The sequence below is a fragment of the Ictidomys tridecemlineatus genome, chromosome 11, assembly GCF_052094955.1.
Source record: "Ictidomys tridecemlineatus isolate mIctTri1 chromosome 11, mIctTri1.hap1, whole genome shotgun sequence".
In the NCBI taxonomy this organism is placed as follows: Eukaryota; Metazoa; Chordata; class Mammalia; order Rodentia; family Sciuridae; genus Ictidomys; species Ictidomys tridecemlineatus.
Window position 1 is genome coordinate 112142129 of NC_135487.1, and position 113024 is coordinate 112255152.

Below are 113024 nucleotides of genomic sequence, written 5' to 3' on the forward strand. Positions count from 1 at the left end.
GGACCCGCGCTCCGGAGGGAGGGGCTGGAGAGCTGCAGCGGCAGCCGCTTGGGGAGCCAGGCACCTAGCCGAGGAGCGACGGAGGTCCCGGCATCGCTGCTAAGGCCGCCCGAGCGCGGCCCAGAGCCTGCTTGCTCAGGATCACGAGGCAAAGCTGAGCTGACGTGGAGCTAAGGTGTGCAGCCTGGGCCCCTCAGAAAACACACACTGAGCACGAATCAGCTGCATGCAAGCTCTGGTTCGCCTGCTTCTCGTGTCTCAGCACTAACGATCCCACTGAAGTAACTAGTCCCACCTGAACTCACAGAGGTAAAAACCAACTGAGCACCATAGCCAGACCCAGGGAATCAGGAGGGATGTGGGACCTGCAGTGCAGAACTCCCGGCTATTGATTCCACCAATGCTGACAACAGAGGTCCCTTGCACCAGATACCAGGGGAGTTACTACCTGAGGGCAAACAAGTTCACTGGGGCCCTCAGCCCCAAGCCATACAAACTTGGGGTCTGAGGGAGGCAAACAGAAAGGGTGTGGCCAGGCATCCAGGAAAACAGAGCTCCCAGGAGCAGCAGACCCAGCGTGTAGCCAGTATTGTGGTAAGCGTCACAGGTGAGCGGGGCCTGGATTGAGGAACCACAAGAGAAGGCCCTAAGCACTCAGGATTGGAGACCCGCACAGTCTGGGAAGAAGAGCTGAGACACAGTGATTGGTTCCCACCTATCAAGAAGAGAAGCCTGGCCCAGTGGGCATAGCTCCACCTACTGGAAGAGAAGTTAATCGAGCTTTATGACTGTATTTATTATTTTTATTATTTTTCAATGATTATTATTAGTACTTCTTTTTTATTTTTTTATCTATTTTTTTTAATTTTTTAATTTTTATTTTTATTTTATTTTATTTTATTTTTTTACTTTTTGATGTTGATTTAGTTGTTGTTCTTTAACTTTCTTATTAATGGTTTCAATTTTTTAAATTCTTTTTATTCTATTATGGTTACTATTATTTTTTAAACTTTAATTTTCATTTTTTATTATCACTATAATTTTTTTTTGTTTTAAATTTTTAATTTTTCGTTCTTTTCTTTCTTTCTTTTCACTTTTTTCTTCTGTCTTTTCATTTCTTTTCAATTTTCTTACTTCCCCTTTCCTGAATTCTACCTGCCTACACTCATTCTCTTTAATGACTTCTTCCCTTCCCTTCTAGTATCTCTCCTCCCAGGCACCAAATAAATTTATAAGAGTAAACAGTAACTCAGCAGTCAAACAGATCAAGAAGTAACATGAGCATAAAAAAGCAAGGAAGAAAAGGAGTACAAACAATGAAGGACAGCCTAAATATTCAGGAGGACTTAGAGTCATCAGAAAAATGGCCATATAAAGAACTCAAGGAACACCTTAGACAGATGGAAAAGAACCTCAAAGATCACATTGAAAGTGAATTACAGAAACAGATAAAAGAAGGAGTTAAGCATCTTTATCAGGAAATAGAGATTATTAAAAAAAATCAAACTGTAATCCTAGAAATGAAGGAAACGATAAACCAAATTAAAAACTCAATCGAGAGTATCACCAACAGAGTGGAGCAAGTAGAAGCCAGAACGTCAGATAATGAAGACAAAATATATCATCTTGAAAGGAGTCTAGCCAACTCAGATAGGCTGGTAAAAAATCACGAGAAAAACATCCAAGAGATTTGGGATAATATAAAAAAACCAAATTTACGAGTCATCGGGATAGAAGAAGGCACAGAGATTAATACCAAGGGAATGAGTAACCTGCTGAATGAAATAATTACAGAAAACTTTCCAGAAATAAAAAAGGAAACAGATATACAAATTGTAGATGCATACAGGACACCGAGCACACAAAATCACAGTAGACCAATGCCAAGACACATTGTTATGAAGATATCCAACATACAGAACAAAGAGAAAATATTAAAAGCTACAAGAGAAAAGAGGCAGATTACATTTAGGGGTAAACCAATAAGGTTAACAACGGATTTTTCATCACAGATGCTGAAAGTGAGAAGATCCTGGAACAACGTATTTCAAACGTTGAAAGACAATGGTTGCCAACCAAGAATTTTGTATCCAGCAAAATTAAGCTTCAGGTACGACAACGAAATAAAAATCTTTCAGGATAAACAAAAGCTAAAAGAATTCGTAGCCAGAAAACCAGCACTGCAAAGCGTCTTGAGCAAAACATTACATGAGGAAGAAATGAAAAACAATAACCAAAACCATCAGTGGGAAGAGCCTCTATAAAGCCAGAGGGCAGGGGGAAAGCTAATATAGGAGAAACATACTAAAAGAAGATAAATAATAAAACATGGCTGGAAGAACAAACCATACATCAATAGTAACTCTAAACGTTAATGGCTTAAACTCTCCAATAAAGTGACATAGGCTGGTAACATGGATTAAAAAAACAAACCCAACAATATGCTGCCTCCAGGAGACGCATCTGATTGGAAAAGACATACACAGGCTGAAGGTGAAAGGTTGGGGAAAAATATACCATGCACACGGTCCTCGCAAGCAGGCAGGAGTGGCCATCCTCATATCGAATAAAATCGACTTCAAGACTAAATTAATCAAAAGGGATAAGGAAGGTCATTATATACTGTTAAAAGGAACCATTCACCAACAAGACATAACAATTATCAATATTTATGCACCAAATAATGGGGCTGTGACGTTCATGAAAGAAATTCTCCTCAAGTTCAAGAATCAAATAGACCGCAATATAATAATTATGGGTGACTTCAACACACCTCTCTCACCATTGGACAGATCTTCCAAACAAAAGTTGAATAAAGAAACTATAGAACTCAATATCACAATCAACAACCTAAACTTAACTGACATATATAGAATATATCATCCAACATCAAGTGGCTATACTTTTTTTTCAACAGCACATGGATCCTTCTCAAAAATAGACCATATATTATGTCATAGGGCATCCCTCAGTAAATATACAGGTGTGGAGATAATACCATGCATTTTATCTGATCATAATGCAATGAAAATGGAAATCAATGATAAAAGAAGGAAGGAAAAATCCTACATCACATGGAAAATGAACAATATGTTACTGAATGATCAATGGGTTACAGAAGACATAAAGGAGGAAATCAAAAATTCTTAGAGATAAATGAAAACACAGACACAACATATCGGAATCTATGGGACACAATGAAAGCAGTTTTAAGAGGGAAATTCATCGCCTGGAGGTCATACCTCAAAAAAAGGAAAAACCAACAAATAAGTGAGCTCACACTCCATCTCAAAGACCTAGAAAAGGAAGAGCAAAACAACAGCAAATATAGCAGAAGGCAAGAAATAATTAAAATCAGAGCAGAAATCAACGAAATTGAAACAAAAGAAACTATTGAAAAAATTAACAAAACTAAAAGTTGGTTCTTTGAAAAAATAAATAAGATCGACAGACCCCTAGCCATGTAACGAAGAGAAGAAGAGAGAGAACTCAAATTACTAACATACGGGATGAAAAAGGCAATATTACAACAGACACAACAGAAATACAGAAGACAATTAGAAATTATTTTGAAAACCTATATTCCAATAAAATAGAGGATAGTGAAGACATCGATAAATTCCTTAAGTCATATGATTTGCCCAGACTGAGTCAGGAGGATATCCACAATTTAAACAGACCAATATCAATAGATGAAATAGAAGAAGCAATCAAAAGACTTCCAACCAAGAAAAGCCCAGGACCAGATGGGTATACAGCGGAGTTTTACAAAACCTTTAAAGAAGAATTAATACCAATACTTTTCAAGTTATTTCAGGAGATAGAAAAAGAGGGAGCTCTGCCAAATTCATTCTATGAGGCCAACATCACCCTGATTCCGAAACCAGACAAAGACACCTCAAAGAAAGAAAACTACAGACCAATATCTCTGATGAACCTAGATGCAAAAATCCTCAATAAAATTCTGGCGAATCGGATACAAAGGCACATCAAAAAAATTATACACCATGATCAAGTAGGATTCATCCCTGGGATGCAAGGATGGTTCAATATATGGAAATCAATAAATGTTATTCACCACATCAATTGACTTAAATATAAGAACCATATGATCATCTCAATAGACGCAGAAAAAGCTTTCGACAAAGTACAGCATCCCTTTATGTTCAAAACACTAGAAAAACTAGGGATAACAGGATCTTACCTCGATATTATAAAAGCTATTTATGCCAAGCCTCAGGCTAGCATCATTCTCAATGGAGAAAAATTAGAGGCATTCCCCCTAAAATCTGGAACAAGACAGGGATGCCCTCTATCACCACTTCTATTCAATATAGTTCTCGAAACACTGGCCAGAGCAATTAGACAGACGAAAGAAATTAAAGGCATAAAAATAGGAAAAGAAGAACTTAAATTATCACTATTTGCAGACGACATGATTCTATACCTAGAAGAACCAAAAGGGTCCACAAAAAAACTACTAGAACTAATAAATGAATTCAGCAAAGTGGCAGGATATAAAATTAACACGCATAAATCAAAGGCATTTCTGTATATCAGCGACAAAACTTCTGAAATGGAAATGAGGAAAAACACTCCATTCACAATATCCTCAAAAAAAATAAAATACTTGGGAATCAACCTAACAAAAGAGGTGAAAGATCTATACAATGAAAACTACAAAACCCTAAAGAGAGAAGTAGAAGAAGATCTTAGAAGATGGAAAAATATACCCTGTTCATGGATAGGCAGAACTAACATCATCAAAATGGCGATATTACCAAAAGTTCTCTATAGGTTTAATGCAATCCCAATCAAAATCCCAACGGCATTTCTTGAAGAAATAGATAAAGCAACCATGAAATTCATATGGAAAAATACTTTTATTTTTCCCAGAATAGCAAAAACAATTCTAAGCAGGAAGCGTGAATCAGGCGGTATAGCGATACCAGATTTCAAACTATATTACAGAGCAATAGTAACAAAGACAGCATGGTACTGGTACCAAAACAGGCGGGTGGACCAATGGTACAGAATAGAGGACACAGAGACTAATCCACAAAGCTACAACTATCTTATATTTGATAAAGGAGCTAAAAGCATGCAATGGAGGAAGGATAGCATCTTCAACAAATGGTGCTGGGAAAACTGGAAATCCATTTGCAACAAAATGAATCTGAATCCCCTCCTCTCACCATGCACAAAAGTTAACTCAAAGTGGATCAAGGAGCTAGATGTCAAATCAGAGACTCTGCGCCTGATAGAAGAAAAAGTTGGCTCTGATCTACATATTGTGGGGTCGGGCTCCAAATTCCTTAACAGGACACCCATAGCATAAGAGTTAATAACAAGAATCAATAAATGGGACTTACTTAAACTGAAAAGTTTTTTCTCAGCAAGAGAAACAATAAGAGAGGTAAATAGGGAGCCTACATCATGGGAACAAATTTTTACTCCTCACACTTCAGATAGAGCCCTAATATCCAGAGTATACAAAGAACTCAAAAAATTAAACAATAAGAAAACAAATAACCCAATCAACAAATGGGCCAAAGACCTAAACAGACACTTCTCAGAGGAGGACATACAATCAATCAACAAATATATGAAAAAATGCTCACCTTCTCTAGCAGTCAGAGAAATGCAAATCAAAACCACCCTAAGATACCATCTCACTCCAGTAAGATTGGCAGCCATTATGAACTCAAACAACAACAAGTGCTGGTGAGGATGTGGGGAAAAGGGTACTCTTGTACATTGCTGGTGGGACTGCAAACTAGTGCAGTCAATTTGGAAAGCAGTATGCAGATTCCTGGGAAAGCTGGGAATGGAACCACCATTTGACCCAGCTATTGCCCTTCTCGGACTATTCCCTGAAGACCTTAAAAGAGCTTACTACAGGGATACTGCCACATTTATGTTCATAGCGGCACAATTCACAATTGCTAGACTGTGGAACCAACCCAGATGCCCTTCAATAGATGAATGGATTAAAAAAATGTGGCATTTATACATCATGGAATATTACGCAGCACTAAAAAATGACAAAATCATGGATTTTGCAGGGAAATGGATGGCACTAGAACAGATTATGCTTAGTGAAGCTAGCCAATCCCTAAAAAACAAATACCAAATGTCTTCTTTGATATAATGAGAATAACCAGGATCAGAGCAGGGAGGAAGAGCAGGAAGGAAAGATCAACATTAAACAGATACAATAGGTGGGAGGGAAAGAGAGAAAAGGGAAATTGCATGGGAATGGAGGGAGACGTTCATTGTTATACTAAATCACACATAAGAGGTTGCGAGGGGAATGGGTAAATAAACAAGGAGAGAAGTGAAATACAGTAGATGGGGTAGAGAGACAAGATGGGAGGGGAGGGGAGGGGGGATAGTAGAGGATAGGAAAGGGAGCAGAATACAACAGTTACTAATAGGGCATTATGTAAAAATGTGGATATGTAACAGATGTGATTCTGCAATCTGTATTTGGGGTAAAAATGGGAGTTCATAACCAACTTGAATCTAATGTATGAAACATGATATGTCAAAAGCTTTGTAATGTTTTGAACAACCAATAAAAAAAATAAAAAATAAATAAAAAATAAAGAGAAAAATTTAAATATATAAAAGTTTTTTTTTAATTTTTTTTATTGGTTGTTCACAACATTACAAAGCTCTTGACATATCATATTTCATACATTAGATTGAAGTGGGTTATGAACTCCCAATTTTACCCCAAATGCAGATTGCAGAATCACGTCGGTTACACATCCACAATTTTACATAATGCCCAATTAGTAATTGTTGTATTCTGGTACCTTTCCTATCCCCTACTATCCCCACTCCCCTTCCCTCACATCTTCTCTCTCTACCCCATCTACTGTAATTCATTTCTCTCCTTGTTTATTTTCCCATTCCCCTCACAACCTCTTATATGTAATTTTGTATAGCAATGAGGGTCTCCCTTCATTTCCATGCAATTTCCCTTTTCTCTCCCTTTCCCTCCCATCTCATGTCTCTGTTTAATGTTAATCTTTTCTTCCTGCTCTTCCTCCCTGCTCTGTTCATAGTTGACTTCATAGTGGCTGCCAATCTTACTGGAGTGAGATGGTATCTTAGGGTGGTTTTGATTTGCATTTCTCTGACTGCTAGAGATGGTGAGCATTTTTTCATGTACTTGTTGATTGATTGTATATCCTCCTCTGAGAAGTGTCTGTTCAGGTCCTTGGCCCATTTGTTGATTGGGTTATTTGTTATCTTATTGTCTAATTTTTTGAGTTCTTTGTATACTCTGGATATTAGGGCTCTATCTGAAGTGTGAAGAGTAAAAATTTGTTCCCATGATGTAGGCTCCCTATTTACCTCTCTTATTGTTTCTCTTGCTGAGAAAAAACTTTTCAGTTTAAGTAAGTCCCATTTGTTGATTCTTGTTGTTAACTCTTGTGCTATGGGTGTCCTATTAAGGAATTTGGATAGACAACACAGGTGATAAAGCTTTGCAGAACAGGGAAGAAAATCTGAAGCTGTACCAATAGAGAATAACCAAAATGTAAATGAAAAGCAAACAGCCTCATGGATCAGTGAAGAATATCAAGTTACTTAAAATGCCTCTAGAGTCCCAGAGAAGCTAACAGAAAAATATTCAGAAACAAAATGGCAAAGAACTTCTGACTATGACAAAAATGATACTCCTAGAATCTCAATGAATCAATACAAGCAGAAAAAATACACAGAAAACCATATGAGATACATCAGAATCAAATTACTGAAAAGCAGTGATAAAGAGGATAATTGGGGCTGTTAGACATTAAGAAAATGATTACATTCTGACAGAAAAATGGGGAGTAAGAGTCAAATGCTGCAAGTATAAAACAAATGACAAGGGAAATATAATTTTTTTCAGTAAAAGCTGTTTATTTTTAATTGAGAAGGTTGGATGAGCTAAATTGTCCATATGAAAGCTACCATAACAGAGAAGCTGTAAACTACTGTCACCCCAAATAATTTTCTGTGATGATGTGAATATGCTATATCTGTACTATCAAGAAAGTATTTAATAATCATGCATGGTTTTTGAAATGCAGCTACTATGGCTAAAGAACTGATTTTTAAACTTTTTTTTTATTAAAATAAGATCATTTTCTAAGGGCTTGCTGTACCCAAAAAGGGTAACAGGGTTTCAGCCCCCTAAAATACGGCCAATCAGAAAAAATCTATTTATGTCTACTAGAGAATGGATATATTTTTTGTCCTGAAGACTTGGCAAAGATTTGATTGTATTAGTTATATTTAAGAACAACAACAAATAAGTTTAATTAGCTGCCATGAGAACTAATTTAAAAGATTAAGGTTTTTAGTCTGAAAATATCAGCTGAGATAGTGAATCCTCTGTAAAATCATAGAGAATGTATTTAGAATGAATAAACATTTTCACTTGTATTCAAGGGAGATTTTTATCCTTGAATCCCAATAGGATATATTAAAGGCAGCTCTAAAGTGTACTTTAGAGGAAATATTTTGTGGAGCATATAACATTAACAGTAAATTCCACCCTTATCCCAGATTTGATGGTCCTGAATTTCCAATATAAATATTAGAGGCACTCAGACTCAAATAAAGAGTAAACAACAGGCTGGGGATGTGGCTCAAGCGGTAGTGAGCTCGCCTGGCATGGGTGCGGCCCGGGTTCGATCCTCAGCACCACATAAAAAGATGTTGTGTCCCCGGAGAACTAAAAAATAAATATTAAAATTCTTTCTCTCTCTCTCTCTCTCTCTCAAAAAAAAGAGTAAACAACAGAAAAAAGAGTAAACAGAAACAATAAAAATGCCCAGATGTTCCAGAGAATCAACCAAAAATATTATTACATACCATATTCAAGAACTCAGAATAATAATTAAAGGGATACATAAAAATATATATTATATCCTTAAAGCACTATTCAAATAAAGACCATAATATTAATTAAAACATAGAAAATATGGTAAGATATAAAAGATGCAAGATATAAAGTCTAAAGTTGTCATCTCTGAGAGAGTGTGCACATAAAGGAGTGAGATGACATCCAGCTGAGAAGACCACAGAAACCTTCTTTAAAAAGGTAATATTTGAATTAAATACTGAAAGATGTAGGAGTTCAACCGACATATAGTAGTTTGCCAAATATTTTTTAATTCTCTTCTCTGTAAGAGAATAATTTTCTTAAACATGTTATGGGCATATATATGCATAATTACAAACAGGGGAAAACAGAAGATAAACTAATATATTTAAGCCTCTTTTCTTGGAAAAAGTTAAGTCAAAAGAATGCCATAAAAAGTTTGAACTTATTCTTCAAAAAGCATCCATAAATTAGAAAAATATAACTTATATCCATCACACCACTGACAACTTTTCAATGCATCTTAAGAAAAACTGCCTGTCAAAAATTTTAAAAATCTATTTGTAGAAGTATGCTATGAAAAAATGTGATCTTCATTTTGTAATGAAGAAATCACCACAGTATGTTTGTTATTATCCCTCTTATTTACAACATGATGAATATTGAAGTCTTGAGCATTGAACTGCTTTCTGAAATAAAACAAAAGTAAGCATTTGAGAGTAAAATTTGGAGAAATATATAAATTTGAGAAATTTGAAGGGATATGTATACACATGTAAGAAAAAACATAATCACAACCTAAAAACATTTTGCAATTAAAATTGTACTTCTTCATTCTTTTTAATAGTTACAAACTAAGTTAAAATTTAGAATCAAAAATATTATCACAATATATACCAAGTATCATTACTTATTATTTGAACATCCATTTTATTATGTTGTTAAATAACTTACTACACACAACTTAAATTTGTTCATAGTAATAAAGTTACACCATCATATTCTTTGTGTGCTTGATGCACATTTGTCTTATTTCCAGTTTTCTTAGGTCATAAAAATACCTCAAGATGAACTCTGAAAATTTATTAATGACAAGTCCCAGCATTGAAATTCTTTGATCAAACAGGATGGGGAATATTAGTCATCAATGCTCAACTATATTCCTGAAAGACTGAACATTTTCCAACTATCAGCAGCAGGGTAGAAACTACCTCTTTGAAAAGCATGTTCAATGCAGATTTGTCACCTGTCAGCTCTTCCCTAAAAGAAATTTCAGATTCATTAGGTTGAGTAGGAGGAATGGACGGATCATAACAGATGCTTTGATTTGTAATGGTGAATGAAGTTCAAGAGTTAAGTTAGGCTGGTTCCAGAAATGGAAAAAGCACAACTCCTTTGCACTCCAGGAAAAATAAAGAAGAGATTGGAGCTTCCCAGGCATCTATTCAGTCATTATTATTTAGAAATGCAAAAAAGTCATTTGGATTTTGTTTGTTCAATGTGTGCTTTGTTAAAACTGCAGATTACTTTTTCAATAAGTTGGTGTTACAACAGTATGTGTGAATGATTGCTGAACAGTTCAATATCCGATTACAAAGAAAGAAAAACACAGCTGTAAAAAAATAAAAATATTTGAAAAAAGAAACTACACAACTAAATAATGCAATCAACAATTTATACTGAATAGAAATATATGAAATATTCCTACCATCAACAAGTAAATATACTTTCTTAACAACAATAAAATTCAAAGAGATAAAACCACATTATAGTGTCAATCAGAAGTATTCACTTCAAACAGATTAAAGAACATTCATATTCTCTGTAATATAATCAAGTTGATATACTTCTAGGAAGTTTAGTGCATGTCTTTAACTCTTTAGTCTTGAACACTTTCTCCTCTGCAAATGGAACTTGCAGTAGCAAATCAGATGTCAAAGATGCTGATTATAATTATGTCTTTATGATAACTTCCCATTGCTTAACATGACCTAGTCATAAAATTGTTTTGCGTTATATAAAGAAGTCAAACCAACAATCATGAGGCTCCCTTACTTGACTTGGGGAAATGGGTCAATCAGGTTTAGTATCCACTTGTGATAAAAGAGTCTTAGAAAATGGAACTTGTAAAAAACAAGCTTCCTCTGAATTGTTGAAGAGTTTGTGATCGGCACTATACCTACATTATCAGAGATTGTGCATTAAAAGCAGACACAACTCTATGCCACTGAGTACTGTTTGAACCATTATTTGTCCGAGAGCCATGAATCATGAGACATCATTATCTCGGTTTATGACTGTCAACAACATCTAGTAGAAATGACAACCTGATGAACAGCCCCTTTCCTGGGATGGGAATAGGCAGTCAGCAGAAGTGTGGAAGAAGTAATCAATGGTACATTCATTCTTTGTTCATATCACATTTTTTAAATGCCTGTTGTAGAAATGCTTGAAATGGTTCCAAGTAGGAGATTAAGAATTTTAAAAGACTATCTATAAGTCATTAAAACTATCTTTAAAAAGGTGTACAACAATTTCTATTTAATAATCAGAGAGCACTTATTGTTACCCGCCATTGAGCTAGGTACTTATTAAATATTCATTTGCTGACACTAGTTTTTCCTTTTTTCCCCACTTATTTCCTCTAGGATCTGGAGTATTTCTAGGAAAGTGTTCCAAGTTACTTAACGAAGGTGTCAATCACTATAATGCACAAGAACTACACATTGAGTGGCCTTGTCACCACCATGACTAATGTCACCTTGAGGGTAATAGCCACAACTGCCAGGACACACTTTATAATTTATATTGAGAACAAATGCCTGATAAAGTATTTGCAGAATTCCCAGAGATGATTATTCTAATTTTTACCAATAAATTATAAGACTCCAGAAATCATACAAAATAAAGTAGAAATCACGTAAGCTTGTATTCAACTTTTTCTGAGTCACTTGATAATAAATACTATGACATAGTTCACCTTAACAAAGTTCAATCAGACAAATATGGAGAATCAAGGCAGACACACAATATTCACTTCTAAGTGCATATTATAAGAGAATTACCGTTGTGTACACACTGAAATGAAATCTGCTTTATTCACTACATTCATTCACTGAATAAAACATCTTTCTCTTTTTAAAACTCTTAGGTCACTTAAAACTAGAATTCTGAAGGTAAACTTTACTATGTCCACAGGAGAAATTCACTCTGAGTTAACAGGTGCATCCCATTATTGTTCTCCTTTTCAAGCTGGAATTAAATTTAGACCACTAAGTGATTTCATTTAGGCTACTAAATGGCCCACAGAGACAAATAACTGTCAATTATGATTGATGTGGCTTTGGCAGACTGGTTCTATAGTGAAAGGTCTTAAATCCCACAACCAGTGCCCTGAAATTTCCTGTACTCCCCTAAAATATAAATAAATGTCCACAAGAGGTGCTGTGGTGAATTTCCTTCAGCAAACTGAAATGTTTGAGGTTGCAATAAATAGCAAATAAAAATGGTACAGTGAAAATTCCTTTGTATGTGTACATCAGATAATGTCCCTATTTACAAATTTCTTCAATTCAACTGCTATGAATGTAGATGTGGTGTCATATATGATACCATCTAGCAATGCAGGTGATGCAAATAACTGACACAGAACATAGTTTCTCAGTGGAAAAGCTCCTATCCTCGTGGATATAATAGTCCATTATGATTTAAAGACTTTCCACATCTTCCCTCACCTTAGCTATCACATAAGGCAGAATCTGTAAAACATTGGAAAAAAAGAAATGAAGAAATTAAAAATTGCATATGTCTTCCTCTGGATAAGAACTACAGTGTTGCTATTAATTTTTATCCCTTCCTTTGCTTAGTCAAGTTTAAGAACTGATAAGATCTTACTCTAGAAATAATAGAAAGGAGAGTGACTATGGGTAGGAGATAATTAAGCCATTTAAGTGTCTTCACTGGACATTTGTAGTCCCCACACAGACTTTGTAATCATTTTAACATCAGCATAACTAGTATAACATAGAAGATTTTCCAACTTGGAGAGAAAAAATCTACCTTTATTTTTAAAAAGAGATGTCAATCAAGGTTTTGCAAACAAGGATTCCAATTCCAGCTCTGCCTTTTTCTTGCTGAGTAACTTTGGGCACTTTGTAGCCTTTCAGATTCTGTTTTCTATATATAATTTATAAATGGCAATAGGAACTGCTGATATGACTTTGGGAGGTTTAAATGAGATGTAGTATAACATTATGTACAGTATTTAGCATATAGGAAGTGATTAAACCCTTAGTTATTTAGAATATATGCACAAGTTAGAAATTCATGTCCTAGATTATTTTTCTTCAACAAAAATGATATTTACTTTCAGGAATACTGACTGAATTCAAGTATGACTTACATTCCTCCATTGACAATTTCCACATTCTCAGGCAGTTATCTGATAATCTGATTACTTTTATGAAACTAGATTTAGATAATGATTCTTAGTATTTTACATCTGTTTCTTTCTTTCTTTCTTTTTTTTAAAGAGAGAGAGAATTTTCAACATTTATCCTTTAGCTTTCGGCAGACACAACATCTTTGTTGGTATGTGGTGCTGAAGATCGAACCCTGGCCACACGCATGCCAGGCGAGCGCGCCACCGCTTGAGCCACATCCCCAGCCCTACATCTGTTTCTTTCTAAAAGGGTTAGCTGGGTTCTTTGGAGATATGGCACACAACCTCCAATAATATTTGGTCTGAGGTGATTGCAATACATTAATCTCAACAAAAATTTTTTAAATCAACGTTACCGGAGAATGTTTTAATTTATCGGCATGTATCACAGCATTGGTGATATTGATTGACCTTGTGCTCATGAGCAGTTAGGACCCTACAGGTACCTCACTTTGGTTTTATGGCCTCCTTCTTGGACAATACTGACATATACATAGGAAGGACATGATGTTACAGAAGCTCTGATGTTTGGCCTTATACATATATTCTTAGGGATGACTTTCACATTCTGTGTGCATCTTTGATGCCACAGTCTGGCTGGGCACAAATCACGAGCCACTCAAGCAGGAAAAAACTTTATTTCCGAACTCCACCAGCATACTCCACACACACTCCCCCGGAACTCTCCAGAACACCACCAACGGGGCTCTTCTATGAACACACCAACTGAAAATCCCTCCTCCGGCACTTCCCCAACCAATTCGAACTCTTCAGGAACTCCCGCGAGAACTCAATGGGAACTCTGTGAGAACTCAAAAGTCATCATCTTAAAGGCTTGCTGGCGTCACCTCTCAACCACTACTTCTGGCAAAAATGCCACGAGTCATCCTGACTCGGCTATGGCTCTCAGCACTTTTATTTTACATACAAGGCCTTTTATAACCTCTCCAGGGGCCAGGGTGATTATATAGCTAGCTCTAAGCTTCATCTGGAGTATACATTTTATGTGCTCAGGCAACAATGTTGGTTATGGCTCTTTTTAAACAATTTATGTATTTTTCTACAAATTTGATATACTAATAATGAAATCAGTGTGTGTAGAGGGGTGACATTTGAGAAGGGCAGATTCCAGAGTTGGGCCAACACACTGCAGACTGCATTTATCAGCTGTTTTACCAGGTGTAATCTACTAGCTCCTATTAGCATCCAAGTGGATGGCACAGATAGACATTAAATAGTCACCTGGTCAATTGCACTCACACACTCATAATGATGGTTTATGATTTAAAAATATCTGCACTAAACCAAAATAGAATATCCAGAACACATTTGTGTCTCTGAGAATGAACAGAAACCTAGATCGCCACTCAGGAGAGTTTCCCCATCTGCACAGGAATATCTTATATGTACTTGAAAACCAGGGACATTTACCCCAGTGAAGTAGAGAAAGGTGTTGAGTCTCCTACTTGCTCTTGGAGTCTTCTTTCTTCATATTTAAAGAGACTTATAACTTTTCCTTGACTTATTGACATCAATTTTCCTTTAATTCAGTTGTTCTGGAGAGTTTCAAAATGAAATTTACATATAAATTATTCTCAGAGCATATTATTTAAAGTGCTGAAAATTGAAATGCTGAGATAGATCATGCAGCTTCAAAACAGAAGCAACAAAATAGCTTCTCAAGACTAAGGCACTTAGGAAGTTTAAATATCTGGTCAATGAGCTCTATAAATTTTGCAAATAGGGATAAACTGATTATGCAGTTGATTTACTCAAAATATAAATAAGAACATGGGTAGATGTCTAGCATTCTTTTTGGTTCTCACTGATATTACGAACTGAATTCAACAGAAACATCTGTATCAACATTGCCACCCACCACTACCAATCAAGCAGATAACAATAAAATTTTCTTTTCAGATTTTTGAAATAATTTTATAACAACAGTATTCATTAGCAAATCCATTGCTTTCAATGATAATATGATGAATTTTGTTGAGAGTCAAACTCTTGACAAGAAGCAGTCAGATTCTGCTAGAGGAGAAAATCTTTCTGATAGATTAACCTTTGTAAGAGGCTTTTTCATACTGTATGGATAGGAAATAGATTTTTTTCCCTTGTTGCATCAATTCAAAATTTATTCCATCTTATAGACCATATATGGATAATTTTTCTTGTCCTTTTTGTGTAGAGTGATTGTTATCCTTTCTAGCATGACTAACAATCTAAATCAAATAGAAGGATCTATGTACATTAAGTAGGCCTGATTATACAGTGTGGCAGAGATTATCATATTTACAGAAGGAAGAGAAGCACAATTTTGAGAAGCACAGGTACACAGTCAATAAGTAGAACTACATAGTTGATAATGGTACGCTTTTAAATCTCTCATAACCTTTTAAGAACAGTGTTAAAAGGAATATAAACTCAATAACAAATTAAGGGATATTCAATTCTTATTTCAAATGGAATTCAGTACTTTATGACCACCTATGAAAACATTCCTTTAGGGCTGGAGTTGTGGCTCAGTGGTACAGCACTTGCCTTGCAAGTGTGAGGCACTGGGTTTGATCACAGCACCACATAAAAACAAATAAAGGCATTGAGTCCATATACAACTAAAATTAAAAAAAAACATGGTAGCACTACTGTACATGATAGATTCAAACAGAAAAGTAAAGCTATGAAAGGGAGTGGTTTCCATTGTATGAGGAAAAAGCCAGTTTTTTACTAAAGTATATTTAGAAATAATAGCTATCACTATGTAGCTATTGTTTAGTTGATATCTGTGGCTTATTCAGTAAGACAAAACTGAATATCATTTAGGATCATAAACACAAACACTAATGACCTCAATTTTCCCCAAGATTTATACAGAAAAACATAGGTATTGGAAATATATAAGTAGTTTTTGTGGGAATGAAAGTCCAAAAACCAAAATTATTTTTAAAGAATGCTAATAGTCTCTTACCTACTGCATATTCAGCAAGCATTACTTATAGTACTGTCAGATTGTCCCCAAGGTTCTGTAAAATATAACAGGTACTTCTAGGGAACCATCACTAGAACTACAAGAACTCCCTAGAGGACTTTCTCATCTATAATAACACCTCCACCTGCAAAACCATGTCTTCAATGTAGTCCACACCTGCAGGCCACAATCTACACAAACACAAAACCTATTCAGAATCTGGACTAAAGTCATGCAATGCCTATTATCAGACTGAGGCAAAACTGGTGCTACTCTGGTTTTAAAGTATGTGTCCCTCCAAAATGCCTATGTTGGAACTTATGCCCCAATGTGACAGCATTAAGAAGTGGGAGCTTTCAGAGGTGATTAAGTCACAAAGGCAGAGCACTCATGAATGGGATTAGTGACCTTAGAAAAGACCTAGAAGGAAGTAGCTCAGCCTTTCAGGTTTTCCAGCCTGCCCTCCCTGTCAAAGCTGCTATCTTGGAAGCAGAACCAGGTCCTTACCAGAAATCAAACCTGCCAGTACCTTGACTTGGACTTCCCAGACTCAAGAAATAAATTTCTGTTCTTTATAAATTACCTGATCTCTAGGATTGCTGTATGTATACACATGGATGTATAACCAATGTGACCCTGCAATCTGTACAGGTGGAAAAATGAGAATTCATACCCTATTTGAATCAAATGTATGATATGTCAAGATCATTGTACTGTCTTGAGCAATAAATAAATAAATTAATTAATTAATTACCTGATCTCAGATATTTTGTTATAGCAGAGGAAATGGTCCAAGGCAGACACCTATTGTTACATTTTAAACACATTGCAGGTCAAATGAAATGTAGCATTTAAAGACCTTAACACATGGAAAATTCTTGTGATATTTTCATGAAAGCAGAATCCTAAGTCAGAATGGTATAATGAAAGCAGTAGCCTGAGAATCATGATCTAAGGCAAAATGTGTAGCATTCTTGATTTCCTCCAAGTAGAATGGATTATCCTTTTAATTGTATCAAATAATAAAGCAAACTTTGAAAATTTCTTTTTGTGTCAAAAAACAAATTATAGATAGCTTTCACAGTACTTGACATGGTAACATGCAATAAATGTTAATGATAAGCATATATCTCATACTGTGGTTCCTTTTAAGTTTTTTTAATATAAATAACATTTTATATTTACATAGGAATTTGAACCTCACAAAATGCTTCATTATTATTATCTATTTGATTCTTATATAAACCTTGTGAAGTAAATGGGACTTATTATACTGGTTTTGGTTTACACAGAAAGCAACTAAGCTGAAAGTCTGGTGATACTGAGCATACATCTACAGTGCAAAATCCAAGATCAGTGACATTTAACTCAGCACTAAATGTAACTCGTATCTGTGGTTCTTCTTATTACAAAACAACTGAGTTAACTTGATCATTGTATTAATGTTACCTTATTCATGAATTAGAGGGTCCTATTTTCTTCTCAAGATGTGTTAACTTGAACATCACATGGTATTCAAATTCCTGTGGGAATAATAATCTCTGAAAAATAGTGTTTTGGAAGTACTGAAGGACCTTTTCATCTATCTAACACAACATTTCTCCATTTTTTCCTCTGAATCATTTCCCTTTACAATGATAGCAACAAGAGTACATTGACTGTAATGCATCAGGTTAACATGTTTTTATTTAAATTCATCAAAGCAGACTCTTAGAAATGTCAGTCATTAATCTATTGCCAGGTATCAACTGGTGAAATATATCCCAAATTTTCCTCCTTTAGAAAAGATTAGAAATGCATATAAGGCCTACCAACGAGGAAAATCAACAGCACAGTTCAGTTAACTGTGAAATATACTGTCCTCGGGCTCTAATAATTATTGAGCAAAACATAAACTCAAATAAGCTGCTTGCAATTGCCTACAACAATGTCCAGAACCACAGCTGTGAGCTATCCTCTACGGATGCAGGGTGAGACCTTCTCTGTGCTAAACATCTGCCTGCTGTTGGAGACAAAATAAACCTCTGGCAGCTATAAAGTCACTCAGGCTTATCTCCCATGTCATAGAGCAACAAGGGACAAACAAAAACCTTATGCAATTAATGAGACTTGATAACCCATCCTTGATGGCAAATTAATATACTCATAGTTTCGTTTCCTTCTGCTTGCAAGATGCTAACCATATGCCACAGTCTGAATTCTAGACTGAAAGCCTAATAGTATATCTTACCCAGCCACAGTTTCTATGCATTGTTTCCTTGTAGAACTGCACACTTAGAGAATGCATAATTAGACTTTGGTAGTTGATACTTCAACAATTAAACAGATTAAATGGGGTCCTGCATGGGACAATAATATCTGTATTTCACGAGCTGATAATGATTATTAATACAATTATGCGCACCTGCAGTCAATAAGGAAAAAATCTAAGCAAAACTGAACATTCAAATAATCATCATATATAAATGATGGATGAATGAGCTCCTGGGACAGTCTCCTGGTCTCCTGGTCACTGTAGAATTTGTTGCAGGGAAAGGCAGAATAGAAACACAAGGAGCAATGGAAACTCCCCCATCATTAACACCTTTGAGGGGGAATTAACCAGTGACAAACCATCAACTGCGCATACACAGTCAATGAAGAAGAAATCCAAAGGGGGAGATGAGTTTTCAGTGTTTGACTGAAGCAACTGATAAAACCACGCAGGCAAGGCCTCCAGAGGATGGGAACTTAAAAGTGCCATCACACACCCTCGGGCACCACATCCAGTGGGTTCTGAATCCTTGTGCTTCCCGCCCAAATTTGCAAGTTTCCCCGCCCACCCGCCTGCCTACCCCGGATGTGGCCCACGCCTAGCTCCGCCCCCCACGCACACGCACGTGCTCCGCACTCTCCAGGACCCCGGAAGGCCCAGGCGCCTGTGGGGAACACAGCCCTCAAGACCGGCCCCAAAGGGCAGTTCCCAGGAGTTGGCTTCTGGGCCGTCCTTCTCCAGGTGACTTCTCTTCCAAGCCCTACTGCTGTGAGTCCCGCTCCTGTGCCCGCGTCCATACCTCTGAGGGTCTGCTGCTCACCTGGAGAGCTGGTAAGAAGCCCAACAGGTCGCCTTCCCTGTGGCTGCCGGAGCCTCCGCCCCGCGCACCCTGGGTACACAGCCTCTCCTGTGTGCTGCAGAGGACGGTGGCAGCGCCATGCAGGACCCTGGGAGTGCCACAGAAGACCTGGGAGTGCCACGCAGCTGGGGGGCTCCTGCTGAGAGGACTTCGCTGGGAGCTGCAGCTGGATGTCATCTTTCAGGTGAGTCCGGGAATTCTTGGGTGGAGTCCTGGAATGGCTACTCTGTTCTCAGGAGTCAGCTCAATTCTGTTGACTCTAGTGATGAATTGGGTTAGACCCTGAAATCCCCTGACCTTTCCCTGTTAGCTGTAGGCCAAGTGAAAGCCTCTGAATGTTAGTGAGTTGAAATGACCAAAGACTGAATGCCCCCAAGGATGTTTCAAGGAAACTATGGGGAGTAGATGGAACCCATGTGTTAAGGGGGACTCAACATCAGTTTTGAGTGATTTCATGATGTAGTATACCACTAACACAAATATTATAATAACAACAAAACAGAGGCATTAATATTATAGTAATAACAAAATAGAAATACAAAAAAGAAAGACTTTGTATTTCTATGTGCTACCCTAAGGAGTTTATACATATTTTCTTATATAACACAACAACTTTATTAGTAGGTCATGTATGCTGGAACTTAGAATGGTAATCAGCAATACAGAGAACAGAAGTTGTATTATTTTCTAAGTAACATCATCAGAATATTATTTCCATGTAAATTAATCCTGGTGCTTCCATTTTACAAGTGTGTAAATTCATTCTGAACTACAAAAAAGTTGAGTTTGGGTTGTTTTTTCATAGAAACTCCAACAAAGCATGTTTTTATGAAGGTAATATTGTGTCTTGAGTCTTCATGAATACTGATTGAGCCACCTACTTTATGTGCCAACCACTCCTTATGCTACTGCAGATAGAGGCTTCTAATATCATGGAGCTTATATTTTAAAAGGAAAAGATAGGCAATAGATAAAAATCAGGTGGTGATCACTGCTAAGGCAGAATGCCAAGATCAATGCTAAGACAGTAGAACAGTGTCACATCATAGGGCTTCATTGATTTTGCCCAGCACCTTTCCTGTTACCTAAGTCCTAGGCTAGAGGCCTAACTCTGTGGGTCCACAAAAATCAGAATTGACTACTTGCCCCCAAAACCAAATGGAGATTACAATGGGGAAAGAAGGAAATAAACTTTAATAATCATTGTACCTATATTTGGAAGACAAGTGATGTCAAGTGTCTCAATTCTGTCTTTCAGGAAACTGATGTGAGTTTTACCTTCAGGGGAAGAACTGGGGTAGGAAACAAGAAGTATGTGTAATAAGTAGTGTTGGTCAAACTGTGGTGTGTTTTATGATTTTCTTGAATTCTGATCATACCACATGTTATTGGTGTTGAGGAAATTGCCAGCTATTCAAGGGGCAATTTCCACTTGCTTCATAGAATACTTATCTATTAGATCTGTGATTCTGGGATGTCCCATTCATTTCCCATGGGCCTATATTGCTTCTGCTGAGAGAAGGCAATCTCTTCAGGGTTGATCTGCCTCCAGGACTAACTGTACTAAAAGTAGGGTAAAGACTGAAGACGTCTGGGCACCACTCCAGGTTCCTGGAACAGGACATAGTAAAAGAAATTGGTCTGTAGAAAATATCTTAGTTTTTCTGACCTTGATATCTTCAGCCTTGAAGGAAGTAAATTATCAGATGTAGATAAATATTCCTTAAATGATTAATAGGCTTATGCTTATGTAAATTAGTAGAGCAGTTATGGAAATACTATGAGGCTCCTCAAACAAACAAACAAACAAACAAACAAAAAACACTGGGGATGTGAGTCAATGATTGAGCTCCCCTGGATTCAATCCTCAGTACCAAAGAAACAAACAACAAAAAAGTATTGTTAAATGTTTGAGGGTTTTTTGGAGCATTTTGAAAATCTAGGACCTGTGATTGTTAAAACCTTGGGGAAAAGAGAGGACATTTAACAATGAGCAAACTAAGACACAGAACATTTAGGAAACTAGTTCAATATTTTCTAGTGAGTCAGCATTAACTTCCAGAATGAAGTCTAGCTCAACTCTTTTTTTATTCCTTGCTAAGGTTATACAATCATGATGCTTTCATTAATTCTGTTTTATTCCTCTACAAAAGGGTAAGTCCTATAACAGCAGCAACCCAGTAACATTAACAGTAATCAAATCATGCCTTTATAGTTCTTAGCATCTTCAACCCCAACCCAAAAAACATGATTGAAGGACAGGATAGTGAACAGATTATGTGTGGTATCCACTATATCTTTGGTTTACTGGGTTACAATAGAATACTAGCTGGCAGCATCTACTGAGTCAGATATGAAGCTTGAGTAAAAGATGTGACCATAAGCGAAAATGCGAGAACTCTATTTGCATACATAAACTTAAACCTTTGGGCTAAGGTTAGGATTAAGTCAGTGCCCTTCACTGAGTTGAAAGCAATTTGGGTTTTTATTTTCCAAGAACGAAAAACTACATTTGACTATGATGTAATTATATTTCTGAGGCATTAAATTTATAAAATAAATGTAAAACCCAGAGAACCCAAGAGCCTGAGAAGATATACCAAGGAGAGTGTACATTCAAGTATAGCAAGAAGTGTTTTCAGCACTCTTGCCCAGTCACCTCTGAGAATTGTCATTCCCTTTCAATACTAAAGGTAAGGTCACAAAATAAAATATTTTCAAATAAATCTTTGAGGACATAGGTCAGAGATCGTAGATGGCTCTGCACTGAAATTTGCCTGCGTGTCTTGTTTGACAGAGCAGTTCTTGTTTTCCTTTTTTGTTCATTTGTGATACTTACTGGGAGTGAATTCAAGATCTTGCACATATTAGGCAAGCACTCTCTTACTGAGCTACATCCCCATCCCTTTATATATTATTTTATTCTACTTTATTGAGTAGGGGTTAATGTGTTTAATTTGCCAAAGCTGGGCTTAAATTCATGATCTTCCTACATTAGCTTCTTTAGTAGCTGTGATAACAAGCATGTGTCATTGTGCCCAGGTTTTTATTTTATTTTACTTTGTAATTGAATACTTTTGCAAACTAGTCACATCAGTTTTACCTTTTGTTCTCTGTCCTGCCTGAAAACTTGTATATAATCCACCTTGCTAGTTCCTGGAGCTTTTGAGTTTACAAGTGCTGGAATTTAACTTTTCTGACAGATTTTCACATAGGGAGTAGGTTATCTCAATAATAAAATTACACGAACCCAAAATGTTCCTCATGATTCAGCCGACATTGAAATCCTAGGAACTCTCTGTGACCGTCCACTTCCACTGTGTTGATGAGAACCCCCAGCCGTCTCATACTCTAAGCTTACAAAGCCTGGGTCTTTGTTTATATTTGTAGTAGTTTATCTTTTATTATAGCAGAAAGTCAGAGTAACTTCCATATTGCAGCTGAAGGATCAGATGGATGCTTCTGGAAAGAGAGGAAGATGACACCAGGGTGCTCCTCAGCTCTGGGTCTTGCAGACACAGGGCTTCCCCATCCTGTGCAGAGGATTTCTTCTAAAGAGGGCAACTGAATCTGGCTTCCCCAGTCAGCTCTTGTTACAGCATTTATTTGAGTGTCATGGCAGCTGTCATTCTTAAGAACTGTTGACAGATTTGTGCTTTCTGCCTCTTGTTCTTTCTTTAGGAAAAGTGACATTGCCCTATTTAGGTGAAGATCCTTGAAGACCATGAACAAGAAAAGAATCTCTATGATTGGGTGGAGCCTGTTGGCTCTGTTTTGTCAATGGCTGCCTGGATGAAGTCTTGGAAAACCTGTTTGCTTTGAAAGGACTGATGACATTGGAGAGCTCTGGAGGTATCAGGTCAGTGTTTTTGTCCCTTAGTACTTGAATCCCTCCCTGCACCTGGGCGCATGCAATATTTTATCTCATGTCAGGTAATATGAGAGCTTGGTAGTGACTAAATCTGATAGAATTCTGCCTGTTGACTTCTTAGCAGCCCCTCACCCCACCTTTTATGGGAGTTTGACTTTCCCTCTGTTGGCTGCAAAATGCCACATAGATATGACCCTTTTTCGTTTTCTGCTGTCTATGTAAACCACAGAGAAGATTTTCATTTCATTCGTTTTGCTGTTTTTCAGAAGATAGAAATGATCCGGAGAGGAAGGAAAGATGAGAAACAAAATCACATACATTAGAAAGCACATAGGGATTAGAAAATGTAGAGTGGTTCCTTCTGATATGTCTTAAAGGTAAGTGAGGTAGAATTACCTGCTAAAAACTTGTTCCAAGAACACCCACTGCCCTGCCCAATCTTTAACCTTATTTTTTCTATTAAAAATTCAGGTATTTCTCTGACAATTCTAGTCCTTGAAGAAAATATAAACTCCGATACTGTTATTTGTTTCAAATTTCTTGCATTGAGAAGTTCAAAGTTCTTTGTATTACAAAAAAGGGAAGAGGGCACCTGCAACTGGGTTTTCTTATTCTTTTAGGTACTCAATTTTAAAGTTAAATTGTTTTTAATATGCCTCCAACACTGTAATTTTTTAGTAAGCATTTTAAATATCATCTACTTAAATGATAGTTATGCTTAATCAGTGCCCAAAAATATCAGATAGCTTCACTGCTCTCTTAATTGGTTTTCCTTAAACTCACTTTCTGAACTGGTGAATGGAATTGATGTGCCAAAGAAGGTATATACCCATTATAGAAATGCAAATCAAAATAACACTGAGATTCCATCTCACTCCAGTCAGAATGGCAATTATCAAGGATATAAGCAACAGTAAATGGTGGTGAGGATGTGGGGGAAAAGGTACTCACATACGTTGCTGGTGAGACTGCACATTTGTGCAATCACTATAGAAAGCTTTTTGGAGAGTCCTAAGAAAACACAAGTGAGTGAAGGGAGTGGGGAGGCAAGGGGTAAGAAAGAGCATAGTGAATGAATCAGAAACAGTACTGGCACCAAACCAGATATATGGAGGAATGTTAGGTTTCTTGAGTTCTTAATGTGTTCTGGAGAATAATGCTTGATCTGAGGTACATGTGGTAAAGATTTTTTCCCATTGTGTAGGCTCTCTCTTCATGTTCTTGATTGTATCCTTTGTTGTGAAGAAGCTTTGTAGTTTGAATCCATTGCGTTTATTCATTCTTGGTTTCACTTCTTGTACTTTAGGAGTCCCAGTAACAAAGTGCATTCCTAAGCCGACATGGTGAAAATATGGGGCTACATGTACTAGGATCAGGCCCAGGGTCTCTGACCTAGTGCCTCCACCTTTGATCCGCTTTGAGTTGATTTTTATGCATGAGAGAGATGCTTTTTATTTCTTTTTGGTAGGTATGGATTTCCAATTTTCCCAGCACCACTTGTTTATGAGGCTGTCTTTTCTCCAATGTATATTTTGGGTGCCTTTTTCTAGTATGAGATAACTATTTTTGTCAGATTGTCTCTGTGTCCTTTCTTGTGTACCATCGGTCTCTGTATGTGTTTTGCTGCCAATATCATGCCATTTTCATTCTGTGCATCTCATGTGCAAAAAGACTCTACCTTGCTCTTTTGTCAATGCATACTTTGCAGACATTGACAGACCCAAAGGGTCCCCACTCTGTGTTCCTAAATGCTAGCTGAGTGAGAGCTGGTCCTACATTGAGGGTATAGTTCAAAATCAGGGCACCATCCACATCTATAGAAGCTGGCATCCTTCATCAGCCAGAGCAGCCACTTCAGCAGTGTTAGCTGGGCCTCTCAGTATTGAAGATTCTCAAATTTTCTTTATCCGTTCATCTATTGAAGGACATCTAGCTATTGTGAATTGAGCTTCTATAAATGTTGATGTGGCTGCGTTACTGCAGTATGCTGATTTTATGTCCTTTGGGTATAAATGGAGGAGTGGGATAGCTGGGTCAAATGGTGACTGTCTCCACAGAAGAGGTCCAGAGTACCACAGAGCACATGCTGCAAGTTAGATCCATTTCCATTAATGGAATGTGACAGATTTTGCAAAACTCTGGGGCAGCAGGAGAGTTTGCTTTTCCAGTGTCTCTTTTTTTAAGTTTTTAATTTGTTTTAATTAGTTATCTATGACAGTAGAATGCATTCATGCCCTTTGGTTATCATTTATAGATGGGATATAATTTCTCATTTTCTGAGTATGCATGTTGTAGGATCACATTGGTCTTGCAGTCATATATATATATATATACACATAAAGTAATAATGTCTATTTTCTTCTGTTATTTTTCCTATCCTCATGTTCCCTCCCCTCCCTTCACTTCCCTCTGCCAAATACAAGGTAACTCCATTCTTCTCTAGTTCCCTGCTGTCCCCTTAATTTGAATTAAAATGCACATATCCCAGAAACCATTTTGCCTTTGGTTTATGGGGATTGACTTCTTTCTCTTATCATGATATTCTCCAACTCCATCCATTAACTGGCAACTGCCATAATTTCATTCTTCTTTAAAGCTGAGCAATATTCTATTGAATATCTATCTGAGATTTTCTTTATCCATTCATCTATTGAAGGACATCTAGCTATTGTGAATTGAGCTTCTGTAAATGTTGGTGTGGCTGCATTTCTGCAGCAAAATCATTATGCTGATTTTGAGTCCTTTGGGTATAAATTGAGGAATGGGATAGCTGGGTCAAATGGTGGTTCCATTCTATGTTTTCAGAATACTCTTCGTACTGCTTTCCATAGTGGTCATACAGTTTGCAGTCCCCACAGCAATGTATGAGTGTATCTTTCCCCCCACATGGAGTGTTAGTGTAGTTTTGATTTGCATTTCTTTAATTGCTAGAAATGTTGAACACTTTTTCTTACATTTGTTGATCGATTGTATTTCTTCTTCTGTGAAGTGTATATTCATTTTCTTAGCTCCTTTATTGATTGGGTTATATGTGTTCTTGGTGTTAAGTTTTTTTTAGTTCTTTCTGTATCCTAGAGATCAGTGCTTTGTGAGAGGTACATATGGTAATGATTTTCTCCCAGTCTCTAGGCTCTCTTCTCACATTCTTGTTTCCTTTGCTGATAAGAATCTTTTTTTATTTTAATCCATCCCATTTGTTGATCCTTAATTTTACTTCTTGCACTTCAGGGGTCTTATTACGGAAGTCTGATCCTAGGCTGACATGGTGAAGATTTGTTTCTACTTTTTCTTCTGTTAGGTACAGGGTCTCTGTTCTAGTGGCTAAGTCTTAGATGCACTTTGGGTTGATTTGGGGGCATGGTGTGTGAGAGAGGTTTAATTTCATTTTCCTGCATGTGAATTCCCATTTTTGCCAGCAGTATTGGTTGAATAGGCTATTTTTTTTCCACAATGAAAGTTTTTGTCACCTTTGTCTAGTGTGAGATAATGTATTTATGTGGGTTTGTCTCTGTGTCCTCTTGGTAGGGCATGACATGTGAACTTGTTCTACCCCTCTGACCTTTATCCTGATTGGCTCCTGCACATTATATTAGCTGTGTGTACTTCCTCAATAAAGGAGATCCTGCTTTGACTGGTCTTCCTGGTGCTTCTGATTGTCCTCCAGTGGGGAGGACTGGGTGGGTGACCTGCCGACCCTCACCTTTCTTGATCCCTCCAGTTTGGGGCGTACTCTCGTAAGCCTCTCTGTGGGACAGAGTGGATAGAAGAAGCTAAGAACCCCAACATCCTCTATTTTTTACCTTTGGTCTACAAGTCTGTTTTGGTGCCAATACCATGTTGTTTTTGTTACTATAGCTCTGTGGTATGGTTTTACGTTTGGTATGGTGATCCCTCCTGCTTTACTTTTCATGCTAAATATTGCTTTGCCTATTCTGGGTCTCTTATTTTTCCAAAGAAATTTCATGATTGCCTTTTATATTTCTGTGAAGAATGTCATTGGGATTTTAATAGAAATTGCATTAAATCTATATAATGCTTTGGTAGTACAGCACATTTGACAATAATAATTCTGCCTATCCAGGATCATGGGAGATCTTTCCATCTTCTGAGTTTTCTTGACTTTCTTTAATGTTCTCTACTTTTCATTATAGAGGTATTTCACCTCTTTTGTTTGATTGATTCCCAGGAATTTTATTTTGTTTTATTTTGAGGCTGTTGTGAATGGGGTAGTTTTCCTAATTTCTCATTCAGTGGATTCATCACTGGTGTATCAGAATGCATTTGATTTATGGGTGTTGATTTTACATCCTCCGACATTGCTGAATTCATCTGGTAGTTTCAGAAGTTTTCTGGTAAAATTTTTTGGATCTTTTAGATACAGAATCATGTCATCAGCAAATAGGGATAGATTGCGTTCTTCTATACCTACTTGTATTCCTTTAAGTTCTTTCTTGTAATTGCTCTGGCTAGAGTTTCAAGGATGATGTTGAATAGAAGTGGTGAAAGAGGACATCCTGTCTTGTTCCAGTATTTAGAGGGGATGCTTTCAACTTTTCTCCATTTAGAATGATGCTTGCCTTGGGTTTAGTATAGATAGCTTTTACAATGTTGAGGTATGTTCCTACTATTCCTAATTTTTCTTGTGTTTTAAACATGAGAGTGTGCCGTATTTTGTCAAATGCATCTATTGAGATCGTATGATTTTTGTTTTCAAGTCTATTCATATGATGATTTACATTTATTGATTTCTCCATGTTAAACCAACCTTGGGTCCTTGGGATGAACCCCACTTGATCATGGTGAACTATGTTTTTAATATTTTTTGTATGCAATTTGTCAGAATTTAATTTAGAATTTTTACATGTATGTTCATCAGGGATATTGGTCTGAAGTTTTCTTTTCTTAAAGGGTCTTTGGTTTTGGTATCAGGGTGATATTAGTCTCATAGAATGAGTTTAGAAGGCTTCCCTCTTTTCCTGTTTCATGGAATACTATGAGAAGTATGGTATTAATTCTTCTTTGAAAGTCTCATTGAATTTAGCAGAGAATCTGTCTGGTCCTGGACTTTTCTTGGTTGGTAGGCTTTTTAAAATATATTTTTATTAGTTTTAGATAGGCACAATGCCTTTAGTTTATTTTTTATGTGATGCTGATAATCAAACCCAGTGCCTCACACATGCCAGGCAAGCACTCTACCACACAACCCCAGACTGGTTGGTAGGCTTTAGATGGTGTTTTCTATTTCATTACTTGCAATTAATCTATTTAAATTGTGTATTATCTCCTCATTCAGTTTGAGTAGGTCTTATGACTCTAGGAATTTGTTTATGTATTCTATATTTTCTATTTTTTAGAGTACAAATTGTCAAAGTAGTTTCTAATTTCCTTCTGCATTTTAGACATGTCTGTTGTGATATTACTTGCTTCATCTTCTTTTTCAGTAATATTTGTTTTCTTTTTCTCTTCGTTAGCATGGCCAAGGGTTTATGTATTTTATTTATTGTTTCAAAGAACCAACTTTGTGTTTTGTCAGTTTTTCAATTTTTTTTTTTTAGAGTTCATTGATTTCAGCTCTGGTTTAATTTTTTATTCGCTGTTCAAAACACTACAATGATCTTGACATATCATATTTCATACATTTGATTCAAGTGGATTATGAATTCTTATTTTTACTACGTGTACAGATTGCAGGATTACATTGGTTATACATCCATGTTTATAGTGTCTGTTGTATTCTGCTGCCTTTCCTGATTTTAATTAATTTCTGTCTTCTATTGCTTTTGGTATTGATTTGTTCTTCTTTTTCTCAGGCTTTAAGATGTACTGTTAGATCCTTTATTCGTGCTCAGTGCAGTAAACTTTCCTCTTAGTACCGCCTTCCTAGTGTCCCAGAGATTTTGATATGTCATATCAGTGTTCTCATTTACCTGTAACAATTTTTTTATTTCATTCTTGATTTATTTGACTATCCATTCCTCATTAAATAATGTATAATGTAATCTCCCTTTGGTAGAATAGCTTCTGTTTTTTACTTGAGCGCTGATTTCTAATTTCTTCCATTTTAATATAATAGAATGCAGGGTAATTTCTTTGCTTTTTTTGTATTTTCTAAGAATTGCTTTGCGGTGTAAGATATGGTCTAATTTAGAGAAGAAGACAAGTGCTGCTGAAAATAAAGTATATTTACTCATTAATGGATGAAATATTCTATATATTTCTATTAAGTATAAATTATTGATTGTATTATTATATGGTTTCCTTTTAAAAAATATTTATTTTACTTTTTAGAACTTTATTTATTTTATTTTATATGCTGTGCTTAGAATTGATCCCAGTGCCTCATACATGCTAGGCAAGTGCTCTACCATGGAGCCACAACCCAAGCCCCTCTATAGTTTTTTCATTTAGTTTTACTTTAGAACAACTGTCTAGTAGTGAGCAGGTGTGTTAAAGTCACCTAGTATTATTGTGTTATGGTCTATTTTACTATTGAAATAGAGAAGGGTTTGTTTGATACATGCAGATGTCCATTGTTTGTACACAAATGTTTATAATTATTATGTCCTCCTCATATATACTTCTCTTAAGAAGTATGAAATATTCTTCTTTGTCTCTTCCAATTAATTTTGGCTTGAAGTTTACTTTATCTGAGATGAGCATGGAAACCCCATCTTGTTTATACAATTAATGTGATGTTTTTTCCCATCCTTTCACCCTCAGCCTGTGGATGTCTTTCCCCATGAAATGAATCTGCCAGTCTGCATATTCTGATTGATGAGTTCAGGGTGTTAATATTCAAGTTTATTATTGAGATATGATCTGGGTTCCCACTCATTTTGACTTATATCTGGTTATTAATGTGACTTAGTTTCTAGTTTGATTGACTATTTATTTAGTGTAGATCCTTCCTTTCCAGTTTTTTTTAATTCATCCTCATGAAATATTTTGTTGAGAATGTTGTGTGGTGTGGGCATTCTAGTTGTAAATTATTTAGTTTTTGTTTATCACAGGGAACATATATCTGGCAAGGCTCTGAATGACACTTGTTGATGTACATCTCCCAGCAAGGTGCCCTATGGCCCTCAGGACCCTCGCAGTGGAAGCTGCTGTCCGTGTTCACATGCATGCCTGCATGCACACAAGGATTGCTGTTGGCATCAAGACATAAGCACCTGTGACCAGGACCCACGCACCAGCCAGAATTTCCACACATGCAGACAGCAGAGGAGCATCTGCTACTTACACCAGCCCCAGAACTTTGGTAAGCTTGCTTTCTGCTTTTTAATTTGTTCAAATATATTCTTCATTTGTTCTGATCAGTTACACATGACAGTGGAATGCGCTTTGATACATCCCAAATCAGTGAAGTGTAATTTCTCCTTCGTCTGGTTGTCCAGGAAGTAGATTTACACAAATCATGTAATCATGTGGGCCCATGCATTAGTAATGGCCAAATCATTCTACCATTGTTTCTTTTTCTTTTTTTGTAAATATTTATTTTTTTGGTTATACTTGGACACAATATCTTTATTTAATTAATTTATTTATATGTGGTGCTGAGGATCGAACCCAGAGCTTCACACATGTGAGGCGAGTGCTCTATCACTGTGCCATAACCCCAGCCCCTCTACTATCGTTTCTAACCCCATAGTGTCTTTTTTTCAATTTTTTTAAAGCTGTGTTTTTCTTTCTTCGTAATCAGGTATTAAACTTTTAATTAATCATTCACATATACTATTGTAACACCAATGTATTGAAAAGGTAATCTGCAGCTTTAACAAAGCATGCTTTGAACAAACAAAATCCAAGTAACTTTTTATTTTTGCATTTCTAAGTTATAATGACTGATGATATGCAGAAGAAAAATTGGCTATGTTTTCTTAAGCTTTCAAAGACTACTGCTTCTCTGTCAAGTTTTGAGGATATATATTTTTAGTTGCTAAATATCCACAACAATGCAAGTATTATTGTTAGGGAGAAAAGAATAAATAAAATAGATGACCTTTCCATATGTAAGTTCAAATTAATGAAATTTCCATCTTTCCCTTTTTTCCTCTATTCATTCTTATTCTCTGTATTATGTCTATTTTACCTACATAGCAAAGTAACCTACAGTAGGAAAGAAGAAAAAAATCCTTTATTAATTACATATCAAGTAAAACAAAAAGCTTGGGTAATTTTTCAAGAGAATTGTCAAGTTGTTTGTACATGTACACCTTTCTTTATATTCTGTACTCCATTTTCTGTATTTAATAATGATTGGAAATTCCAAGAGACGGTACCACAGGGCTTTATTGTTTTCTTGTTATGAAAATAATTTGAAGTCAATGAAATATAGAATAAGGGATCAAAAATTATGCTAACTCAAAAAAAGAAAAAAAATTTGGTCATATTTTGGATAAATGAATCAGGTATTTATTCCAAATTATATGTTGAATATTTTTGTTGTGTTGAGCCATGCAGTTTATACCTTTTATATTACTAAATTTTTTCCCCAAGAAAATTAGCAGTACTTTGAGATTTGAGCTTTCCTGAGTATAATATTGAAAAGCTAAAAAAGCCAGTGATACCTGTGTATCTAATTGTTTATTTATTTTTATTATTTATTGATTTCTTTATTTTTGTCTAAGGATTAAAATTAAATGAGCCAACCATGACTGGCAGCACACAGGCCAGCAGCATCATGGACAAGAATGAGCTCACATTCATCAACATAAATGATTCAATAGTTGAACACTTACAAAAATTAGCATAAAGACTATTTTGTCTCCATCTTATCATCATAATATTAGATGTCACTAGCTACTATTGGCTATTTGTCCTTTATCTATTCCCCTTGACTTCTGTGTTTTGTTGAAATTATATTCTTTTGGACATTCCTTTTTTAAGTTTCTGAACATCCAGAATTGCTTCGTATTTGGAAGCTTTCTTTGATCTAAAGAACACAGAGATGTAGTTTGGTAGTCCAGTAGGTAGAGAATCTATAAGAACTCAGCTCACCCACGAGATTGAGGGCAATATTCTTGTGTTAAGCTTAAAGAGGGAGCCCGGTGGATACTGTTGCTGGATTGATCGCCAGGGATTTATTGAAGGTTAATCTGATTTGTCTAGGAGGAGAGCTTGATATTGAGTGTGGCGGTGATTTGAAGTCCAGTGATTTGTGGCATCCCTCAATAGAGCTTCCACTGAATGAGGGGCAGTCACAGTTAGAGTCTGCCCTAGGGTAAGCTTGTCTGTTTCCTTCAGCAGAAGTGCAGTAGCTCCTATGGCTCGTAAACAAGGGGGCCATCCTCATGCTACTGGATCCAGCTTTTTGAAATGTAGGCAGTTGGCCTTTTCAATGGCCCTAGATTTTGGGTAAGAACCCCCTTTGCAATGCCCTTTCTCTGATGAATGTACAGATGGAAGGGCTTAGAGATATCAGGGAGGGTTAGGGCTGGAGCCTGTACCACGGCCTTTTTTAGATTTTTAAAGGCTAATTCATTTTCTTCAGTCCAAACTACAGGTGAGTTACCCCCTGCAGTTGCAGTATATAAAGGCTTGACAATCTCAGCAAATCCAGGTATCCAAAGGCAGTAGTACCCAACTGCCCTGAGGAATTCCCTAACTTTCCTTTCAGTAGTTGGGATTGGGATCTTCATTATGGCCTCTATGAGGGCTTGGGATAGCAGCCTTTTCCCTTTCCTCAGTTCATATCCTAGATAAGTAAGTCGAGAAGAACAGATTTGTGCTTTCTTTTTGGAGTACCCCAATTGAGCCAAGGTTCTCAGTAAACCTTGGGTGGCCCTTAAACAGTCCTTTTCATCCCTTGCTGCTAGAAAAATATCATCCACATATTGGAGCAAGTTTATCTCGGGGTACTCACTGCGGAAGAGGCTCAAATCTTTGTTGAGTGCTTCATCAAGGATGGTGGGGGAGTTCTTAAATCCTTGAGGTAGTCAAGTCCAGGTTAGTTGTCCTGATATCCCCTGTTCCGGGTCAGTCCATTCAAATGCAAAGATGGGCTGACTCAGTTTTGACAATGGAATGGAGAAAAATGCATGTTAGTATGTTCCTGTGGCAACATACTAAGCAAGGCATAAGGGTTTGTGACGGTTGGGTGTATGGTTTCTACCCGTTTGTTTACTTCTCTTAAGTCCTGTACCAGTCTGTAATCATGAGTTTCAGGCTTTTGGACTGGCAGCAAAGGGGTGTTCCAGGCTGGCATCTAATTAGTATTCCCTCTTCTAGGAGACGTCTGATATGAGTTTTGATGCCTTCTCTGGCTTCAGAGCTGTTGGGGTATTGTCTAACCGATTGGGCATAGCCCCAGAGGTTAGTTGGACTACGACTGGTGGCACATGTTTAGCTAACCCCGGAGGGTTATCCTCAGCCCAAACTGTAGGAATTTCTTGGATTAATATTGTTTTCCATTTTCCCTCTGAAGCTTGGGTAGGATTTTGAGAGAGCAGATATTCCTCACTTAATGGGCATGTTATAGTTAGGGCTCTTGTAGGACTCCCCAGTTGTAGTGTAGGCATCTTCCCTGAAAATGATCTAGTTGCCTGAAGTTTGCTTAGAAGGTCCCGTCCCAGCAATAGGAAAGGGCATTCAGGGATAACAACGAAAGAGTGAGTCACCGTTCCTTGTCCTAAATCAACAATCCGATCTGTGGTCCATCTGTAATTTTTAATTTCTCCTGTTGCCCCTCGTACTTCCACAGTTTCATTAGTGAGAGGTCCTAGGGGCTTCTGTAACATCGAATATAAAGCCCCTGTATCCACTAAGAAATTTACAGGTTGGCTCCCAATTGTGAAGGTTATCATTGGCTCTCAGGAGCCTAGTTTGAAAGAGCCATGGTCCCCCTATTCTTCTAAAGTTAGAGCTGATTTTGGCTGTGGGACTCCGGTCTGCAGCTGGAGAAAGTCTTTTCAATTTTGTTGGGGGCATTTATTTTTCCAGTGTCCATATTCCCGGCAATAAGCACACTGATCTATTCGGAGGGGAGTCTGTCTTTTGCCTTTGCCATGTGCAGCCTGCATCTGTCTGGAATTGAAAACTTTGGGAGACCTTAGTGCAGCTACTGTAGCCCGATTTACTTTCCTTATCAGTAGATCATCCCGGCTGCCTCTGTTTTCAAACACATTTTGGGCTACTCTAATAATTCTAACCTGTTCTTCCCAGCAAAGCCATCTATCTTTTGAATCTTTTTACGAATGTCTGGGGCTGACTGAGGTACAAAAGCCAGGTTAATCACCTTCAGATTTGTAGGGTCCTCAGGGTCTATAGGAGTATATAGACGGAATGCCTCTAGGATCCATTTGAAAAACGCTGAAGGTGATTCTTCTGGGTTTTGTTTCACCTCTGTTACTTTAGAAAGATTGGTGGGCTTGCGAGCTGCCCTCCTAAGACCCTCTAATAGAGCCTGGTGGTAATCACTGAGTGCTCTCCTACCTTCAGCTGTTCCATGATCCCAGTCTGGTCTTCTTTTAGGTAAAGCCAAGTTGATTACTTCTGTTTTCTCATCTTTCCTATGAGAGTTTATTCCAGGCAGGCTTTAGCTGCTTCTGCCAGGATTGGCTTCCTTTCCTCCTTAGTGAAAAGGGTATGGAGAATCTGTTGGCAGTCATTCCAGGTGGGGAGATGATTAAAAAAGACAGAATCGACCAGGGAAATCAGGGAACTAGGATCCACTCTAAACAGGGGATTCTGGTTTTTCCAGTTGTAGAGATCCCTTGTGGAAAACTATATATAAGGACCTTCTGGAACCTGGTGGAAAGGAAGGACAAGGGTGGGAGTCACCTCTTCCTCTGGGATAGAAATAGAAACAGTGCCTGAGGGTCTGCCTGGGGAGGGGATTGAGTCAAACCTTCCATAAGGGCAACCCTGTCGGGTTTGGGGAGGGGGTAGGACAGAGGCTGGCTTATTTGGGGAAGCTGTAGCACAAAGAGTGGTGGAATGAGGTGGTTGCAGTGGCTCAGGGGAGGGGGAGAGAGGTGGTGGTGCAGTTGTTGGAGTTGTCTCCATTGTCCCTGCACCAGTGGCAGGAAGATAAAGAGGAGCCCCAGTGTATGGGGGAGGGGGGATCCTCCTGATCGTCCTGTAAAACAGGGTTCTTAATTGAGGGCTCCTGGGGAAGTTTTCTGGTCACAATCAGGGCCTGCCCTCCCTGTCCATTCCCAACTATACAAACCTTCATCCAAGGGGATGGATTAGTTGTTGCTTCTGCCCAGGGTAGGATATATCCTATTTGATCTGGATAGCCAGCATTGCTAAGAGTGGCATTAGTTACAGCCCATGCCACTTGAGGATTAAAGGTGCCTTCCAGTGGCCAGCTGACTCCAAAGGTGGGCCATCCTGCCTCACAGAAAGTTCAGAGGCGATTCTTGGTGATGGGATAATCATAGCCCTGCTTAACAAAAAAGGGGTAAATTTATCAAAGTTCCGCAAAATACAGTTCAAAGGGCTATCAGGCTTACTTGCTTTATTACCCATTTTGATGTCCACTTTTCCTTAAGTTTTACCACAGAAATCATACAACAAAAGGCAAAAAGAACATAGAACACAGAACAAAACACAAGGAAACACAAACCCAGCGCCGAAACAGAAAACAGAGGAGCAATGCAACATCTTGCTAAAGCTCCCTGGGTGGGGGGTAGGAGTGCATACGTGCCCATTGGCACCTCTCTACCTTCCAGAGGAATTCCCTACAGAACAGAACAGAGGACAGAACTATATCTCATTACTGTCCCGGACAGGAATATATGTGAACCTCAGAAGAGATCTCTCTTAACCAGATCCCAGTTACTATGGAGGTCTCCTCCACCAGGTGCTTGCTAATTGTTTTAGGGCAGCAGTTCACTCCAGCTCTCCGAGGACCAAAGGCTCACCCTGGGGCCTTGGACCATCTCAAGGTGCTCACTCCCTAGAGTGGCTCTCCAGCCCAGAGCCCCGGAGCGAAGGTCCAAACCTTCAAAATTTCCAGCAGTCTGATATTGCAGTCTCCTCCTGCAGTTTGATCTCGCTGGGGCCTCCAAAAATGTTAGACCACGATGCAAGAAAAGACCACTGACTCCAATTAAAATCAAATTAAAGCAAGCTTATTTCGACCGGCCGGGCTGCCTTTCCCATTAAAATCATGGAAGCCAAGGACATCAGTGAAGCTTCCTTGCAGCCCAGTTTATAGCCCAAAAAGTTACACAAAGGGGGGGTTACAGATAACAAAACACTGAGGAGCATAACACAAGTTTACATTTTTGATGGCCCTGACATCAAAATTTATGAAGGTTGTTAAGAGTCTCAGAGAGGGTCGTTATTTGGCCAGGGAAGGCCAGGATTTATGAGGCATCACTAAGGTTTAGGAAAGGTTTATTATATGGTCAGGGAAAACTGGGCATGGGTGAGTTCAAGGCCCAGCAGGCAATCCAAACAGCTTTACAACATCAACTTATGGCCAGGCTATACAGACATCCTAATATTTTTACACAAAAATATTATTTTTTTAAGAGAATTAGGCTAGGTATATTAATTGTTTAAAAAGAGCCATGACCAACACTGTTGCCTGAGAACATAAAATGTATACTCCAGATGAAGCTTAGAGCTAGCTATATAACCACCGTAGCCCCTGGAGAGGCTATAAACGGCCTTGTACGTAAAGTCAAAGATGCACAGAGAATGTGAAAGTCATCCCTAAGAATATATGTATAAGGCCAAACATCAGAGCTTCTATAACATCATGTCCTTCCTGTGTATATGTCAGTATTGTCCAAGGGCAAGGGCATAACACCAAAGTGAGACACCTGTAGAGTCCTAACTGCTCATGAGCACAAGGTCAGTATCAACCAGTGCTGTGATACATTTTCATGAATTAAACATCCTCTGGTAATGTTGGTTTACAAAATTTCTGTTGAGATCAATGTGCTAACTTCAGTATTGCAATGACTTCAGACAAAATATTATTGGAGGTTGTGTGCCACATCTCCAAAGAACCCCGCTATCCCTTTTAGAAAGATACAAATGTAAAACACTAAGAATCATTATCTAAATAAATCTAGTTTCATAGAAGTCATCAGAGTATCAGATAACTGCCTGAGAATGTGGAAATTGTCAATGGTGAAAAGTAAATCATACTTGAATCAACTCATTATCCCTGAAAGTAGGTAAAAATCATTTTTGTTGATGAAAAACAATCTAGGGCATGAATTTCTAACTTGTACATATATTCTAAATAATAACTAAGCTAAGAGATTTAATCACTTCCTATATGCCAAATACTGTGCATAATGTTATACTACATCTCATTTAAATCTCTCAAAGTCATATCAGCAGTTCCTATTGCCATTTATAAATTATATATAAAAAACAATCAGAGAGGCTACATAACTGCCCAAAATTACTCAGCAAGAGAAGGGCAGAGTTGGAATTGGAATCCTTGTTTGCATAACCTTGATTGACATCCCTTTTTAAAAATGAAGGTAGATTTTTCTTTCCAAGTTGGAAAATCTTCTGTGTTATACTATTTATGCTTATGTCAAAATTATTACAAAGTCTGTGTAGGGACTACAAATGTCCAATGAATGAAGACACTTAAATGGCTTAATTTTTTCATACCTATAGTCACTCTCCTTGCTATTATTTCTAGAGTAAGATCTTATCAGTTCTTAAACTTGACTAAGCAAAGGAAGGGATAAACATTAATGGCAACACTGTAGTTCTTATCCAGAGGAAGACATATGCAATTTTTAATTTCTTCATGTTTTAGAATTTTCCAATGTCTTTCAGATTCTGCCTTATGTGGTAGCTAAGGTGAGGGAAGATGTGGAAAGCCTTATTTCATAATGAACTATTGCATCCACAATTATAGAATATTTTCCACTGAGAAATTATGTTCTGTGTCAGTTATTTGCATCACCTGCATTGCTAGATGGTATCATATATGACACCACATCTACATTCATAGCAATTGAATTGAAGAAATTTGTAAATAGGATTTTATCTGATGTATACATACAAAAGGAATTTTCACTGTACCATTTTTATTTGCTATTTATTGCAACCTCAGACATTTCAGTTTACTGAAGGAAACTCACCACAGCACCTCTTGTGGAACATTTATTTGTATTTTAGGGGAGTACAGGAAATTTCAGGGCAGTGGTTGTGGGATTTAAGACCTTTCACTCCAGAACCAGTCTGCCAAAGCCACATCAATCATAATTGACAGTTATTTGTCTCTGTGGGCCATTTAGTAGCCTACATGAAATCACTTAGTGGTCTAAATTTAATTCCAGCTTGAAAAGGAGAATAAGCATGGAATGCATCTGTTAACTCAGAGTGAATTTCTCCTGTGGACATAGTAAAGTTTACCTTTGGAATTTTAGTTTTAAGAGACCTAAGAGTTTTAAAAAGAGAAAGATGTTTTATTCAGTAATCAAATATAGTGAATAAAGCCTTTTATTTCAGTGTGTACACAAGGGTAATCTTCTTACTAATAATATGCACTTAGAAGTGAATATCGTGTGTCTGCCTTGATTCTTCATATTTGTCTTATTGAATTTTGTTAAGATGAACTGCGTTATATTATTTATTATCAAGTGACTAAGAAAAAATTGAATACAACCATACATGATTTCTACTTTATTTTATATGATTTCAGGGTCTTCTGTTTGGTAGATCTTATCATTTATTGGTAAAAATTAGAAGAACAATCTCTGGGAATTCTGCAGATACTTTATCAGGCATTTGTTCTCAATATAAATTATAAACTGTGTCCTGGCAGCTTGTGGCTATTCCCCTCAAGTTGACATTTAGTCATGGTGGTGAGAAGGCCTCTCGATGTGTAGTTCTTGTTCATTATAGTGATTGATACCTTCATTAAGCAACTTGGAACACCTTCCTAGAAATACTCCAGATCCCAGAGGAAATAAGTGGGGAAAAAAGGAAAAACTAGTGTCAGCAAATGAATACTTAATAAGTACCTAGCTCAGTGGTGGGTAATAATAAGTGCTCTCTGGTTATTAAATAGAAATTGTTGTACAACTTTTTAAAGATAGTTTTAATGATTTATAGATATTCTTTTAAGATTCATAATCTCCTACTTGGAACCATTTCAAGCATTTCCTACAACAGGCATTTTAAAATGTGATATGAACAAAGAATTAATGTACCATTGATTACTCCTTCTGTACTTCTGCTGACTGCCTATTCCCAGCCTAGGAAAGGGGCTTTTCACCAGGTTGTCATTTCTGCTGGATGTTGTTGACAGTCACAAACTGAGATAATGGTGTCTCATGGTTCATGACTCTCAGATAAATAATGTTTTTTTCTGCTCTTAATGCACAATCCCTGATAGTGGAGATATAGTGCCAATCCCAAATCTTCAATGATTCAGAGGAAGCCTGTTTTTTTTTTTTTTAACTAGTTTCATTTTCTAAGACCCTTTTATCAAAAGTGGATTCTGACCCTGATTGACCCATTTCCCCCTGTCAGGTAAGAGAGCCTTATGATTGTTGGTTTGACTTCTTTATATAACTCAAAACAATTTTCTGACTAGGTCATGTTAAGCAATGGAAAGTTATCATAAAGACATAACTATAATCAGCATGTTTGACAGCTGATTTGCTGCAGAACGTTCCATTTGCAGAGGAGAAATTGTTCAAGACTATCACATGCACAAATTTCCTAGAAGAATAGTTTGATTACAGAGAATATGAATGTTCTTTAATCTTTTTGAAGTGAATACTTCTGATTGACATTATAATGTGGTTTTATCTCTTTGAATTTTATTGTTGTTAAGAAAGTATATTTACTCATTGATGGATGAAATACTCCATATATTTGTTGATTGTATTTTTTAGTTGTGTAATTTCTTTTTTTCAATTATTCTTATTTTTTTTACAGCTGTGTTTTTCTTTCATTATAATCAGGTATTGAATTGTTCAGTAATCATTCACACATTCTATTGTAAAACCAACTTATTGGAAAGGTAATCTGCAGTTTTAACAAAGCATACTTTGAACAAACAAAATCCAAATAACTTTTTTGCATTTATAAATAATAATGACTGAATATATGCCTGGGAAACTCCAAGCCCTGTTAGGATCTGTTATGATCCGTCCATTCCTCCTACTCAGCCTAATGAATCTGAAATTTCTCCTAGGGAAGAGCTGGCAGGTGACAAATCTGTGTTGAGCAAGCTTTTCAAAGAGGCAGTTTCTACCCTGCTGGTGCTAGTTGGAAAATGTTCAGTCTTTCAGGAATATAGTTGAGCATTGATAGCTAATATTCCCTATCCTGTTTGACCAAGGAATTTTAATGCTGGGACTTGTCATTAATAACTTTTCAGTGTTCATCTCAAGGTAATTTGTGACCTAAGAAAATTGGAAATAAGACAAATGTGCATCATGCATACAAAGAATATGATGGTGTAACTTTATTAGTATGAATGAATTTAAATTGTGTGTAACAAGTTATTTAACAATATAATAAAATGGATGTTCAAATAATAAGTAATGATACTTGGTGTGTAGATTGTGATAAAATTTTTGTTTCTAAATTATAACTTAGTTTGTAAGTATTAAAAAAAGGTGAAAAAATATAATTTTAATTGCAAAATGTCTTCAGGTTGGGATTATATTTTTTTCTTAAATCTGTATATATGACCCTTCAGATTTTTCAAATTTATATATTTCCCCAATTTTAACTTTCAAAAACTTACATTTAATTTATTTCAGAAAGCAGTTCAATGCTCAAGACTTCAATCTTCATCATAATTTTAAATAAGCAGGATAATAACAAATATACTGTGGTGATTTTTTTCATTACAAAATGAAAATTACATTTTTCACAAAATAGTTCTACAAATGGATTTTAAAAATTTTTTAAAAATATTTATTTTTTAGGTCTAGGTGGACACAACACAATGCCTTTTATTTTTATGTGGTGCTCAGGATCAAACCCCGGTCCCGTACATGCTAGGCGAGCACTCTACTGCTGAGCCACAATCCCAGGCCTGATTTTTAAAATTTTTGACAGGTAGTTTTTCTTAAAATCCATTGAAAATTTGTCACTGTTGTGGTGGATATAAGTTATATTTTTCTAAATTATTGATGCTTTTTGAAGAATAAATTCAGACTTTTTATGGCATTCTTTTGACTTACTTTTTTCCAAGAAAAGAGCCTTAGTTTGTTTTCTGTTTTCCCCTGTTTATAATTATGCATATATATGCCCAAAACATGTTTAAGAAAATTATTCTGTTACAGGGAGGTGAATTAAAAAATATTTGGAAAACTACTCTATTATGTCTGTTAATTCCTACATCTTTAAGTAATTAATTCAAATATTACCTGTTTTAAGAAGGTTTCATGGTCTTCTCAGCTGGACATCGTCTCCCTCCATTATGTGCACACTCTCTGAGACGACAATGTTAGACTTTATATCTTACATCTTTTATATCTTAGCATATTTGCTATGTTTTAATTAACATTATGATCTTTATTTGAATACTGCTTTCAGGATATAATATATGTTTTTCTGTATCCCTTTAAATATTATTCTGAGTTCTTAAATATGGTATGTAATACTATTGTTGATTGATTCTCTGGAATATCTGGGCATTTTTATTGTTTCTGTTTACTCTTTATTCTGTCATTTACTCTTTATTTGAGTCTGAATGCCTCTAATATTTACATTGGAAATTCAGGACCACAAAATCTGGGATAAGGCTGCAATTTATTGTCTGTTGATTTTATATGCTCCACAAAATATTTCCTCTAAAATACACTTTAGAGCTGCCTAAATACATCCTATTGGGATTCAAGGATAAAAATCTCCCTTCAATATAAATGAAAATATTTATTCATTGTAAACACATTCTCTATGATTTTACAGAGGATTCATCATCTCTGCTGATATTTTCAGACTAAAAACCTTAATCTTTTAAATTAGTTCTCATGGCAGCTTCTTAAACTTATTTTTTGTTGTTCTTAAACATAACTAACACAATCATATCTTTGCTAAGTCTTCAGAACCAAAAATATATCTATTCTCTATTAGATATAAGTAGATTTTTTCTGATTGACTGTATTTTAGGGGGCAGAAACCATGTTAACCTTTTTTGGGTACAGCAAGCCCTTAGAAAATGATCTTATTTTAATGAAATAAAATTTAAAAATCAGTTCCTTAGCTATAGTAGTAGCTGCATTTCAAAAACCATGCATGATTATGAAATACTTTCTTGATAGTACAGATACAGAATATTCACATCATCACAGAAAATTTCTTGAGGCAACAGTAGCTTACAGCTTCTCTGTTATGGTGGCTTTCATATGGACAATTTAGCTCATCCAATCTTCTGAATTAAAAATAAGCTGTTTTTACTGAAAAAAAATCATGTTTCCCTTGTCATTTGTTTTGTAGTTGCAGCATTTGACTCTTACTCCCATTTTTCTGTCAGAATGTAATCATTTTCCTAATGCCTAACAGCCCCAATTTTCCTCTTTATCACTGCTTTTCAATAATTTGATTCTGATGTATCTCGTATGGTTTTCTATGTATTTATTCTGCTTGTATTGATTCATTGAGATTCTAGGAGTATCATTTTTGTCATAGTTAGAAGTTTTTTACATTATGTTTCTGAATATTTTTCTGTTAGCTTCTGTGGGACTCTAGAGGCATTTTAAATAACTTGAGATTCTTCACTGATCCGTGAGGCTGTTTGCTTTTCATTTACATTTTGGTTATTCTCAATTGGAACAGCTTCAGATTTTCTTACCTGTTCTGCAAAGCTTTATCGCTTGTGTTGTCTATCCAGTGATTTTTTTAAAAAAAATGTTTATATATTTAAATTTTTCTCTTTAAAAATTCCACTTGATTCATTTGTGTGTCTTTCATTTCCCTCTTGTCATATTTTTCAAATGCCTCAGATGACTAGGAGATTTCGATCATATGCTGGAGATGGTGTGTTTCCTGTTGCTATTTTTAAAAAGAAATATCATGTTTTTCTCTGATAGTCATTTTGATTTCTTCAGTTTTATCATCTGGTTTTCATGTTTTACCAGGATTGGCCTAGGTATCATATATCCCCATTAACTAAGGTCCACTTCTTCTGATGTCTAAATTTGATGCTCTCAGGAATCAGTTTGGACTCTTCACTTTTGCTCATAGACCCACTGTGGATCTTGGGATTAATAGTTCACAGCTTTCCAATAGCTTTTTAAGCAGACACATGCAATTTTCCTCATTGTGTGCATGTTATGGCGAATCAGCATTGACTCAAGGGACACCCTGAAACAGATTTCTGGAGTTCCTCTTCTCCATAGCTCTTTTCTCTCATGAAAACTGCCTCACAGGGCTGAGTCTATAGCTCAGTTAGTAGAGTGCTTATCTAACATGCACAAGGCCCTGGGTTCAATCCTCAGTCACACACACACACACACACACACGCACATGCACACACAGCCTCACAAAGTCTTGCCTTCTTAGACACTCTGAGCTCTGGTCTTCAGCTCCTCAACTCAGGTCACTGTCTGTATTTGCAAAACCTCCCCCAGCCCCTCTTTATTTTCTGTGATCTAAAATATGCTTTCTAGGCAGAAAGCTGGGGCTACCCTAGGACTTAATTTGTATTCTCTTAGATGTCTTGGCTTTGCACTGCTTGTAGTTTAATGTCTGAAAAACAGTTGCTTCATCTGTGTTTGCCTGGGTTGTCTAGTTGTTTGAGTCAGATGGGTTAGTTTAGTCCCTGTCATTTTATCATGACTGAAAGTGGAAGTCCTTCCTCACCTAATTGAAAATTCATTCATATTGATTCAATGTACAAGCCAACCAGTAGACTAATAATCAAGTATTTGCACAATAGTAACAGACTTGAGGCTTGATTTTCAGAGAATGTTTAATAACCACAGAATTAATAATTAACAGTTTTATTTAAAACATTTTCAGGTTGTTTGCTTTTGATTTGGGAGTAGTTGGTTTAAATGCATAGTGGATAAGTTTTCAGGCATATCCAATTTACACAACACCAAAACAAATCATTCATTCTCCTCAATGCTGACAGAAACTGGCAAGTGAGTCTTTGTGAGAGAGATTATATGCATATAGACTTTAGGGTACCTAGTAGTCATTGATTACAATTACACAATCTACAGTTGAGAGTTCACGAGGGAGTCATACTCATATGGTAAAAGGATCCTGTCAAAGGTCACATGTTGACATTTAAAGTGAGAACTCTAAAGTACCAATGTACCTTCTTAATAAATCTGAATGAGGATCACTGTCTAATCCAGAACAGGGGGCTGTGTAAACCACGGGTCCAATCTAATCTAACATTTCTTGTGTTTGCATTTTAACCCTATATCGCTTTCCAGGAAATAAAATGTCAACCATAAAAAATATTTAGTCAAGAAAATGACTATGATATTTAAAAAATATTTATCAAATATTAGGAAAAAGAAAGTAATATGATATCCATGGATTATCTTACTGACTTTGACCTCTACTGGTAAGAAATGGAACCTGACACTAGGTGACACAACTAACATTGTTATATACACATATTTTGATTTTTGTTGTTGTTTCACTTGATTCTTGGATCATTTCTCTTGAGGATTACAATAGCTCAAACTCCAAAATTTCAAAAAATTATTACCTTTTCTTTCTTTAGTCCTAGCTTGATTAGTTTAAAAGAAGCCATTTAAATGTAGCTAAATCGAAACAATACAAGGCTGTGGAATACTTTTTGTTTCTAATGGTGACTTACTCTTAATTTTTATGTAAATGGCTTAATATTTTGTTTAGTAAATAGGCCTTCATTATAGACAAACATAATGTTGAGGGGTGTAGTTTGATGTAAGGCTTTAATAACCACAGAAATAATAATTAACAGTTTTATTCAAAACATTTTCAGGTTGTTTGCTTTTGATTTGGGAGTACCTGGTTTAAATGCATAGTGGATAAGTTTTTAGGCATATCCAATTTACATGCTTTTAAGACTTCTTCTACTTTAATGATTAATTTAGAAATGTCATTTAAAATGGTTCTTATAGACCAAATGCACTTATTAATTTGGTAGCTGTGATATTTTAAGAATCTTCATATAAATATGTATTCATTGCTGATTAAGTATATCAGTTAGCTAATGTTCAACAGTGATCATCAGTGTCAGAGAGTGTGTTTGTCAACATTTCATGTTTACCATAAGGATTTCTTTAAATCAGTAGGTACTATAGAAGATGTCTGGCAGAATATATGTGCTTAATAAATATAGGAGTTAAATGAGCTTTTAAGACCTTAAAACTAAAACTGTAAGTGCTACAGTACTTTGAAATAGAAGTTTAATTGAGTTTGATTAAACACAATTAAGCCTTCTCCCAAGCTCAGAAAACAATCTTTAAAAATATTAGCAGTCCTCAGGCAACATAGAGGCCTCTTATTTAAGGAATAAAAAGTGAGGTTGAGAATAAAATTTCAACAGTTACCAAGTCTGTTAATTTGCTGATTATTATGGACACTGACTACATATGCCTTTTTGTAATTGACATATGCTGTTGGTTTAATTAAATAACATGTACAGAATTAATTCTAATTAAATCTCTTATTCTCAAAATTATTGTTTTTATGTTAAACTTTCTAATTGAACTTCTGATTTTAATACCTTTTATTTTTATTTTTTTGCTTCCAGAGCCTTTAATGTAATTAACTGTTGGATTCTGATAATAGGTTTTGATATTGAAATAGATAACATGTATACCTGTTTTAGAAAATGGAGAAATAAAAATGCATGTTCTCAAGGAGTAATTGGAGGTTACATTGCTATGTTCCATATTTCATCAGATTTTATCTGTTATGGAAGTTGTTTTTCATTCACACAAAAGGCAGTTTATTCCTGAAATTCTTATAGCAAATATGGGCTAAATTTGCTTTGGCATCCTGACAAAGGGAAATATCTACCATATTTCTTAGGATACAAGACCTCTTGTGTTTATCAGTAAATCAATGTGGATCTAAAGTGGAGGTATCTATGTTATAGACTGAAGTGGCTCTGAAATGAGACTAAAAGTTGTGATAGAAGAAAAATGCTGGATAAATTGTGTACTCTTACCAGAAGGAAATGCCTAGGCAAATTATAGTAGAAGATTTGTAGTAGAGATATTCTCCTTGCCCATAAGGACTATAATAATTATCTGTCTGTATATCACTGAACCTTTCCTTTAGCCCCTAAATTTATAGAAAAAGGAAACTCTTTGTAAACATGCAAGTTAAAGGAAGAGTGTAATAAATGATTGGCACCATTGACACTTTCAGGTAGGATTATGTCAGACAAATTTCTACTTGTAAACAAAGACCCTTAAGTGGAGCCTAACCTTACAGTAGTATTTTCTTTTTTTTATACTTTCACATTCTTTAAAAAATATTTTAAAATTTTAATTTGTTTATATGACAGCAGAATTCATTATGATTCATATTCTACATATACAGAGCACATTTTTCATTTCTCTGGTTGTATAGAAAGAAAAGTCACACCATTCATGTCTTCATACATGTACTTAGGGTAATGATGTCCATCTTATTCCACCATCTTTATGTTTGACCACCTCTTCATAATATTAATTACATCATGGCAAATGTAGAAGAAAAACTGGCTATGTTTTCTCAAGCTTGGAAAGATTGTACTCTTTCTCTGCAAGTTCTGAGGATATATATTTTTAGTTGGTAAATATCTACAACAATGGAAGTATTATTACTTGTTTGGAAGAAAAAAATAAATAGATGACAATTTCCACATGTAATTTCAAATTAATGAAATTTTTTTTCTCTTCCTCTTTTCCTCCATTCTTTCTTATTCTCTATGTTATGTCTATTTTACCTACATAGCAATGTATCCTACAGTAGGAAAGAAGAAAAAAATCCTGTATTAATTTACGTATCAAAGTAAAACCAAAAGCTTGGGTAATTTTTCAAGTGAATTGTCAAGTTGTTTGTACATGTACATCTTGCTTTGTATTCTATTCACCATTTTCTGCATTTGATAATGATTGGAAATTGCAAAAGAAGGTACACAGAGCTTTATTGTTTTCTACCTATGAAAACAATTTAAAGTCAATTAAATATAGAATTAAATATAGAATAAGTGATCAAAGAATGGGCTAACTGAAAAAGAAAAAAAATTTGGTCATTTTTCGGAAATAAATTTTGGATAAGTGTATCAGTTATTTATTCAAACTTATATGTTGAGTATTTTTGTTACATTGAGCCATGCAATGTATACCTTTTATATTACTAAATTTGGGATTTGAGCTATCCTAAGTATAATATTGAAAAGCTAAAAAAGCCAGTGATACCTGTGTATCTACTTGTTTCCTTTATGACTGTGTTCTTTTGTTTCTTTGTTTAAGGATTAAAACTAGGTGAGCTAACCATGACTGGCAACACACAGGCTAGTAGCATCACCAACAATAATGACCTCAGGTCCATCAATACCGGTGTTTTCATTGGCAATTTAAACTCAGCCATTGTCAAGAAATTTTACATTGAAGCCATTTTTTTCAAAGTATGGGAAAATAGTTGGATGCTCAGTTCACAGAGGTTATGCATTTGTACAGTACATGAGGAGGGTGCAGCATGCAAGAGCTGCAGTGGCTGGGGAAAATGCCAGGATCATCCAGGATCAACCGCTCAGTAAGCCATGTTCACTTTCAGATTGCACAGTAGGTTTTCTCTGCACACATCTTCATACAGTTTCCTCTTTGAAAACCTAGAACCACCATAATATCTTTTTTTAACCAATCATGGTGCTTGAATATATATAGTTATGTTGTTTTCTTTTTCTCATTGTTTTGTATGTATTTATCATATTTTCTGTGCAAACTTGTGCTCCTTTGAAATATGTGTTACTTCTACCAATCTTAGCAGAACCAGGAAAATAATAAATTTGCATTACATATAACATTATTTTCCTTAAAATGGTATTTTCCAGGAAACTATAGACTAAGTAAAATAACTTTTCATATTATAATATTTGCTCAGAGTAGCTATTTTTTTTTAATCTCCAGTTTTTATTTTTGGGAAGGAAGAAGTAGAATATAGTAAAAGGAAGCAAACTTTGTGGAACTGGAAAAGGCATGTTGTAACTTATTCATTTCTATATATGTAGAAATGTTATATATCACACGTGTTCAATCATGTACAATAATCAGATATGTGCCTAATGTCCAAGGAATAAAATTGTATTTTTTCAGAGAGAATAATATAGTCTGAAGTCAAATTGCAAGACAGGAGAAAATATTTCATAAATAATGTACGAGAAAGAATAAAAATTAGGTAATCCTTAGATGTTTTCTCCCATATGGAAAAATACAATCAATATATCAGCGAGTCCCAAACATCTCTTGCTGTCCAGATTTACATCTCAAACTGATTATTACACAACATCTATTCTTGATATTCAGCAGGCATGTTAGAACAAAATTTTCCACACCCCACCCTGTTTTACCCCAAACTTCTCTCTCATTATATTTGGGATCCCTTTTACTTCACTGTTCTTATAAAATCTTCACTTTCAACCCTGATTCTTCCCTTCCCCCTGCATTCCAAACACAATTCATCATCAAGTTTGTTTGCCAATATATCTCTAGTCACCTTCTGAGTCTGCATTGCAAGCCAGCTCATGCAGGCCTTCATCTTACATCAGTGGACTACTGGGAGACTCTCCTAGCTTTTCTCTTTCCGTTCTTTCCATGTGTGTTTTAAAAACATCAATTAGATTATGCTGTGTACCTACAATGCCCTACCATCACATTCTCAATCTCTTCCTCTCCGCCTTCCTGTTCCATTCTAGTAAGGCTATCTACTTGGATATGCCTCAAATCTTCCAGAATGTTCCTACTTCAGTGGCTTTCAACTTGCTAGTTCCTCTAGTGGTTTTTTTTTTTTTTGCTACCTGATTTACTGTATGCTGTGCTCAATATTTACCTCTAAAAAGAGGCTGTTCTTGACTAGCTTATTGAAACAAAGTCTCTTTCTGCCCCAGTGCATTCACTATATATGCTGTGATTCAACTTGTCATGCATTGTAGCCCTTATTAGTATATGATTATATGCTTTAATGTTTATGTTACCTCTGTCCTGTTCACATACATAAAACCAAAGGGCCATAGGAAACAAACAAAATTATTGAGATATCAAGTTTGAAGACTATTACAGTATAATGTGAGCAATATGAAATTTTATAAAGTACTTAAGAAAAATGTTTGAGAATTCATGGAATTCATAAAAATATGAATTCAGTCTAAGAAATAGTTTTTCAGAAAAAAAATCAAAAGATACTTTACAAAAGTGGTTGTGATTACAAATCCAAAAGTAATCATTGCAGGAATATGTTTTTTATTTACCTTATTCTTGTTCAGTTTTCCATATCTTAAAAAAATTAATGCTTTTTATCTGTTAGTTTTACATTTTTCTCTTTGTTTTTCTTAATGTCTCCGTTTTGTTTATTTACCTTGATATTCTGACCTTTTTATTTTTTGTATGCTGAAATTCTTATTTCAAAGCCACATTCAGACCAGTTTCAGTGAAAACTCCACTTATTGCCTGTACCCTGATGGGTATCAACTAGCAGGTCCTTTTGATATGCATTTAGCTCTTTCTGATTTTTTTTAAAAAAATGATTGCAAATGTAAGGCCAATTAAAAGTCTGGTTAACTTTTAAATGAAGAATTTAGCTAAATTTCTAGAGTTCTATTCCCTATACCACTCAACTGATCATTACCTTTTTCTAGAATAATGCAATGGATAAAGAGAAACATCCAGAGCAAAAATTTGGTTTCTTAATTTAATTCCTAAAAAAAAATGCTAATACCACATCACTTTGCTTTGAGCAGCAGCAAGTTAAAATGCTCCATTAATAAAATGCATTTCTCATGTGCCCTCACTCCTCTTGGAGCCTCTTAGTTCTATGCTCAGAACAGTTTCTGGAACATATGTCTAAATCAGCCATAATCACACTTTGTGCCCAAATGCAAGTTAAATACTTTATTTTTGGCGGGGAGGAGTTACTAGGGATTGGATTTAGTCAGGGGAACTCCACTTACAATAGCCTCTAAAAAAATAAAATACCTGGGAATTAACCTAATGAAAGATGAAAAAGATCTATATAATAAAAATGGCAGAACCCTAAAGAAAGAAATCAAAGACTTAGAATATAAAAAGATCTACCTTGCTCTTGGATAGGCAGAATTAATATTATCAACATCACCATACAACCAAAAGCACTATAAAGATTTAATGCAATTCTAACCACAACTCTAATGACATTCCTCATAGAAACAGATAGCAGTCATGAAATTCATCTGGAAAAATAACAGACCCAGAATAGCTAAAGCAATCCTTAGCAGGAAGAGTAAAGCAGGTGGCATCACTATACCAGACCACTTAAACTATACTGCAGAGCAATAGTTAAAAAAACAACAACACAGTATTGGCACCAAAACAGGCTGGTAGACCAATGGTACAGAATAGAGGACACAGAAACTAACCCACACAATTATAATTTTTATATTAGACAAAGGTGCCAAAAACATGCATTGGAGAAAAGATAGCCTTTTCAACAAATGGTGCTGGGAAAACTGGAACTCCATATGCAACAAAGTGAAATTAAACCCCTGTCTCTCACCATGTACAAAACACAACTCAAAATGGATCAAGCACCTAGGAAATAAACCAGAGACCCTGCATCTAATAGAAGAAAAAGTCGGCCCTAAAGCTCTCTTCTCTACAGTCTGTTTTCACCCCTCATCCAGGCTTACCTCTGCTGCTAAGTTTTATTATTCCCTAAATCAATTTTGCATCATCTAAAGGAACAAATTGTATATTTCTCCACAGATTAGTAGCTATCCATCTCAGCAGTAACTCAATGATTGCATTTTTTTTTCAAACCTCCACATCAGAAAGATGGGAAAGAATAATTTGAATCAAGTCCAGGTTGTACCCCTCGAACTAAGAAAGTTAGGATTTCATGCCATATAAAGGAAATCTTTGTCATTAATTTATTAAACCACTTTTCAATTGACAGATATAATTGGAATGATCATATAAAGAAATTTTAATTCCCACTTTCTGATTCTGCTCCTTCTTTGTTCTTTCCATATTATGGCTTCTCAGTATTGTTATCAACTAGAAATTCTTAAATTAAGATTGAAAGTGACCTCATTTCTAAAGCATTTAAAGTTATCACAGGTGAAATCTTTCTCAAGAGCTTTCAGTCTTTCAAATACATGGATATACAATCTATGTTACTAATGAATTCTGAACATTAAATTGACCTGAATGATTGGAGCCCAAACTTTTTTCTCACTTTTATCAAATTTCTGACATAAAACTTAGAATGTTAAGAGTTGAAAAAAGCTATTAGAATAATGTACAGACTCTGAAAGGATTTCCAGGTAGCTACATTTTTTTCTTTTCTAAATATAATGGAAATTTCCAATAATTTTTACTGAAAAATAATTTGGCTTTCTAAATTTCATAGTTTAAACAAAAGATAAAATTGTTAAACAAGCTGTAATTAATTCAATAAAGGACTGAAGGCAAAATATCATGTACTTGATAAATATATGTAAAGTTTCTTCTCTGATTTCATTCCAGCATTAAGATAAAATAGCTAGGATCATAGGATTGTGTTCTTTGTGATTCAGGGAGTTTACTTTGACTCTCTTCCTGACAAACATTGGACTAATCCTGCCCAGATATCCTGAACATCTCAATACAACAGTGAATGAAAGATGAAAGACAGTTCAGAGCCAGTGCAGAGCCATCACAGATACAATATCTATAAGTGAATATATTACTAGTGTGATAATATAGGTACATATTTATATATGCCTACATGCATGCATATATATATACACACACACATATACATATTGTCACACATATACACATCTATTTACATAGTAAAACAATTATTTAAGAAGGAGCATATGTCTGACTGAATGACAATTATTTGTTTTCATTTTAGTATTTAAAGCAGTAAAATTAAACCAGATTAACGTTCTATTTGATCAATCATCAAGTTACACATTTTTACTTTTATAGGACTATAAAAATATTTGTTTCAGAGGGAGCAAAAGATTTTGGCAGTTTCCTAAAATGGGCAACAGTTAAGCCTAAACTCTTCTTACTGTTTGGCAACTTAAGGTGTATTCTAAATTCATAATTTAAAAACTTTATGCTATTTATCTCTTAGTAACAACAGAAGTGACAGGTTTTCTGTCTGAAATATAAATCACTTACCATCATTAATTCTCCTCTTTTTACTCCTATGCATAATACCCTGCCCAAAGCATTTATAGCAAACTGTTAAGGATATCTAATTAATTGTGTGTGGCAGAAGAAAAATGTTCCAAACTCTTGACCTACAATTACAATTTCTGGCAAACTTAAAAAGTCATCTTTGACATTTATTTAGCATTTATGTCCCTGATTTCTATTGGCTCAGAGTCACAAGCATTGATTGAGGACTTGTAAAGCAATTTGTTTTGACCTCTGCTCTACTATTTGCCAAATTATTTTAAATTGAGCCAAAAAATTTCTATATATTTTATCAGTGCAATAACCAAAATTCTCAATTAGCCCATTAGATTTTATTTCACCATTTCTCCCACATTGTGTACACTAAGTTGTTTAAGATTGTATTGCTAAATTCCTCATTTTCCTGGAGTTTGTACTTGGAAGTTCACCAGGTAAACTTCAAATCAATAATACTTAATTAAAACTAAGTACAGGTGCTCTATATACTTCACAATGCTTAATTAATCTCCCCCAATAAAATAGTTCAATTCTATTTTCACAATGGAAATAGTATTATGAGTCTGTTTCAGTCAATTATTCTGATGCTAAACTTCATTCCTATTTCTCCCTTGGGGAGCAATCATATTACCTACTGTTTATCATGGCCTGAATTTTATGCCATGTAAATTGGTTTTATAAACTATAATTGCATATAGTTCATGAATATTCCATAAGTTTTCTAAGATCTGCCTACACAATTTTTTAATTATCTTAGTATCCATTTTATTCAAGTTGTTATTTTAAAATTGTCTTTTTAACCTTCATGAATTGGCTTAAGCCCAGACTATTTCATTCTAGATATAACATGATTGCTAATGTCATTAAATAATATTCAGAGACTCATTGTCAAGACAAGACCAAAAAAAGAAAAATACAAGAATGGATACAGTCCACACTTTATTCTTTTCACATTACTGTAAGAATTTGATTTGTCATAATGTTAATTGATTATTTGGAACACTGAATCCAATTGATCTAGTCACTTTACCAAGGAAAGAAGATAGTGTTAAACAAAGACTTTGATAAGATTGGTATGGAGCACTAAAGTAGATTAATTAGTTTGCAGCATGTTTTAATAAAAGTGGTGCTGTGTACTTTCATAGATAAAATATGCATTCACACATAGAACAATGTTTTGTTGACAAACTGAATTTTTAGTTCTTCATAAAACAATAATCTTTGCATTCAGTGCATTCTAGTTTGGTGTGAATACTGTGTAGTATATGTCTGTGAGTCCTTCAAAGAAATATGAGAGATTATATAACTGCCAGAAACCAAATTGTCTTAAAGCAATTTGAGTCCTTTGTATCTGCAGTTTCTACATCTGTGGCTGCAATCAACTGCAGATCATTTACTATGTATGTAGTCAAGCCTCTCATGGCTGCAGCTGTACAAAATATGTACAGGCTTATTTGTCATTCCTCAAACAATACAGTATGAAAACTATTTAGATACCATTTATATTGTATTTGATTTATTAAGAATCCATAGATGACTGAAAGTACCAGGAAGTGTGTGTGTGTATTATATGGAAATACTATTCCATATGGTTTAAGGGATTTGAGCATCAGTTCACATTAGTAAAATTCCAGGAACCATTCTGTACACATCAAAGACAACCATATATAAAATGAAAAAAATATTAAACAATTGTTTTGAATAACTGTATACATAAATAAATCTCATTCTTAATGTAATTATTCAAGATTACGCTTATATAACTTCCTTTTTGTAGCTATGTTTGGTGTAATGTCTTTCTTACAGATAATTGTTGAAAAATTAGTTAAGTGTAATAGAGATGTTTTGGTTACTACCTAATAGTTCACTTGGTGTAAAGGACAAGGATAAGTGTAAGTAAAGGATAAGGATAAGTGTAAGTAAAGGATAATGTGTTATCTAATATGATTTAAGTTCTATTTGTTTTTTTCAAATGAGAAATAAAGAATACACTTCCATTTTTAACAACAAAATCTATAAAACAAAATTTGGCTTTAATTCATGTTTGAAAACCAAGTACACAATATGATATAAAATGTAATACCTGTGTATTTGTGTATATGTATGTATACACTCGAACCTATGTATAAATATAGGTACATTGATCGGGTGATTGATGGAAGAAAGGTATTGCATTATTACTTCTAATTTACGAGCCAATTTCCAACAATTTGCTGTAATTTTTTTGCTCTTATTAGTTTCACCAAGTCTTTTTTATGGCTACAGCCCAAGTTATCCTCTTCAGCTTTAAAGTAACACACTAAATTCACCCATTTATTTGAGAAGATTTTTTTGAGGGGGGAACTCTCCTATGCTGGGCTTTATGAGGGTAGAAATAATCAGCTTTACTAAAGTTTTTAAACTCAGAATCTATGTCTATACTCTCTGTGGATAAATTGAGGATGAAATGTATATCTAGTTTATGCATGGTTGGCTGTAGCATATTGGCAGGGATTTCATACCAAGGAACCAGAAAAAAATGATATCTATTCACAATATATAGAGAAAGAATCCTAGAATGCACAAAACCTCTTGGATTCTGCAGTGTCTCAAGTGCATTGACTTCTGAAGTATGTAAAAATCAGTGTAATTTATAGAAAAGTTGGAGCCACTGTTGTGTTCTCTGTGGGAGCTGTGGGCCATGCTTGTATCAAATAGGGAGCATTGAGAATCCATCATCCTCAGCTCATTTTCTAGTCAGTGCATCTTCTTTTATGTTCTGCCATGAAAGCAGCAGCACTCTGCCATTATCCTAGGTGGACCAGTTTCTTTCTTTTAGAAGGTAGTTCCCCTGACCTTCTGTGACCACTCCCTTAGGCCTCTTTGAGAACCACCTGGGACTCTTGCATCTGACTTTCTTGATTTAACCATACACTTCATCACACCAGGCTGAAAAAGAGGGACAGGAGGAAAAGGAGGAAGTGGAAGAAGCCCTGAAGGACTCATTAATGAGACCCATAAGACATCCTCCATTTACTGTGAACTGCCTGATATCCACCAACTTCCCTGCTCCAGTGTTGACCTCTTAGTGAGTATGAAGTCACTTCTCTTGATTCAGCTTGGGAGTAGTTCATTAAAAGAGAATTATACTGATATCAGTCAGATTTCTGTTGGGGTTCAGTGAAAATTCAGGATGGTGAACACAAGAATAACCAGAGTGGGGTGGTTGTGGAGACTGCAACAGTCCCACAGGCACCACTGATTCATGTGTGGAGCAGAGATCTGCATGGTCTCGTTCCTCCAAGCTGTAACAGGTGATCTCTCCTATAATGTCCTTGCTAATTTTTGATCCTGAACAGTAAGTCTACTTTGAGGATTGGTGAGTGTACAAATAAGTTAGTGCTCTTGATTGTATCATGGGAGATATTGTTTGTATGATCCCTCATGAATGTGTTAGAATTATTCCTTAAGGCCTGGACTGGACCCTGACACACTCCACTCCCTTTAATAGAAATTATTCTGTTTGCTCAGTAGCACAAAAGATCTTTCCTCAAGGAAGGTCTATAGATCCCACACATTATTTCAGTCCCTGTAAATAATCTCAAATCTACAAAGAAACTAGCTTCTGGAGTAAGGTCTGAGTCTTGAAGAAAGTGTTCTACAAGCCAGTCTTTAAGTTTTTCTTGATCATTGGGATAATGAATAGTTTCAGCTGATCACCAGATTCAAAAAATAGAGTATGATGCTATTAATTGACCAAACAAGGGATATCTGACCAGTGACTAAGGAAAGGACACCTTTCCATTTCTCAGAAGATACACCCCAAGAGTTCCTTGAGTGTACTCCTCAGAGTTTCCTTTCATCACATAAAGAATACACTCACCCTGTGAATAAATTGGTACCGGGTTGGTAACAGGACATAAGGATAAGTTTTTGTTGTTATTCTTTTTGTCTGAGTATATTTGCAGAAACTTAAAGCAATCTGAAGCAAAAGAGCCAGTGCACTCCAGGTAAATGTAAAAACATGGATAATGAATGTAATGGTGATATCTTGAGATTGCAAGTCCCAAGGAAGAGCAAAAGTACAGAATGTACTTATTCCATCCATTCTGGTAACCAGGAAGGGGGCCCCTTGTTTCTTTTCTTGGTTTCTACCTTCCATTAGTTTTTACCTTAGCAACCTAGAGACAGTCTTTCCCTGGTGTTAAAGTCAAGTTTCCTTCACTCACAGTGAACCACTGTGCTCTCCTATGCAAAAGGCAGTTAGAAAACCCATTTTCTGTGGGTTAGGCCTGAGTTTGTTTGTTTTGTTGAATTCCATAGCAAGAAATGTGACCAAACCACACCAAAGTCATATAAAATCAAAATATTAAAGAACAAGGCCTGAATGCCCAACATCTTTTGGAATCAATAATGCCTGAGGAACTTTGATTTATTAGAACTTGTTCAAGGAATGTGGAAGAAAAGACTCTGGGGTTGTACCGTCTGTTATTGCTGTCATTGTGGTATGACATGCCTGAACCACATAGGGATAGATGAGTGTCCTTCCTCACCAGCAATGTTACCTAACCAATGAACTGAGCATCTGAAGCCCTCTCTCACACTCCACCCTTTCTCAAATTCCCATGAAAGTCAACTTGAATGAGGTGCTTTTGACTCATTCCAGCTGTCATGACTTGTCTCACTCCATTGGCCTCCCAAGCAAGAGTCCAGCCTCCCTCTCTGAGAAACATGTGGTTTACTCTACTCTGGATGTGGCTAGTGAGTACACTGCTTACAAAAAAAGGTTATGGAATGGGGCTGTAGCTCAGTGGCAGAGTGCTTGACTAACATGAGTGAGGCACTTAGTTCAGTCCTTAGCACTGCATAAAAAAACAAACAAAGGCATAAAGAAATAAACAAATAAAACCATCCATCTACAATTATTTAAAAAAAAAAGAGAGAGAGGAAAAGCAACTGGCTGAGGAGTGCAAGCTGCCAGAGCATTTTGTAAGGTGCCCAGAGGACCTGCTCACAGGAAGCTGCTCCAAAGTGCCCAGTTTATGAGAGATTCCATTAGGCAAGTGATATTTGTACCTGCTCTCCTGGTATCTGCATTTTGTGTGTAGTCTTGAATGATGAGGACTGGCTCAGTGGAAGGACAGTAGATTCTTCCAGTAGGTAGAGGTCATACTATCCCAACACTGTTCCTGTCTAGACCAGGCATGTGCCTTTTAGATAGCAGGCAGCAACTACCTAGCATAGTTTCAGGAAAGATCGTGTTACAGGTGCAAGTTTGTGAAATTGAAAAGAGCGTGGCCTAAGAAAGAAAACTTTTAAGGAATTTGCAGGCTGATTTAATTGTGGGCCAAGGGAGATTTATCCTTTCTGGTTTATGTTTCCTCTTAGAAATATTGCTTAATGCACATTGCATGATAACTGTAGCATTCAAATGGAGAATGTTTATGAGTGTATTTTCGAAAGTCACTCCCAGGGTTTGTTTTAGGGAGTTGAAGTAGTAAAATCTGAGGGTGGGATGTAGGGTACACTGCAATACTAAAGAGGTGAAAAGGAGAGAATTTTCCCTTGTTAAGTGATAAAAGCAGGCCTGGAGGGTCCTGTGTAGTTCGCAGATGCATGGAGTGTCATGGGATAGGGTCCCTGAAGAGGAATGAGTATGTTTTCTATGAAAGTCATATTGGGAGGTAAATCACTGTGCCTGGGAAGCAACCATGTAACAGCAGGTAGGTACAGCTGGAGCTTCCCAAAGTTTACCAATTTTCTCTAGTTTCTGTTCATGTGGGGAGAAAAAGACATTTTTCCCTCTGCCCAGTTAAACAACTAGCATGCTGCTCATGAGATCTATTTTACAGGGACTACTCTGTTTCATGGATAAGAATACCTGGGCAGGCCATTTCTTTAAAGTAATGAATGAGATCTTTCTAAATTCATACCAATAATTTCTCTGTGCCATGATAGGCTACTGTGTTTTTAACGAATGAGGTAGAACTGCTTAATATCTAAAGGGGCTTTAATAAATTTGTTTGTAGGAAATAGTGAAGAGCATCATGATGAAGAAAAGCATCACTTGAATCACTGGCCCCCAGGGAATCATCATGGGAGGGTAATTATCAGACAAAAAGGAGCACACAAACAGGCCAAAATAGCTGCAAAGGTAAAAACCGTCTGCTGGTGTCACTGGTTTACTTTGCTAAACCACTCTGGATGGCCTGTTTTCTGGTGAGCATTTTTGTCATCTGTCTGAGAAGACTTGGGGACTTTCTCCCTTAAAAAAAGTCAGTTGTTCCTTTGAAAGAACTAAAATGAGAATGACATGAATAACTTCTTTCTGCAGTGTTATCCCAAGATCCTGGACAGTTCTGCCATAGCAAAAACAGCAGCTACACAAACAACACCAGTATATCATATGATGTGAAAATATTGACAGGAAGAGGACTAGAAGGCACAAGTTCTCTGGGACTTTCCACATGCAGGAAGCTATATTCACTTGATAGGAGAGTGTAAAATTCAACTTTAGTTATGCATAAGATTGACTCACTCCTGTGGTTTTCACTCTGAACACTTTTCTGTATCCAAAGCTGCTGTCCTGCTCTTCTTTGTAACTGCCACACTGATGCAGAGCCAACTCAGTGTCCAAATATTATGAAAATTATCCTTTAAACACATGATGCTGTCCCTGAATCACACACATTGCAGGCTGTTTTGCCTTTTCTTCCCAGCTCCCTCAGCTCCACTCCCTCTTTCTCCTGGGAGGCATGGTCTTTGTAAATCACTGGCACATGGATGCTTTTCTAAGACCTACCTTTTAGAACAAGCATAAGTCAATGTGTAAGTCTTTTCTTCAGTCAACCTTTAACTTTTATACAAATTAAAAATTTTTAAAAAATTAAAACTGACAGAAGCACAGATTACAAACCCTAGAGTGCAATGTGGATTATAGGTGGGAAACAAAGTGTCCTTAGGGTAGTTTTCTCTTCTTCACATGCAGAGTTATGTGCAGGACTCTGTATGTGGCACTGTGGACTCAATGAAGGGGACACTAACTAGAAGGCTTTAGATGACACTGTAAAGGACTTCATTGTAATAACTGTGGTATGCAACCACTTTTATGCATTCACTGAGTGTATCCTGCCAGGTGCTTCAGTGCTTGGGCCCCACTGGAAACTGTGAACACAGAGATGGGTCGAACATAATCTTAGCTTTTACAGAACTGTCAGTCTTGTAAACAGCAAGTGAAAGAATTGATAGTGGACTCATTGGTGAGTGTAGCCAGTGCTGTATCAAAAAATGTTGGTAGTCAGGTTGATCCCCCTACTGGTTGTTTCCAACAGGTCCCAGCACAATGATGGATGACTTCTCAGACCAACACCTGCTCTCCAGTTTGGCTCATAGAAATCCATATTCTCAAGATCTGAAGATGATTTTGATGACATCAACAGATACTGAGTATGTTCTGGCCAGCTGGAGAAAGAGGCAGGATAAGTAAGACACATAAGTTCTTCCTTGCGAAGATTATCGTGATGTTTTCTCTAGACCTCTGCATTTTCTATCCACTTCAAAACAAACTAATATTGTCATTCCTCAAAGTTCAACTCTTGTTTTTACTGAAACTGCATTTCAAATGCAGGTAAATAATTGAAGTAATTTTCAGGTTTGCAGTCCAAAGGCAGGAAGGTGGGGCTAAAAGCCAGGCTTTCTGACATTCAAGTGGATGAGAGTCCATGACTCTTGTGTTCATAGAAGCAGAATAAACTAACTCCCCTGCTTTGCTCCTCAGTTTACCCTGTGACGTGTGTAAAATGTAAAATCTTTATGTATCTAGAGAACTTACATTATAAGTGGGTTAAAGCAAATGAATGCATTTGCTGAGGTCCTACAGATAAAGCACTGGGCTCATTTCCCTGCAGCATGATAGGAAGAGTATCCAATCCTTACTGAAAAGAGCTTAACGTATCTGCTTCAGATTCAGCCATGGTTCTCAGTAGGTGAGAACATTGATTACAGACACCAGTAGCCTGACCTAGTGAAGGGAAGATTGCCATGAAGAGCAGAGTCAGCACTGGACATTATCTGCTTTGGACTTAGTAAGAGGGATCTGGAAATTTTCTTCCCAATGAGCATCCCACAGTTGAGGGTTCACAGAGACTTAGCATGGCTGTCGTCCATGTTTCTATTCTCCTTTCCATGTTCCTATTGCCTGAGCCAATTGGAACTTTTGTAATAAGTGAGGAATTCCTTCAGAGTCCTATACACCAACAGATGTCCCAGTGAGAGAAAAGAGGCCACAATAAAAATGGAGTATAACAAAATAATATTAAGAGAGTACAGAAAACAATTTCAAACACTCATGGTTTACTCTTTGTTGTGTATTTTTAGTGGATTTTGAAATAATGGCTGCATATTCAGAGAAAAACATTATGACTATGTTACATTGACAGTTTTGCATTGTTCCCTTGAGGAAAAGCCTTATGATCCACTTATTATTAAGGAAATAATGAGGTGACCACTGGGTAGTCCTGTAGGTAATTTTAACTTGTTGTGAAACCATTTTTACTTCGAGGATTCTCAAGATATACCTGTAGGAGTAATGTGAAATATGGTGTTTGGAGAAGGGAACAAAGAAAAGTTGGTAACGTTGCCATGAGGGTACACAAGTACTGAGACTGCCCAATGAGTGGTGGTCTACATCTGTAGTGACCTTCTGAGGAAACCAGTGGGTCAGCCATCATGAGGCCATTGGAAGGCAGAGGCTGCCACATTCCGTGACATCTCCCACCTTCTGATTCTGTTAGACTGTTACCTAGCGCACTCAGCCCTACCTCCTCATTTCTCTCTTGAGTCCGTGCTATAGACTCAGGTGTGTGAATCCTTGTTTGAAAGGTGAAGGAGTTTGAAGTGTTGTGGACTGCTGAGTACTTAGTTCTCAACAGTAAGTGAATCGTGACAGCTGCTGTCTTCCCTTAATCCCAATGAATTCTACTTGGGTTATTTTATTTTTTTAAAAATATTTGGGTCAGAAGCACTCAAACACTGAGCCACATATGCAGCCCTTTTTTGTATTTTATTAAGCGACAGGGTCTCACTGAGTGGCTTAGCCCCTTGTCATTGCTCAAGCTGACTTCTAACTCTAGATCCTTCTGTCTCACCTTCTGAGCCTCTGAGATTATAGGCGTTTGCCACTGCATCCAGCTCTTGGATTCACTTGTTTTTAACCCATAACATGTTTGGGTTTCCTCTTTGCAGGGCCTGGCTGTACATTTACTGTACAAACATGGCAGTATTCTTCAGCCCTTCCCCTGATGGAGGGGCTGAAATGAACCTTGACGGAGAGCCTCAGATGAAATTGAAAGAAATTATACGGGGACTACAAGCCGAATTACAAGAACACAAACTGAATTTCCGTGATCTGGAAGAAAAATTCATCTTATGTCAATCTACCGTGTATACCCTGGCCAATGAGTTCCAGAAATATCGTAAGTTGCAGATAGGTTTATGGTCACTAAAGTGAGGTATGATTATCTGTTTCCCCTCTGAGAAAAAGATCTTCTCCAAAACTTTTTCTTTTCTTTTCTTTCATCAAAAGGAAATCCATCATTTCTAGAAGTAAAGATATTGTTATTTTGCCTTCAGTTTACTAACAGTGGAATAATGAAACACAAAGTATAGCAACTTCTAGTTTACAGGGAAGTGTAGGGTAGGCATAGGTTATTTCCCAGTTACTGATGTCTACTGGAGACATGAAAATGCCTTTTCATCCTCAAGAATAGCTCAAATCTTTTATATCAGGATCCAGTTTGTACCATATCAGATCCACAGACATATAACGGCCGTGTTGGTAAAGGTCTGGGACTAATGATTCTCCATTGAGTTCAGTCTTCCCCTGTGTTTGTAGTGAGTGATGTAGAAACTACTCATTGACTGACTGGACATTTCTGAATTTGATTTCAGGGAGTGGTGCAGAGGAGGAGAGTGGAAAAGAACAGAAATTACTGGCTTTCAGGTAACAATGAGTGTTAAGAGTCTGGAAGAGGATGGGTTAAATATGAAGAGGGTCCCCAGATGAGCAAACCAAGAGGTACAAAGTGTCCACACTATTCACATGCAAAGGCAAACACAAGCTGCTGGTATGACTGCATTCCTCAACCATGGAAGAAGTCCATCTTTTAAGGAGGTGTTTTTCTTTTCTCTGTGGTTCTTGTCTGTATCCAACTAGAAATAATCAAACTAAGTAATTTTTTTTTTTACCTCACAGAATCTACATCTCCTGTCTTGTATGGGTCCATTGAGTATGAGATATAAATCGGGTTTCTTTCTGGTTGTTAAGACTTTTTGGCAGGGATGTCATAGCCTTGGGTGGGGGGAATACACACACACACACACACACACACATATACAAATGTGCTCAAAAACACACACATAAAGTTCATTTTTTGTGTATGCTGTGGCTCATGGTTGTATCACACAGGGAGAGTGGAGTGTCTGTCCTCAGCTCTTTTCTAGTCAGTAGATTGAGCCCCTCTTCCTATCTCCTGTCATAAAGAAATGTGCACCCTGCCCACATCCTAGGAGGATCATTTTCTTTCTCTTTTAAAGGAGTACCCTCTTGCCCTTCTGTGACCACTCCCTTAGGCCTCTATTTAGACCAACTGGGACTCATATTTAATCCTCTCGTTTAATTGTACTCTTTATTCCTCCAGTCTGAGACAAGCCCCACAAGAGGAGAAAGAAATCCTGCAGGACTTATTGAATGAGGGCTGTAACACTTGCCCCAGTCACTCTGAATCATCAGATATCCACCAGCCCACCTGCTTCAGTGCTGATCTCTTGGGTGAGCATGAAGTTTCCCTTTCTCTAGCTGCAGCTCATGACTATCCCATTAAAATACAAATGCACTTCTATTAATTATACTTCAGAGGGTCCAGTGACAAATTCAGGATGGTAAACCTAGAACTAACAAGATCAGGGAAGTTGTAGAGACTGTAACCTACTCACAGGTATCATTTATGTGTGTGCATATCAGGGCTCTGCATGACCTTATTCTTACAACCTAGGACAACTGATCTCTCCTACTGTGTTCTTCCTCAAGTTTAATTCTTTAATTACAAGCACAAGGCTATAATCCCAGCTGCTCAGGAGGTTGAGGCAGGAGGATCTTGAGTTTAAAGCCAACTAACAACTCAGACCCTATCACTAAATAAAATACAAAATAGGCCTGGGGATGTAGTGCAGTGGTCATGTGCCGCTAACTTCAATCGCCGGTACCAAAAACATAAAAGAGAACATTGAAATGGTTAATTTTGCTTTTATTAAAATGCTAGAATCAGGTGGTAGTAATATTGGTTTATACCAGAAGAGTTCTGAAAGAGGAATTTCCTTCTAGTACACTGCCAAAGTTAACTTTGCGATCTTTAAAAAAAAAAAAAAAAATATCCCTAGTATTGAGAAAAATGAGGCTCAGGGCTTTTAATCCTCTTCATAGAGAATGAAACTGGTTCTATTTGAGAATTGTGAGGGGGCCCAGAGCCACTAAGTGTTGGAATGAGCTTTGTGGAAGGAAGGAAGCTGCAGTTAGTGAAATCCAGTAGAACCTGGATGAGTATCCAGGGATCAGGAGACCAAATTGCATTTTGACTTTGTCCAATTACATGAAGAGCATTCCATAATAATGATCCACCCAGTCAGAAGACGTTGTGCATGATGGATCAGCATAGAATTTCAGACCATTTCTTTAAACTCAACATGTGAGTTCTCCCAGGTTAAGTCCCTTAGTTGCTCCCTGAATTATATATACATAAATTATGTCTTCTTCTGAGGGAGGTGTCTGTATTGGAATGAGTGAAGGGGAGTTATTTAATGACTTCTGCATTTCTGAATATGTTTACAGAACACCATGACAATGAGGACAATGATAAAGAAGAGTCACTTTATTTCAGGTAACAATGAATGACCAGGGGCTAGAAAAAAAATGGATAAAATAAAAGGGGTGCAGGAATCCTAAAAGTACAGAGCATGAGGTCAAATGTAGTCAAAGTTTCTTAAAGGCACAGTAGGAGTGCTGATTGCAGTGAAGTTGTTGATTCAACCCAAGATGATGGAACCCATTAGGAAAATTCCTTGTCTTCTTTATAGTATTGTAAGAGTAAGTCTTCTCAAGAATAACTGAGCAGCCTTGGGCACTTCTAGATCTTAAATAATTCATATGTTCCCTTTGTAAAGGTCAAACTCAGGATGAGACTCAAAAATCATTTCTGTACTGTTAGCCTGAACTCATCAACAGGTATTCCATAGCAAGAAAAATAGATAGAATAAAAATGATATCATGTCATAATATGGATGTGCAAGAAGGCAAAATGTCTCTGAGACTCTTGCATTCAGGAGACTATTGATCAGACACTTGTGTCTAAAATTCACCATGCTTTATGCACAAGGTTGGCCCCTGCTATGCTTCTCATTGTGTGATCCTTCTGTGACTGTGTCTTATAGGTGAGTTAAGCCTCCTTCCTCATTAGCTTGTTATCTTGTTATCACTACACTGAGCACTGGTGGCCCTTGGTCTCTCTCATACCGTGGCACCTAAACTATGTCCTTGAGATGAAAATGGTTTTCTGGATCATTTTTGAAGGGAGGCACCTGTTTTGGATTCCACCCTTCAACTTTCAATCAGGACCAGCTGGGAGACTGTAACTTCTAAATCACTGTGATTTCATCTTTTGTTCTTCCCTGCCTCAGCTGTCTCAGCAGTCTCAACAATGAATTTCAGGAAGAGGAAGAGAATGACCTCCAGCTGGATGAAAAATATTTTCAGTACTCTGGTCATCCTAATTCATGTGACACACAAGAACTTGTCATAAGCTCTGTGTTCCCATCACATGAGCCTAAAGTCAGCTCTACTGTGGATGGAACCAGTGAGTACTCTTATCCTAATTCAGATGAATGCAACTTGTCTCCCTGGTAAATCACAAATTCTCTGCACTCAACTCCACTATCTAGGCTGAGACATATGCCTGAAGAGCCAGGAGACCATTTTGTTTCTCAGCAGGTGTAGAGGTCAGGTGGATCTGAAGCTTTGTTATTTTTTTTTAATCCTGGTCTGCAAGGTGCCAGTCATAGTTTCAGGTAGACTGGAGTTAGGAGGAGGGGATTAGAAGCATCTCACAGACATCACTACAACTTTTTCCGGGAGGGATTGGTCAGACCTCAGTCTTTAAAGGGGTTAAATCATTCCTCCTGCAGTGTCCTTGGAAATTGCATTTATTTTCTAATGATTTCCTCTCTTCTTTTCATGAGATAGAATATTCAAAAATCATTGTGGAGGTCTTTTATGGTTCTTGAGTGTTCATGCACTTTCTCAACTTCCTCTGAGAAGGCTATCCTTCAATTAATCATTCCTGTTTCTGTTTCACCATACATTGCTGTAGTTTTCAACCCAAAGGAGCACAAATGATTCTTTCCTCCATAGATTACATGTTGAATCATCTGTTCCATCTGAGAGTTATGTTCTCATGTAAATTGTCAATGGCCAGTGTACATGATGGGGAACTGACCCAGTTATTCATACAGCAGAGAGCATTTCTCTCCACAATTCCCAGGAATGTCACTCTTGTTGAACACGAGCCATGAGTGGTAGAAGCTTTATAGAGTATGTAGAGAAAAAAATATATTCTTCTTGCCTCTCACTCAAGGTAGAGTTCAACTTTTCCTCAAATAAACTTTTGAAATTCTTGGGAGTCTTTACTCATTAAATCAGTTTTTAGGAAGAGCAGAAGTCTGATGTCTCACTGTATCAGAATGTTTTATAGTAAAATTAACTGACTAAATTTATTTTCCAACCCTTGCTTTAGTCAGTGCCTTTTCAGGTGTGACCATCTTTTTCTTTTTCCCATTTCCACTGAGGTGCAGTGATGCAAAAGTTTAATCTCAGTGTCACAACATTTCAGAAACAGAAATAAAATACATGTGTGAACTGTAACCACTACCAAGGGATCTCTGTATACAGACTACTCCATTAAATCCTCAAGAGACACTATTCACAGTTGGTGGTGTCTCTACAGTAGTGCTGAGGACACTGAGATTCAGCATGGTCACTGCCCCCCAATCTCCACTAGTGTGTGGTGGGAACACAGGGCCCATGTCTGCCTGACTCCTCAGCCAACATATTTTTACTGCTGTGCAGCCTGATCTTTCAAAGAGGAGGCTGGGTTGGGTGTTCACCCATTTCTAATTCTGTATGTTACAAATATTTTTGAGACAATTTCAAAGAGAAACAGACATTGATTCTCTGGAACAAAGAATTCACAAGGCCTCTCACATGGGTTTTTGAGCTATTAATCAGTATACTTTGTCCCTGGGAAGAGCCAGTGCCTCATCCATTCCCTCCAAATAGAGATGGACACATTCACCTTTATACATGAATCTGAAATGAAGAAAAAGAGCATTCTAATTGTACTAATATTCATCCTGTGTGGGTTCACTGACCCTAATGTGTATATTGTGAACAGGACACAGCTGTAAGTACAGTAGTGGTGCTGACCTCTCTGCTCGGACCTATCCTCTGTGTACATAGAAAGCCCTGCAGAAACAACATGAATATAACTAAGCGACAACTTGATATTTTGTTGAGGACTTTTGCATCTTGCCCACTAATGGCATGCAACAATACTTTTAGAGTTTGATAAATGGCTCCAATAGGTGCAGAGGATCTTCTACTGTGAGCCTTGAAAAATGTCAGCAAGGTTCCTCCCTGATAAAAGCAGGCAACCGAAAACAGGAGAAAATTCTAACCCAATTTAAAATATTTATTGCAGATGACCTAGAGGGTAGTAGTAGCTCTGTAGTCATTCAAGGAAGTGTTAGAGAGAGTGAGTCTACATTGAATTACAGCCACTTTGAGACCAAACTACCCCAAAGCCCTTCAGTCTGAGTTCAAGGTAGTTTAAATGTAATATTCTTGAGGGAGAGTGAGACTTTCCCAAGGGACTTCACAGATTTGGCCACTTTTCATAATAGATACTATATGTAGGAGGGGCTGGAGGTTTAGACACAGTGGAAATAAATATTGTACCCAATGATTGAGGGATCCAGCCTCAAGGAACTGAAAGAAGTAGATTGAAGGGGAGGAAATTTGATTTGATATAATGATACTAAATAGGTTTTCATGAAAAGGAATGGGCCAGGATTTCAGGGGTTGGACATATAAAAGGAGTTCTCCTTCGCACCAAAATTATGTAACGACAGAGTGGCTGGTAGAAAGCATGCTGTACAAGACCTTTGTGAAGAAACTGTCCACGTTGCCAAGAGTCCATGAAGAGATTCTTGTGTCAGTGGCCATTTTCAATCCTTCAGTGTCTAATCTCCTTTTTTTCTCTGTTTCACCATTGCTTTCACAAACAGGTATATTGGTTTAAGATACTTTCTCCTTCAGGTCAAGAGGATCTCTCATGCAGGTTACCGAGTGTCTTCAATGACAGATGATTAATAATGGATAAACTGAGACTTGGGGACACACAGTACATGACAGGCAGGGAGCAGCACCTGTAGACAAAGACATGAATGCTGGAAGACAGTGAAGCAGAGTGAGAGTCAGGGAGGAGACAGCCTGACAAGGAAGGATGGTGTATTAGAGTGTTGGGATGTGACGTTGGATAACCTTGTGGGGCCAGGAATGAGGACTTCAAATGCAGGATAGGGAGTTGGAATTATTCAGGGGGATGTAGGAATACAGTTTTCCCAAGCAGAGTGGGAACATGGTAAGAGCAGGACATTGAGTTAGAGGTTAGTGAGGCTGGGCTCAGTGGTCCCAGCAGGAGGTTCTCTCATGGCCAGGAGCATGAGGCCAGCATGGGTAACACTGTGCAGCTGTATCTTAACAAACGTTAACCTGATGAGACAGTTGATCTTTGGGGAAGTTCACAAGAAGAGAAGGTAGTGAGGAGGAGAGTGGAAGAATCTAGACACCAGTGATGAGAGTATGATGAGGTGTGCTCTCAGGGTGATGGAGCCAAACAGTCAGATTGAAGAAATTTTGAGAAAACTGAAGCAGATCATGGTGAGAATGAGGGATTTTCAAGGAGAGTGTGTGGAGAACACAGTAGTGGGCAGCAGGCCCTATTGTACCCAGTTCTTCCTGAGTCTGACCTGGATAGACATGAGGCTGCTGGAAAGCTCCAGTCAGCTCAATTTCTGAGGACATCTATTCATTTCCCTAGGGACATAGAACTCAATTATATCAGGAGGAATGTCCAATTTGCCTCTGTAGTATGTGGAAAATATAAGGATTACGAACCCGATATCTCTTCACAGTTTCATACAGTTGATTTACAATAAGGAGCCAGCTCCTCTGCTGCATTGCTTATAATTGCTAACAGCCTCCAGGTGGCAACAGACTGTATATGTGTATGGATTGTAGGTGGTATATAGGCCAGAAGGAGTCATAGGCTTCTGAAATGCAGAGAGGGTCCCATAACTAGGAATGTTATACAACCACTGGACACCCCTCTCCATGGTATCCTAGATTCTTTCCATGATCTTTCCTCCCTGGGGAGAGAGATCAATAAACCTTTTAATTTCAGTCACGTCACTGAGTCTCAATAGAATGTCCTCTCTACAAACAGTGATGGAGTTTAATAATCCTGGGAAAATAGCCTTAAACTCATTATTTTCTTCAAAGCCATCTTAAGTGGATGATTTTTCTTCAGGGACACTCTTTTCTGGACACCTGCCTTTGTTGTTGTTGTTCTTGTTTAGTAACATATGACAGTAGAATGTATTTTGCAAATTACACATTAGTAGAGTATAACTTATCCTGTGGATGATCCCGCTCTTTTTGTTTATGATGTGAATTTACCCTGGTTATGTATTCAAATACAAGGCTAGTTAAGGCTAGTTAAGTCCAGTTAATTCTATTGTCTTTCCTGTTTCTCCCTCTCCTCCCATCCTTTTATTTTCCTTTGTCCAATGCAGTAGATTTCTATTATTCCCTTCCTCAACCTCCCTTGTTTCTGGTTAGCATCTAGAAGTCAGAACACATAACCTTTGGTGTTTGGGATTGGCTTATTTCACTTAGCATGATATCTCCAGTTCCATCCATTTCCTGCAAATGCCATTGTTTTATTTTTCTTTATGGCTGAGTAATATTCCATTCTCTATATACATTACATTTTCTTTATCCATTCATCTGTTGATGATGTCCAATGGTGGTTTCATTCCAAGTTTTCTAAGGAATCTTCATACTGCTTTCCATAGTGGCTGCTCTAATTTTCAGTCCTACTCAAATTTTTGAGAGTACCTTTCTCACCCCATTCCCCACCAACATTTATTGTTACTTGAATTCTTTATAATTGCCATTCTAATTCAAGTGAGATGGAATCTCTGCATAGTTTTAATTTGCATTTCTCTAATTGCTAGAGATAATAAAGAGTTGTTCATGTATCTTTTGGCCATTAGTATTTTTTCGGCTGTGAGGTGCATGTTCCGTGCTTTGCCCATTTATTTATTGGGTTATTTAATGTTTTTTTTTTCTTTTGGGTTTTTCGTTTTTTGAGTTCTTAATACATCCTGAGGATTGAATGCTCTTGTCTGAGGTGCATGTGGTAAAAATCTTTTCCCATTCTGTAGGCTCTCTCATCACGTTATTGTTTCCTTTACTCTGAAGACGCTTTGCAGTTTGCCATCCCATTTATTGATTCTGGCCTTCTTAGCATCCAGGCACAGAAACCAAAGGTGACATATCCACCACACTCATGATCTCTGTCACTGTACCTGAGATACAAGCTGGTTTCCCCAACAGACCTGGACATAAGAAATGGACATTCTGGGTGGGGGTACTAAAGAAAGAAAGAACTGGAATAGTTACCCTCTTCTCCTTTTAGGTGTCACTAAGAAGGCCTGCCTCCATGGGCCTTTGAGTGGGCATGTGAGCCCCAGTGTGTCAGAGATGCAAGCCTCAGATGCACACCTGGATGTAAATGCCCAAATGAGTAGTTGTCAGGGGACAATGTTGGATCACCAGTTAATCTGTGGTGATGGTGGAGCCAGGCTGAGTCTTTCCTCTGCTATCGATAGCTGTGTAGCCAACACTGACCCTGGAAAACAGTGGATGCATATCTTAGGTGCTTTCATCTCTTTCATGGTTTATTAAAATAATTTCCATAGTACCAGTTCAATAAAAATAAAAACTTTTTAATGAAAGCTTTGACTCTGTAATCTCAAATCCTCAGATAACTTCTGGTTATTTGATAAATATAATTTCACAAAAGATATTTTCTTTTGATATAGAGCAATTTTTCAGTAATAGTATAAATCCTGGGCCCACAATTCTGTGTCCTGACATATCCAGCTCACTTTTCACCTTTCCTCATCTCTTTAAATTAATGGGACACCTTCACACAGAAAGTTCATAAATGTCTACTTGCTGATCCCACACTGAGTCCATCCTCTCCATTCGTCTGTCTCCATAGCCATGTCGCCAGTGTCCTCACAAGGACTCAATTCTGCTCAGATGTGAAGACTGGGTTTCAGTCCCTCCTAGTCCCCTTAATCTGGGTTGTGTTCATCTTGATTCTCTGTCTCCCTCAATATCAGCTTCTGGAGCCTCTGGTTCTCATGTCAGGTGCCACACTCATCTGACATATGTGGGCACCCTTGCACTCATTACAAACCTCTGAGGGTCATGCAAGAGGAGAAACACCTGTGCCTCATGTGGAGCACTCCCTGGCCTGGGCTCAGTGTGTGTCACTGGTGTGTAGTTCTTGAAGCAGCACGTGTGAAAACTTGCGGAGGTTCACCATCTTTTCTTCCTGCTGAACTCTACTGGGTGCTCCCACAATCCCAGTCAAGACTAAGCCTACAGGCTCAGTTGGGTGATTGTGTTCTGGTGTCTCACAGGGAATTTTTGAGCATCTGCTTTTCAAAAATCTCTTTTTTTTCCCTCAGGTTTCTAAATTATTTCTGACTTCTAGTGGCCAGAATATTGATATTATACAATCCCACATGTGAATGTTCATAATTTTCTGTTCATCAGATATATCCATTATATGTTAGGCATATACAGTAGTTCTATTAGTAATAATGCCTGTATATAAAATAAGTCAGTCAGAGTAAGATTTAAAATATTCCAGGGATGATTCTTCCCCAGTTCTCTACTTTCATATAGTTTTCCTTCTACTATGATTTTGCTTAACTTTGATGATCTCTTCCTGACTAAAAACTCTGCCTAGATCTCTAGTGGTATTATTGCCTTTTATATTGGGGAGTTATAGGTGTCTATAACTTCCATATTTCTTGAATATTTTCAAGAATTGGAAGCACACTTGCCTCCTGTCAAGTTTATCATACTGGATATGCCAGAATCATCAACAAAATGAAAGTATCAGTCTCAATGTCTTTATTTTTATGTAGTACTGAGGATAGAACCCAGGGCCTCATGCATTTGAGGCAAGTGCTCTAACTCCAATCTATAACCCCAGCCCTGAAAGTATCAGTCTCTATAAGCTACACATCAATCCTTAGACTTTCTTGTGCAAGGCTGCTTTCTTGATTAGGTGACTCTTTGGGGTCAATAGTTGTGTCACAGGATAATAGTTCCTGTTTTATTTTCAGAATTGAATATGGATACTTGCACTGAGCTGCAGAACCTTCCCAAGCTTGAGGGTGATGCCCTTGGAGGCTTGGCTGTCAAAACATCTGGATGTGAGCTGCATGTCCTCACTGATACCATGAGTGTCATGAAACAGAAGATCATGAAAAGAAAACAACTCTTCTGCAAGTGGAGAATGGCATGCAGATTCCCAGGACTTCAAGCTTCGGGTAGAGTGGTGACAGCTTCTGTGGCTCTGGGATGCACTTACCTCTTTAGCTCTCTCTATGAGGATGTAGCTCCTTCTGCTGTGATTTCTCTTCACCATTGGTTCTTTCCAACAGCAGATGGAGACTGTCTGGTCTTATGTCTCTATTTTATGGTCTCCCACCCTGAGAGGCCGTTCCATCTCCACCTCCTGTTTGCATTCAGAAATCTGCTCTGTTCCTACATCTGCTGTCCTGATATTCCCTGTAACTGACACAGGAAAGCCCAGCTTAATTGGGGGTCCTAATCCCATGAAGAGCATCTTTCAGACACATGCCACCTTCCCTGGAATCACACACTGTCTAGGCTTTTGATCTACCCTGCTTCCTTGACTCTGCTGCCTCTTTATTCTGGGAACATGGCCTTCATAAGTCACTAGCACATGGCTCCTTCTTGGACCCTCCTTGGCAAACAGGACTAAGTCAACACACAAAGAAAAATTGTGAAAACTGATGGGAAAGATTATGACAACTGAACTTTATTTGGGCTATACGTGGCAGAAGTCATTTTGTCTTCACCCCTTAGCCCACTCCATTTTCCATGACTCTTTTTTTTTTCTGCTCATTCCTGATCGAAATTATAATAACTTTCAAGATTTCCTGCAGATTCTTTTTCCTGTCTAGCCAAGGTGACTGAAGAACCCACTTGGGCTCTGTGTTGAAATGGGTGAAATAGCACTATGTAATGACTCCTGGATGTTTTTGAATTGTTTGTAGAAAACCATGAAAATGATGATGAAAAAGACCAAAATTCACTGAATTCCAGGTAACAACAAATAATCTGGAGATTGTAAGAAAGGGCAAAATAAGGGGTTAAGGATAACCTGAAAGAATAGACCATGAGGTCAAAAGTAGACACATTTGATGACCAAATGTAAAAAAGACTACTGTTGGCAGGGGTGATGTTGACTAAGCCCAGTGTGATGGAGCCCTTTAGCAAGGTTATCTTTTATCTTCCTGGTGCTGGTACAGTGGGCGTGACTGAGAAGAACTGCACAGTCAGTCTTGGGCATTTCTTCCTTTTAACAAATTCACTTGTTTATTTTAAGTTGAATAATTAGAATTAGAGGCATACTATCTTTCTATACTATGGCCTGATAATCACAGACAGGTATGTCATAGCAAGAAAAACAGAAATGCGCTCCCTTTCTACCCCTTCCCCGCCCCCCCAAAAGTATTATGTCAAAAAAATGGATAGAAAATGTTCTAGAAGGCACACATTTTTGGGGCACTCTATCATGTACCAGACTGTATTTGCTGGCCATCTATATGCAAGTGTCAGTATCAGTCATGCCCTAGGTTCAACTACAGCTTTGCTTCTCATTGTATGATCCTTCTGTAGTTGTACTTTATAGATGAACTTGAGCCTCCTTTCTCATCAGCTTGTTATCTGGCCAGTACACTGGACACTGGTGGCTCTCACTCTCTCTCTCATACTATGGCATCTAAACTATGTCCATGAGTTGAAAATGGTTTTCTAGATCATTTTTGAAGGGAGGCACCTGTTAGGGGACTCCACTCTTCAACTTTGAATCATAACCAACTGGGAGGCTGTAGCTTCTAAACCACCTTGATTTTTTCGGTTATTCTTCCTTGTCTCAGCATTCCCAATGGTGAACTGCAGGAGGAGAAAGAGGATGACCTCCTGCTGGGGAAAACTTATTTTCTACCCTTGGATCATCCTAATTCATCTAACACACAAGAACTTGTCAGAAGCTCTGTCTTCCCATCAGCTGAGCCTACAGTCACTTCTGCTATGGATGAAGCCAGTGAGTACTCCTATCATAATTCAAATGAATCTCACTTTTCTCCCTAGGAAAGCAAAATTCTCTGCACTCAACTCTACTGTGTAGGCTGAGATATGTGCATGCAGAGGCAGGAGACCCATCTTGTTTCAGAGTAGGTACAGAGGTCAGGTGGATCTGACTGATTCTGTCTTTAAAGTATGTCTGCTGTGCTTGGCATGGGGGCTCAGGCCTATAATCCCAGTGGCTTTGGAGGCTGAGACAGGAGAATGATGAATTCAAAGCCAGCCTCAGCAACAGCAGGGTGCTGAGAAACTCAGTGAAACCCAATTTGTAAATTAAACACAAAATAGGACTGGGATGTAGTTCAGTGATCAAGTCCCCTGAGTTAAATCCCTGTTGTCCCCCCCCCCAAAGAAAAATATGATGTCCACCATTTCTATTCATGATCTTTTCTGCCTGTGGATCAAGATCAATAAATTCCTTTTTTTGTCCCATGCCCTGGTGTCTCTGTAGAATGTTCTCTCCAGAAATAGTGACTAAGATTAATTTTATTTGGATACAAAACATGAAGTCATAGTTACTTCAAAGCCCTCTTTGTCAATTGGATTACTTTATTTTAGGAACTTCTGTATGGGCACCACCCACCCAAGAATACCTAGGCACATGTACAAAAATGACATGTCCATTGGACACATGATTTCTGTCACTGTGCCTAGGTCGCTAGGTTGGGTCAATTGGCAGGGACATAAGAAATGGGTTTTTAGGAGTGGTTAGCAAAGGGAGAATTGGGATTGTTACTGAACCCTCTTCTTCTTTCAACTTCCTCAGAGAAGGCCCAAGGGCCTTTGAGTGGACATGTGAGCCCATACATATCATAGATGCAAGTTTCCCATGCACAGGTGGAGTCAAGAGCCCAAAGGACCAGTTATCCATCAGATAAATATAGAGATCCCTCTTGTGTATTACACATTGTTTATATATGTGCTTTATCATATATAATGGGTATACATGCAGTGTATCGTTATTATGCATATTTTCAAATTCCTTAGGATGAGTTTTCCTTTCTTTAATAATGTGTTTCTCCTTTGATTTTGCTTGATTTTTATTATCTCTTCCTTTCCCAAAGCACAACCTACCTCCACTCTGATTTTCTAGTGTTTTCAAATATATCTGGGTGCTATTGGATTTTACAAATCCTGTCTTATTTGCACATACTTACAGAGCATGTTCTCAATGATGCCACAGGTGTCAGCAAAGAGAAGATAATTACAAGAAAAATTCTGATGAGCAAGAGGAAACTAGCATGCAGATTCCCTGGCCTTCAGGCTTCAGGTATGTTGGCTCTGGGATGCACTTGACTCCTTTTAACTCTGTAAGATTGTAGCTCCTCCTTCTGCAGTGATTTCTCTTCACCTGTGCTTGTCTCCAACAGGAGATGGAGCCTCTGTTTGGTCTTATCTGTACTTCCCATGGCCTTGTAGCCCTAACCTGCCCTTCCATCTACATTTCCTATTTACATTCTGAAATCTGCTCTGTTCTCATGCCTGCTCTCCTAATATTCTTGATAACTGCTGCAGGGAAGCCCAGTCCCAACCCTATGAAGAGCATCTTTCAGACACATGCTACCTTCTCTTAAATTGTATACTTTCTACACTTTTTTGCCTTCTGTACCTGAATTCCTTGACTTCATTACCTCTTTGTGTTGCGAATGAGTCTTTACTAAGTTAGTAGCTCATGGATCTCTCTCTGGGGGTTTTCATATGGAACAAGTCTAACTCAAACCTGGGTTGTTATCTTTTTTTAATATTTGTTTTTTAGTTGTAGTTGGACATAATGCCTCTATTTCACCTATTTATTTTTATGTGGTGCTGAGGATCAAACCCAGGGTCTTGTACATGCGAGGCAAGTTCTCTACCATTGAACCACAAACCCAGCCCCCTGGATTGTTAACTTAGACATGCAAATTAAAGTGTCATTTTTATTATGTTTTTTATGACTTCTTTTTAGTTTTTCATGAGAGTAGAGCCCATTTTGAGATCATATAGAAGCATGGAATATATCTTAATCTAATTAGGACCCTAGGCTTTTGATGTACATAAAGGTGACATTCTTTGCATTGTGTTCCTATATGTACATAGCAAAATTATGTCAGCTTCATTCCTTTTCTTACCATTCATTTCCTTTCCTTACCGTACTCTTTTTTTTTCATTTCCCTTTGTCTAATACCTGGAATTTGTATTCTTCCACTCTTCCCTCCTTAGTGTAGATTAGCTTCCAAATGTCAGAGAAAACATTTGATACATTTGATATTTGTATTTGGGGAGACTGACTTAATTCACTTAGCAGGGTAGTCTCCAGATTCATCCATATAATGGCAACTATTATAAAGTTATTCATCTTTATGGCTGAGTAATACATGTATGTGTGTGTGTGTGTGTGTGTGTGTGTGTGTGTGTGTTGACTCCATAGCTTAGCTATTGTGAATTGTGCTGCTAAAAACATTGATGTGATTATATCACTGTAGTGTGCTGAGGATAGCCTCTTCAACAAATGGGGCTGGAAAAACTGGAAATCCATATGTAGTCAAATGAAATTTAGCCCCTCTCTCTTAAAACTGAACTGAAAGCATATCAAAGACCTGAGAAGTAGACCAGAAACCCTGCATCTACCAGAAGAACATGTAGGCCTAACACTCTAACATTGAGGCTCAGGAACTGAATTCCTTAAGTACACTCCTAAAGTTCAAGAAATAAAATGAAACATCCACAAATGGGATGGCATCAACCTGAAAAGTGTTAAAATTGATGAGCAATCATCCTGGATAAAAAGCTGTATTGCAAGACCAGAAGATGGTGAGATTGTGGAAAGCTGCATTACCTTGTATCATGAGCACAGCAGCAGGAATATAGACACCTACTGAGGTTGATAAAAAAGTAATTTCACAAAATATAATAGTGTACATTCAGTTGGACTAGGGAATCAGAAATTTGAGTACAACAACAAAATATAAGAATATATTGATGCCAACTCACCTGCCACATGGGTACTGAAAGCAGCAAAGAGTCCCCACAAAGGGAGGGGAGAACACAGAGAAACACAGATTGAGTACAGAAAAACCTGAAATGAGAGAAGCTGCCTGAACTTGTTTGATTTAGAGGTTGCAGTATTTAAAATCTTAGCAATTAGAGAGATGTAAATCAAAACTACACTGAGAATTCACTCACCCCACTCAGAATGGTAAATATTAAAAATAAAAGCAACAGTAAATGATGGCAAGGATGTGGGGAAAGAGATTCACTTAATACATTGCTGGTGGAATTGGAAATTGGTGCAACCATTCTGGAAAGCAGTGTGGAGCTTTTTTACAAAACTTGGAATGGAACCGCTATTTGACCCCATTATCCCACTCACTTTATACCCAAACAACTTAAAATCAGCATACCGCAGTGACATAGCCACTTCAATATTTAATATCAGCTCAATTCACAATAGTTAAGCTATAGAACCAACTTAGGTGCCCTACATCAGATGAATAGATAAAGAATTTGGTATACATACAAAATGGAATACTACTCAGCCATAACAAAGAATGAAATTATATCATTCACCAGTAAATGGATGGAAGTGGAGACTATCATGCTTTGTGAAATAAGGCAGTCCCAAACCCAAAGGCAGAATGTGGATGCTAACTTACAACTAGAGAGTGAAAGATTAGAGGTTCATTGGACTAGACAAAGGGGAATGAAGAGAAGGGGGGAACATGTAATAGGAAAGACAGGAGAATGAATAAGACACATCTTTCCTATCTTCATGTATGAATATACAAACAATGAAGTTCTTCCTCATGTACAACCACAATAATGGGGGATCGTATTTTCAACAAGTTATACTTATTCTATGTATGTATAATATGCCAAAATATGCTATTATGTAAAAATAATAATATTTTTAAAAAGAATTTTCAATAAAAATACTGTATTCCTAGATTTGGTATTGTAGCTCAGTGGCGGAGCACTTGCCTAGCATGTGTGAGGCACTGATTGGATCCTCAGCACCAGGTAAAAATAAATAAAGTAAAAGTATTAAACAAAAATAGCTCTGCCAGAAGAAAAATACTGTATTCCTAAATATATATTGTAATTCCCACCACTTCAAGTTGGGATGTTAATATATTAGCCTACATAGTTGTCTCCTACTATCTAATTCTTGAAGTAGTTTTCTATTTCAGTTTGTTTTTTATTATTGGTACCACTGTTAAATACAAAACTCCAGACAATAAGTAATGCTGCAGAGATCTAGTAACAAAACAGCATGATATTGTCACAAAAATAGACCCAAAGACCAATAGGACAGAATAGAAGACAGAGACAAATCCAATACTTAGAGCCCTCTGATACTTAACAAAGGTGCAAAAATATACATTGGAGGAAAGAGGATTTTTAATAAATGGTTCTGGGACAACTAGATAACTATCTAGAAAAATAACACTAAAACCCTATTTCTCACCCTGCACAAAACTCAAATGAAAATGGATCAAACACTTTGGAATTAGACCAGAAACCTTGCAACTGTTAGAAAAGAATGTAGGGCCAACATTCTACATATAATTGCCGGCACCAGCTTCCTCAAAAGTACGTGAACTGAAACTATGAATAAATAAGTGGGACACCATCAAATTACAAAACTTCTTCCCAGCAAAAGAAAGAAATAAGAGTGTGAAGAGAGAGCCTACAGAATGGTAAAAGTATCTTGGCCAACTACTCATCTGATAAGGGATTAATACTCTAAATATATAAATAACTCAAAGCACTTCATACAAAAATATCCCAAATAACCCAATCAATAAATGGGCAATAGAAAAAATGAAATTGAAACTTCTTAAGAAAAAAATTACAAATAGCCAAATGAGAAAAGGTTCAATATCACTAGCAATTAGGGAAAGCAAATGAAAGAAATATTAAAATTTTATCTGACTCCAGAATTGCAATGTTCAAGAATATACATAAAAAAATGCAGGCAAGGTTGTGGGGAAAATATACACTTGTATATTGTTAATGGGACTGCAGACTAGTACAAGTCCAGAAACCACTGTAGAGATTCATCAAAAAACTAGAGATGTAAGCATCCTGTGAGGATCTGCCCACTCCTTGGTATTTTGCCAAAACTTCTAAAATCAGCATACTTCAGTGACAGCCACCTCAATGTTTATAGAAGCACATTTCACTAAATGGTGGAATCACCTTAATAGATAAATAAATTTTATGATTCTGACACATATATATGATATGTATGTAAACACACACACGCGCACACACGCACACACACACACACACACACACACACACACACACTAGGGTTCTTCAACGGCATAAAAGAATGAAATAATGGCATTTACAGGTAAATGGATAGCAATGAGAATATCATGCTATGTGAAATAAGCCAAACACAAAAACTCAAAACTTGAATATTTACTCTCATGCAGAAACTAGAGTAGAACAAAGGAAATGAGGAGGGCAGGATAGGATATCATACAGATAAAGGAAAGAGCAGTAATGGAGAAGATTGAGAGGCAGAGTGCAGAGATGGGTAAGGGGAGGCAATGCAGATGATTGTTTTTTGTTGTTGTTATAGATGAACACAATATATTTATATAAATTTTTTACCTGGTGCTTAGGGTTGATCAAAGGGACTCAGGCATTTGAGGCAAGTGTTCTCGACTAAGCCACAACCCCAGCCCCAGAATGAATTCTTAAAAAGTTGTTAGGTGGACATATAAATATACCACAGGGGACGCCACCTTTATGCATAGGTAGAAAGAAGCAATCAAATATAAATTAATAGATGAGCAAAAAAGAAGTCTAGTAGGGTAGATGAAAGAGATTTGGGAAATGTTAGGGGGAATGGGAGAAAAAAGAGAGAGGGAAGGGGGCAATCATGAACTGAAGTCAAATTGCATGTGTGTATTTTTTTGACCAAATGAACCCACTACTATATATAACTACACAGTTCTAATTTTAAAAAAGAAATATAGGTAAGAAAATCATTATGAAACCTAAAAAGGCAAAAACAAATTTCTATGGAAGTTTGGCTATAGGTGGGAGACACATACTGGCCTGGAGCCTGTGTTTTCCGATGTCATTTATAGTAGGACAGGTTTTACTATATTTTTATATTTTACATGATCCAACTGGCAAAGAGGGGCACTGAGACATTAATAGACAAGCTGGGTTTACAGGGCTTAGAGACCTAATCAGGTGCTTGGCTTTTTAGTTGGTCTTCCTTCCACCTCACTAGGCTCCATCTCAGCATCACAGACCTTCCACACTCTCTAGAATGGTTTCCTTTTCTTCACCTGGGGGGGACCTCAGTTTGTGGCACAATGCTCGTGTCCCTAAGGAAACCAGGGCTGTGGAAAAGTGCTGGGTGGATGGCACACTTATTTCACGTGGTTGACATTCAGTCCTGCCCCAGTCTCTTGCCTGCCTGTTCAGATAAGCATGTTCACCAGATTTCTCTGGCTCTCTTCCATATCCAGCCTCTATCTTGCCTCCCTAGTTTTAATTTGAGTTTTAACAGAGGCCCCACTCCCAAGCCTCTTGACACAACATTCCACTCTGTGTATTCTGTTTTGCCTTTTGGGGGTACCAATTAATTTACCCTCTCCCATCACCTGCATGGCCATATCCTCAATCACTTCTGCTCTGGTTTCTCTAAGTCTGAGCCTTGACATTCTCATGCCAGATATTCTTGGGTCATATTAATCCTTATTTTCTCTGGTTGCGCTGAATACTCATTTTTCAGTTAATGTCCTCAAATGTCAGATGAAAGTGGACTATTTCATGGACTTTTTATTGTGGCCTGTAAGTAAGATATATCTGTAAACAGCTAAGCACAGTACCCAGCTGGCAGGAAGTGCTCAGCATACATTAGGTTGCTGCCTTGCCCTTTTGGAGCTGCCATGGTGGGTGTGGTGTTGAGTTTCCTCTTCACTTCCTCCTGACAGGGCTTCCCTGTCACTGTGTTCCCATGTACCAGCTGAGATGCAGCAGCATGGCTCAGTCCCTGCTCTTCCTCTTGTTCCCAGCTTCCAGAGGCCTGAACTGGAACCTGGCTCTGACCCACTCTCCTCTTAGCAGGAACTCCTTTTATTGATAGTTTACATTTTGATCTACTTTTGTAATACAGAGAATTTGAACCCAAGTTCTTCTGTGTGTGCTAGACCTGCCACACTTTATAGAATGGTTTCTTTTTCTTCATTCTACCACTGAACTCTGCACCCCGGCCCTTGATAAATATTTTAACATATACATGTTTCACATATATGCATATGTATGTGTATTTTATATATGTATGTGATTTTGTGCATATTTAAGTTTCACTACAAGGCATTGTACTAGAAAAGAAAATTATACTCAAAGTTGGTTAATGAAATTGTACCTAACAAGTTTTTACTGGAAGTTACATTCATGTGGAATATCCAGACATCAAACATTTTTTTTCCAAATAATAGAAACATATCAATCTGCTGACTTTTGCTTTTCTATGTGACATATATAGGCTAATGATATGAGAGGGAAATCCTGGCACCTTAGATCTTGTGTGGTGAAGGCTAGACTGTGCATGATTTGGGGTGCAGGCTGTTTGTGATGTCCTTGACACTGGTTGTTTTTACTCCCTAGATTCAGGTGTTTCCTCTGTATTTGGGGTGTTGGCATGGATTTTCTAACTCTGGTCCTCCACAGCTCTTCTTTCTCTTCTCCTGGTTCAGATAACTGTCATTGTCACCAGGACAAATGGTATAAATATGAGAACTAAAGGGCTTGGACCCAATGAAGGAAAATTATGAATGCAAATAACTGTTGGTCCTCTGTAAGTGTGTCATGTGAATTTAGAAAATTTTCTGTGTGCGACATCCTTTTTCCTGACAGAGAAAGCATCATCCATGTTCCTTGAGTCTTCTGTGGCTGCCTTTCTTCTCATTCTTCTTCTTGCCACAGTTGTCCTGTTGCTCTGTTTGGGTCATTGCCCTGTACACATTCTTATTCAATTGTCTGTGATTTTTCTATACAGAAAACTTTCATGTTTATAATATTTTCCTGAATAGCCCACTTGTCAGTGAAATCAAAATTTTTTTCTGGAAAGTTTATCATCATGTAATGATGTAAGAAAGATTATAAAAATAAAGAAACCAAAAGGTGTCTATGGGCTTGAGCCACCCTGCATTTCTGAAGGCTGCCTTTCTTGAGCCTGGGCTCTTTCACTGTCTCTGCAATGGTGAGAACCTAGGATATTATCATGAATAACAGCAGATCTTTATTACTGTGGTTTTCTTTTTCAGAGCTGGATTCAAATGATCCTTCAGGAATGAAGAACTCTCTGAAGCTAGAGGGTGATTCTATGGATGGCTCCTTCGCCAACATGCGTGGCCGCCACATCATAGGCCACATTGATGACTATACTGCTCTCAGAGAGCAGATTGCAGAGGGGAAACAGCTGGTTGCACAGATCCAGTCTCTCCTGACACCCACATGCAACTTCCTGGGCCTTGAAGCTCAGGGCTCAGAGGTAGTCACACTTGCAGCTCCTGCCTTCACTCTTTCTTTGTGCCCTTCGTCCTTAATTCTAGTTTCTTCTCCCCTATTTATTTTTGTGGCCTGCATCTCCCAATGACAGAGAAAGCATCTTCCAATTATTCTAGCCAAGCCCTTGTTTCCCTATCTCCTGATTCATTCTATGTTCTACTCTGTGGTATAGGAAACCAACTAGATATTCTGCCTCAGAGCCACAGAGATGTCTGTGCAGTGTTGCCACCATCCTCAGTAAAGTATTTGTTAAGAGTTGATGCCCATATGATGTTGAAATCAGCACGGTCTCATGGCTCATTATCTGTTATACTCATGCTGACCCATGTGGATTAAAATCAATCAGATGGACAGGTACTAAGGGATTTGCATCCATAAAGGCCTTGTGTGTGGAAAGAGTAAGAACCTGGAAATGGGAGGGAAGCAATCTGCAAATGCTTCTCAGAGTACATCTCTGTTGAGAGACAACAAGGGCCAATGGCTGTGCTGTCTGAGCCACCAGAGACCCATGGATGTATAGACAGAGCCTTGCATCCAGGTAACCCCCACTTCAGGGCAAGATACATACCCCTATTCATAAACCAACTAATGGGCCACAGGCCCAATGTGAGAAGTCATATCTGTGCCTCTCGTTCACTGGTGCAGAGGGGTCTTTTATTGCATGCAGGGAAGGTAAAAGGTCTGTAGAGGACATGACATGGGAATGAGCTGTGACAGCCTTATATAGGATGTCCAGGTGAGGAGTCATTCCAGGTAAAAGGAGCCACACTTCAGTCCTGGGACCTCAAAGGGATGAGCCAGGGTTTCCAGGTTCAAGCAGCCCATGCTTTGTGCCTCATCAACAAAGGAAGCTTGAGTCTTGTGCAGGGCTGCAATGTCGTGAACCTTAAGATGTCTCAACTTCAGTGATGTCCATGGCTCCCTCCCACCTTTCCACAGGCACCAGGCAGCAAATGTTTCCATGAGCTAAGAAGCAGTGCTCATGCCCTGCAGCGCACCCTAGATGAGTCAGCCTCACTCCTGACCATGTTCTGGAGAGCAGCTTTACCAAGCTTCCACGGCCCTGGGCTGCCTGGCAAAGTGGTAAGAGGCCAGTGTTGTCTTCTGGTATAAGCCCTGCTCTTCTGCCCCTTGAGATTCTGTATTCTCAGTTCCAGGGCTTTCTGAGGGTCAGGAGCTACAAGGTTGTTAGAATGTGCTGGATCTTAATGTAGCATCCTGGAGGGAGACCCCTGGTGGATGTTTTCATTGAAGCTCTGATTACCTTACTTTGTCCTCACACCCCAAACCCCAAGATAATAATTCAAAGAGAAGAAAAGGAAATGGAGAAGCACAGACATAGAGGCCCTGGTAATCTATAAATATCTGCTTCCAATAAATCTGAAGTTTGAACTAAAATTCAGGGGCCTTTGAAGCTTCTCCATTTCTCAGGGCTTCTTGGTCAAAAGATCAAAGGAAGTCACTGTGATCCTGCATCTTCTTTCAGTCATGCTCCTAGAATCCCAACACACCTTTTATCTGTGTTCCAATCTGGGGAAAAGGTAGAGCCCCTAAAGAATTGTCCTGCTTTGGGTGGGCTAGTCCCTGGATCCCCTCACTAGTTTTTATTTCCATATTAATGTAACTGGTATGTTTGGGGAAAAAAAACTATGCTAATTACAAGGAAGCACTTTACCATCTTCAGGTTCGTACAGACATTTTGAAATGTGAACACTGTCATCAGGTAGCCCTGTGTCCCAGACATAGTATGTCTGAAATTCCAAGTCCTGCATGGATGGGAGAAGGGTGAGACAAAACTACTTCAAGGACTGATTTGGAGGTCTTGTTCACAGTTGGGAGTTGCTGTGGGTCTGGAGTCACAGTCTCCTTGATCCTTGATTGGGGGCTTTCAGGTTCTCAACATTCCTACCTGTGGTCTTTTTCTCAACTGTTCTGAACTGAGGGATTGAGAAGTTATAATGAAGGGAACTCAGTCTGCTGAGAAGATTATAGAGTTCTGCTTCTGATTGGTAGGAACCACAAAGAACTGGATACATTCGGTCTCCAAACTGTTGTCTGAGAGCTTGTCCTTCTTCCCCAGGATGAATCAATGGAAAGGGAGCTCCTGGATCTGCGAGCCCAAGTATCTAAACAGGAGAAGCTCCTTGAGAGCACAGCTGAGCGTCTGAAGACTGCTAACCAGCAGAAGGAGAACATGGAGCAGTTCATTGTCAGCCAGCGTAGGTGCCCCTGAGCTGTGGAACAGCAGAGGAAAGGGATGGTCTTGCAGATATCCCACTTGTGCTGCAGATAAACAGTGACCACAGAGGCACTGGGAATGTTGGGAAGGGAGAGTCTGATGCACTGGGCCCAACCCTCCTGTTACATGAGCAGTTGTGGTTGCAGAAGGAGGGGGAGACAAAGGGGTCAGCAAGAGGCCATGATTGAGGGGTGAGAAGAAAATGCATGCCCAGCAAGTAGGGCCCAGCTGGAAATTCCTTCTTTCTGGGGCTCTTTTCTTCTTTCAGTGACCAGGACACATGATATTTTGAAGAAGGCAAGGACTAACTTGGAGCGAAAGCAACGATTCCATCTTACACAGTCACAGAGCCTGCTTCAAATACATCACCATCTGACATCAGCTCTGTAAGTGACCCTGACCTCCTTTACCTTCTAGGAGATATCAGGTTCACCACACAGGTCTTAGCTCCTGGATAGCCTCCTCTTAAGATTCCATCCCTTCACCCTCCTGCCCGCTCAGCTTTCTACCCTGTTATTATTCTCCTCTCCTCACCATCTCTCCCCTTTAGCCCAATTTTCTCTCCTTGATGTCAGTCAAGCAAGGAGCCAGAGAAATGCAGTTCAGTTGGTCCCTGAGGGAAGAAACTTTCAAAGTCTCTCTGTGAATTAGTTGTCTACCAAGAGATCTTGAGGCCATAAGTGCATTCTGGACTTTCCTGAACTACTTTATAAAAAACCAAATAAGGCATAACCTTATGAATTGACTTTAGTGCACAAAATTAGGTTAAGAACAGCATTTTATTTTAACATCTCATTTTCTTTAAAAAACATGAAGGAAGATCCATTTGGTCTCCTGGATATAAAAGAAAAAACTGATAATGAAAAAAAGATATATGAAAGATGATATGTCATGAGCTTTGGAATGTTTTGAACAACCAATAAAAAAAATAAAAGAATAGAAAAAAATACACTTTAAGGGAAAAGTTTTAAAATATATATATATATATATATATATATATATATATATATATATATATATATATATATAGCAGGTATTCTCTACATTCACTTAAATGCTGTGCTAATAATTCCCTAGAAATCCTATTAAGAGAAAATTCATGTATAACTGATTGTTTTAAATATGAGAAATTAAACCTTTAAACTTAGAGGGTAAACATCAGAGCAGTTGAGCATTCTAGGAATGTTCCTAAGTTGTACCCTGAGAGCCTTGACACCCATAGTGTGATCAAGCATGGGATGTATATTAACTAGCTCTTGTTTTCTAATTAATTCCCTTTGGTTCTTCTCCGAGAATTGCTTTCTTTCCTGAGCCTCTTAACACAACACTTAGAGGATTGGCTCTGTACAGCCCCTTCCTATCCCTGCCAAGTTAACCCACAGCCTCCAGTTCCTGCTGGCTCCCTCCAGTGTGCAGGCCACCCTCTTTTGTTCCAAATTTCTGGTCTCTAACTCCAGGCTAAATGTTAACTGGTTGTATGCCATTGGTTGGCCCCTTTGCCTCTGTGAGCTACTACCCTCCATCTGTTAAAGGTGGACCTAGACTTCTATCATCTCTGAGGTCCCTGCCAATTTGACTTCTCCTTATGAAAAATGAGACACACACTTAACAGGGGAACTTGCCCCAATATGTCCTCTTCAGTACAGGCTGTTTCTACATGTGCGTGTTTCATGCTTCATCCTTCTTTTCCTGGAATATGACAAGGCCTTTATTTTTCTTCAGACCACATAACATGTAGTATGAACTGGGTAATAAAAGGACAGTAGTAGGATCTGACCATATGACATGCTGTAGGGCTATGGCTGGGGCACCAGGGATTTGGGTGCACAGGGAAGCTTATCCTCTAAGCTGGAACCTGGAATCTCCTCCAGACCCAGTGCATCCCCTTGACTCATTTTTTTTACTACCTCCCACCATGTTTATGCCTTCCTGCATGCTTTGCCCTAATTCCAGTGTCTGGGCATCATAAGTGGGGTCTAACAGTTCCATCTGAACAGAATTCTTTTGTTTACTTGCAGGTGAAATCGTTAAGGGTCCTTCTGTGTGCTCCAGCATTGAGACCTTTGCCTTCCAGGAGCCACAAAAGAAGCAAAGCCACCATAGGTCCCTGCATTGACAGGTCACATGATTAGTGTATGCTCATCTTTATTTTTTTTTTTTTTTTTTTTTTAACATCTCAAAAAAAAGGTTGAATTTATTATTTCACAAAAACATTATGTAAATCAAAATAAAGAGAATAATCAAGTTGTTTCATGGACTGGAAGGTGACTTATTAATTCCCTTTCATTTCCAAACCTCATCAAGCAGTCACTACATTTATGAGGCAAGTCAGCCGAATGCTTGAAATCTAGATGAATTTTAAGATCTTCGATCTGTCCTGTTGAATATTCGCAATATTGACATAAATAAATCCCTTCAGATAGGTGTGAATTTAAATGCTTGCAATATTCTAGCATACTTGAAAAGCCTTTCCCACAGTCATCACAAACATGAGGAAATATTTTAGTATGTTCAATAGCAACATGCCTGTTAACATTTGTATGAAGTCTACTCCGAAAACCACATACTTGACACACAAAGAAGTTCTTACATTTGTCAAAGGTAATTTTGCTTAAGAGGCTGTATTGTCCGTGTTCTCCATTGTTATACTTATCGCTTAGTTCTATTAATTTACATGCATGCTCATTTACAACATGGCTATGCAAGTCTTCTGGATCATTTGTTTCATGTTCACAGAACTGACACAAGTACTGTTCATCACAGCTGTGCTCCTGGAAATGCAGGTAGAGTTCACTGCTTGAGGAGAACTGCACGTCACACTGCTCACACCAATACAGGTGATCGCTGAAGTGGGTGTCTGCAATGTGCTGGCTGAGGTTCTCAAAAATTACTGTCCTATAATCGCAGTATTTACAAATGTAGGGATCTTCTTCGTGTAGTTTGGCATGTTCAATCAGAAGCATATTGGTAGAGAAGCTTTCCTTACATACTCGACACACATTTGAATCGGTACGTTTATGCTTCAGGATCATATGCTGTTTTAAATCAGAAAAATATTTACTATTGAATTCACAAAGTTCACATTTATAGAGGCCACTGCTATTAGCTCTCAGTAAAGGCCATTTCTGCTGAGCAGTCACATTCAAAGCTTGGCTCTTATCAAGAATTTTACAAAGTTTAGCTGGTGGTTCTTCATCAGTTTGGTCTTGGAGGCTCTCGGAGGAATTGTTTTCTGTCTCTATGTCATAATCCTCAGAAATGGCATGCACTTCTACAGCAATGGGGACATCTTCAGCGGTGTGAACTTCTATAGGACTCTCCTCTTGAGTTTGCTGGTTGATTGATTCGGGTGAGTCACACTCTTCATCACAAATTTCTACATCAGCAGATTTTTCTGCAGAAAAGGCAGTGTGATCTATAATTCTAAGCACAGGACTGGGAACCAGATAGTTCTGATTTCTGTTTCTGGCCTTGATTCCATCTGCAAATTTTGGCAAGTCATTTGATGTCTCGGTATCAGAATCATCATCTTTGTTGTCAAAATATTTTAAGTCTGGCTGTCTCATAGAGCAGACACTGTAACAATGATCAGAAAAAATCCCATTGAATCCATCTGCAATTCTGCTTATTCCAGAGGAATCTGAATAACGAGAAGGGTGTAAAGTCTTCCTTTTTCTTTTTTTAGGATACTCATTCATATCTTTTCAATTTGGTATAATTCTTAATATTTCAGTGAGGAAAAATGAATTACAAAGTTTCCACAGGTGGTAAAAAAAATACCTCAATTTTACTGATGAAGAAACATATTCAGTGAAAGTCAAGTCAACTAAGAAATGGCAAAACCAGAGATGCAAATACATGTCTTCTGATTCCTGGACATTGAATAACTCTAACTGTATGTGGGTACATCTTCATGGCTAAGCACTGCCACCACCAAGTTACATCTTGTTTCCAGTTCTTTCTCGGCCAACAATTGTAAGGAGGGGAAGACCATCACCTAAGAAAAACGTTTCCCCGGGGCCCCAGGCGGCCCAGGCACAGCTGAGGTGGCTGCGGCCGAGCGCGGGCGGAGAGGGCCGCGGGCGACGCCGCTCAGGCCCTCGCGCTCCAGGGCGCTCTGTCAGGACCGGCCCTCTCCCTCCCGCGTGCCCCAAGCCCAGCCCGCTAGGCCCCAGGCCCAGGCTGCGCGGCCAGACTCACAGCCTCGCTCCGCGCCTGCGCTGCTCACCTCCTGCTCATCTTTATAAGCAGCCACCAAACTGTTTTTCAAAATGATAGTAACATGTATCCCTCTCAACAACAGAGGATGGAGCTGCAGTTGTTCTAAATCCCTGCCAACACTTGGCATTGTCATTTTAATTTTAGACATATAATGGATGTGAGTTGGTCTTCATTTTTGTTTTCCTGATGACTCGTGCTCTTGAGCAAATTTTCAGGTGTTCATTGATGTTTACATTCGTTTCTTTGTGTAGTATCTGTTGAAATATTTTATCCTTCCTTAAGTTGCTTGTCTTACTATTATCCAAATTTGAAGATTTCCAATGACCATAAATCTTGTCAGATACCTGAATACTATTAAAATTGTAAATATTATATGTGGCTTATCTTATCATTTTCTTTTTCTTGATGGAAAATTTCAAACAGCAGAAATTTAAGATTCAAATAATGTTTAATTTAACTCTTTTTTACATTAAGAATTTGTCCTCTTTATCTCAAATATAAGAAATCATTGCCAATGTAGAAATTCAAGACCAGAAATTTTTTTCACCTTAGTTTTCTTCTCCAAGGTTAGAGTAGCTTTTATTTCTAATGCAAAAACAATGAATTAGCACACTGAGAGACCAAGCTGAAGTCTGTCTCTAAATAGAGCACAAGGGGTAACAGCATCTATAACAAGAAGATAAAGAAGTATAAAAGGGAAGCTAAGGTAAATGAGTCCCAATCTGACTTCTAGAACAAAAAAATAAAAAGACACATTGGGCGAGCACAGATAAGAAAAAATAACATAAACATAAGAAAAATGTCCTGGCTTGTCTTCAGATACAAAGACATATAAAATATTAAAGAAAAGTTTAAATCACACATACATATGTGTACACATACACACACACACACACAGGCATACCCCAATGGAAATTTATCATTTTAAATTGTTCCATAACCAGAGTAAAAAGAGAAAGTACAGATTCTTCACAAAAGTACAGAGGAATTCACAATAGTAGTACATAATAAAAAATACAAAGTAAGATCTTATTATAAAATTACTAATAATATAACTGTGGACTTGATAGCAAATTTTTAAAAGAGGTGCAGAAAATAGAAGCATGAGGTAAAGCATGTTATTACTAATCTCTTAAATAAGTTTCATATAATGCCAACAAAATTGCATGATGTTTGAGAAAATGGTAACAAATTATTGTGTAGGAAAACTGTGTTACCCAAGGCAATTTTCACTACCCCAGAAAGCATTTCAAACCCATGTAAAAGGGAAATATGAACTGGCCAAGACTCCAACTGTTCTTTTCACCATGTGTCAAAATGAGAAATCACCAACTGGCACATTTCACTGTTGATGTTTATTTATGTTACTATTTTCATGGCTGGTCCCTAAGATCTGAGTTGGCAGAGGCAGAAGCTCTATTTTTACAGACCAACATCCCTAAATTATAGAAAAAAAGTACATTTTCTCTTTTCTTACACTTAATGCAGAATGACTTTTTTTCATCAAAATGTGTGTGGATATTTGATCCTCTAACAGTCAGTCAGTTCTCTAGTGGATCCCCTCTGGGAGCCCTGTAATTCAATTCTATGCTGACACTTCTTAGAGAATAGGGTTAGATCCCACAGTTTGAGGGTGATTCTTATGAGGCTGTGCTCCACTTTGGATTCCAAAAGCAAGCATAGGCTGTGGAGTGTGTGTGTGTGTGTATTTATATTTTATCATATAATCATTTCATAAATCTATTATATGTATAGATGGTAGGCTATAAATTGGGGTTCCTAATCCCCTCCTCACTTTTGGTTAATTTGCTAGAGCAGCTCACAGAACTCAGGGAAACACTGTGTTTGCAAATTTATTGGTCTATCAACAAAAGATATTACAGAATAGATTGACAGATGAAAAGAGAGAACAGGTAAGGGAGAAGAGGTGCAGAGTTTCCGTGCCCTCTCCAGGAATGCCACTCTCCAGGAACCTTCCCATGTTCTGCTACCTGAAAGTTCATTCAAACCATGCCAATTGCATTTTTAAGAATAAAACTGAAAATACTTTAGATGAAAGTATGTAGTGTGTCAATGTCTAGGTCAATCCTGACATGCCTGGTCATATTACTGGAAAGAAGTAAACTGTTCTGTGCTGGGGCAGAGTATCACGAGTCCTTGACAGCCTGTGGATTTCCAGATTTGGGCAGGTGGGGAGTGGTGCTTCTTGTAGTAGACTTGATATGTGTTGGGGGTGAGTTAAAGTCAGAGCTCTAAATTAACTGTCAGCCTGAGAAGGGCACCTGCCAAGGCATTTGCAATAAGAAAAAAAAACTGCCAGTATTCTATTGACTGTGTCCTCCTTTCTCTGGGGAGCAGGCATTTTAGGAAGTGTCCACAGTGGGCCTGCAGGAGAGATGAGAGGATCTGTCCAAGAAAGAGCATGTGCCCTTCATTCTTTTATTGGTTTCTTTCTCTTGCTGTTGTCTGCAATCTTCCATTTTTCAGGGTAAGAATGGGAAAATATCTTCAATAAAGAAAGATCAGAAAACCAAAAAAGATGTCCCATGCTGAAATTAAAAAAGACACCCAAGGTGAAAGTAAAACCAAATCAAAGAGATATAAAAATATAAAAGCTACCCCTATGTATTCTGTAACATCAGGTTCTACTCTAAACAGTGCATCTTTAGGATACTTCTCTTTGCTCTACTCAACGTCTTGACAATATCAGTGACTGCTCTTTTCTTTAGGCAAAGAATAGTATAATCTACATAGAAATTATATATAATTATTATATATATATATATATATAATAGTATTCTAAATAAACCCTTTGTGACAGTCACTATCAAGAGTATCACTCTATACTGACTAGACTAAAAATAAATGTCCTTGGGGCTGGGTCATGACTCTGGTGGAGAGGTTACCTGACATGTGTGAGGCCCTAGTTTGATCCTCAGCAACACATAAAAATAAAGAAATAAAATAAAGTTATTGTGTCCATCAACAACTAAAAGGCTGTTTAAAAAGAGGAAGAAACACAATTGTCTCTCATGAAATCTTATTTTAGGGGGTACTCCTATAAATTGGCAGTCCACCAAAAGTTTTGATTGTGTGCTTTTCATTCTCATTCACTTTTGTATAACAATTCTCTTAAATGTGATTTTCTCTTACATTTTAATTAGTATGTAAATTTGCTTTTCCTTAGAATCTTTGTCAATCCAATTTTTAAAAATCAGCTTTCTTGGGGCTGGGGTTGTGGCTCAGCAGTAGAGCAATTGCCTAGCATGTGTGAGGCCCTGGGTTCAATCCTCAGCACCACAGATAAATAAATAAATAAATTTAACAGTATTCTTTCCAACTATATCTAAAAAATAAATATTAAAAAATTTTAAAAATCAGCTTGTATTGTTCTAAAATTGAAAAAATCATATTGATATTCCTTTTGAAATTATAGTCTTTTATGAATCTTTTAGACAGAAGAAAAATTTAATTATATTGAGTCTTTCTAAGAAAAATCAATTCAAGTCTCTTTTTGTGCATAACTTAGTATGTTAAATTATCCTTCCAATTGATTTTGCACATCTCTCTTATATTGTTTCTGTAATTATTTGGTTTGTTGTTGCTATTATGAATGGATCCTTTCTTCCTTCACATCTTGTGGTAGTTGCTGTATATGTAGCAGTAGTGATAATAATAGAAAAATGTACTGAATATTAACCATGTGCAAGTCAATTGTTATAGTATGGACATAGAAGTGTCCCCTAAAGAACTAAGTATTAAACAAAGCAACCATGTTCAGAGGTGAAACAGTTGGATTACAAGAGCTGGGTTGGTCCATTTGATGAATTAAAAATTTGAATCAACTATTGTTTGGTAACTGTAAGCAGATGAGTCATAATGGGAGGAAGAAGGTCAGAGAGAGCATGAGCTTGGGCTATATATGTCCTGGTCCCATCCTCTCTCTCTCTCTCCCTGCTTCTTACCTCCCATGTGCTGAGCAGATTTCTTCCATCATATCCTTCCCCCATAATATTTCTGCCTTGGAGCCAGCCAGTGGTAGTCTAAACACACTGAAATTGGGAAACAAAGTAAGTCTCTCCTCTAAAAGTTGTTCTTGTATTTTTCATCAAAGCTCATTAACATAACAATGGCATGTTTTTAGGTCAATCAACTCAATCTTTACAAATAAGGCATCAGCCAGGTCTTATATGCAGAGAGTGGAGTTCCCTCCAGTAATTATATTATATAATTAATTACATATAATTATATAATTAATTATATAATATAGTGCAGTTATATTACATTAAGGGATATATTCAAGATATTTCCATAATTTATAAATTTTCCACGAAGGACAGAGACCTCTAGTTGGATTCTGCACAGCTAGAAAAAAATGGAGCCAGGAGGAAGGTGCAAATACAGCACAGAAGTATTCCAGTGGACACTGCCCCCAAAACTTGTGCCACTTAACACCTTGCTGTCAGGAACCCAACTTCAAGGGACCCTACCGCCTGGATGCGCAGAGCACTTCCACTGGACATGTACTGACTTCAAAAGAACACAAATTACCTACATGCCTCTCCTACCCCGAATTGCCCATATGCACATGTAGGTTTGTCTCACATGAATTCATCTCATTGAAGAATCAATGCCAATTGGAACTCTTACTTCAGATGAGACTGGGAAACTGCACTTGTCTATGCAGTAGTAGAAGGCATGATAAATGGAGAAAAAGACATCTGCCATAGTAGACATTAGACTCATTATGTACTCTTGAAACAAATTTTATATTGTTCAGTCCCCACGAGGATCTTGCATCCCTTGCTGGCAGCAACCTTGGTTTTAGGGGTTAGGTGAGTGGCTCTGAGTGCTCGGGGAGGTAGTGCTGAGGCCAAGAAGGTCCAGCAGTCAGCTGAGGGCCGAGTGCACACCCAGGAAGATAGGAAAGCTGAAGACAAATTGTGAGGTAAGGGTGGGAGTGGGCTTGCAGCACCCCTAAGGGGCTTGAAGGGCTGGCGGGCCTGGAGGGGCAGGATGTGGCCAGCACCTGGGACAGCTGCTCCATGCAGCTCAAGGCCTTCTCCAGCCTCAGCTGCTCATTCCTCATTCCTGCTAAGCCAAGCCGATGGTAGCAGAGCACAGGATGCCCTCCTACCAGTGCACCATCCCTGGACTTTGGTAGTCCTTTACCGCACAGTCCTACTCCATAGCTTCCATGAACCAGGAGCCCATGTTGGACTTGTGGTTGTCTTCCACCAGATGCGTTTCTACTGGTAGCATCCTTCCATGTGGTTTGGGCATTTGGAGGAGATATTCAACAGGGCTGTGGTCCCTAAGGCATTCAGCATGTCTATCCAGGAAGCATTGTAGGCACCCTAGAAGTAGAAGAACCAAAGAATCTCCAAGGGACCCCTCTGCCTGGATGCGCAGAGCAGTTCCACTGGAGCTGCAGCCCAGGTGACAGGACTCAGTGGCACTGGTGGGATGTCTGCCGGGTCCTTGGTTTTGGAACAGAATTCTGGGTAAGCAGAGGAAAACTTCTCACAGTCACGTTTGAGCAAGCAGATGTCTGCTCACTGGGTCTTAGGATGGAGTGCCTGCACTACTAGGGTCATGGTGCAGTCCTCCCTGAGCCCTTGGCATGCGAGCTCCATTCAAAGTAGAGGATGACAGCCAAGTAGAGGCTAGAGTACAAGAGGCTTCCTCTTGGGCGTGCAGATTGGACTCCAGACTCATGGAGCCTTTGTTCCGCCTATTGTCCTGGGTGTTGTATCAAAGGAGGTGGACCGAACCTCCAATAGGAAAGGTGTGCAAAAAATCGAGCAGCAAGCGTTTACTGGTGCTGCCCAGCCCCAGGGTTGGAGGCTGCCCCTGCTGTCAGCCCAGCTGCCGCCACTCACTGCACCATCCACCCCGCTCCTCAACCCTTGGCAACCACCAGCTCCCAACCTCTGCCTTGGTGGTTCTCGCTTAGCTTCATCAGCCTTTGGGCACATTGCCACCCATCTCTCCCAGTTAATCCATCGTCACCATGGAGTGTAGGAACTGGGGCGATAGATAGTCATCCAGGCCAGCCAGGTAACAGGAATGGGCGAACAAGTGTTAAGAGAAGGAGCCTTCAGAAGTGACCACCAACTTGGTCCCCTGAGGCTTGGGCAGCCAGACCTGTATAGGGTCACCTTCCTCCTGCATGTTTAGGTTACATAGCAGTTCTAGCAGCCTCAGGTGCTTTGCATGAGCTTGCACTCACTAGGGGGTGGCAGCAGAAGTGTGTGTGTTGAAGGGAGAGTAGCGCTGGCTCCTTCCTGTCATTGCCTCAAACGTGTTTTGCTGCTCCTGCACCTTGGGTTGCAGCCTGCTCATTGCTGCTCTTCCCCTAGCACTCGCCAGAGTTCTGGGCACTGCATCCACTTTTTCTTGGAGGAAGTTTGATAATTGGTTTGGCAAGATGCTTGTCATCTATGTTGTCATTGAGATAATTGTTTTTCATATCATACATCATTACAAGAGTATACATAGTACTAAGTCATTGTAACATCATAGGATCAATTCAGATAACTTTTGTATTTGGTATTGCTCATTGTGCTTTTCTATCTTACTTGGTTTTGTCCTCATAAAGTTTAGTGAACTTTTTGAGAATTTTTTTTCTGTTTTCTTGTTTTTCTTTATGGTGTCATCATTTTCTCCTGTCTTTATTTTACCTGGAAAAAGATAATAAAGGTAGGCCCTTATTATCTTTTTCTATCCACTTTGTTCTAATTTCTTCCCTCTTGTTTTTTGTTTGTTTGTTTTTGTTTTGTTTTTGTAACTAATCAAGGTGGATGATCAGAGTCAACATTTATTTTATCCATCCATATATCTTTTTCTAATGTAAGCAAGTTGAAGTAGAAGCAGTACTTTAAGAACTTCTTAAGACGCATCCTGTTGCTGTTGATTGGTTGAATGTCAGTTATCTTGTGCTCAAAATTATTTCCAAATTTCCTTGTAAGTTTTATCTTTACCCCATATGTATACTTTACTAAAATGCTTTTGTTCATTTCAAAACTTTTGGTGATTTTTCACAAGGTTTACTTTGTTGACTCATCATTTAGTTCTGTTGTCAAATCATCTACTCTGAACAACATCCTTAAGAAAATTTGAGACTCCCTTTTTGCTTGTATTAGGTCACTTGCCAACACAGTGACAAAATACCTGAGATAAACAATTGAAAAGAAGGGAAGATGCATTTAAGATTTCCAGGAATCAAGGAAAAAGTGGGAATGTCCAAGAGTGCTGTCTGTACATGGGTCCACTGCCCAGAAACCCCAGCCCCTTTATGCTTTTCTTTCAACCCACTGTTCAGCCACGCAGCTCCCAGGGAAGCAGGGCACCCATGCAAGGGCACAAGTGGCTTTTCTGAAAACAGTAAGCCTCACCCAATCATGGGGCTTTGAGACAGGCAGACAGGATGAACCATGCCAACGCAGGTTATGGTTCATGGAAGCACACGTAGTGAACCTGGGCCTGTTATTCTGGGTGAGAAAGCGCATTCTGACCTGATGGTGACATTGAGGCTTGAAGTCATTCGTGGGTGAACAGAGATGTTTGTTGCCACGTAGCCTCTTCAAGGGCTTTAAAAATGCCCTCCTTTCTAGCCAAGTTTGAAAGGACCTCTAATCTGGCACTCAATGACAACACTGTTCAACAACACTGCAAATGAAGTAACTTTTTCCTTCCCTGCTCCCCTAGCCTTTCCCAAAGAAGTACATCCTTCTTTCTCCAAAACCATTGCTCCTTCTGAAATGGCTCCTTAAAATGGCTTTAGTCTGAGTCAGGCTTTAACATGGCTCCCCAGATGCTCTTCACAGGAGCTGTCACCAGGCAAGGACTCTGTCCCAACCCCAACTCTCTTGCACTTCTAGAATTCAAGGAGACCTGAACAGTGGAGTCCCCATTTCAATCCAAAGAGGGCCTTTGAAAAGAGTCTCCTAACAGGAGTTTAATTATGCAAGACTATATTAGTATACTTCCAGTAATCTGCCAGAGAGAGAAGATGGTGCTTCCAAGTACAAAGGATTCATTTCAGGTCTGTGCCAAAGTAATTGCTTTCCTCCATGATCTTGCCAGATAATTCACTAAAGAAAAATCTGAATTGTACCAGTTTCCAGGAGCACCTTATGAAATGTGGCCTGTGTCACAGAGAGTGGGAGTGGACCTAGAAGAAAAATGCTCCAAAGACCAAAGCACACATCAGAGAGAAAAAAAAAAAAAAAAAGTTCTATGGTTGTGGTCAATGTGCCCAGGATCCAGCAGCACAAACAACTAAGAAATAGTCCTTTCCCTTCCTTTCTCTTCCACCCCATCCTGCCTCTCAGGGACAACAAAGTCAAGATCTTCAGCTGACCTGCACACATCTTCAGGACACCATTCTGCACCTGGCCACTTGCTCATCTGCCTGCTATGGTGCTGCACTCTTTGTGATCCCACATTCATTGGCCCTGAACTCCATGTACATATCTACTCTAAGCAAATTCTTAATTATTATTAGAAATAAATTATTATTAGTGCTTCTCAAGTTGCATGATCAGAGTCAACACTGATTTTATCTCTGTGTCTTTTTCTAATGTAAGCAGGTGGAATTATGAACTGCTTCATCAGCCTCCTATTGCTTTGATTTGTTGAATCTTTGTTATCTGTCATCTCAAAAGCATTTCCAATTTTCCTTGTAATGTTTTTCTTTACCCCATATGTATTTTGTATAAACAGTCTTTGCTTTATTTGAAACTTCTGATGATCTTTCACTTATTTTTATTGTTGACTCATAATTGAATTCTATGTTCAATTCATCTATTCTCAATAAATCCTTGAGGAAATTTTGAGTCTTGCTTTATGACTTGCATTTGTTATCTTGCCTTCACTGCTTCAAAATACCTGAGATAAACTTTTTTTCCCTTGTACTTTTTCTATTTTCTATTATTATATATTAAACTTATAAGTTTCCAACTTTATATATGGCAGTGGATTTCCTTTAGTTATTGTCAACATTTCTCCATATAATGTTCTTTTTTACTAGGTCCATGTTCATTTTTCAAATATATTTTATATGTATTTTCACATGCATATTTTTGAATATTCATGTTTTATATATATATTAATACCCTAACTTTAACCTTTACCCTACACAATATTTATTATTAATCCTAAATTTACCCCATTCCTAATCGAACATTAATATAAAAGCATATATAGCAATATGAATATTCTTGCATACATATTCAAATACCCAATTGATAATTGTATACATAAGTATTTATATATGTTCACATATAATTTATCTGTACATTTGGAAATTAATAAATGTGTATTTATACATCTCACACCTTATCCTATCTCAAAACACATATATTTCTATGTATTTTAATGCCAATTTTTACATGTACATTTTTATAATTACTCGTTTTTCAATATACTTATTCATTGGCTAATGTTTATGTGTAATTTGACTTGCATTCATATATCATTGGTATATTTGCATATATACATTTTTATATACATATATATACATATATCTGCTTTTACAAATTAAAAATGTGTCTTCCTAAATCTCACATTGAACCCTTCAGAATTTCAAAACATCAAAATTGCACATGTGCATTCTTAAAATATTCATATTTTTCAATATACTTATTCATTCCCTAACCCTAACTATATACAAAATTTAGTACTAACCATAGTTTTACCCCTATAACTACCCTACATTCAGATAAAAGCATATATTCTTATATGAATACTCATATATATTTATATTTACATACACATTTATCACTTATATTTGCAGAAGTGTTACTATATATTCATATATAAAATCTATCTTTGCATTTGCATATTAAAAATTTGTATTTATATTTCATATTAACCCTTCCCTATTTCAAAACATATAGTTATGTTAATTTTTATGCAAATGTTACCATGCACATTCTTAGGTGTATTCATTTTTCCAACTAGTATATTTATTCCCTAAAGATAAACGTAAATGTAAACCAAAATTTGAAAGTGATAATAACCCTATATTTACTTGTATACTTAAACCTACCTTTAAATAAAAGCATATATAATAATTTTAATATTCATTTGTAAATAACTATGTATACAGGTATCAATGTTATATTAGAATATGTATAAGTGGGGCTGGGGATATGGCTCAAGCGGTAGCACGCTCACCTAGCGGGCGTGCGGCTGGAGTTCAATCCTCAGCACCACATACAAAGGAAGATGTTGTGTCCGCCGAGAACTAAGAAAAAAAAAATAAATGTTAAAATTCTCTCTCTCTCTCTCTGTCCCCCTCTCTCTCTCACTCTCTCTTAAAAAAAAAAGAATATGTATAAGTATGTACTCATATATATAATAAATCTGTGCAGTCCTATTTTAAAAAATCTGTATTCATATGTGTTATGTTAAAACTTTTCTTAGTTCAGGGCTGGGGCTGGGGCTCAGTGGTAGTGCAATTTACTGGCATGTGTGAGTAACTGGGTTTGATTCTCATCACTGCATATAAATAAGTAGAATAAAAGTCTACCAACAACTAAATTTTTAAAAATAATAAATAAAAAATAAAGTCTTCCCTAGTTCAAAACATATATATTTATTTATATTTTCATACTTATATTCATGAGTTATTCTAATGAGTATTCTTGGTTTTTCATATGCATTTCTTACTAACCCTGACCATTACCCTACACAAAATTTAACACTAAACCTAAATATAATCTTATACCTAAATCTACATTAATATAGAAGCATACATAAAATTGTGAATATACATGTGTAATGAGACATGTATATTCAATTATCAAAAATATATTTGCATATATAATATATATGAATATTTATTTGTGTATTCACAAATTTAAAAATGTGTATGTATACGTCTCACATTAAACTCTTTTCTATTTCAAAAAAATATATTTTTATATATTTTCACATGTGCATTCTTAGAAATATTCAGGTTTTTTGATATACATATTCGTTCCATAGCCATATTGCTAACTCTTGCCATTATTTAATACTAATCCTATGCATACCCCTTTAAGTAAATCTAATTTTACATAAAAGCTTATGTACTTACATGAATGTTTTTGTGTATTTTGATACATATATTCAATTATCAATGGCATATTTGCATATTTTTGTATTAATATATATTTTTTATTTCTGCATTTGCAAAATAAGAAATGTATATTCATACAACTCACATTAAACCTTTCACTGTTTTAAAGCATATGTGTTTATGTATGTTTTCATAGATATTTTCACAAGTATATGCTCATTAATATTCATGTTTTCCAAAAAACTTATTCATTCCCAAACATCAACCCTAACCCAAGCCATAATTTAATACTAACTCTCACAAAACCCTTATACCTAAACCTATTTACATAAATATATGTGCAGTACTATGAATGTGTATGTGTATTTCAACTTAGATATTCAATTACAAATGGTATATTCACATATATATTGTTGGTTATGCATATATAAAATTTATCTCTACAATTGCAATTTTAAAATGTGTGACAACTACCTTATATTAGACAAAGGTGCCAAAAGCATGCACTGGAGAAAGGATAGTATCTTCAACAAATGGTGCTGGGAAAACTGGAAATCCATATGCAACAAAATGAAATTGAATCCCTATCTCTCACCATGCACAAAAGTTGACTCAAATGGATCAAGGATCTAGGAATTAAACCAGAGACTCTGCGTCTAATAGAAGAAAAAGTGGGCCCTAATCTCCATCACGTGGGGCTAGGCCCCAATTTCCTTAATAAAACGCCTATAGCACAAGATTAAAACCAAAAATCAACAAATGGGATGGATTCAAACTAAAAAGCTTTTTCTCAGCAAGAGAAATAATATGTGAGGTGAATAGGGAGCCTACATTCTGGAACAAATTTTTACCCCCCACACATCATAGCACTAATCTGTAGGGTATATAAAGAGCTCAACAAGATAAGCACCAAAAAAAATAATAATAATCCAATCAATAAATGGGCCAAAGACCTGAACAGACACTTCTCAAAACAGGATATAAATCAATCAACAAATATACGAAAAAATGCTCATCATCTCTACAATCAGAGAAATGTAAATTAAAACTACTCTAAGATACCATCTCACTCAGTAAGAATGGCAGCCATCATGAAGACAAACAACAAGTGCTGGCGAGGATGTGGGGAAAAAGGTACACTCATACACTGCTGGTGGGACTGCAAATTGGTGCAGCCAATTTGAAAAGCAGTATGGAGATTCCTTGGAAAGCTGGGAATGGAACCACCAATTTGACTCAGCTAAGCTATTCCTCTTCTCAGACTATACCCAAAGGACCTAAAAACAGCATACTACAAGGACACAGCCACATCAATGTTTATAGCAGCACAATTCACAATAGCTAAACTGTGGAGCCAAACTAGATGCCCTTCACTGAATGATTGAAAAAAAAAATGTGGCATTTATACACAATGGAATATTACTCAGCACTAAAAAAAGATCATGGCATTTGCAGGAAATGAATGGCGTTAGAGCAGATTATGCTAAGTGAAGTTAGCCAATCCCCAAAAATCAAATGCCGAATGTCTTCTCTGATATAAGGGGGTTGACTCAAAATGAGGTAGGGAGGAAGAGCATGGGAAGAAGATTACCTCTAGTTAGGGAAGAGGAGTGGGAAGGAAATGGAGGGAGAAGGAAAACTGCATGGATGGTGGAAGGAGACCCTCATCGTTACACAAAATACATGTATGAAGATATGAATTTGATATCAACATATTTTGTATACAGAGATATGATAAACTGTGGTATAAAGGTATATTAACAATTGTAATGCAAATAATAATTATAGAGCTCATGTAAAATAAAATTTAAAAAAAGAAAAAAAATATTTCTACCCAGTGACCCCAGTTAATGCTAGATGAAACTCCAGATGAAACCATACACTGCCCCACTTCCTGACTCAAACTGTGAAATAATAGGATAAAATGGTTGCTGTTTTAAGCTACTAAATTTGAGATGATTTGTAACATATCAATATGATAAATTTCTTAAATGTCCCTAAAGAATTGTATTTAAAGGTATCAAATCATTTAAAAATAAGCTCTATCAAATGGAACAGAAATAGCATAGATGGATTTCTCATTATCATATAAGACAAAAACTATTTCTCTTAATAAACTGCTTTCCGTAGCCTTTCATGGTCCATAGTCCTGCTTTAAAAGCTACTTTCCAAAATCATCTATATGTTTTGACATTCATAATTATAGTAAGGGGTAAGATTGAAGACAAACTGAATATCTAAAACTACTCATTTCTTGCCCTTTTTACAAAGAGTAACATAAATATGAATAGAATTAGTGCTAAAGAGAGTTCATTTTCTACCCATTAGAATCAAGCTAGGATTCTCAATAGTTATTTCATATTAGTTCATTCTCACGGCCAATACAAAGATGACTTTTACTTGTTTGGCATGAGAAAAAACTTTAATCAGCAAATCAAACATTTATTTGGGTCAGGCCAGCATTGCCAGGGCTCAGACACTGCATGATATAGGTTACCACTTATTTCCTTCCTCTCAACCCTCCTGATACCTTGGTATCCTTTCAACACCACAGCTTATGCTCCCAGGCAGGCTGAGAACACCCACACAAAGTTAAGTATTAAACAAGGGGATGAAGAAAGCTTTCTGCTGGCAATGCCCATGCCACTCAATCCCTGTCTTGATTTGCCTGAATGCTTATTGGAAGCCTTTGTAGAGTTGAACAGCAACAGAGAATACTAGAGCAATAGTAAACAAACAAATGTAAAAATTCCTGTAGACTTGTCAGTTTGTGGGACTCACTTTTTCCAATTGCTTATTCCATGAAATATAATTTCATGAGATCCACAGCCCATAGGTCATCATGAAGGGCTGGCTCAGAATTAGTAAAAGTGGTATTTTATTAATGAAAGAAAAGAACTCATATAAGTAAATATGATCAACTGCCTTGCCATATCAAACTTTCTTTTTTATTCCCTGATAGGCTTTCTAGGCTTTAATGTTTAACTACTGTGTATCTAGAACGGATACAAAGCAGCTGTTGCTGAAATGTTGCCTGATTTGGTGATTTTAAAAAATCACCAGTATTCTATCTCAAATAAAAATGAATTGCTAAGAAATTAATAATACTTCACTAAAAAACTCAGCTGAAATGATGCACCAAGAACATTCAGATTTGAAAAATAGGTTTACTGTTGCTACAACATATTAAGGAGTTTACTAGTGACTGCATTTTTGCTCTCCCAGGAATGATGCCGCTAAACAAGAAAATTTGTTAAACCATATTTACCTAGAAGTAACTTAGTGAAGACTAGAAGGTACACTGATTCCTTCCCTCCCTGGTAAAAAATTCTGTCAAATGTATTAGTTGTAGATGAAGAGAAAAGTATTCTCATAACTTTGGGAAAAAAAAAAAACACCTCATATATCACCCCTAACAAAGTGGCAAAAACATGAACTATTTTGAAGCGGTACTTAAAAATACTGTTTTGAAGGTCTTTTTTTTTTCCAAAGCAAGGATTTATTCATTTTAAGTAATTTTTTTATTTATGTATGGCAGCACAATGTATTATAATTCTTATTACACATATAGAGCACAATTTTTCATATCTATGGTTGTATACAAAGTATATTCACACCAATTCGTGTCTTCATACATGTACTTTGGATAATGATGCCCATCACATTTCACCATCATTTCTAACCCCATGCTCACTCCCTTCCCCTCCACCCCTCTTCCCTATCTAGAGTTCATCTATTATTCCCATGTTCCCCCTCCCTACCTCACTATGAAACAGCCTTCTTATATCAGAGAAAACATTCAGCATTTTTTTGAGGGGGGGATTGGCTAACTTCATTTAGCATTGTCTTCTCTAAACTCCAACCATTTACCTGCAAATGCCATGATTTTATTCTCTTTTACTGCTGAGTAATATTCAATGTATATATGCCACATTTTTTTTTATCCATTCAACTACTGAAGGGCATCTAGGTTGGTTCTACAGTTTAGCTATTGTGAATTGTGCTGCTATAAACATTGATAGGGCTGTGTCTCTGTAGTATGCTGTTTCTAAGTCCTCTCTCTGGGTATAGACCAAGGAGAGGGATAGCTGAGTCAAATGGTGGTTCCATTCCCAATTTTCCAAGAAATCTCCATACCGCTTTCCATATTGGCTGCACCAATTTGCAGTCCCATCAGTGGTGTATGAGTATACATTTTTCCCCACATCCTTGCCAACACTTACTGCTGTTTGTATTCCTAATAGCTGCCATTCTGACTGGAGGGAGATGAAATCTTAGAGCTTAGTTTTCATTTACATTTCTTTAATTCCTAGAGATGATGAACATTTTTTTCATATATTTGTTAACTGATTGTATATCATCTTCTGAGAAGTGTCTGTTCAGTCAGGTCTTTGGCCCATTTATTGACTGGGTTATTTGTTTTTTTAGTGCTTAGCTTTTTGAGTTCTTTATATACCTTAAAGATTAGTGTTCTATCTGATGTGTAAGGGGTAAAAATTTGCTCCCAATATGTTGCTCTCTATTCACCTCACAGATTTTTTTTCTTTTGCTGAGAAGAACCTTTTTAGGTTGAGTCCATCCAATTTATTGATTCTTGATTTTAATTCTTGCAGCAAAGGAGTCTTACTAAGGAACCTTGGGCCTCACTCACATGATGGAGATTAGGGCCTGCTTTTTCTCGTATTAGATGCAGGGTCTCTGGTTTAATTCCTAGGTCCTTGATCCATTTTGAGTTGAGTTTTGTTCATGGTGAGAGATAGGGGTTTAATTTCATTTTGTTGCCTATGGATTTCCAGTTTTCCAAGCACGATTTGTTGAAGAGGCTATCTTTTCTACAATGTGAGTTTTTGGCACCTTTGTCTAATATAAGATAATTGTAATTATGTGGGTTAGTCTCTGTGTCCTCTATTCTATACCATTAGTCTACCAGTCTGTTTTGGTGCCAATACTATGCTGCTTTTGTTACTATTGCCCTGTAGTGTAGTTTAAAGTCTGGTATAGTGATGCCACCTGCTTTTCTTTTCCTGCTAAGGATTGCTCAATAGACGCAGAAAAAACATTTGACAAAATACAGCACCCCTTCATGTTCAAAACACTAGAAAAATTAGGGAAAACAGGAACATATCTCAACATCATAAAGGCTATTTATGCTAAGCCGTGGCCAACATCATTCTACATGTAGAAAAATTGAAGGCATTCCCTCTAAAAACTGGAACAAGACAGGGATGTATTTTTTCACCATTTCTATTTAACATAGTTCTTGAAACGCTGGCCAGAGCAATTAGACAGACGAAAGAAATTAAAGGAATACACCGAGGAAAAGAAGAATTCAAATTGGCACTATTTGCTGATGATATGATTCTATAACTAGAAGACCTTAAAAGTTCTACCAGAAAACTTCTAGAACTAGTAAATGAATTCAGCAAAGTAGGATATATAATCAACACCCATAAATCAAATGCATTTCTGTTAATCAGTGCAAATCCTCAGAAATGGAAACGAGGAAAACCACCCCATTTACAATAGCATCAAAAAAAGTAAAATACTTGGGATTCAACAAAAGAGATGAAAGATCTATATAATGAAAATTACAGCACCTTAAAGAAAGAAATCAAAGAAAACCTTAAAAGAGAAAAAGATCTACCTTGTTCTTGGATAAGCAGAATTAATATTATCAAAATGACCATACTACCAAAATGACTATAAAAATTTAATGAAATTCTGTTCAAAATCCCAATGATATTCCTCATAGAAATAGAAAAAGCAGTCATGAAATTTTGAAGATCTTTTAAAAGAGCAGTATACTGTTTGAAAAGAGGTTTTCAATAACCAGAGAAAAATGCTCAAAATATGGGTAAAAGTATATCAAGTTTTAAATTCCAAACGAAAACTTCAGGAGATAAGTACAATGTGCTTTACTTCGGCGACCTTATTTCTAGGGTTTAGTATTACATTGTTTAAACTGCTGCTTTTCCTCCTATACAATGTAAATGAAAAGTGGAAATCAACCCACATGTGGGATGAGGTGGGAAACAAAACTACAGGGCAGAGAAGGAAATACAGGAGACAACAGATGTGGGCTTTATAACATTTGCCCCCCTCCCAAAGATATCCATTTCTCAATCCTTGGAATCTGTGAGTGTAGGACCTTATATGGTAAAAAGGATCTAGTGACTAAATTAAGAAGGTAGGGATTAGGAAATTATTTTGGATTCCAAATTGCCCTGATGGAATCAAAGGTCCTTATAAGAGGGAGGCAAGAGGACCAGAGACAAAGGAGGTAATGTGATGATAAAAATGGAGGGAGGAAGGGGCTGGGGATGTGGCTCAAGTGGTAGGGTGCTCGCCTGGCATGCGTGCGGTCCAGGTTCAATCCTCAGCACCACATACCAACAAAGATGTTGTGTCCACCGAGAACTAAAAAAATAAATATTAAAAATTCTCTCTCTGTCTCTCTCTCTCCTCTCTCACTCTCTCTTGAAAAAAAAACGGAGGGAGGAAAAGTGATATGATTCACTTTTCCTTATGTGCCAAGAAATGAAGCAGCTTCTAGAAAAAAGGACAGGGCAGGAAAGCAGAAATCTTCCAAAGAGCTTCAAAAGAAACAAAGGCCTTAAAATGCCTGGCACTGATTTTGAATTTCTGACTTCCAGAACTATAAAATAATAAAACTGTATTATTCCAAACCATTAAACTTGTGGTAGTTTGCTACACTGGCAATAGAAAACTAATATAACAGCTTAGTGTAAGGAAGAGTGATGGTCTCTTCCTGTGACTCAACTATCAACAGGGATGGTGGCAAGGTTGTGTTTGCTGGCACCTATCCCACCTCCAGAAAAGAGCCTCCAGGCTGTGTGTGTCTCCTCCCTTGCAGCCCAGAGACTCAAAGGAAGCTGAGCCCAAAGTATCAAAAAGCATTAGTTTCATAGAAGCCAATCATGGCATTTCTTGGTCCATTTACTGAGCTGTGTTTAATCCAATCAGCATTATTGTTACAGGGTTGGTAAATTAAAATGTTCCATCCAGACAAAAGAGAAAGACTATATATTCCTAGACTCCCTCTAAATATAACAGGAGAGTAGTGTCCCAGGTGCTGGCAACTGTCTTACAATCATGGGTGAAGCCATGGACAAAACAACTGGAGGGGCAAAGCAGAATGGAGAAGAGAATAACCACAGAGAACCAGTGAGAAAGTGTGAGTTAACTATATTCTATCAGTTTTACCATGCACTTCTTTTTAGTAGAATTAAAATATTTCTTTTTTGTTTAAGACAGTTGGGTTGGTGATATCTTTTTTTGTTATTAGGAACCATCTAATTGATTCAGGAAGTCCAACTCTTAAGACACTTAAAAAAGCTAAATAATACAAGTTAGATGACTTGCAATTGCAAGGAGTCAACCAAGAAAAAAAAAATCTTGAAGCAGTGTTTAATTTGCTGTTTTTTCTATCTCCTTACATACACATGTAGTTTTCAAGAATAAGCAAGTTATTTTGACTAAATACAGGTGATGGCTTTACAATCTTTTTAGGATGGAGAGAATAGATTTTTGAGATTTTTTAATCAGTGACAATCACATCATGTAAAACATACTAAAAAGTGCAACTGAGTTTTTAATATATAACTTCATACAGATTTTTGTTTCCTTATAAGTAAATAAAGATTTCTCATCCTAGTTCAGAACTAATGGCATTTCCATGACTGCTGGTGAAATTCAGGGCCACTGAATTCCCTCTTCTGCAAGCTGCACTTTCATCTCCTTTGTCCACTCTCAATTCTATTTGTCTTCATAGAGATATTGACTCATTTAAGAGGGTGTTGTCACTTAACAGTCTATTGCTTGGATTTGACTTTATTTTATCTTTGGACATATAAAGCTTTCTCTATTTTTTAAATAAATTCAAACTTGATTTCTTCTATAGCATCTAAGTCTTATTTCTATTTAAGGTAGTCTATTAGTCCCCAATTTTAAAAATTTCCATAGACTTTCTCTTAAATCCCTGGTTTAAGAGGATTGTTATTTGGCTTTTATTGTATACGTTTAATCAATCTGACATTTGCTTAGGTATGTCATAAGAGGCAAGGTTCTAAGCACTTAGACTAACACCATATTTATTAAATATCTTCTTTGATCCTGACTGAGCATCCTTTCGGTGACAGAGCAGAAGGAACATGGGTATATTTCCAGCTTCCAGGGGTGCACATTTGATTAGATATTAGACGCTAATCTCAGTTTCATTTTAAGTAACCTATGGTTTCCATCTGGAAATGTGTATAATTTTTCTTAATCCATGAAAGTCTGTTTTGTTAATTTTTCCTGGGACTCAAAGGTCCTGAGAGACATGTCGGAGACATGTCTTTTTTTTTCACCTCAAGTATACGTATTTGTTCAATTATTACTCCTCATTCTTTTCCCCTCGTGCTACAATTTTTTAAGGTCGATCTGGACCTTCCCTTGGATTTTATTTATTCATTTCTGATTTCTGTCTAAAGTTTTACTCAATGTTATAAGACATTTCTTCAGAAAGCCAATTTTATTCTTGGTAGTGATCATTTCCATTTTCTTCACTAAAATTTTAAATTGTGACCTTTTCAGTTTTTAAACTTTCTTTCAGCAAGCCTTTTGCTGTTCTTATTGTAACTGCTTCTCCCTCAGAGTCTTCTGACAATGAACTTCTCTCTAGCATTTCAATGAGTCCTCTTCAATGGAGCCACATGCTCTATTAGACTTAATGTCCTTTCATCAAGGCCCTAATGACCTAGTAGCATATGAGCCACTTATTTGCCTGTAAAGCTTGTATGGTCCCAGATGAAGCCCAGGTTATACTTCTGGGAACTCCATAGCAGCAGCAAACCTAAAATTAGCGCACCACATTTACTGTCCCTGTTTTTGGGGACACTAAACAACAACACACACAAAACCATGACCCCCTCAGCACATAGTCCCTAACCAACTCAGCCTGGAAAAGCCCCCATCTGTTTCTGACCAAGACCAAGAGAAAAAGCAGGCCTGACACTAGATCTTTTCAGAAAGCCTCAAGGAGAGTTAGTCTTCCCTTGTAGGGATCCTATTATAGCACAATAACCATCCTTGAATCCTAAGCTGCTCATTCATTCCCTCCCCTGATATGTAATGGGAACTTAATAGCATGAGCCATCTGAATATGTCCTGAGAGACTTCTAGGTGCTGGTGATTGATGAAAGCAGAATGGTCCACTGTACTCATACTCATCAGAGGTTACAGAAACTTGAGTAAAGGAGTAGGAATGAGGGAGAACCAGCCGTCTTCTCAGAATGCTTTCCTCGCCAGTGAAATTTCCTGTTATGGCAAATTCAATAGCATATAGTAAGTGTTTCTGATTCCCTTGGAAATCCTAACATTATAGACAGGGTGGGACAATAATCCAAAAACCTGCAAGAATTATAATTCTATTAATCAATTACTTTAGTTATGTATTTTGATTGGCATACCTGAATGATTTTCGGCAATACATCAACTCCATTTTTAGTGTTCTGTGTTGCAGTTAGATACTTTTTTTCCAAAAAGAATGTTACAACCCACTTAATAAAAACCACACGAGCTACCATGTATGGAATTTTTGTACTGTAAATGCTTTCATTATCTCGAGTTGTAGTAATGTACACTGGCTTTGGTCTCAATGGGGGATGTCTGGCAGAAAAAAAAAAAAAGAACAGAGTATTGATTAGATTAGTTATCTGTATAGCAACTAAGAATGAAGATGCAGAAATAGCACCTTTTCGTAGGCTCATTGCTAACTGTCTTGCAATCTGACCAAGAAGAGGGGACTGTTATTGTCTATATACAGCTATGGAAAAATTAAGCTAATAGCTTTTTTAATAAATTTGAGAAATTATATGGGACTATAATACAATCTGGTCACATACCTAATTTAATCTCATTTTCTGACTGTAACATGTTAAAAGTATATAGGCACTTTAGAAAAACAATCTTTTTAAGTATTTTAATATCCAACACAGCACTGACTAAACCTACTGAACTTAAGTTTTTTCTACCCTTTTCCCTTTAGATGAATCCAAGGAAACAGAATCCATATAATATATTTGATGTCTAAGAATTCAGAACATTTCATCTTTGAGATATAAGATACCACATCTTCCAAAGAATTAACAACGAGGTCCATTTCTCATTCTTTAAATTCCTTCATCAATATGAAAATCATATGGTACCAGATTTAATATATTACTTGCTATAAATCCAACTCTCTCTCTTAACTAATTTTTGTACTCCTGGAGTATCTGAACAAAGCAGAAAAGATATTTTCAATAAAAAATTTTCAACCTAGTAATAGTAACAATGTACTATGAATATAAACTAAATTGAAGAATCAAGAAAATTTTTTTAAAAATCCACACATAACATAGCTAACAAAATAGAACCCTAGTATGACTAAAATTCATTTCTATATCTTTCCAAATGTACCAAGCTCCAGCTACTCTCCCTGTGCCTGAGTGTGTGCACATGTAAGTGCAACCATATGTATGTATGTACACAGATAAACATGCACAGAAAAGACAAACGAATTAGTTGGTCATGTCCCCTAGTTGGAGTAATGCTCCTAATGACCTTTTCTCCTCCAAAGCTATCTTGAATATTCATGAACTAATTTAGCCTCAGATAATAATAAGATTTGTCCCCCCTTCCCCCACTTTCACTACTCTAAGGGATGCTTCTGTCCTGTGAATCCTCATTTTTTATGGAAGGAAAACTTTAGGTGCTAAATTAGAAATTGCCTTATGTTTCCTACCCCCACAAATAAGGGACTTGCTATTCCTAGATTGTCCAATCACCCAAACATCTGTCCTCCATAAGCAACTGTCAGTAGTACCTGCTGGATAAAAGACCCAGTATAAAAGGGCATACTATGGGCAGCTGTGTGCTCTGCTCTGGCCTGTCTGGTCACTGAGCAAGTTCTAGGGTACCACAACCTACCACCCAGAAGAGGAGACTTTGGGAATGCAATTTTTACATTAAGAGATGGCAAACATAATTTACACACACAAAAAAATCATGATTTTTTTCAAAGATAAAGATTTATTTAGGAAAGCATACATATATTTGAGGGAGAATGCAGGCTGTTTCAAGGGAGAGACATTCCTTGGGATAAAGTAAAAACAATCAAGAAAGAATGCCAGCCATCTTGAGAGTAAGAAGCTTTGGGGATAAAGCAAGGAATACAAGGAAAAATGCACGTTTTCTTCAAAGGGTGAGACAGTTCATTATGTGTTTTATTTTATTTTTGAGTATAGGAGTCACGGTTCCCAATATTGCTAGGAGATGATGCATATCTTAGTATACGTAATTAAAATAACTTATTAGGAAACTTTAAACTTTGCACAATAAAGTTATCATTTAATATAAGAATAAATTGATTACTTTAAAATATTAAAAAGTCACTATAAAAGAGACTGTACAGCTTTCCTATGAATGTTGCCTATATGCACTTCAAACAGTATTTACCAAGTACAGGTTTGTAGATATTTGTTAACTTAGTAAATGATGGAAATAAATGAGGAAGATAATACTTTCAAAACAATGTAAAAAGAAATTTAAAATCAGTATCCTGATTCTCTTTATTCTTCCACTCCAAGCTTGCAGCCTTTGGATAATATGTGAAAAAGAAAATAAGCATATTTACATTTCAAATTAACACATACAAAATGAAATGCTGTTTTAATTAAAATTCTTTTCATAAATTAAAAAGAGGACAAATAATATTGGCAATCATGAAATAAAATTAAATTTTAACAAAGTTCAAAAGATTAGGATCTTTAAGGCGTACTCCCTTCTCCTGGCTGACTCTCACTGGCCTTCACTGCCCAGCGCTTGAGAGAGCTGAGCCCAGACAGTGAACTGCGTCCAACCAGCGCAAAGGGAGGCTGGACTCCCCGCTGCCCCCACCTGCACTCCATCCCTAAGGCGGGGGAAGGCGTAGGTGGGGCGCCAGCTGGCTCCTGGACGAGGGCGGAGCGCACAGCGTGGTCGCCTCCAGGATTCTGCTTTCCCCACTTTCGCTTCTGGACCCTCAGGGGGCGGGACTCCTTGTTAGACTCCCTTGCCACCTCCTCCCCTTCGCGCTGTCGGTCCCCCTTCCCTCCCACCTCTACCCAGTGAAACGCTCCTCCGCCGGCAGCAGGCGGGCAGGCGGGCAGCACAGCGGCGGTGGAGACCCGGGTGTGCGAGATGGACGGCTGCAGCAGCGAGACCAAGCTCCAGCGTCCCACGTGCATCAAGCTGGGCGTCCAGGGCACGGACTTCTGCTCACAGGTAGACCCCGCTCCCCAGGAGCGCTGCCTCCTGTGCGGACCCTTCCTCCTCTTCATTGCGATATTTATACCTGCACATAACACAATTTGGTCAATTTCATCCCCCAGTACTTGCGCTCTCTCTCCCATCCTCCCGCCCCTTGACCCCATCCTTTACACTACTGTTCTCTCTTCTGTCTTTATTAGATGTTGCATTCCCCCCCCCTCCTTTTTCTCTCTACCTTCCACATATAATGGATTCAGATGACTCTCACTCTCTGAGTCTGGCTTATTTCACGTTACACCATATTCTCTAGATTCATTTTCCTACTAATGACATAATTTTGTTTTGTTTTCCAGGGCTCAGTAAAACTCTGTTGTGTCTATATGTATCACATTTTCTTTTGTCTTTTCATCTGGTGACAGATACCTAGGCTGCTTGTAGGACTTGGCTATAGTTAATTGTTTTACTTGGGACTTGTTCATTACTGTGGTTCCATGCAGTAAT

At 37.5% G+C, this 113024-nt stretch overlaps 2 protein-coding genes, 1 long non-coding RNA gene and 1 pseudogene across 4 annotated transcripts; 2 read left to right on the plus strand and 2 right to left on the minus strand.

Moving 5' to 3' along the window:
• Positions 1-19126: 19126 nt before the first annotated feature.
• Positions 19127-63437, plus strand: LOC144368643 (uncharacterized). The gene is made up of 9 exons (XM_078027809.1): positions 19127-19593; positions 23091-23268; positions 23547-23657; positions 30345-30541; positions 55484-55623; positions 59867-60017; positions 61779-62008; positions 62484-62535; positions 63233-63437. The coding sequence occupies exons 6-9, from the start codon at positions 59878-59880 to the stop codon at positions 63435-63437; spliced, it is 627 nt and encodes a 208-aa protein (XP_077883935.1). The 5' UTR covers positions 19127-19593; positions 23091-23268; positions 23547-23657; positions 30345-30541; positions 55484-55623; positions 59867-59877.
• An 881-nt stretch (positions 63438-64318) lies between these two features.
• LOC144368298 (uncharacterized) lies at positions 64319-75860 on the plus strand. Of its 2 annotated transcripts, XR_013428099.1 has the most exons (4): positions 64319-64468; positions 65265-65440; positions 72132-74143; positions 75368-75860. It is a non-coding gene; the product is annotated as an uncharacterized LOC144368298 (long non-coding RNA). The 2 variants fall into 2 exon arrangements; XR_013428098.1 differs by having other exon boundaries at positions 64319-65440.
• An 11259-nt stretch (positions 75861-87119) lies between these two features.
• LOC101955000 (zinc finger protein 639) lies at positions 87120-89156 on the minus strand. The gene has a single exon (XM_078027112.1). The coding sequence runs from the start codon at positions 88639-88641 to the stop codon at positions 87184-87186; it is 1458 nt and encodes a 485-aa protein (XP_077883238.1). The 5' UTR covers positions 88642-89156; the 3' UTR covers positions 87120-87183.
• Positions 89157-94054: 4898 nt separating this feature from the next.
• Positions 94055-94800, minus strand: LOC144368644 (dual specificity protein phosphatase 4 pseudogene; annotated as a pseudogene).
• Positions 94801-113024: the final 18224 nt, after the last annotated feature.

Excerpts from the sequence above, each read along its gene's own strand:
- LOC144368643 (XM_078027809.1), top strand. The coding sequence starts at position 59,878 with ATGATGGATGACTTCTCAGACCAACACCTGCTCTCCAGTTTGGCTCAT. Across the intron at positions 60,018-61,778 it reads TGGAGAAAGAGGCAGGATAA|GGCCTGGCTGTACATTTACT; the intron begins GTAAGACACATA and ends TCCTCTTTGCAG. Across the intron at positions 62,009-62,483 it reads CAATGAGTTCCAGAAATATC|GGAGTGGTGCAGAGGAGGAG; the intron begins GTAAGTTGCAGA and ends ATTTGATTTCAG.
- LOC101955000 (XM_078027112.1), bottom strand. The coding sequence starts at position 88,641 with ATGAATGAGTATCCTAAAAAAAGAAAAAGGAAGACTTTACACCCTTCT.